Raw genomic sequence first — 144179 nt, forward strand, 5'->3', positions numbered from 1 at the left:
CCTTCAGAGGCTTGGGGCCTCCTCAGTGAAGAACCTGAGTGTCTGAGAGTCTCCCCCGACCAACCCACAGCCAAGGACTGACAATGGGGGGTCCAAAAACTCAGGGCGGGACAAACTCTGAGATGCAACTGATGCTCAGAGCTCCCCAATGAACCAGGTTTGAGCTGGGACTTCTCTGAAAGTCACCCCCTTGTTTCTTCCCCTTCCCTCTCCTGTTTCACCCATTCCCCTTTTGGATTTCCCCTGGGAATGCTTCCGTAAAAAGTCACATGAAATCCAACAGCATCTGCTTTGGGGGAAAACTAACATCGAATAACCACCCACTGCATGGAGCATGTCTTTGCATCTCTCCTAAAGCAGGTCCTCCTGGCTTCATGAAGCAAAGGGAGATTCAAGACCACGAACATAAATTTTGTCATTAGATGACATTTATTGGCAGAAGGGAACTTAAGGAACATTAAAAACACCAAAGGTGGCTCTGCATAGCCCAGAGCAAAAGTCCTAAAAGATTCCAAGACTTACTTTACATTTCCTCTTTGCAAATCCAGATCCGAGCAGCCTGGATGACTCCCGATGCCTCTCACATTCTCCCCTTAGGAAGGTTACATCCAGGTCCAAAGCTCGCCTTTTTATTCTCTCACATTTATGCTCAAACTCTTTTACACTAAGAGCTCCATTTCTAAGGACTTCACGGAATTTTCAGTCAGAGAATCATAAGATATCAAGAGTAGGATACTCGACCGATCCCCTGTCAAACGAGCTGCAGAGCCCAGGTGGCTAAAGGAGAGTGGCAGCATTCTTCCTTTCCAATGGTGACTCTCGGCTGCTTTTACACTCGTGTTAGGGAACACATGCAGACTGATGTTTGCAAAATTCTGCACCGGCCACTGTTCCTCCTTAGAGTAGATGTTAAATCTTCCCACCCAAAAGAAAACCTCCGGTGGGACTTTCTCTCAGAGAGAATGAATAGATAAAATCTTAAACTAAAATCATGCTGCCTGCCCCTAAGTGTCCCTCACATGTGATGTTTTTTATAGTGTTAGAGGCAGGGCTCACTAGAAATGTTAGAGAAATTTTATTTTGACGGCATGAGTGCAATTGACCAAACCAATGGTATGTTCACCAGTCATCTACATTGTTAGCTTCCCTGGTTCCAGTAGATAATATACTAGGTTTTGTCACCGTGGAGATGGCTACAGGGAGGTGAAGTGATGTCCCAAAGTCATGCAGAGTTTGGAATCAGAATTCTGGGCTTGACTCTCAACAGACTGCTCTATCTGCCCTGTGACATGCGGCTCTTTAGTGAGTCTTCTCCAGCTCCAATTTCTCATGCCTCTTAGATGGCATCTGCGGACAACGTGATCTTTCTGACAAAAACCAGTTGCAGAAATTCCTGTTGCTTCCCTTTGGTTCTTCCTCAAAGCGAGGGGAATAGAGTAACTGCATCCACCTGGCCTCATTTCCCTCCATGTCCCCTTCCAACTTGATTCGACTATTCAGGCAAGGGGGATTCGAACATTGTGGCCATTGCCATAGTAACAGAGCTTGAAAGGTGCCACGCTGCCCTGGAAGGCAGGTCTTGCTGGGTACCAGGAAAGAGCTCTGGAAGTCAGGCAAAGGAAAAGGTCCTGGCTTGACAGCACACAGGGGCAAATGCCCTGAAGCTACTGGGGACGGAGCAGGCATGTTAACAGTGGCTGAGAGCGAGGTGGCAGCAAGGCCCCCATGGAGTCTCCAGGGGCTGTTGTGCTAGTCTGCTCACTAGCCGCAAAGATGGCTTTCCCTGAAATGCATTGGTGCTGGCCTGTTGTGCTGAGGTTGACAATAAGAACAGACCTAGGAGAGGGGTAGGGCAGGCAAGATTCCAGCGGCTTCTAAGTGGTCACCTGTGCCATCTACGCTCAGATTTCCAAGCAGGGAGGGTCTCACAGGTGGAGAGGCTGTTCTGCTAGACATTCACAGCTCTGGTATAGAGACTACGGAAACGCTGATTGCTACTGCGCTCTAGGCCACCACCGCAGCTTGTGGAAAAATCCACAACGTGGATTGTCCCCTTTGATCTGAAGGAAAAAGGCGATGTTCAGAGAAGCCATTAACAAGCTGAGACTTAAGTGAGGGAGAGGACTAGAACAGAAGGCAAAGGAGAGAACTAAAGATGGGTGTGGGGACCCAGTGATTTCTGCATCTGGACCAAAGCTGGCCTTTCTTGGTACCCAAATGTGACTGAGCACCCCAGACAGAGTCCAGCAAAACAGCAATTTTGAGGACCAAGTCTTTCTGTGGACCCAGCCACAACTAGATTTCTAGAGTTTGTGTTCACTGTTAACGTTGTTCAGGCAGTCCAAACTAAGCATGCTTTGCATGTGGGCCACTGAGGGGCATCAAAATCACCTCTTGTGCTTTTAGAGAACCATGTCTGTGGGCCCACGCCGCACTGTAGGAGCAGGGGGCAGCATGGTAAGAGCATGGGCTCTGAAGCCAGAGAGGCCATGGTTGGAAACTCGGTCCACCACTGCTAGCTGCGTGACCCTGGAAGAGTAACCACATGGAGCTCTGTGCTGCAGTTTCCTCATCTGCAACATGTAGGAAATGACAGTATCTCCACCAGGTAGGGCTGCCGTGAGGATCCCAGGAGGTCATCTCAGCAGGATATTCAATGCCGTGTCTGGCTCACACTAAGTGGTAGACAGCTATTGCAGGTATAAGGTGCGGCCCAGCATTTGTACTTGGGAAATACTTCAGTGATTCTAACCTGCAGCCCTGGGCCGTGTTGGGGGAGGCAGTGATCTCAAGGCCCCATCCCAGCTTGCAGCACAGGGTACCAGGTCACCATGAGTTACAGTCACAACAGTGGGCCTTGGCTATTACTGATCCCTTAACTTGGAGTGGTGGAAGACCTACCTGGGCGGAGACCAAGTCTGGGTTGGAGGCTTCCCCGTGTGTCAGGGAAGGATGCACACACCATGCCACAGAAAAGAGGAGAGTGAAGGTGGGGAGGACGGGGCCTGGCTTTGGGGGAAGACGTGGAGAAAGGCAGGAGGCCTGCTTCCAGGAAGTCCCCGAAGCTGGACCCAGTATGTCACTTCCCTGGCTGTGCCTGGGAGCTTCGAGTCCTCATTCTTTAGCCCTAATAGACCTGGAAGTGTGCCGACGTGGCCCCATCCTTCCAGCTGCGCAGGGTGTCCACAGCAACTGCACGGCAGAGGGGACAGGTGCGCTCCCGATCCAGCCAGAGGCAGAGGCACTCCTCACAGAACACGTGCTGTGGGGGACAGCAATCAGTATGACTGGGGACACTTGATCGAGCGCCTCCTGCATGCCTGCCTCGGTCCTGGGAGCAGGGACAGAGCAGCAAACAAAATAGACACTTTCTGCCCTCAAGGAGCTTGCACTCTAGTTGGGGAGACAAAATGAATCTCAAAATGCAGAGTATGTCTGTGGCAAATGCTAAGATGAGAAAGCAGGGGAGGAGGCACAGGGAGCGGCCAGGAGCACTGTGATGTTAAACAGGGTGACCAGGCCACTCCACTGACATACTGATGTTTGGGTAAGACGTGAGGGAGGGTGAAGACTGAACCCTGATAATATTTGGGAAAAGAGTGTTCCAGGCAGAGGGAACATCATGTGCAAAGGCTCTGAGGCAGGAGTGTGTCTGTTGTGCTGGAGGAACAGCAAGGAGAGGGTGGCTGAGCTGGGGGTGGTAGCTGGGAGGAGATGAGGTCAGAATCAATGTCGGGGGTGTAAGGATTGTTAGGTGACCTCTAGAATCAGAGGCTCTGGATTGGAATCATGGCTCTGCTACCAAGGAGCGGCACAGTCTCAGGCAAGTCCACCCTTTCACCTTGCTGAACCCATCCCCTCTATAAAACAGGGTCACTAATTCCCTCACAAGGTGTCTGTGAGAATGGAAATAGATAAGACCCATAAAGCATCAAGTGAGAGGCTTCTGGAAACACAAAATCACTAGAAGTCACCATTCTCTTGACCTCTTTCCTTTATATCATCAACACTAAAAACAAAAACTCATGACCAAGAACTTCAGGGCAGTTTTCTAATCACACTAACCCTTCTCTCTGGCAAGAAGTCCTTTAGGTAAGTTTCTGACCTTGTGTTCAAAATGCCCTTTCCCCGACCCCTGCAGCCTGGCAGGAGGCATGCCATAAATACTTGCTAAATGACTAACTTGGCAAGTGTGCTCTGAGAAGAGACATCTAACCTCTGAGCACACTCAGAGTTGGCTTGACTTGCTTCATTGACAAACTGCTTTCCAGGCTCTGGTTCTGGGGAGTGGGGTGGAGGTGGGGGTGAGTGACACACTGAGCTTAGTTGGATGACCCTTTGAAGGGGAGATAGGATGTTCTTTAGCCTCGGTGGGCTCTTTGTCCATCCATTCATGCATCTGTCCTGTTCATCTATCCATTGATCCGTCCATCTATGCAATTATCCATCCATTGTCCCACCTACCCACCTATTCACCCACCCATCTGTCCACCCATTTGCCCATCCACCTAGTTACCCCCACACTTGTCCCTCTATCCACTCACCTTTGCACTCATTCACCCATCCCTCCATCTGGCCACTATCCATCTCATCCCAACCATCTATCCATCTATCCATACAACCCACCAACCACCCATCCATCCCATCCACCCCTCATCTCATCCATCCCTCATTCCATTCATCCATCCCATCCCATCCCATCTGTCTACCCACCCTCCCTCCCTCCTTCCTTCCCTCCCTCCCTCCTTCCCTCCCTCCCTCCTTCCTTCCCTCCCTCCCTTCCTTCCTTCCTTCCTTCCCATCTCATCTACCCATACACCACCTCCCATCCATCCATTCATCCATCCCATCGATCCATCTATTCCATCCATCTATCCAATATTTACCAAGTCAGTCCTATGACTCTACTGCCAAAGAAGACAGACATCATCACCACTCTCAAGTTGCTTATAATTTGGCAAAAAGGAGACAGACCTTATACAACTAGTTGCCCAATTAACTAGCTGCCAACTGGGATACGTGCTAGGAAGGAAGAACATAGGGATCTGTGAGACCACAGAGCTGGTTCATCAGGGAAGCAGGGGCAGAGAAGCCTTTATTGAGGAAGAAGCACTTGACTTATCCATTCATTTGCTCATTCATTCATCACATTAAGGAATTAATGAGGCCATTCCACTTGTGGAAGTCATCTCTGCCATTCCAAGCCTAGCTTACAGCAGCAGATCAAGACTGAGACATGTGCTAGGCCTGGCCAAGTCTGTGGGCCTCAACCACCACAATGGTGTGGCTATTTCTTCCTAGATCTTAGACAGTGGTATCTTGTCCAACCCCTTCCAAAAATTCTAATCCAGCTGTGGGAAGAATGGGAGAAAAACAAACGGACCAAGGTTCGGAGAGATTGCCAGAAAGGAAGAAGAAGAAAGACTTTCACTTTGACATCATGCTCAAATAATTGCTACTGAGAAGGAAATACACATCTCTGAAGCATAAGAGAAGATACTCAACTGAGCTCATAATTAGGGAAATGCAAATTAAAACTGCATTGAGATAGTGTTACCACCTGTCAGATTGGCAAGACTCAAAAAAGCTTGATAACACAGTGTGTTGGTGAGGGAGGAAGCGTGAGGTCATGTCACACTCCGCACTGGGAGTATAAATGGATACACTCTTTATGGAAGGCAATTTAGCAATATCTGTCAGAACTGTCTGCCCTCTGACCTAGTAATTCCACCACTAGGAATTTATCCTACCAAGACCTTGCACATGGCATGAAATGGAATGTGTGCCAATAAGAGCTAATCCTTGCTGACCAGGTACCAGGCATAGTTCTAAATGTTTCACTTGAGTGAACACATGTAATCAACACAATGGGCCCAGATAGGTGCTACACATCCTCCTATTTCTGAGCTCCCATGACAGCCATATTTGTGATAATGAGAGATTATAAGGTACTAAATGTCCATCCATAGGGGAATGGTTAAACAAACCGTGGTCTATCCATAAAATGGGATGATTTTCAAATAAAGAGCAATCTCTTAAGACAGAGTTCTGAGTCAAAAAGGAAAGATGTGGAATTCCACTTGTGTGGAATAGGCTATAACATATGTCTTCTTGAAAAAAACATGCTCGTGTGTGTGTGTGTGTGTGTGTGTGTGTGTGTGTTTAAATTCTACAAAGCATTTCTGGGAAGCTGTAAAGGAGGCTGGCAACAGTGGTGGCCTGTGTGGGTAACTCAGGGATTGGGGATCTGGGCACAAGAGTAGGAGGTCTGTCACCACTTTCCTTTTGGTATACTTCTCAAAATAAACTTTAATTTTGGATTAATTTTAGACTTATGGCAGAGTCGCAAAGATAGTACAGAAAGGCTTATATACCCACCACGGGATTTCAGTTTCCCTTAATACATCTTGCACTGCCGTAGTATATTTGTCAAAGCTCAGACGACCACGCCGACACATTACTAGGGACTAACCTCCGATTAGTTCATATTTGGATATCATCAAATTAAAGATAAATAAAATGAAAAACAAACCTCTTAGAATCCTCACATAGAAAAAGGATAAGAAATTTTGCCAAAGCCAAAAAAGGACCTCACCTCCTGACCTCTTACCCCTGGAAGGTGGGTGAAGTGGGGGGCACATGTTCTCTCATTCCTTCTAGTCTGCAGGCCATGCCTTCTCCAAAGAGCCTTCCCACTTGAAACTCATTGCTCTCTGTCCTGGTCCCTGGGGATACTGCATGAATCTCTCTTCCATGGCACTTATCACCAGCAGCCTTCTTTCATAGTTATTTATGCATGTGTCTGTCTCCCCAAGGAGAGCATGAGCTTCCAGAGGAGGGGACAGGGTCTATGTGTCCTCTGCTTCCCCTCCCCAGTGTCTGAGAGGATGCTTTGACTCATACACATTTGCTGAATTGACATCTTAGCTCCTGATGTCGGAAGAAGAGGAGAGATATATTTAGGCAATGAAAAGGGACTAACCAGTACTTACGGCTATAGGCTGGTCACCCATGGCTAATAATGAAAACAAATGGTAATAATAATTATAATGATAATTATAATAAGAGCAGCTTTTATGGCTGACTAATTCAAACTTATTTTTGAGATCACAGATGATCTCATTTAATCATAATAATATTTCTATGAAGTAGGTATCATTATGATACCCATTTTATACATGAGAAAAACCAAGACTCAGGGAAATGGAGTGACCTACCCAGGGTCCAGAGTGCCGCTAGGATTCACACTCAGGATATTCGGACACTACACCATACTGAGGTCTTCACTCTCTACATTTTACCAATGAGATGGAGAAACCTGTCCAAGGCCACCCAGCTAGTAAGAGGCAGAGCTGAAATTTGAACCTGGGTCTGACTGACTCCAGTCTTGACCACACTGTTCCCAAAGACCCATCCCAGAGCCCTGAGGTTTGGCCACGGGACAGGCACCTGGGACTTCGGCATGGGGCAGGGCCCTGCAGTACCCCAGCCTCAGTCTCTGATGGCCCCGCCCAGCCCTGCTCACCTGGCACATAAGGATCAGAGGCTCCCGGAACTCGGCCTGGCAGATGGCACAGATATCGCCAGCTTCTGTGCACTGCTGCCCAGTGGCCCGGACCCCGTAATTCTGTTCGAGGGAGGAGGAGACATAAACATAGCTCTGGACCCTCACTGGAGTGATACCCTCAGAACCACTGCAAGATCTGCTTCTTGCTCCCGTTTCCTGTGACTTCCACAGGGACTGTCTGAAGCCAACTCACCTGAGAGGTGCAGAGAAGCTTCAGGGCTTTCCTAACTCCACCCACACGGCCACAGATGTCAAATGACTGAAAGAAGAGGGAGGAGATGGCTGAAAAAGTATCCAAAGGTTGTTCAGGACATGGACCCCTCATCTCTGACCCAGAACATTGTCAGGCACTTCTTCCCACTTGAAACTCCTCATTCCCACCATTTTGCTTGGCATTTGTGTTGCTGCCTTCTATCAGCAGTCTCTCCTGCTACCTGGGCCAGGACAGCAAATATATGGCATGTATACTGAATCTGCCCCCTTCCAAGCCCAGAACAGGCATTGCTAATCAATCACAGCACTAGCACTCTTCTTCTGAGCCCAGCCAGGGCCTGATAATCCTCCACTCTAGCCGGTCACTGCCAGTCGGTCAGAATCAGCAGGCCAGGTAAGCCCCAAAGGCTAATGCTGTGTGGATTGCCTGGCTAGTCCTGCTGGCAGAAGGAAAGGGCAGAACACATGCGTTTCCCCGGGAGTCTCTAAAACCAGTAATAGAGAAGGAAAAAGAAAGAGGAGGATGTATTTATTGTTAAAGGGAATAAAGCTGATGTGTACTAATGTTGAAAAGCCAAGCACTGCATAGTGATTCGCAGAGTGGACGGTGTGCAATTTAAAGAGGAACAGAAAACAAATTCAGTGGCAGTGTGGTCTGTGGTCTGCGGGCTAAGGGCTCCAGGCTTTGGAGGCAGACTGCCTGGGTTTGACGCCCATTCTGCCATCTCTAGCTGAGTGACCCAGGGCAAGCTGCTTCTCTCTGAACCTCAATTTCTGGTATTACATAATACGAGAGCAATAATGGTGTGTCTCTGGAAGGGCGGTTGAGAAACAGCATATATGATGAGCTTTATGGGCAATAAATTAGGATGGGTTTAACCACGAAAAGGAATGAGGTACTGACCCATTGCTACAATGTGGATGAGCCTCAGAAACAAAGGGAGTGAAAGAAGCCAGACACAAAAGGCCACAGAGCTGCGTGAGCCCACTGATATGAGACGTGCAGAACAGGCAAACCAAGAGACAGGACGCAGACTAGTGGTTGTCAGGGGCTGGGGGTGGGGAGGGTGGAGGAGTCAGGCTTGACTGCTTAATGGGCACAGGGTTTCTTTTTGGGGTGATGAAAAATGCCTTGAAGACAGAGGTGGTGGTGGCATGACACTGTGAATCTGCTAAACGCCACTGAATGGTTCACTCTAAGATGCGTAGTGGTTAATGTGTTGCATGAATTTTACCTCAATTAAGAAAAAAGAGATTAGGGTGTTATTCCAGGCTCCCCACTTGCCCCACAGGCCCAGCTAGTGAATGGGTCTTGCGTAGGCCAGCCCTTCAGGCCCAGGTCCCCCCTTACCTTGCAGAGGCTGTAGAGGACGATCAGGACCCCACCCAGGAAGTAGCTGTTGGATGAGTCATCGCCCATGATGTATTTATACCACAGCTGGATGGGGACAAGTGATCGGAACAGCTGGCTCAACTCCTCGATGACCAGATAGAACTTTCCCTGCAGCCACATAGAAAGCATCAATTATTATTAGCAGTAAAGACCCAAAGGACCAAGCCGGGGGGCCCCCAGCCCAGGCAGTAATGACATTCCAGGTCACAGGCAGGCCATTAATCAGCTATGGAAAGCACTCAGGCTCCCTCCTAATGGGCCTCGATATGGCCAGGGAGACGTGGCCCCTGCCCGCTGCCTTCACCCGCTGCCCACCAGCCCCAAAGGTGAAAGCTCCAAGGATCGTGTTTCAGGGAGGGAGAAACTAGACACCTTTGGTACAGGACTGGAGTGTGGGTCACTCCCTGGTGCCTACTGTGGCTTTGAGGGCTCAAAGCCAGATGTGGGGGCACAGGCGCTGGCCCCGCATATAGATCGCCCTTGTCTCTAGAGGGCTGACCCAGGCATCCCGGCTGACTGCCTTCGGGACATGGGGGCCGCAGGATGCAGGCAAGGGCAGGCCAAGAGGTGGAGGCAGGGAGATATGTGTTCTTCTTCCCAGCTACCCCACCTCCTGTCTCCAAGGAGGCAGGATAATATCTGGGGGAAGAACCTGGACTCAGGAACTCTGACTGGCCTGGGTTTGAATCTTATCTTGCTGTGTGTTGTGAGCCTCAGTTTCCTCATTTACAGAATGGGAATCACACTTCCTACCTTACAGGGTTGCTGTGAAGATTAAGAGGTAAACAGGAAAAGCATCTAGCATTGTGCCCAGCATGGAGCAATGCTCAACAAATTCTATTTCCTTTCCTCTGCCCTTGGACAAGTTCCTCAAGCTTTCTGTGGCCCTGTGGTGTAAAATGGAGATGAAAATAACCCCACCCTGTCATGTCTAATAAATGTAACCACATGGCTACTTGTGACCCAGTGACTCCACTCCTAAGCATGTACCCAAGAGAAATGAAAACATGTCTATTTGTACGCAAATGTTCACAGCAGTTTTATACATAATATCCCAAAACTGGGAACAGCCCAAATGTCTGTCAATGGGAGACTGGATAAACAAACTGTGGTATAGTTACACAATAGGATACTACTCAACACTAAAAATGTGACTGATGTGCAAAACATGGATGATCCCACAGACATTATGTCCAATCAGAGGAGACACTTATAAAAGAGCATATAATGTATAATTTTGATTTAGATGAAGACCTAGAATAGGTAACTCTAACCTATTAGTGATAGAAATCAGATCAGTGGTTGCCAGGGGTGGACTTGCTACAAGGGGGTATCAAGGAATTTGGGGGAGTGATAGAAGTATTTTATATTGCTATTGGGATGGTGGTCACATGGCTATACATTTTCCAAAACTCATTGAAATATATGCTTCAAACCTGTGCATTTCATTGTATTTAAATTATACCTCAATAAAGCTGATTAAGACAAATAAACAAATATAGAAACAAGTGAACAACCCTCCCCCAGGCATGCATAGCCTCAAAAAGGTGAAAAGTATTTGCTCCTGCGATTCTGTACCTAGATATTTACCCTAACAAAATAATCAGGGATGTGTGCTAAGATGTGCCCATTTTAGGTCACTGCAGTATTCTTTGTAACAGTACAAACAGAAACAAGTAACAAATTACATGTACAAAAAGAGGGGATGATTATGGTAGAGTCTAAAATGGCAAGTCATATAGCCATTAAAATATTATCATGAAAAGGAGAGACTTTAGAGTGAAGAAGCCCAGCACAAACCATGTTAACCAAGCGATCAAGGTCAACACCCACTTCCACTTCAATAAGTCATACTGACAGCCTGAAACCCCCTGTCGTGCCCTGGACAGAACCCAGGATCATTTCTGTGGTATTCTGGTCGAAAACGCATAACCTCAGTTGAATCATGAGAAAACAAGAAACAAAGCCAAACTGGAGGACATTCTACAAAATAACTGGCCAGCACTCTTCAAAAGCGTCAAGATCACAAAAGACAAAAGAAAAAAAAACAAGGAATTGTCAGATTGGAGAGGATTAAGGAGACTGACAAATAAATGCAATATGGGATCTTGGACTTGATCCTAGACTAGAAAAGTTTCTGGGACAACTGGCAAAATCTGCTAAGGTCTGTAGTTTAGTTAATAATAACTGTATTGACTTTAATTTCCTGGCTTTGCTAATTGTGCTGTGGTCATATTAGATGTTAATGTTAGCGGAATCTGGGTGAAGGGTATATGGGAGCTTTCTGTACTATTTTTGCAACTTTTTAAAAGTCTAAAATTGTTTCAAAATAAAAAGTTTAATAGAGAAATCATCCTGGCAAAGGATATCTATTGACTCAGGGAAGTGCTCATATGACAGTTCCAAGTGGAAAAGATATCAAATGCAGAAACACTCATTTTCTTTGTGTCTTTGCCTTTTCCAACTTTTTTGTACTGAGAATGTGATATATTTAAATTAGAGGGGGAAAAGTGTAATGAAAACATGTTGTGTATCAATCAGTGGATGATGTACGGGATGTGGATAGAGATTTTATACCCGTCTTGTTCTACTCCATTTTGATGGGCTGAGTACAAATCACTTGGAAGGAGAACCCTTGCAGCAGATGTGCCTACATTCGCTAAGGACCAAGGAAGGGTGATCCAGTCATCCCCTCACCCCAATGCCTGACCTTTGTGACTCCCTGTGTGAGGTCATCGTTTTCCACAGGGCCCTCTACCAGCCCCTCCAGGACTCCCACCAGTCTCTGCCCCCTGGAAATATCCCCTGGAAAGAAATACTGGTGTCCCTCCGGAGCCTGTGGGTAGGTGAGCTGCCTGGGGAGCTGGGATGTTGGAGATGGCCTCCGTGTTCGTTTTACATGCCAGTGGTGGGATGGTAGGTGGAGCAACAGTGTAGCAGCTCAGTGGACAGGTAGGGCTGCCCAGCTCCATCCATGTCCTGGCAGCAAGGCCCCAGGCTCTGCAGAACACCCTTTGTGAGCTTTGTTTTCCTGAAACATCCAACTTCAACTACCCTCTCCTTCCCTTACTGTGCTCAATTGCTCTCACTCAGGGTCTCTAAACTATTTCATATTCCATGTCATTCTGGACCAAAAGCCCAGTTTCTCCCAACTTCCAACCTTAACTTGCTTTTGTCACTCCTTGAATTCAGAGAACTCTCCTTTCCTTTCTTCCTTCTTGCCCTCTTTCCCTCCCTTCCTTCCATTACTGGACACCCACTATGTACCAGACACCCATATGTACTGGACACCCATACGTCCCCTCCTAATGAGGAAGACAGACACTAGGCAGATTACTATGATACGGTGGGGCAGAACTCTGCTAGAGGTAAGCACAAGGGGGCCTCAGAATTGAGACAAGGGGTGGGAGTTGGGGGAGGGGAGGTAAGTCTTCTAAGAGAAAGTATATAAATTAATCTTAAAAGCCTTGTTACCCAAAGTGGGGTCTCTGGACCAACAGTGTCAGCATCACCTGGGAGCTTATTAGCAATGCAGAATCTCAGGCCTCACCCAGACCTGCTGCATCAGAATCTGCAGTTTAATAAGGTTCCCAAGTGATCTGTATGCACATTCGAGTTTGAGAAGCACTATCTTAATGGATAAGTAGGAGGCATGATGGTGAAGGAAATGTGGGGAGGATGAGGGGGGAAGGTGTTCCAGAAGCCCAGAGGTGTGGAAAGGATGGTCAATGGCCCCATACCATCTTGGTGGTGGCCTCCTGTTCTGTCCACCTGGCCTCCGGAGGCTGGGGACATGACCACCTCATAAAAGGTCCTATGTCCCTATAATCCTGGGGACTCCTGCATGCTGGCATCTGGCTGACTCTGGGGACAGACCCCGCTGTCCCCTTTCAGGCTAATCTTGCACAACCAGACTGGCTTGGTGGTTAATAATGCACCCTCAGGAACCAGCCAGACTGGTTCAGACCCTGTCACCTCCTACCTCAGTATTGCTGCTTTTATTTGGCTTTGGTCACTGACCTTGGATCTCCAATTCCCAGGCTCCACCAGCTGTGGGCTGGTCCTCTGGTCCAGACCCTAAGCTTCTCCCTTGCCTACTGAGAGGGTCTAGCCCTTTTGCTGCAAAAGGCTAGATAGTGAAAACTTTGGCTTTGCAAGTCATACAGTCTGTCACAACCATTCCCCTCTGCTTTTGCAGCACAAATCAGCCAAGGGCAATGAATGGTAAACAAATAGGTGAGGCTGTGCTTCAATAACACTTTATTTACAAAAACAGGTGTTGGAACATATTTGATTTGTGGCCGGTGGTTTGCTGACCCTGGTGTATGTCAGAACCTAGGTAAGTCAAGACATGATGGAGACTCCAAATACATCCCTAGAATTTCAGAGCAGGATCAGGGATAACCTCAGTTCTTGGTCCTTTTGACAGTAACTTCACCTTGTAGACCAAGCTCTTCCTCTGCAGATGGAATACTGGTCCCCTACTGTCTGCCGAGCTAGCCCCTGTTCATCTTCTAGGTCTCAGCTAATTGTCATCTATGAAATGACTTCCCCAACTCCTTAAAGTAGGTGCTCCTGTTATACCCTCTAAACTACCCTTTCAGAGCACTTCTGACAATATTTTAAAAATCATTTGAGTGTCTGTCTCTCCCACTCAACCCTGAGCCCCATAGCATGAAAATCATTTGGCTCCAGGTTGTATCTCTAGCATCTAGCAGATAGTAGATGCTCATTTAATAATGGGGGCTCTCTGAAGCTAACGGTTCCACTCTCATTACTCATGCTAACTTCTAGAGTTTGCTGATGGAGAAGAATTGAAACATCAAAGAGAAAACTTCCCTTTGTAAGCAAGCACTGAAGTCACAGGAAATAAAATAAAGGAATTTGTGCCTTTGTGGCACCATGCTAAAGGTAGCAATTAGCTGCCAGTGGGTGTGCCACTTGGAGAAGGAGATAAAAACACCCGGGAAAACTGGGCATATCCCAGGGAAACCATCTCTCTCTAATTAAGCAGTTTTATAATTCCAGGTTTCTTAACTGTTATTTCTGACGACCACCAAATGGGATGTGTGGTTTCTCTGGGGAGTCAGAGAACAAGGGGAAGTGATTAGCTTATGAGCCGTCTGGCCTCCCTGCCACCCATGAAGGGGGAGCCCATAGCAACCACTGCAGGACTGGGCGAGGAGCGCTCTCCGCTGGGATTGAGGCGGGAGGGCGGTTTCTATTCTGACGTCCTGACTGCTAGGATGGGGGTGCGACACTAAGTGAAATGGGAAACAAGGGAACGACAGAGGGCTGCCTCTGGGGGGGCGTTAACTGAGGGAAAGCAGGGTGCTGAGAAGAGGAAGACATGAGCAGAGAAGGAGAATTTCTGAGAAGAAAGCACCTACGTGGGAAAGATGATTTCAAGAGTTGGGGAGGGAAGGGAGACATAGCCAGCTGTTAGCAGCATAAATGTGTAAAGAGTGGATAGATTGGTGAAAGATTTTTTTCTGCATCAAAATTAATAATGTTCATACAGCTGTGCCTGCTTACAAATCTCTTCGATCCACATTTTCTCATCTACAGAAGCAAGACAGCACAGCATTTAAGGGCATAGGATTTGGGGCTCTGAGGTCAGATCTGCCATCTACTACACTGGTTGCTTTTTGACTAATTTAACCTCTTTGAGCCTCAGTTTCTTCATCTGTAAGTGGGGTTGAATATCTGTATCTATGTATCTGTCTTTAGTGTGCTGGCAAACCAGCTCACTGGAAGACAACAACAAAAGGCTCTGATTTGTGTGTTTGCCAATTATTGTGGTGTAAACACCCCCACAGGCCTATTTCAAGCTACCTAGGGTTTAATGTCTGCTGGTAAGTTTCATAAAAATTTAACCATTGGCTCCTGCAAGCCAGTGTGATCTGGCTCCAACGCACCAGGCAATGGGGAGGATTAAATGAACCAATGAACCTAAAGTACAGGTACCCACGAAGTACATGAGAAGAGCTAGTTATGAACCTCATGATATCTGAGGAGGTGGGCATTATTACCATCAACTTCTTTTAGAGATAAGAACCATAATGTTCAAAAGAACTAAGGAATGAGGCAGAAATGCAAGTCCAGGCCTTAAGAGACCTGGCAGCACTCACTGCCTTCCTCTTGCAGCTGCTATGCTGTGAGAAGCCCATGCTGCAAGGGGAGAGGTTGGCTCTGAGACCCCACAGTGGGGGAGCAAGGAGCACAGCCAACAGTGAGAACTGAGGTCCCAGATACAGGACCCTGGGCAAGTCATTCCAGCCATTTCAGCAAAGGCATTATTAGATCTGTGAGTGAAGAAGCCATCTGGAATGGTCCCACCCCAGCAGACATCGCATGGAGATCACTGTGTCCTGATGGAACTCCTGACCCACGGAACCATGAGCATTAATAAAATGGTTGTTGTTTGAAGCCAGAAAAAGAGAGAAAAAAGAACCAAAGTCCTTACTTAAGGCTACTCAGCTGTGCTATGAACTGACTTGTATCCCAACACAAACCATGTGCTGAAGCCCTAACCCCTAGGGTGATAGTACAAGGAGGTGGGGCCTTTGGGAGGTAAGTAGGCTATGACTGCTCATGAATGGGATCAGTGCCCTTAGGAGAAGAGAACAAGAGAGCTCTTTCTCTTTCTGCCATGTGAGGACGCAGTGAGAAGACAGCCATCTGCCAGCCAGGAATAGGAACTGAATCGGCAGGCACCTTGATGTTAGGCTTCCAGCCTCCAGAATTGTAAGAAAGAAATTTCTGTTGTTTAAGCCCCCAAGTCTGTGGTATTTTGTTATGGCGGCCCAAGCTGACTCAAACTGCTGGCAAGCAGCTGACCTGTGGTTTGAATGTAGGTCTTCTGTTCTCTTCCAGTGGCTGGGTTCATATCCTGGCTCTACCTGCTTTTAGCTGTACACCTTTGGCAAGGTACTTCCGTTCCCTGTGCTCAAAGCCCTGCAATCATCTTGATTCTCCTCTCTCTTATAACGAACATCCACCCCTCTATCTACAAATCCTGTTGGAGACAGCTCCCTAACTGACCCGTGTCTGTCCTTGTTTCCTATGGTTTATTCTTCATATAGTATCCAAAGTGAGCTTTTCAAACTACAAGGCAGATCCAATCATCCCTGGACTGGAAACTGTGAAAGTCTTCTATCTCATTCAGAATGACATTTAAAACCCTTGACATGTCTTCCAGATCTTGTAAGGCCTGTTCTCTGCCCACATGTCTGATGGGGCCTGTTTCTCAAAAAAAGCCAAGCACAGTCCTACCCCAGGGCCTTTGCACTTGTTTTTCCCTCTCCCTGGAGCATTCTTCCTCCTGATATCTGCCTGGCTCACGCCCTTGCATCTGAGACAAATGCCATCTTATCAGGAAGGCTCACTGAACAATGAATATAAAACAGCACCCCTGCCCCCCTTCTCCGCTTCTCCCCATCATCCTCTGTATTCTGCTTTCATTTTCTTCATTGCAATCACCCCCAAACAGTCTAGATTGTTTTGTTAAGCTCCCAGAATACAAGGGCTCTGTGTCTTTTTGGCACTAGCATTTCTATCTGCAGAATCTAGAGCAGTGCTTGGTACCAAACAGGGTGATTAATACACACTGCTGAATGAATAAGTGGGCCTCAACGCCCTCATCTATTAACTAGAGATAATGATATGTCCCTCAAGATGTTGTGATGTTAATAATAACAACTATATATAATGAGGGCTTATTACTTGCCAGATGCTGTCCTAAGCACTTTGTATTAATTCATTTAGTCCTAACAACAACCTAGGAGAGAGGAGCTATAATTATCCCCATTTCACAGAAGAATAAACTGAGGCACAGAGATAGTAAGTCACTTGCTCAAGGTCACATAGCTGGTAGGTGACAGAGACAAAATTTGAGCCCAGGCAGGCTGGCTTCCGAGGCACTTTATGAATCCTCTCATCAGCAAAATAAGTAACACATGTGAAGAGCTTAAAACAAGGTGTGACATTCCAAAATATTAAATGTTGGCTATTACTATTATTACTACTACTTGCCAGCTAAAGGAAGCTCATTTTGGAGTAAGGAGCTAAAGAGAGAGAAGTCAGAGCCATGCTGGGTGCTGACTATTCCGTAGGCCAAGCCTCCTGGGTGGGTCTGATATGTGGGCTGTTGTCAATGTTTGCCCGCACTTCTTAAGGCTGGCATAAGGCTGGTTAGCACTCCAAGACCCTGTGCTTAAAAGCCAGCGTGTTGCCATGAGAGAGTGAGAGAGTGCTGTGCCTTCTCCCAAAATGTCCTTCAGAGAACAACAATCTGATGACTGCAGCCTCCTGCTTAGGGTTCTAATGGCTCCCAGGACCAAGCCTGAATGGCTTACCAAACCCTCTCAGCCTGGTGCTGTCTACACTGGAGCCACAGGCACTACAGAGGCTCCCTGCATGTGCCATGCTCCTGCTCACCTCTGTTCATGCTGGTTTTCCTCCCCCATCTTACTTTGCCACTCCTCCTCTGAGTTTCCAGGGACCACCTCCCAAAATCTGTTCTGCTTTGAGGGATGACATGTGACCTTGATAGTGCCTACCACACAGGGCTACTGTGAGCACCCCAGTGAGTCAGCATTCTCAGAGAGCAGTCCAGGACCCTTTCAGGGGGTCTACGAAGTCAAAACTATTTTCATAATAATTCTAAGACATTATTTGATATTGTTGCTCTCCAACAAGTGTACAGTGGACTTTTTCTTGGGGCTACGTGGAATGCTATCTGTAATAAATATAAGAATGTAGGTATCTTCTATTAAGCAAGACATTTAAAAAATGTATAAAAATGTAAAGAAGTGCCTTTTTTCTCAGTAATTAAATTAATAATTTGAAAATTGTTTTATTAATGTTACTTATGTTAGTATGTAATGGGTTGATTACTGTTTTAAATTAAATAGAATTTTTTAAAGGTTTCAGTTTTAATTTGTATTACAGTGAATGTGGATAGTTATAATCCATGTTAATAAAAGCTCTTTGGGGTCTTCAATACTTTTTGAAAATGTAAGGAGGTCCCAAGTCTAAGATGTTTGAGAACCCCTGAGAAGCACCTGGCACAGAATAAGTATCCAGTAACTTTGACTATATTATGTGTTCCTTTGACCAGGTTGTGAGCTTCATGAGTGCAGAGAACTATATACACTTGTTTCCCATCTTTCCCCTGTGCCTAATCTGGGTGTGTTTCTAGCTGCTGGCTGTCACACCTTTTTCCTCAGTACTAGAGTCCTCAGCTTTTTAGCTGGTTGCACAGCTATCTCAAACAAAGACTGTCCCATCTTCCCTTGCATCTGGGTGCCCATTTCAGTGGCTAAGATATAGTATAAGTGCCATGTAGCAACTTCAGAGAACCTCTCATCTTATTCTTCCCCTTTTCCTCCATTTTGCTGTCTGGAACTTGGATGTAATGGCTGGTATTCTAGCCACTATTTTGGACCATGAGAAGGAGCCCCATACCCGAGGATTGGTGAAATAGTGAGCTGGGATGTATAACATTACCAGGTTTGGATTGTTTGCCTTTGGGCTTTACATGAGAAAGAAATAAACTCTTTAAATTTAAGCCACCACTATTTTGGGTTCTTTGCTGTTATCAGCTTATTCCAATTCTAACTGATACAAAGAGCTTGGCACCCAGTGGTGATCAACAAATGTTTGCTGAATGAATGAATAAATGAATGAATGGGTGGACTAAATGACTTTATAGCTCAAAAAACTAGGTTTTTCACAAGCGTCTTCATAGAGAACCCTGATGCTCAAAGTGCTGGAATTGACAGTCTGCATATAAAGCAAGGTTTATAAAGTGATGAGGCTGGAAGAGAGGAAGGGGGTTGGACTGAGCGCATGTGGCTAAGACATGCAGTGAAGAGGAAGGAAGGAAGGACTGTGGCCAAGGGTACCAGTCAGTTCTGCCTCTTCAAGCTGCTAAGACCCTGTAGGCTGAGCAAGTATAACACTAAAGAACATGGACTTTGGAATCAAATATCCTGACTTTGAATTCTGACTCTGTCTCTTACCAAGTGACCTGGAGCAAACCACTTCAGGCCTCTATGCCTCAACTTCCTCATTGGTAAAATGGGGCTAATGATGACACCTGTCTCCTAGCATTGTTGGGAGGCTAGATGAGCTAAAACATGTAAAACATTGAGTTCCATGCCTGGCACATGGGCAGTACTGCTGCCTCTGCTAGCAGTCTGGTGAGTATAAAACATTTTTCAGACAAAATGAATTAAGCCTGATTAAACAGGATGGCAGTGGACCAGGAAGGCAGAATGGAATGAGCTGATTTTTCTATGTAACCACTGATCATGTGAAACTGTGTTGAAAGTGCAGAGTTTGAAGGCAGATAGCTTAGGTGCATGTACTTTGTAGCTGTGTGGCCTTGGGCATGTTGTTCTCCCTCCCTGGGCCTAGATGGGTTTTGTGTGATGGGAATGTTGTTGATCTCTGACAGTCTGGACCTCTAAGCACGTTACAAGAACTACTGGTATAAGAGTCTGTATTATAGTGTCACTTTTGGTTGTAGGTGACAGAAAGCTACCTTGAAGTAGACTACACAAAGAATGAGGTGTACTGGGTTACAAAACTGGGAAGGCAGGGGTGGCTCTGGCTTCTGGTACAGCCGGGTTCAGGAGTGCAAACAAGGTGGTCAAAGATCTCTATTTCTATAGTTCTGTCTCTTCTCTTCCCCGGATTGTCTCTTCCTATGTGTAAGCTTCATTCCCTCTGGCCAAGGACAGGCTCTCTCCAAATGGTGGTCATGATGACGATGATGATTAATTATTATTATTACTAAGCTCTTATTACATGCTAGGCATCGCTCTGCACACAACATTCGGAAGTAGGTGCTATTAATGCTCCCATCTTACGGGTGAGGAAACTTGAGGCATTGAAGAAATAGGTAACCTTCCCCAGGTGACCTGGCTAGAAAGTGCTAGATCCATCTGTATCTGGTAAGAAAGACCACTGGCAGCCCCAAGCCAACATGCTTACAGCTTAATTCCAACATAAAGAGAGTTTCCAATATAAACATGAAGTTTCTCCCTGGACCCATTTTCAAACTGAATGGCAAGCCTGGGATGATCCACTTGGGAGTCGAGCCCTGGGAACCCAGGAGGCCCAGCTGAGGCCACGAAGCCCTAAAGGTGGGTTGAGCCTGGTTGCATGACCAAGGGTGGGCCAAGCGGAACGACTGACAGCCTGATCAGAATGCAAGCCAGAGGACCATGCGGTTCCTCCAGTAGAAGGGGGGTGTCAGGAAAAGGAGGAAAAGCTTCCCTGAAGGAAAGCTAGCACAGGGCCTCACGAGTCCTCACTGCAAAGCCCTCCTTTAACGCAGGGAAAAATAAGCAGGAACTGTGTCCAGCCCCCGGCCAGAGGAGCCCCTGGGAAATGCAAAGGGCCCCCAGTCTTCCCGGGGTTTTTCCCTTACTGCTTTTCTTACCCTGGACTGCACGTTAGCTCTGGACTGCCACTGGGGATGGGGCCATACTTCATGCTCCAAAATGGGCAGGCTGAGCAGGCGCAAGGGGCTGAAAGCAAAGACTTGTTTTCCCGAGGAGGCCTGCGGGTCTGCGATGCCTGCAGGCTGCACCGGACCGCAGTCTGACAGAGCCCTTCAGAACAAAACACCGGAACAGCGACCTCTGAAGGGCTGTGCCCATCAGCTGAGGGGCAGCGGGGTCCAATCCAGATCATTTCAGCTTGAGAAGGGTGGGAAGAGCTTGATAACTGACTTCAGAACAGTATGGCCAGGGGTGGTGGGAGACAGACTCGTTGAGGGGCCTGGGAATAGAAGGCAGGCTCCAGAGGAATGCAGTGAGGGAGGGAGGGAAGGAAGGAGATGAATGCAGGAGAGGAAAAAGGAGTGTGGGCAGAAGACAGGAGAGAACTGAGTCAGAGGCCAGAAGAAAAGGGCAGCCAGGAGTAAGAGACCAGGCAAAGAGGGGGAAAAGGAGAAGACAGTAACCTCATTATTAAGCATTTACTATGGGCCAGGAGTTGCACATCAAATGCTCCCCGTGTGGGGTAGTTATGACACATTCCCATCTCTCACATGAGAAAGCTCAAGAGGTGTGGGAGGGAGGACCAGAGTGTGGGAGACTAGACTGGTGAGAATTACAGGACGGAAGAGAGAGGAATCTAGCAGAAGAAGAGAACTAGGGTGGGACAGTTTGGTGATGGAAGTTTCTCTGTGGAACACAGTACCTTCATGCTGTCCCGAAATTCGGACAACCTAGGAGATGGACACTGTTACTATGATCCCCAGTTAACAAGTGAGGAGACAGGCTCAGAGAGGGGCAGCAAGTTGTGGATGTGCTACGGGGGCAGAGCCAGGCTTCAACTCCAGTCTGATTTCCCATCTCATGCTTTGGACAACTTTAAGACAGAACAGAGAAAAGGAGGCCCTAGGAGGTAAAGTGAGATGTGGGAAGAGAGAAAGAAAAGATACCAGGATTGGCAGGGGAACTAAAAAGTGATGATGAAAGTCAGGATAACGGTTACTCTCGTTCAGGGGTACTTACCAGAAGGGGGAGTGAAGGGGGTTCCTGGGGGCTGGAAATACTTTATATCTGTGTATATTCGTTACATGCGGCTACTGGGCATTTTAAATACGGCTAAATCCGAATTGAGAAGTGCAGAAAGTATAAAATACACAGGGAATTTCAAAGTCTTAGGAAAAAAAACCCCAAAGGTAAAAGCTCATTCAATTTTTTTATATTGATTATATGTTGAAATGATGCTACTTTGGACTTAATGGGTTAAAGAAAACATACTATTAGAATTAACGTCACTTGTTCCTTTTTTGCTTAATGTGACTACTAGGAAATTTTAAATTGCCTCTGAGGCTCGCATTGTATTTTTATCGGATAGCACTGATACCTTAAAACATATGGACAGACACATTCGTACTTTACCTGTGGATACATACATATATAAAAATTCATCGAGTCTGTATACTTATACTTAGAGCACTTTAAAGTACATCTCAAGATAAAAAAAGAAAAAGTAAAGAACATCCAAACGGAGGCTGAAAACCGGGCGTGGGGGGCGGGGCAGGGGGCGGGGCCAGAGGCCGGCGCCGCGCGTTCCCTGGCAACGGGCGCTGCGGGTGACGTCACCGGCCGGCCGTAGCAGCAATCAATCCCCCTCCCGGCGGTGCAGGCGGGTCGGGCTGCCTACCTCCTCCTCCCAGGGGCCGGATGAGATCACCGCGGCAGGCAGCCGGCTGTCCCCGCGCTCCCAACAAATCGACTCCTCGCCCAGCGCCGGCATCTCATGATCTCATGGCCCCGCGGGACGACGCGGGACGATGAGGTCACAGCCCTGCGCCCCGCACCGCCCCAGTTCGCGCGCCGCCGGCTCCGGGCCGGGCTCTGCGCGCATCCCTCGCCGGTACCGAGCCCGCGCCTATTCGGCGGACAAAGGAGGTCGCTGTCTGTGTGGCGCAAAGCTGACTTTTCCATTCTTTGACGCGCATTTTTCTGCCCTCTTTGAACATTTCACCCCTAAGGCTCGTACGCAGCCGGGAGTGACCGTTCCAGTTCCTCTGGACTTGATGTCAGGAACTGCGCGAGGCGACTTGCCTGCATGATTTCACTGCCTCCTGGTGAATGATGGAAGTTCTATTCTTAGCTCTGTTCTTAACAGACGCGGGAACTGAGGCTCAGAGGGATAAGAGACCTGCCCCAGGTTATCCAGCTAGGAAAGGGTGGAGCAGGGACTTGCACCGAAATGGTCTGAATTAGCCCTTGACTCTCCCTTTCTTCCAGCTGTACCCTAAGTCTCTGCACATTTGTTCCAGTTCCTCACTGCTCTGGCGAGAACAGGGATAATGGCCACACTTGCTGGGTGCCCATGATAAGTCACTGGTCCATATGACAAACCCACGAGGTATTTATTGTGTGGACTAGTTTGCAGGTGAGAACAGGAGGCTCGGAGAGGTGAAATGACTTGCTGCAGAGCTGAGATTTGATACACCACAGACTTTGTATTACTCTACACCACTTTATCCAGAAAAAGATGAAGACTTCTTGTTGACAGTGGAAAATATACTTTCCCTTCTCTCTCCCTCAGGGTCAACCATCCTTTGAAACACAGTTCAAAGAGGGGCCACTGAGACCCTGTTGGAGGGATTCGTGACTCACATGCCAGCAGCACATTCTCTATCACTTACTAACTGTTCATTAATAGAGCTTAGAAGACCTCTAGCAGCATAAACTGCCGTGTGGACAGGGAGGAAGAAAAAAATGGCATTTACTGAGCTGCTGTACTGAGTCAGACACTCAGTCAGGGCCTATTACCAAGGGCAAAGCTGTGAGGGGGTGATTACCATCTCCATTTTGCACATGAGAAAACTGAATTTATTTGAACGCAAGTCAGATAGCAAGGAAGTAAAAGTTTAAGCTCAAACATTATTTTCGCAGAGAAAGACCTTCTCTTTCCCTAATTAAGTCCTTCATGAATTGTTTTATTTTCTGCGTAGTGTTTATCATAATTTGAAGCAGGTTAATGGTGAGCTCCCCAACTAAATGAAAGCAGAGACCCTGTTTCATTCACCACTGCATCCCCACACCTATGACGTTCTTGTCATACAGCAGGCAGTAAATACTCTTGGAATGAATGCAAAGCATTGGTGCTCAGGCTGGTGGACAGTACTGATATTCAAACCCAGGTTTGTTTGAATATAAAACCTGGGCTCATTCCATACTTTCTAGGAAGTCTAAGCCTCTTGGTACATGTACTTTGCTCAACGTAAAGTCCCTCTGCTGACTCAGAGCCTATTAATTCTATATATACAGGATATACATATTTATGCCTGCTCTGATCTTTAGTAGTAGCTCAGCAAGGAAGAGGAAATAGAAACTACAAAAAAGCATTTGCAAGGAAAATGAGGGAAGGATAATAAATACAAAACTCTGTGGTTTCTTGTGGACAAAGGGAAGGAGGGAGAAGGATGGAACCCAGGAGGTGTACACAAAGTTTCTAAGACACTATTAATTTTCTACTTTTTAAGCTGGATACAAGAGTATTTTTTTTTAATACCTTACACATGTTATTTTTAAAAAGCCACAGGCAAAAAAAAAAAAAAAAAAGCCACAGGCAGAAAATTTACCACTTTCCAAATTGACTGTAACAACTGGATAGGCAGGTGGCAAATTAGTAGATGGGGGAAACAGGCCTGGTTTCAGAGAAGTTCATCATTTTGCCTACGATCACACAGCTAATATGTGGCAGAGGTGGGATTTGAAAGCAGGTGTGTCTGATGTCAGCATGGATGCACTTACCTACCACCATATCCTGCCTTCTGATAACAGACACTCAATATTAAAGATCAGAGCCAGTAAAAATACATGTCACCTTCTTCCTCCCACACCCAATTTCCTACAAAGGTCCTCTCTTTGCTGTTCTGGCTTCCACACCTAGCATGGGGAGGAGGCCAGAAAGCATGCCAAGGGCTGGGATCAGCCTCTGCTGCTGTGGCCCCAGGGGCCAGCTGACTTGAGTCCTTGGGGCTGGGCTGAGGCCCCACAGGAGGAGTCAATAGACTGTGAGGAGAAACCTGGCCCTCGACAGCAATAGGCGGGGGCCCAATTTCATTGGCTGTGGCTCCCAGGATTTAAGAGCCTTCACCCCATGAACAGGAAGGGCTCAGGCCACGTGTCCCAGCAACCATGCACACCATGAGCTTCCTTATAAACAGGGCCCTGCTCCCTGGGACCCAGGAGAGGCCTAATTATAAGGTGTTGATGATTAAGCCTGAAGTGGCCTGGGACCCTGCTAGCTACAGAAAGGTGGCCTCTTCCATCTGTCCCAGTCCCAGGTGGATGGATGTGCTTATCTGCTCCCACATCAGCTAGTCTTAGGCCCAAATGCCCTGGGCCACAACTGCCCAAGCCTATTTGACTTCTAAGGCACCGGGGCTTAGGTGCAGGGTAGAAAGGGAGGCAGAGCTGGGCAGAAGGTGCCTCCTTGGCGGCCTAGACCCATGACTTGGAAGTAGATAAGACATGGGCCCCAACTGCACGTCTGTCCTTTCGCTGAGAGGGTGGCTTTGCCCACACCCTGTTACCTCTCTGGGCCACAATTTCCTTCCCCAATGTGGGGATGTAGTAGACTGAATAATGCTTTCCCCACCCTCACCCCCCACCAAAAAAATGATGTCCACATCCTAATCCCTGGAACCTATGAACATACTACCTTATAAGGCAAAAGGAATTCTGTGCAAGTGCCCATGTGATTAAGGATTTGGAGAGAAGATTACCCTGGATTATCAGGGGTGGGGGCCCAATGTCATCACAAGGCCCTTGTCAGAGGGAGGCAGGAGAGTAACAGTGAAGGAAACAGAGGTTGGAGAGATGTGCTTTAAAGATGGAGGATGGGTTCAAAGCCAAGGAACACAGGCGCCTCCAGAAGCTGGAGAGGCAAAGGAACAGACTCACCCTGAGAGTCCCCTGAAGGAACCACTGATACTTGGACTTTAGCCCCATGAGACTGATTTTGGACTTCAGAACTCCAGAACTCTAAAACAGTAACATTTTTGTTTTAAGCCAGTTAGTTTTTAGTAATTGTTACAATAAGCAATAGGAAATTAACAGGGAAGAGACAGTGTCCATTGTCACAGTACACATGATATGTCAAGACTGTCAGAGAATCTTTGTTTAAAGCCTCTCCCTGAAGAGATGGTTCTATGGCCTGATGGGAGGAAGCCAGAAAGCATGCCTGGGGTGGGATGCTGTGGTCCTCGCACCTGTCTCTGACTGCATCTCTTACCACCAGGACTGGCTGCATAATTTGTGATGCCTGGTGGAACGTGAAAATGTGGGGCTGTTGTTAAAACATTATTAAGAATTTCAAGATCACGACAGCAGAGCATTAACCTAAGTGTGGGGCCTTCAGCACAGGCTGCTCACCCATGAAGCTGGCCCTGCCCACTACCCCACCCAGTTTTGCTCCAGCCATACTGACTTGCTGCTCCTTGAACTTGCCAAGCATGCTCCCACCCCAAGGCCCTTGCACATGCTATTTCCCTGGCCTGGAATACTCTTCCCCAGATAATCTGCATGGCTTAATCCTTTCTGTCAAGTCTTTGCACAAATGTCACCTTGAGACCTTCCCTGACCACCCTATTTAAAAGAGCAGGCCTCACCACAGCATTGTTTTACTTTTCTCCACCTGACATATTGCTTATTTATTCCAGTATCTTTTTTACATAAGTCTGTTGAAAGTGAATACTGTGTCTTAACCACTGCTGTTATCTCTAGGACCTAGTATAGGGCCTGGCACAGAGGAGATGGTTTAAAAAAAATGCTGATTGAATGAATGAATAAATGGATGGATGAATAGATGGAAATATGGTGCATGCACTGTGAGAGGCTTTGCAATGTTGTAATGACAATATCATCAATTACTCCTAGAGAATGACAGGAGTAGGGGTGGTGTCATGCCTTCTAGGGTCCCCTTTCTTCTGCCTACTTTATTTTTTCACTAAATAATAAGTCACAGCAACCATGTACTAAGCTGCAGTGACTAGAAGTCTTCATTCACAGACATGATCTTGTAATCTTTACATTGGTATGATTATTATCCTCATTTTAAAGATGAGGAAACTGAGGCTTAGAGAAGTCTTCTGACTCACCTAAGGTCCCATGGCGAATAAGTGGAGCAGCTCAGATGGAGGCTGCCTGTCTGACTCCCAAGTCTAGCAGATCCTTTCAACTGCCCATACATGGTGTGCTTCAGAGAACATATGCCTTCACAATACTCTCCCACCTGTCTGTCAGCCCCTTGAAGGCAGAATAGTTCTTATCTTCACAGTAAAGATCTGGCAGGCACTGAAAACTCTGTGCTGAGCCTTCTAAATCCATGACTACCTCTGCTCCTCACTGGGCTCCAACTTGAGGCAGAGAATATTATCAATCAGTCCTGTACACAGATGTGGCAATGGAAGCCTGAAGCCCTGAACTCACTTACCTGAGGATACACAGCTGGAGGCAAAGCCAGTTTCAAATCCAGACTGCTCCAAGACCCAGCCCAGAGGGCTGGGTGCATATAGGCAATTAGGAAGTGTAAAATTTCTGTCCTTCTTTGGCCTATTCAAAGTCTGACCTTGGCACTTCTGGGCCTCAAGGAGAACAACCAGAGGTCGGCTAAGTCCCAGTGGGCTCTCAGCAGAGCCTGGTTTTAACTCCAATCTCCAACCTCCAGCAAAGTCCTGACCATGAGGGTCACACACAAAAACATACACATAACGAGCATCAACTATGGGGCAGGAATTGCAAAAAGCACCTCCACCTGCATTGTCTCAATGTATTTTTTAGCTCACCTCAAGTCTCCCCTACAACCCTGAGAGGTAAACAGCCTTATCTCCTTTTTTACAAATGAGGAAACTGAAGCACGGAGCAGGGAGATGACAAGTCGGAAATGGCAGAACGAGGGTTCAAAGTGGGATCCACCTGTCTGCAAAGCCCAAGTTCTTGCAATTGGCTTTGGAACCTTTTGGACTAGCTGAAAGTTGAGAAATGTAAGTGGTGGTTTCCCTTGGGCCAAATCTCAGTTCCAAACCCTTTCCTTCCCCAGAGGGAAGGAGGAACCTCTGGCGGAATATGAGAGCAGGTCAGCCCCACCCAGACCAGTGGAAGCCAACAGCAAAAAGCGGCAGAGCAGCAGGCCCTGTACTCCAGGCCGTGCTGCAGGGAGGAGGTGAACTGGACGACTCTGAGGCCACCTCAGGGAGCCTGGATGCCTCCCTAATCATTTAGCTGGAGAAGAGCAAAATAATCACCACTTAGCTGGCTAATTAATCCCTACAGCACCCCAGAGTAGGGGTTGCCCGCCGCATACCCATAATGTGGCTTGGAAAGGTAGGGCAGGGTGGGCCTGAGGGTGGGGACTTGGGCTTCCCCGCCTTGCTCTATATGCAAATTCACACCGACCATGTCCATGGATTCATCTGAGAGTCACTGCACACCCACTCTGTGTCAATGCACCTAAGTGTGAGCATGGCAGACGTCATCCTTGCCCCCCTGGAGCTTAGAGTCCAGCGGGGAGGAACCACCCAACAATTCTCGGGAAAACTGCACACACCGGGCCGTTTCCCAGCCCACTGCATGGCTCTGGCTGGCCCCTCCTGCTGGCAGGCCCTTTCGGCTTTGCTTCACGGAAACAACTCTCTCCCATCTTTAGAACTCAGCTCAAAGGTCACCCCATCTAGGAAGACTTTGCTGGGGGGCTGATTGAGGTGCTCCCCTGTTTTCCAAGAGGGCCCTGGGGTTTCTGCTTCCCTTCTGCTGCCCTGCTGGATTGTGAGTTCTGAGTTTGAAGGTCCTGGGCCAGGGCAGCACTCATGCTTGCAGTGTGCCTGGCACTGTTGATGTTGAACAAATATTTGTGGAATATTTGAGAGGATAAATCATGTGACCTGGACCCAGTAATTTTGAGTCCTGGTTTTCTCATCTGAAGAATAAGGTCTTTCTGGGTCTAACAGTCTGTGAGCAAGAGAGCAGGGGTGTAGCCCAGCCTCTGAGGACTGAAGGCACCTCTGGAATGTCCAAACTGGGCATTAATTTTCATGGTTTGACCTCTGCTAAACCCACAGGCAGAACAAAGCCTTATGAATCCCTCCAGCCTCTGCAAAGGGGACTGATATATAAAGTTCTCTCTATCTGCAAGGAACTGAAATAGACTCTGGCTCACCTAAGCAAAAAGGGACCTTGGAAGGATTCTGGCTTATCTCAGTCTTCAAAGGAGCACAGGCCTGCCAGACCACCTCAGAGCCCAAGTGGAAGGACCTCTACTCTTGGCTGGTGCTTCTCCAACTTTCCCATGCATGCAAAATCACCTGGGGATCTTGTTAAAATGCAGATTGACCTGTGATAGTGTTTCCAGGTGCCCAGTGAATAAATGCACACAATTTATGTGTCCTTGGTTCCTGGGAGAGGACACTGGATGGGCCCTCCTTGGGCCAGGTGCCTGACCTGGAAATTTTGCAATGGGCAGAGGAGCAGGGGTACCTAGAACAGCTATTGCCCTAAGCCCCTATCCTATGTATCCATCCAGTTTTTCCCAGACGAGGGTGGGCCTTGGGATGGGGCGACCACCTTGGTGGGGGGTGGTTGGGGGGTGATGACTGCAGCTGGGGCAGCTCTCTACAGAGTGACCATCTGAGCTGGTAAGAAAGGTATCATCTTTCAACCTGGAAAGTGACTTCCAGAGGCCCAGTGCTGGGGGGAGGGGAGCGGCAGGAGAGTTTAAATAGCAGATGTGTTCCTAATTTCCCCAAGAGGAGGCCTGGCCGCCCCTCCTCCGTGCTGAGTGTTTGCCATTAAAAACAAACAGTATCATTTGGTTCAATATAAAATGAATTAAAGGAAATTAAACAGTGGGGGCCATGTGGCAAGCCTTGTCCTCCATTGTCTGAGGCTGTTTTTCATCTTCCCCAGTGGGGAACAACAGCTTGGGGGGTGTGGAGCTGAGCAGGACTGGATAAATAAATAAATAACACAAAGCCCCCCCACCCACCCTTCTGTGCAAAGGCTGGGGTTCAGAAAATCTCAGGTGCCCACCCAGTGCCTACTGTGTCCCTTGGTGGCAGAATGTATAGCCTTTGAGAGTCTCCCAGGGAACAGAGTGAAGGGAAAAAAACCAAAACAAAACAACAAAAAGTGATGTGTGGGCCCCTGAGACAGAGAGGGTGCCGAGGGACGTAACAGGCCAGAGCAGGCTGCAAGCTGATGGGGATCCTGACCGTTGCTCACTTGGGGAACAGTTGCTGCTGCCCTTTGAGCTGGGATAACTGAGTCAGGGGGATGGGTAGAGAAAGATGGACAGAGAGGATTGAATAACAGTTCAACAGAGGAGGGATGCTGAAACTAGGCTGCCACGTTCAAATCCTGGCCCTGCCACTTAATAGCTGTGTGCCCTTGGCAAGTCACTTACCCTCTCTGTGCCTCAGTTTCCTCATCTGCAAATTGGGGATAATAAGAGTATCTTCAGAGGGTTATGAGGACTAGTTCGTGCCTCTGAAGCACTCAGAACAGTACTAGGCATTTGTTGTTATGATGTTATAATATTTATGATATTATTATTGTTGGTCTTGGGGGCATCTCTCTCAGCATCTAGAAGACCTAGCCTCAAGTCACAGCTCTGCCACAGACTTGCTGTGTGACACTGGGAATGTGAAAACACAACTTGCTGAGCCTCAGGTCCTTTACAAACAGGGAAAATCGCCTGGGACAGACTGTTGGTGCCTCCCAACGTCTGTTCTCCCCTTCTGCCTTCAAAATAAGAATCCTGATTTTTGTGTAGGTACAGCTATAAGAGGATCTCCCAGCTGCCCATGCAGTGACCGTGACTGAGTGGTGGCCAGTGAGATGTAAATGACAGGGCCAGGCACAATTTATGAGAAGTCACCACCAAAGGGATAGGAACACTTGTGACTGCTGCTGCAAAATCCCATGTGAAACAGCAGCATGCATAATCCGGAGCACATTGAGAAGGGTAATGCTCCATGACCAAGTGGGCTGGTTCCAAGAAACCCACCCCAACAGGACATCCAGTAATGCAGTTCCTCGTGTTAACAGAGTGAAGGAGAAAAATCAAATGATTTTTGATCAACAATCATTTTTTATTTTAGAATTTCAGCAAATTGGACTTGCTGGATACTTCCTTGACACAATAAAACATTGGCTTCAGCCCCCAAAGTCAGCACCTTATTTAATGGGAGACTGTGATGGTCAGTTTTACGTTTCAGTTCAAGCTACTGAATCCAGTTATGCAAGCAAACACTAACCAAGGTGTGGCTGAGAAGATACTTTGTAAAAAGATTAACATCTACAATCAGTGGACTTTTAAGAAGATTATCCTTGATAACCTGAGTGGGCCTCATCTAATCAGCTGAGAGGCCACAGAACTCTGCAGGTGTCAGAATGCTCCATTTTCTTTACAAGGAAGAACTGAAGTTAAAATTTAGGCTTCATCTCATGTTCTGACATTGATGGGTGGAGGCTGTCTGGATTGCTGCCTTGAGAGAGGTATACCAGGGTGAAGCAGGGCTGTGCTAGATGAGTGATGTCTGACACAGGCAAGGGCTGGTAAACAGCAGCTCCGAGGCTGTTAGCCATCTCAGGCTTCAGTACTTCTCTAGGGATTAGTGGGCACCTGTGCTACAAACTTCAGGCACAGCAAAGAAAGAACAAATCCTTGGGATGAGTGTGAGCACAAGAGGCCTTGCAGGCTACCTGTTTCCTTAGGGTAAAACTAGGAACTAGCCTGGCAATTTCAAACAGTTAAGTCCTTAAAACAGGCATTTAGCCAAATGTAATGTTGGTTTCCAGCAGAGATCCCTGGCCATATTTCCCTCCTTAGGATCTTCTTTTTCCCAAAGTGTGACTGCTGCAGAATACTGAGTTACCCCTCAGAAATAACTTTCCTGTAAAGGCCAAACTAGAAGGAATTAGGAATGTAAACATATTCTAACTCCTAGTCAGGGTTAGCAAATTTTTTCTTAAAGGGCCAGACCCTAAATATTTTAGGTTTTGTGGGTTATATAGACTTTGTTGCCACTGTTCAACTCTGCAATTATCAAGAAAGCAGCCAGAGACAAACCTTAACTGAATGAGTATGGCTATGTTCCAGTAAAACTCTGTTTACCTAAACAAGCACTGGGTTCACAGGTTGTAGTTTGCCAACACTTGAACTAGATTTTGCAGCATATGTGCTCCTCAATAAAAGGATTCCATAGTTAATAAGTTAGGGAAATATCAAACAAAGTGAAATGAGTTTCTATCCTGCAGAACTTCTCAGAGCCTTTACTATGTACAACTGAGGGATAAAGTTCAAAGCATTTCCCAAAGTTATCTGACCATGGAACACTTTTTTATAAAATCTGCATGAACATTTCCTAAGTCCCCAGAATCGTGGTTCCGTAAACGGTATTCTATTCCATCTAGTTTTGGACAGATTGTGACTTCCTTGCTCACTTTAAACTATGAATGGATAACTGCTAGTGCTATTTTCTTTAAAATAACAATAATCAACCAGCACTTGATCTGTGTTATTTTAATTAATTCTTACAGCAGGGTTATGAAGTAAATTCTCATTTTCCCATTTTAAAGACAGGGAAATTGAGGCTCAGTGAGTTCATCAAGACCCCAAAGGCAGAGGGTGGTGGAACTGGAATTTGAACTTAAGTTTAATTTCAGAGTCTGTGGTCTTTCCATGACCCCACAGTGCCTCCAGGATAAGGCAAATTCTTGCTTGTGTTTCTTGCTTATGTGCTCTAGAATATTCTTGGCAATGAGAGAGATGGGAGGCAAGTTTTTCTAAAGCAGAAAGCACAAGAAACATTAGGTGATACTAGTACAGTAACAGTTATCTTTGTTGCTGGTTTTCTGCTCTGTTCCAGTGAAATCTGTTGATGATAAAAGGATCAACCTCTTGCAACAGCTGCAGACAGAGCACTTGTTGGTTTCACTGCCTACTAGTGGGTGACTTTCTCAGGGGGATTGACCCTTAGTTTCCTCATCTGTAAAATGGGAATAGTAACAGTAGCTATCTCACAGTATAATGTTGATAGGACCAGATGAAATTATGCAAACAAAGCACTCTGCACAGTGGATACATAAACAACCAGGAAGAAAACCTGAGAAATATTAGCTGCTGTTCTTGTTAGGTCTTCAGTCAAGAGTTGGGCTTGGCTCTTAGTTTTGCCACTTACAAGTGTAGTGACACTTGACAAACTGAGCTTCTCTGAGCCTCAGTTTTATCTGTAAAACAGGTTAATGCAAACCTGGCCATCCCCCTCATAGGGCCACTGTAAGGTTTTAAGAGGTGGGCTACATCAGCCAATGAGACAGACCTGTGTCTGCCCCTTAGAATTCATGGGTTAGTAGAGGAGACAATGACACAGATAATTACAGAGCAATGTTCTAAGTGCTGGGACAGAGGGGGCTGTGGAAAAATAAATGAGGGGAACTAATGTTGCATTAAGGGGACCAGGAGTAACTGATACCTATGCTGAGTCTGAAAAAACACAGAATTGATGGGTCAGTGATGACTAAGCAATTCACAACTGTCCAAAGTGTCCTTGGAGGACTCTCTTTAAAAATCCTTGATAAACCTAAACATTTTCCACAATGCGAAAATACAGCTGTTATTTAAAAAAAAGAAAGCTAACTTTTATACGATATAGTATGAGATGTATAATTGAATCCTTGCTACAAACTTTGAGGTGGCATACTGTGCATCCCCCTCCAAATTTCCCACCTGAATCCCCTGGCCTGTGACTCAAGTGAACTATCTCACATGAATTATGTTACATTGCACGGTAAAAGGGATTTTCCAGATATAATTAAGGTTACTAGTCAGTTGACTTTGAGTTCATCAAAAGGGAGAGTACCTGGGTGGGTCTAATCTAATCACATGAGCCATTTAGATGCAGAAGGGGAAGTCAGAGAGAAATGACACAGAATGATTCTGCATGCCGTTTCTGGATTAAAGATGGCAAAAGCCATGAGAAAGGGCGGCAGAGTGGTTTCTGGGAGCTGAGAGTGATCCCCGGCTGACAGCCAGCAAGAAAATGGGGTCACAGTTCTACCACACAGAACCGAATTGTGCCAGCAACCTGGATGAACCTGGAAGTAGATTCTCCTCTAGACAGGAGCCCAGCCTGGCTGACGATTTGATTTTGACCCTGTGAGACCCTCTACAGTGAACACGGTCAAGCCTGCCTGGCTTCTGACCTACAGATCTGTGAACCAACATATGGAGGTTTTTTAAGGCACTAAATTGGTGGTAATTTGCTAGACAGCAACTAAAAACTAATGCATGTAGGCACTAGGATTATCTCATTTTATAGATGAGGAAATGAAAGCAAGCAGAGATGAACTAGCAGGGTCACACAGCTGGTAAACGGCAAAGGGTTTTTCAAATGGGGTGTGAACACAGGGAAGCTGACTTTTAACCATTATGCTGTGTTTTCTGTATGTATTTGCCAGGAACAATCTCCAACATAGGTGATGAAGTGAAAAAAAAAAAAGCAAGATGGGAGATGTGTGTATACTATGACTACGTGAATATATAAAGATGAATGGGAAATATTCTGTTTTTGGTGTTTTGACTTCTGAATCCTGTGCTATTTACAAAACAAAGTATCCTCCATAATTAGAGGGATGGACAAAGTTGGGAGACAACTGAATGGATGCAAAAATACTCTCTAAAGAGGGCACAGCTGTGGCAAGCTGGTCTGTTGGTACATTAGGCTGCTAGGGCTGCCATTACAAAGTGCCACAGACTGGCAGCTTAAACAACAGAAGTTTACTGTCTCATATTCTGGAGGCTACAAGTCTGAGATAAGGTGTAGGCAGGGCTGGTTCTTCTGAGGCCTCTCTCCTTGGCTTGCAGATGGCCATCTTCTCCCGGTGTCCCCACATGCTTGTCCCTCTGTGTGTGTCTGTTCTCATTTCCCCTTCTTATAGATACTGGTCATATAAGATTAGGGCTCACCCTAATGACCTGATTTTAACTTCATTGCTCCTTTAAAGAATCTTTCTCCAAGTACAGTCACATTCTGCAGTACTAGGGGTTAGGACTTCAACATACGAATTCTGGGGGTACACAATTCAGCCCAAGACAGCAGGGGAGCTGACCCAGGGCCATAAAACAAACATTTAAGCCAGGGTTTCTCAATCTTGGCACTACTGATATTTTGGACTGGACCATTCTTAGTCATGGGGGGCTGTCTCATGCACTATAGCGTGTTTATTAGCAGCATCTCTGGCCTCTTCCCCCTAAAATCTAATAGCAGCCCTGCCCACCTTATGATAACCAGAATCATCTCCAGAAATTGCCAAATGTTCCCCTAGTTGGGAACCGCTGCTTTAACCCCGGGGCACAGGGAGCTGGGCAGTGCTGCTGGGTCCTCTGAGAAACTCAGCAGTTCATACGCAAGTGGTGGGCAGTGAGAACCACAGCTCAGGCCCAGGAAACCCACCCCTGCCCTGGCTGGTGCAGATGTCTGCTCAGGACAGGACGGGGAGGCAATGCCTGACCTCCAGGAGGCAGGAAGACTCAATCAATGGGAAACCACTCTGAAAGCAGAAGAGCTGGGTTCAGAGCCCAGAAAATAGAGGATTTTAATGGCACAAAAAGCCTCAAGAATCCTCTTGGCTCTCACATCCGAGAAAACCACTTTTCTTGCCCTTGTCCCTCCTCTCCTCCCCTTCCCTGTACTGACAGGCCAACCACCGGGACCAAGAGCTCATGGAATCTCACCCTGCTGAAGCCTCTTGTCCCAGGAACCAGAAGCTAGGTAAGATGATTTGAGACAAGGGAAGGGCTTCCTCCGTCCTATTCTTATGGAAAAGGCAGAAAGTTGGTCAAATAGGCTAAGCCTAACCTTGTTTCAGCTACAGCTAATCCTACTAACTACCAGCAGCTGGGAACACGCCTTCTACCTTCTGATTATCTGAAGAGGATAAAAGTGACCAATTTAGACCTGAGGAAGCTGAGGGCTCCAAAGAGTCGGGTCACTTGTGCAGGGTCACATAGGTAATAAGTCAAGGAGCCAGGATTGGAACATGGTTTTGCTGACTCAAGGCCAGGGTTCCTTCTACCCCACAGTGGTGCCTTCATTTACCAGTGCCCTGCCGGAGAGTTCTCAGAGAAGTGTCTGCTTTTACGTTTTTCCATCTAAGGAATGGGCAGAACGGCAGCTATTTGCTATGCATACTATTGGGAGGCTGAATTCTATGATGATGGACGTGTTCTCTATCTGTGCTGCCTGACGTGGTAGTCACTGCAAGTGGCTATCAAACTCCTGAAACATGACTAGTGTGACTAAATAACTGGATTTTAAATTAAATTTGATTTAAATAACCACATGCAATGGTGCCAAGTAAGGGCAAAGGGCCTGAGAAGGAAGGCGCTGGGTGCATTGGGGGAAACTGAAGGACACCAGGGGCTGGTCCAGAGTGAGCAAGGGAGAGAGTCCCAGGTGATGAGGTCAGAGAAGTGGGGAGGAGCCAGATCAGGCAAAGCCAAGACGTAGGGTTAGATGAGTTATCCAGATTTAAAATGACAAGTGAGTGCTCCAGATACCTGGCCAGTGAGATGGTCTGGGGCTGAAGCTGCAGACCAGTGGTCACCATCACTAACCCCACCCCATCTTGACCACCCAGTGGGCATGGCTCTCCTGGGAGGCCCATGTGAGAAGACTCCCAGCAGACCCTCTGATGTCTGGAAGCACATGGGAATTGGTGGCTCACCCAGCCTTGCACACTAGGGACTGTGGGGCCATCAAGCAAACCTAAATACCAAAAGCCCTTCAGCATAATGATTATAATATTACAAACCAACCCACCCTCTCAGTAGATGGCCTGGCGGTGTGGGAAGGAGCATCTGCATTGTGAGTCATTAGGGTCCCTGACAGATGTGCTCATCTCCCCTCCCCCCACCAGCTGCAAATGAAGACCCGTCCTTTTCTTTGGCCCAGACAAGGATTGATGAGGATTCGGGAGAGTACTCAGACAGCCAAGGAGAGGCTGTGAACCTTTTCCAAGCCTGCAATTTATCTTGAGGAGACTATTCACATCACTTTTTACAGGCTGGATTATGCCCTGACCTGGCACATTAATCTCACCGAATAAAATAATAATAATCAGAAAAAGGGAGCTGGACAGTCGCCAGGGAGGCATTAATAACTGTCGCCCTCCCATCCCCGCCTCCTTGTGCCCAGCAGTGCCCATCTGAAGGAGAAGGAAGTGAAGCAACTATGGCCTTGAACTTGGGGAAATTTTGTATTGATGGTATCTGGGGCCTCCTCTTCTCAATCAGCCCTAAGGAATTTCCCAAACAAATTCAGGGATCTTACATGGGAGGGGAGTATAGCCCAGTAACTCAGAGCAGGGCTTTGGGGGTCAGACAATCTGAGTTCAAGTCCCTGCTCAGCCATTTAACAAGCTGTATGGCCTTTGACTACTGCCTTAACCTCTCTTTGTGTTTATTTTCTCCTCTGAAAAACAGGGATAAAAACAGCACCTGTCAGGAATGTAAAATGGTATAACCACTGTGGAAAAGAGTTTGGCAAATTCCTCAAAAAGTTAAACATAGAGCTACCATATGACCCAGCAATTAAACTCCTAAGCATTTAGTCAGAAAAACTGCTCAGATACATGCAGACAATGTTCAAACCAGCACTATTGACAATAGCCAAAAAGTTTCCATCAAACCCAAATGTCCATCAACAGATGAATGGATAAACAAATGGTGGTCTGTCCATAAATGGAATGATTCAGCCATAAAAAGGAAGGAAGCACCGATACAGGCTACAACATGGATGAACCCTGAAAACATGATTCTGAGTGAAAGGCCACATAAAGTATGATTCCATTTATGTGCAATGTCAGAAGGGGAAAATCCGTACACAGAGAGTAGATTAGTGGTGCCAGAAGTTGGGGGTTGAGTTATGGGGTTGCCTTTGGGGGTGATGCAAATGTCTATCTGGAACTAGACCGATGTGATGGCTGCATAGCACTCAATGTACTGAATGCCACCATATACTTTAAAATGATTACTGATTAAGTTGATGTTATGTGAATTTAACACAATAAAAAACATACCAAACAAGTGCACTTGCCTTGTAAGACAGATATCAGAGGGCAATGAGTTAGAGCAGCACCTGGCCCACACTAGCTGCCCCAGCTATACGAGGTTGGCAATCCTCAGCATGTTATTTAACGAAGTTTCCACTCTGAAAAGAGCTATCAAGTGCACCTACTCTCCCAGGATTAAGATTAAATGACACAATGTCTCCAGCAGACTATGAACTCCACGAGTACAGGGATTTTGTCTACTTTATTTACTGATATATCCCCAGTGCCTAGAACAGCGGCTGGAACATAAATGGTATTTGGCAAATATTTCTTGAGCAAATGGCATTACTTAACACACTTCCTGGCTCCTGACAATTGCTCAGCAATTTTTGGCTCTATTTATTATTATCAGTTTGGTTGGCAGATTTCTTTGAGGCTCCCTACCTGGTCCTTTCTAGCATAGAAAAGAAGTGAGTACTGTTTTATCTTATGAATATGTGTCTTCATGACAGAGGTGTTTGGACAGCTACTGAACACAAAATGTTTGAGCTGAGCTGGGAAAGGAATTTAAGCTCTTATTGCTGCTCTAAGAGGAATTGGTGAGAGCTAACATAGCCGGTTAGACTGTGGACCCATCCATCCATTCGTCCATCTGTCCATCCATCCGTCCATCCATCCATCTATCCATCCAGTCACCCACCCACTCACTCGCCTACCTATCTATCCACATATCCACCAACCTTCCCATCCAGTCATCCATCTATGTACATATACATTCACCCATCCATCTACCCACCCAAACATACATACATACATACAATAAGTGTTTGAGTACATATCAGATGCTGGTGATCCATCAACAAATAACATTCATTTCCTGCTGTCACAGAAGTTACAATAAGTAGAGAAGGCAGATAATTAAACAGGCAATTACAGTCAGGAAGCTGAGTCCTAGAATAGAGGGAGTATAGAGTGTTCTGGGAGTCCTCAGCTGGGGCACCATCCCTAGCCTGAGGGGTCGGGGAGCCTGTGACTTGCAGGAGGAACAGGAGTGAGTCACAACAACAAGAGATGGGGAAGGGTGTTTGAGACAGATGGATGAGCAGTGCAGTGGGTAGGAGAGGAGACAGGGTAGCACACAGCCCACTCTGAATAACTATGGGTTAGGTATTCAGTGCCTCAATTTTCTTCTCTGGGAAATGGGATAAGAGCATCTACCAATGTCAGAATGGGGCTAGTTAATGTGTATAAAGAGATAAAGGAAGTAGGGTCCAGCTGAAGCAGAGAACAGAGTAAAGGGACAGGCTGCAGGGAGTGAGTTGAACGAGGAAGGTGGGACCAGGGGTAAAGGGTTGCAAAGCCTCACCTGTCCCCTCTCCAGGCAATGACCAAACTGCTCCTCACTTCATCTACATACATTAAGTCCTTTTATCTTAACAGCATCTCGAATAGGGCTTTGTTAATACTCTTATTTTCTATAGGAAGAAACATATTCAGACACCTTAAGTGACTCACCCAAGGCCCCATGGCTGGGAAGGACAGGGTCAGGGTTGGCCCATGAGCCCTGGCATCTGGTCCATTCAGTGCCTGGCAGGTGTTCTGAAGTGGCTGAGGCTTTGGGAGTAGGAAGATTTGGATTCTTTTTCAGATTCTAGAGCTGTTATAGAGCAGCTGGGTGTTTTTTGGATAAAACATATTACCTATCTTTCAGCTTCTGTACAGTAAGTGAAAAACATCCACCCAAAGATACCCATTTTATAGAATAGGGAACAGAGGCCTGGAAAGATAAGTAACCTACCTAAGGCCACACAGCTAGATGGTGCAGAGCTGGTAGTCAGCTAAAAGACTAAACAACACTAAGAAGTACTGCAAGTCATTCACTGAGCATTTACTATGTGCTGGACATAGGGCAGAGCACTTTCTATTTCCCACCAGCAATAGTCCTTACGACACTGGACGAGAGAATGGCACTATCATTGTCATCAGTGGAGAGGTGAGGAACTAAGACTCAGAGAGGTTTTATCAACTGCCTGACGCCACACAGCTAGGAAGGGGTCCAGCTGTGACCTGGATGTAGATGTATCCAGACCTCAAGTCTATGCAGATAACCATTAGGTCATGATGCTTCCAGGTGTCAAGTCCCTGGTGCCTCCCTGGTGCTTACTCTGTATGTAGCATGAGCTCAAGGGGCTGATGGTAGCAGTTATTAGGAGGGGCAAGTGGGGAGGCATCTCAGGACTTGCTTAGACCTATTATTACTACTCCTGCCTTTCTTCTCCAGTTTTTTGTCTTTACACCATTTTAGAATTCCTTGCACCGCCTCTGGGCACCACAGCTGTGGCTTCTTCTAAGAAAACAGCCTAGGATTTTGGTTCAACCAGATAAATTGCATGGTTAGGGAGGGGAGTGAAGGTGAGATGTGGGGGGGTGGAAAATCAGACTTGGATGGCTTGGTGTGAAGTAGTAAGAAATAAGACATTCTGGTCTCTGCCCCCCGTTCCTAACACAGAGCTCCTAAAATTCCTTATACATAGGGGTGCTGGCAGGGTCTTTTGTCCTAACGTTTAGTCTTGATCCCAGTTCCTGACACAGCGCTCCTAAGGCCTTTGTAATTTCTTGACTGATAGGAGCACCTGATACCAAACTCCTAAATCCCTTGTAATTTCCTGGAGTGTCTTTTGTTCTAATGAGTTGACTCTTGTGGGCTCCTGGATGGGGGCTGGCCACCAGAAAGACCAAACCATGATTAAAGGGTTGGGATTTTGAGCCCACCTCCCTTATTCTGGAGAGGGGAGTGGGTCTGGAAATTGAGTTAATATTTGATCATGCCAACATGATGAACCTTCCCTAAAAATCCCCACAGTATGGGGTTCTAGGAGCTTCTGGGTTGGTGAACACATCTACATGCTGGGAGGGAGATACACCCCAGCTCCACCAGAATAGGAGCTCCTGCACTCAGCACACGGCCAGGCCTTGCTCTAGGTAACTTTCTGATTGTACTGGTATCCTTTTTCATATCCTTTATTATCTAATAAATGGGTTAACATGTTTCCCTGAGTTCTGTGAACTGTTCTAGCAAACGACTGAACCCAGGGAGTGGGTGGTCATGGGAACCCTGATTTACATGACAACCTGGACTTGCAACTGGTGTGTGAAGTGTAGGGAGAGTAATCTTATAGGACTGAGCCCTTAACCTGTGGGATTTGATGCTATCTCTAGGTAGGCATTGTCAGAATGTCAGAGAATTGCTTGATGTGTGAAAAACCTACATGTCTGATATCAGAAGTATTGAGTGTGTGAGTAAAGAAAAAACACAGTAGGATATTTTTCCTAGATACCTGGCCAATGGGTTTGGTCAGTTGTTAGGATAGATGGCCAGTTCCAACCTGCTCTTCTACCAACCAAAGCCTGGGACAAATTCTGAGCTTTGCGAAGTTGAAAAGTTTTATAGAAAAGAAAGCAAGAGGCTTCAGTGATTCTTTAGCCCAATCTGCCTCTGTTCAGATTCCTCGCTTTGGGTCTTCCTGCAGAGGCAATGGCAGCAATTATATCTCAAAGATGATGTCTTTTCCTGGCCGAGCTCAGTCCTCTGAGTTACAGTGGTTATCCCCCAAGACCTCTTCATCTCAACACCTGCCTTCAGGCCTTTCCCTAAGGTATACTGCAAAGCATCATCACCACCACTTCCCTTTCTGTGCCCGTGGCAGACATCACTAACTGACTGTGGAGTTCATTCATTCTGAGCCTTGGTACCCTTTACAGAACATGCTCCTGAAGTACAAAGAGTCAAAACCTGACAGCATCCATCCCTGGGAGAAGCAAGACCAGGACATGCCAACATGCTTTTTTTCTTTCTCAGATGAAATTTAGATGAAAATTGTATCAAGGGCCATTTGAACAATGAAACTTAAGAAATGCACTTAGAGAGCAGAGGTGTGACAGGAAGGTGGTGACAACAAAGAACCATGCTCAGACTTGGGAATTATAAGAAGGGAGTGGTGGGATCTACTAGCTCAGGCCCTGTTTATTTGATACATTGACATCAGCTCTGCTCATACTGATTATTCCTCCTCCAGGAGGCATCCTGAATCCCCTGCACAGCTGGTGTGAATGGGGCTGCCTGGTGGCTGCAGCCAGTGCCTACCTTGGACTTGACAGCCAGGATGATCTTGGGCAGGGCCACAATGAGGCACTTGAGAGCGATGGTGATGTACTTTAATACAAAGTCTGCGATCCCTACAATCCACAGCAGGTCGAAGAAGTCCAGTGTCTCCAGGTTGGGCTTCAGGAATATGAGGCTGGTGGGGAGGATTCAGAGAATCAGGATGCTCATTTAAGATCACTGGCCCTTGACAGGTCTTAGAAAAATTACCTGTAGAAAGAGCACTGAACTGGGAGTCAAACATCTTTTTCCTGTTTCTGAATCTGCTACTAACTTGCTGTGTGACCTCAGGTGGATATCTTCGCCTATCTGAGCTTCAGTTCTCCTGAAAGTTAAACTACAAGATGGCTTGGCACATCATTAGTTAAGGTTCTCTCCAGTTTTATGGATCCACAAGAGGCTTTATAAGAAATAGCAAAAGGCAGGCAGGAAGGCAGGCTGGCCAACATTATGAAGGCGGGAGGGAGAGAAGTAGGGAAGAGGGAAACTGGTGGGCAGATGTGCTAAGATCTTTATCAGTGTATCTCATTGTCCTGCCCAGTGAGCATTGCTTATCCCCATTTTTTAAGTGAGGCAATGAAGCTTAGAAAGGTGAAGTTAGTCGCCCAAGGTCATGCTGCGTGGTGAGCATTTGGGCATTAGCATCAGATAGTCTTAAATTTGAATTCAGGCTTCTTTATTTATTGGACCCTGGGCTAATGTTCTCTCTGTAACCCTCAGCATTCTCATTAATAAAATGGGAATCGTTCCCTCCCTCTTACATTATTGATGGGATCAGAGAATATAACAGACATAAGGGCTGCCTGCCAGGACCCATGCTCAATTTCTGTAATTACCTCTTCGGAGTCAGACAAGCCGTTCTCAAACTGTCAAAGTTTGTGGTCTATGGACCATACTTTGAGTAGCACTGTTCTCCATCACCTTTAAGGATGATGATGTTGTTTGTGATAATAATAGTAGCCAACATATTTTGGCTCCATCAACCATGCTGGCCCTACTGTACACACTTTACGTGTCCTAATTCATTTTGTCTTCCCAAGGACACTATGAGTTAGTACTATGATAATCCCACTTTTAGCTGGAGAAGCTGGGGTGCTAATAAGTGGGGTTGCCTGCCCGTGGCATCTCAGTTAGAATGTGGAGCTAGAGTGAGAACCAGCACCCAAACTGTGCCGGTCCCCCTGCTTTCCTTCCCGCTGGATTAGAGGCTCTGAGCAAGGGCAAAACCGAGTCTTACTGTCCCCTGCAGGGAACAGTCACATAACCCAGTGTGGTGCTTTCAACATACCCTGCTGGGCTCGTGGAAAACGGTGCAAACTGAGACCCTGTTATGACAGCATCCTAGGAATGAACTGGTGCATTTTTTTACTTTAATTTTAAAAAATCTTTCTATTTCTAATAAAAATATTTGAAGATCTCAAGTAGGGCAAAATCAATGACAATAATCTCTTCTGGCATCTATGACAAAACCTTCCACGTCCTGGTCTGTCTCCTTGGAATGCCTCGCATCCAATTTTGAGTGGCGTCCATGTCATGATACGGGGAAAGGTTGGCAGCCGTGAGCCCCCTTCTGTGTCTGAGCTCTTGCCCTTCCCCAGGGACAGCCCAGGCTGGTGGGCTAACTTCTATGCTCTGCTTCTCTGATCACAATACCATGAAGATCTGCCTCCCCATTTCTATTTTATCCCAGAGACCCAAGTTGGTGTTAACTTCAACCATCTGAGTTTTAGTTCACTATTGTTTCCTGTTTTGGCTTTTGGGGGAGAAAAGGTATGGAAGTGTTTTTCCACAAACTGATCACAAAGTTCACTTGCTTCTATAGTACATGTGAGCTGTAAGAGACCGATGCATTTTATTGTCAGTGTTGCTCCTCATTAGGCACCACCACCTGGAGGTATGGCAATCCATCGAAAAAGAGTATCAATTATGATAGGGTTATGGGTGTGATTATAGCTTATCCAGTACTTTTCACATATTACAACATTTGGTCTTCTTAATAATTAGCCTATTCCAGTGGGTAAGGCAAGAACTAACTTGGTCCCAGTTTCACAGATGAGGAAGTTAGGGGAGGCTCCCAGAGGTCCCGTTATTTGCTGAAGGGCACAAAGCTGGTTAAGTAGCAGGACTGAGGCTCCCTGGTGTTGGTCATCAGACTTCAAATCCTGGGCAGATTCAAGCTAACTTATTAAGGGCTGCCTACCAGGACTAATTCATTAGGGGGGGCTTCATTCAGCCTCAGTTTCCTCACCTGTGAAATGGGGACAGTGATACCCTGCTGGGTCACCAGGAGGGTAAATAAGGTAATGGCTGTGGGAGTCACTTACAAACACACCCTAGACCACTGATATCGATACGGTGGAGGGCTCAGCCCTGTTGCTCTTCTTTTAAGCCACTTTCTTTCTCTTTCTATGCTGCCAGTTTGACTCCAGCCTGGTTTGATGGGGGCACGGAGGTCTGAGCCTAAGAATGTGATCATGCACAGAGAATGGCACGAGCTGGAAATTCAGCCAAGGTTCTGGGAAACTCCATCTCCTATCCCCTCTGGCAGGACCTTGATGTTCTGGGCCAGACAACTAATGCAGTGTGTGAGATGCATGTCGATGGCTTGGAACTAACTCCCCAAACTGCTTTTACAGGGTTGCCCCAGGAAGTGATGAAATCGCTCAGTCCTCCAAGCCCCTTTTCAAAACAGATGTACATGCTCTGAAAGCTCGAGGGTCAACCCCGTCCTAGAGGCCCTCAGTGGCTAGTCCTCCCCCACCAGCCACTATGTGGCTATTGGAGACTATAAAATATCATATGTGGCTGGCATCATATTTCTACTACAGAGCTCTTCTCTGGGCATAAAAGAGGGTAAAATTTTTAAGTTCCAATGTGACATAGAGCTGGTACACTGTTCTCAGGCAAAGGGGTTGTGTGTCCCAAGTCCAACAAAGCCTCTCTCCCACTTTCCCATTGTAGGGGGTCAGTCTCTCCTGCTCACCTGTTGTACAGCTGTTGGGAACTGAATGTATACAGCACATATAAGGTGTTTCCCACCAGAAAGGCCAAGATCCACAAGATGACCAGCACCGACCTCTTCTCCTGAAGACAAAGCAAGAGATCTGTGGGGATGCTGCAATGTCAAAGGTGCACATAGCAGAACATTCCAGAATGTTCCCTGACAAGTAGCAACTTTTCTCTTTCTCGAAGGTTTGGAGGAAGCAGGATTAAAGATGAAAGGAAGGGTACTGGCATCTTTCTATCTCCCTGGAACCCAAGGGCTGGTCACAGAGAAGGTGAGAGAAATGTGGAAACCTGCCACCTGGAAAGGCAGGAGAGCACTGGTTCTGGAGCTGAATGGCCTGGGTTTGAATTCTTGGTCTACTATGTGGGGGCTGTCCAAGTTACTTAAACTCCTTGCATTTCCCTTTCCTTATATGTAAAATGGGTATACAGTATATGTATCTTACAGAGTTGTGAGAATTAATGTACATAAAATGCTGGGGACAGTGCCCAGCATGTAGTAAAATATTAGTTCACATTTACCATCAGGAACTGAGATATTGAGAAGTTAGGTAACTCTTGCTCAAGGGCACATGTTTTAAGCCTCAATGCCTTCATTCGAAAATGGGGGTTTTGTTAAAGATTAAGTAAAACTTATAAATGTAAACATTCAGCCTGGCATTGGCTCTTACTGAGGCTAAGTGGTAGGACCTATTATTCAGACTTTACAGCCCAGCAGTAGATCCAGACCTATAGGCTGGAAATTTCTGCTCTCACTTTTTCTAGCCTGGACCTCCAGGGCCTACTGCCCTGGACTGACCATTCAACGAGGGGCCACATTTATAGGATTAAATTAAAACTCATACACATGGATGGCAAAACCCTTCATAATCTGGCTCCATTTCTTTCTTCAGCCTTGCTTCTCATCTTCCCTAGGAAGACAAGCTGGAAAACCTTCTCAGCCTACTATTTCCCAGCAGCTTCTCAGCTGGAGAGAGCTCCTAGGACACTTCTGGAGAAGGTGTGGAGCAGGGTTCATTCCTGTCTGGGTGTCCTGGGAGACAACACACAGATCCCTGTGCAGCTGATTCTCCAAAGCTCATCTTTTCCTGGACCAGGGTTGCTGCATTGCTGGAATAAGATGAGGTCATAACTTTCTTGGTGTAACCTTCCCTGCACTTTCGGTAAATGCTCTACTGTCTCCAGACACTGCTCAGCGCCCCAAGCACTGTTAGGATACACATTTCCATGGAGCAGACAAAATAAATGCATCTCCATCCACCCATTGTTCTCAGAGTGGTCAAGGTTAATGACCCCGGAAACCACCTCCAAACAATCAACTGCTCTCATCAATGTGAATAATCCACTCCACAACCATCTTCCCCCAATGAACAATGGATTCCAGTTTAATGCCTTATAAATGTGAATCAGAAGTGGAATAGAAATAGGGAATGAGCAAAGCTCCAAGAAGTCACTCTGAAGGACAAAGGGAATAGTTCTCTAGTAGTAAATGCACAGACAGGCAAAAATATCACCTGTGTCTTCACAGGGTTTAAGGGTCCCTAGAAGCCTGCCCATGGATACATACAGGCAGATTCTCTCACCCCCTAAAATTCAAGTCAAGGCACCATTTCAATGTTACTCCATGTGCGAGAGAGCCAGCCAGCCCCTCCAAAGCTTCCCACTATGGTGTTGATCAACCTGCTGTTCTAATAGCAGCAGAAAAGTGTTGGCATGAAGAAGAGACTAAGGGTCAAGAAGAATCTCTGGCTCAGTGCCCAACTCTGGACCTCAGTGGGCTCATGGGCCAAATGGAGACAGAGTTGCCTTCTGTGGCTCATGGAGACCTAGGTACCTAGGTGCTTTTGAGAAGGCAAATGACCCCAAAGAAGGGTCAGAGAGGATGGCAGGTGTTAGGAGATCATATATGCAGTAGGAAGCATAGGCTTGTTAAAAATAGCTTGATTAAATGTTTCCTATATGCCAGGCACTGTCCAACTCCTTCTGGGCACTATCTCATTTAATCCTCAAAACAGGTGCATGAAGTTGGTAGGAAGAATTCCTTTTCCAGCGGTGGTGCCTGAGGCTGAGATCACCAAGGTAACCTAGCCGAGGGCTTGCAGGTGGGTGGAGGAGCTGGGATTTGAACCTGGGGAGAGTGCAGCCTATGGCTCAACGCTTGGGTTCATATCCTGATGCCACCACTTGCACTGTCTGTCTGACCTCAGGCACAAGGAACTTAGCATCTCTGAGCTTCTGTTTCCTCATTGGGAAAATGAGATCAGAATGTTTTTGCCTTTCTCCCATGTTGCTGGGGATGAATTTGCAAGATGAGCTGTGCAACAGGCTCAGCTCTGTGCTGGGCATGGTTAGTGCTCAGTGGGTATCAGAGGGCATTCAGGATGGTGGTGGGATGCCCTATGGTCACCCAGCAGGGTCGGCGGGGTAGCCTTCACTGTGAGGGTGCTGGAAGTGAGTTAGTGGGTTGAATGTCAGGCAGATAAGGGGACTGGGCCAGCAGCACGGAGATGCTTCTGTTGGAAGGACCTGGGAGAAGGGTGGTACATCCTAGGATCTTCACAGGGGTGGCAGGCAGAAGAATGGTCCCCCAAAGATGCCCTTGTCCTAATCCCTATATCTCTGTTTATGCTAGATTATATGGCAAAGGGAAATTAAGGTTGCAGGCAGAATTAAATTGCTAATCAGCTAACCGTGGGATGGGAAGAGATGCCTCGATTACCCAGGAGGGCCCAATACAACCACAAGGGTCCTTAAAAGGAGAAGAGGGAGGCAGAAGAGGAGAGCCCAAGGAAGGATGTCCACAGAGATGCAATGTTATTGGCTTCAAGAAGGTGGAAGGGGCCATGAGCCAAAGAATGTGGATGACCTCTGGAACCTGGAAAGGCAAAGAAAGAGATCTTGAAACCCTCCAGATCCTTCCTGTTGAGCTGCACTTTTGCTTACACCTTGACCTCAGCCTACAGAGACCCACTTTAGAATTCTGACCTACAGAAATGTGAGAAAATAAGTTTGTGTTGTTGTAGAACATTATATTTGCGGTCCTCGTTACTGCAGTCACAGAGACTGATTCGCCGGGTGACTCACCTTCAGTGAGACCTGTTCTCGGAGCACAGAGTTGGCATAGGCGAAGGTGCTGGCCATCCCAATGCACACGGCAATGCCTGCAGACAGATGGAGCCCCACACCATCCGCTTAGACTCATCTGGCCTGGCCCTGGGCTGACCAGCGACTGTGAGCCACGAAAAGGTCACAGCGTTGGTCCCCTCAGTGTTTACAGGCTAATCACAGGAGAGAAAATCCCAATTCCAGGGGATTTGGGTTGTCATGTAAACCACTGGGAACCCAGAGCCGCTCTGAGCACAGGCCTCTGACTTAGGGACAGGACTGAGACCACTGCAGGGGTACTGTACAGAACTGTGTTAAAAGCATGCGCTGCGCAGTCTGGTAGGACTGGGGTTCAAATCCTTACTCGGCTACCTCCTTTCTGTGTGAGCTTGGGCTAGTCACTGTACCTCTCTGAGCCTGTTTCCTCGTCTGGAAAATGGACAGAATAACAACCGTACTTACTTCATGGAGGGATAATGCTTATAAGCATAATCTCAAGCAGTTAATAAATACTACCTATTATTATTTCTACTCTCAAAAAGTAGAAATGAGGGTGAACAGGCAGGGTGAACTGAGTCAGTTGGAACTCACCAGAAAGGGCCCTAGTAAGGCATAAAGGATGGCCTGCTCTCCTCTAGATGTTTACTTACAGGAAGTGGGAGGCCACAAGATAATTCCGAGCACAACTCCTAAGCAGTAAACTAGAATAAAACAGTCGTCTAAAACTCTCCAGGGCACAGCCACTTCCTCACCTAATAACAATACATAACAACAACAATAATAAAATAACAGTGGACAGAGACCATTTACTGAATGTTAAGTGTGTGGCAGACATGAGGATAAGCGACTTCATGAGTCATTCTCTTCCTAATAATAGTAACAATAGGATACTACTTCTTGAGCACTTGCTTTGCACCAGGTTCTATGTTAAGAATTTGCATGTATTAATGACATATATAACAAAAATAATAACCTACTTGCATAGCATGTACTCTCTGCCAGGCACTGTCCTAAGGGCTTTACACATATTAACTCATTTAGCCTCACTGCAATCTCCTGAAGTAACTGCTGCTATAACCCTCATTTTATGGACGATGGGAACAAGGCACAGAGAGGTTAATAAGGCATCCAGCACCACACAGCCAGGAAGGGGCAGAGCTGGGGTTCAGACCCAAGCAATCTGAACTCTTAGTTGCTACATTCTACTCCTTCACACCAACTGACAAGCACACGAAGTTACTATCACAGCCCCCAGTGCAGATGAGGAAACTGAGGCTCAGAGGAGGACAGTGACTTGACCAAGATCATATAGCTAATGGATCAGATCTGAACCCAGGTCTGCCTCCGAATCCCTTACCTCCAAGCACTCTTCACCTTGATAGCCTCTACAGCCCTCCCCTGGCATTAGGGATAAAGAGCCCCTTCACCCCAACCCAACTGGGAGACCTGGGCTGCGCCCCCAGCCCCGCCCCCCGACGCCCTGGGCTCACCAAGCTTATGCTGGAAGCACACTTTGGCCAAGAGGATCAGGATGAAGGGCAGGCCTTTCTGCAGCCAGCAGACCACGGCCTTCAGCTCGGACAGGGCGGGGGCGGGCGTCCCCGGCTGCTCATCGCCTCCCTCGTCGCCGTGTGCACGGTGGTCACCACCCACGTGCTGCAGCAGCGAGCCCCCCGCGCGGTGGCCATGGTGGAAGTGGTGGTGCGGCGGGCGGTGGTGGAAGGTGCCCCCCTCGCCGCGGCTGCCGCTCTCCTCCCGGGACGCGGGCATCTGGATGAACACGTCCCCGCCGCCGGCCGCGGCCCCCAGCACCAGGCTGGACGGGAACGGGGTGGCAGGCAGGCCACCGGACGGGAGGCCGGACAGGCTGGAGAAGAGCGCTGGCGGGGAGGCCGCTTCTGCCTTGAGACTCTCAAAGACGCCGCCTTCATCCACACTCGATTCGGCGCTGAGCGCCTGGCTGCGGTTTCTGGGCAGGGAGGGAAGAGAAAGTCCTAAATCAGGCAGTTGGGGGGTGGCAGATAAGAGCATCAGTCATGTTAAGGACTGAATTGTGTTCTCTCTCAAATCCGTATGGTGAGGCCCTGACCTCCAGGACTCGATAACATAACTATGTGGAGACAGGGTCTTTGCAGCAACGACTAAGTTAAAACATGGTCGTTAGACTGGTTCCTAATCCAGTAGGACTGGCGTCCTTATAAGAGGAAATCTGGATGGACACACACACACACACACACACAGAGGGATGGACCACATGAGGACCCAGGGAGAAGATGGCCAGCTATCTGCAAGCCAAGCAGAGGCTTCGGAAGAAACCAGCCCTGCCAGCCTCCAGAACTGCTAGACGGTACACTTCTGTTTGAGCAGCCCAGTCTGTGGTATGTTGTCCCCACAGCAAACTGGCACACATAATAAGAGCGACAGGATCAAAATCTATACTGAGAATTTACCACGTGCTAGACACTTTTCGAAGTGTTTTCCATTGAGTAACTCACCAAACCCTTTCATCAACCCTGTGAATTTGGTACTAATAATGGTACCCCCATCTTATAGATCAAGAAACTGAGGCACAGAGACAGTAACTTGCCCAGAGTTGCACAGCTGCTAAGGGAAGGAGCAGGGGAAATTCAAACCCAGGCAGACTGACTCTCGAGTCTGCTGTTTAACCACTGTACTTTACTGAAAAGGAACACAGTTCCATGACTCCAGAATAACGTCAGGAACCCAGGCCGCCCTGACTCTGTAATCTTCAAGCTTAAGGACTCCCAGTTCTCAAAAAAGAGGGTCCAGCCTTGGTCAGGGCTGGTATGGAGAGGATAGCAGACAATTAACGGGAAGAGGCGGTGAAAGGAGAAGCGCACTTTCAAACCGCAGCTCCACTCTTCCTAGGGGCCTTGACACCCTGTTTTCTCACCTGAAAAGTGGGTATAAACACCATTCATGCATAGAATTTCTGTGGGATCAAATTTAGAATACCCTTGTTGTTGTGCCCTACACACAGTAGGTGCTCAATGAATGGGAACTAGTATCTTTAATCCCTATGGGAAGACCTCAAGGGCCAATTGCCTTATCCAAGTTCCAAGCACAGGCCTCTCGTGTTGGAATCAGGTAAAGGAGCCTGTGGCTCTTGCAGAGCTGTTGCTGGCAGAGTCCAGAGTCCAGAGTGACCTCTCCAAGAATGGAGAGCCCCCACCTGGGTGCATTTTTCCACCAACACCATGCCCCATGTGCTGGATGTCAGCTCTCTTCTGGGCTTCTCCTCCTTTCAAATGAAAACATGATGTAGAAACTCAGTCTACATGATACAAGTGGAGCTGGTTTGCTCTATTTGCATGTGTCAGGGGAGGGGCAAAGAGCCTCCCTCCCCTCTCTCGTCCTACGGTAGGGTCCCCAAAGCACCTCCCCAGACCCCTGATACTCCAGATACATTATGCGCTTACTGAAAACGAGGGCTGAGTCATTTTCATCCTCTGGACCCCATGACACAGGGCATACAGTAGGTGCTTAATAAACATATGCTAGCTATCATCCAGGCACAAAATGGCACCAGGAGGGAGGCTACAGGGGAGGTTTTGCACCGCTTTCACTCATGACCCTGTATAATCTATTCTTTATTTGGAGACTAGGGTGCATTTTAACAAACATACTTGGTTATGTCATTACCCTACAAAAAGGCTTTCCATTCTAAACTCCTTCCTGCAGTCTCAGACAAACCCCATAGATCAGGGCTAATACCATTCCCACTTTACAGATGAAGAAACTGAGGCTGAGAGAGCCAAACGTGCCAGATGCCCTGGATTATCTGGCCCCAAACTCCAATCCCCTTATGCACCCTTCTCTCTACCCAGAGAGGGCCTCTGTAGCAGCTGTCACCTTCACAGGGATGTCTTCCCAAACCCCAGGTATCTAGGTAACCCCATCCCACCTAGATAATCTATGCTCATCCATCAGTTTCAGCTAAAATCTCTTATTTGGTGGAGCCCTACCTCCTCCCAGACAATGATGGTCTCCTTGCTTCTTGTTCTCACTGTACCCTAAGCCCCCTGCATGGGATTATCCCAGCTGTCATGTCATTGCTTTGCGGAGGCTCTCAACCCTGGCTGCACATTATAATCACTCAGGGGAGCTTTTGAAAAAAACTACAGGTACCCTAGACCCACTGGCTGACCAGCTGAATCCAAATCTTTGGGGGTGGGCCACAGCATTTCTATTTCATTGGAGCCCTTCAGGTGATTCCCTCCAGCATTTCAGAGTAGGCCCCGCTCCAAGAGGTCAAAGACCAGGACTGTTAGCTCCCTTTGTATCTCTCCTACCCAGCACAATGCCCCTGGCACAGAGACCATGCGGAATAAATACTGAAAAAAAATGAATGAATGAGCATACTAAAGGCTCTGGGAAGGTCTACAACTGAAAAGATTAATCTTGTTTAAATCTAGTGTTTCCCAAACTTATTTGACAGCAGAATTGGTTTTTTCTTTCTTTCTTTTTTTTTTTTTTTTAGGAAAACCTATTAACATTTTCTAGAACATCAGTGAAACCCAGTATGGGAAATGCTGGTTTGGAGACATCTGAGGGTTAGCTTCTCTGGCTTCACAAACTTGCCCTGGGGGTAAGTTATCATACGCCTACAAGGGAGGGAACTTAAAGACGGCTACCTGCTATCCCACCGGAGGCCCATCCCTGCTGGCTCCAAAAGCGCAGGATACATGTGGTCTTGCTCCCTTGGGTTTGGGATAATAATAAAGATAATATTAATAATGACAATAACAACTGACACCATGGCTATGATCCTCCAGGGGCCTTGAGCTTTTTCTGCACTTCAAGAAGCTGAGCTAGAAAGCAGGAGTCCTGGCAGGTGCCCACAATGGCCCACATGGGGGCCACCCTCTCTCCCCCGCCACCCCATGGGGCCATGGAAAGCTTTTCTAGCCCCCTTGAGCTCACCAGTACTCTGAGTTCACTAGGCTCAGGGGGCCTCCAATACAACCAGGCAACACTCAACCCACCAAGGGGCTTTTTATAGCTGTCCTCCCTTCCCTGGGCCTCTCCCCCACATCCAGCCAAGATTTCAGCCTAAATGGGAAAGAATATTCCTTGGAGGGACAAGGCTGTGCTTCTAACTTAACCACTTAAGGGCTAGAATGTGAGGCAGCCCAGGAGGAGAAATGGATCTGCTCAGATAGGATGCAGTTAAAATGTGGTGACTCAAAGCACAGATTTGTAGAGGGGCAAATGTACTGGTACCCAAATATCAGGGGTTCAATTCCTGGCTGTGTGACTTTAGGTAATGTACTTCTATCTCTGAGCCTCTGTCTCCTCTGCAAAAAATAGTGATAAAAATCATCCTGACCTCATCAGGCTAATGTGAGAGTGACAGTTAGCATATAATACATGGTGGCCATTATGTTTCTGCTGTCGTCTCTGCTCCCAAAGACCTCATGATTCGCTTGAGAGCATATAGCAAGTCTGTACTTGGCGGGTGAAAAAACTCCAATAGGCAAACTTGTTATACAACAGATGCTGGGTTTCTGCATCTTCACACTCATTCACTCATTCATAAACAACCTTCAGTTTTATTATCTGCCATTCATGGGGAAACTGAGGTCTGGGGTGAAGTTGCTTGCCAAAGGCACCATTAGTGGAAAGTGACTGAGCTGGGATTTTGGCCAAGGGGATCTGACTTAAGCCCAGTGCAACTGGCAGGCTAGATGCAAGACTCAGGTCTCAGTGCTGGGACTGGTAGATACTTGGTGATTTTTACAGTCAGCATTAGAGTTGCAGGGGACCAGGAATGGGATGTGAGGGAAGAAAGACTTGGTTACCTTCTCCTTGGGTGTCTGGGGCTGGAAGCCTGTCACAACCTGAGAATAGGTTCCCATGGTGTGCATTCTCTTGGGCTGAACCTGATATGAACTCTAGCAAATGAGTGTTTTAACTGTGTTTTCTCAGATTCTGTATTTGTCTTTTGGGCATCCACCAATTACAGGGTCAAACTAACAGCCAAAGTTGTTTAACTCTGCCCTGCAACCCAGAGCCCATATCCCCACACACATCCTGGGACTCATACACCCTGCCAGGATTTCCCCTGCCCCAAATCACCAAAGACCAGATACCAGGCAACTAGAGACCACCTCTATAGCCCAGAGCCCACCGACATTATTCAAACTAGCTAATCTTAAGCTGTTTCCCCAGCCCTGCCTTGCTTTGTGTGGAAAACACAGTAAAAGCTGTGGCCTATGCTTTCCCTTGCTCCTTCAGCCTCCTGACTGACCCTGGTACTTCCCCATGAGGCCCTCCATGGCGTGGTGTGCCCCCTTCTCTTGGGAAATATAAGTAATAAATTCTTCTCTCTGTGGTATTAGCCTCTCCATGTTATCACACAGTCACTTCTATAAATTAAAACCATGTGGGTACAGTCACTGATACAATGGGTCAAGTGACACACTGATACACAGTCTTTGAGAATTGCCATGAGAGCAACAGCAAACTGTTATGTCTTAAGTAGTATATGCCATCATTGTGCAAAGCAGTTTCTGTTGGGATCCCCCCTGCTCACCTGACAAGTAACCTTGAAAGGCAGGTGTTTTCGATCCAGTTTTGGGTTGGCCCTGACCAGCTGAAGCCCAGAGCCCCCAGATGGAATGAAACCAGGAGATGCTTACCTTTCAGGTGGAATGTTATCTGTGTTGCTGCTGTGACGTCTCTGCATTTTCCTTAGGACCTGAAAACCAAACATGGCATGAGCCAGAGTTTCCCAACATTCCCACTGATGGTCAGATTGCCATGGAAACCGTAAACAAGTATTACTCCTATCTCATGTCGCTAGAGCTCTCTGACATTTTGCAAACCCTATTTCTATCTGTTATGCATTTCAACCCTCAATTCAACATTCAATCTCATTGAGAAAAATGTTATCACCCCACTTCACAGATGAGTGTTTGAGATCCAGAGGTCAAGGAAATCCTCACATGAGAGGAGAAAGCAGTGAACTGTGCAGCAAAGAGGTGCTGGCTGGGGTAAAATAAGCAGCAGACTGGCATAAGGGGACATGGATTCTGGACTGAAGCCATCCCTAACTTGCTGTGTGACCCGGCACAAATCAGTAACCTCTCTGTGGCCTGAGATACCCCATCTGTTAAATGGGAGAGAATGGAGTAGCTGAAACCCAAGCTTCCTTCCAGCCCTCCCTTTCAATCAGGTGGTAATACGGCTGTGAATTCTCATGGAGACATTCACCTGGTTCACTGTGAGGAGCCACATGGACTTCAGAACTCCATGCTGATGACACCTGAGGTGGACAATCAGGGCTCCTGATGGATGGGACCATTGGATTGCAGAGAAAGTAGGCTTCTCCTTCCTTTTCCTCTCCAGAGGAATGTATGGGTCACAGGAGCTTACCAGAGACCCCAAACCCTGGATGAAAAAAAAAAAACTTAAGTGAATAGTCCATGGAATGCCTTGAACTTGAGAATAAACTTTAGGGTGTCATCAGTAGCTATAAGCATATGATTCTTTCTGCCTCATACCTTTGGTTAGCCCCTCATTGATCTCCCTTTAGGACTCCTGAGGACAGTTATGATCTTAATGTATTTTGTCCTATAAGTCCTGAGTAGGGAATACAAAAAATATGTTTTAGGTCCTCCAATGGCTTCCCATTGCAATTAGAATAAAACCCAAGCTCTCGCGACAGCTTATAGGTTCGGCCTGATGTGGTCTCACCTATTTCCAACCTCCTTCCCTCTGCCCACCCTTTAATCACTCCCCTCTGGCCACACTGGCCTTTCATTTTCTCAAACATGCCAGCTTGTCCCTGCCTCAGGGCCTTTGTTCTTGCTGTTCCTTCTCCCTAGAATGCTCTTCCTTCTGGCTAGCTCCCTCAGGTCAAATGTCACTTCCTCCCAGAGGATTCTCCTCTCACCCTTCTGAACCAGCATACATCGTCCTGTTTTATCTTCTTCATAGCACTTACCATTTACTTATGTGCTTACTTATTTATGGTTTGTCTCCCATTAGAACGAAAATGCCACAAAATCAGGGATCCTACCTTCCTAGTTTGCCCCTTTATCTCAGCATCTAGAACACTGCCTGGCACAGAGTAGCACTCAACAAATTTGTTGCTTGACTAATAAAACATCTATGGGTCTGTCAGTTACCTTTTTCTATATCCTTGCTCCCTGACCTTTTGCCCTAGAGAAAAAATAAAGACCATAGACTTTCCACAAATAGGCTTAGTCTCCGTGAATATTTTCTGTACCAGGACCAAAGGTAGTATCTGACACTTAGTTCAGGACACTGTAATGGGCTGTTACTGAATGACTTCCAAATCCTGACCAGCCTTCTTCAGGGGGCAGCAGTGGTGTTAGTAGGGCCGCTGATTAGACAACCCACTGGCTAAGCCTCTTTTCTCTTTTGGAAAATCAACTAAGAAATGGATCATAGCACCATCTTCATATATGAACGAAAGCTTACTATGTAAATATTTTTCAGGAACATACAATCTTTGCTTAATGCCCCTTCTGGCGATCCCCCATCACTTGCACATCCTTGGGGAAAATAAAACCAGTATCCCAAAGTTCTCATCCACGTTATTTGACACAGCCTCCTAAATCACATGCCTAAGATTCTACTTTCAAACGCTTGCTTTTGAAGGGCTTCATAAACCCTGTCGGAAGCAGGCCATACAGAATTATCGAATTCTGGAATACATTTTGCACGTGGAATGCATCTGCATGAAACGTCATTTAACTTCTGCTCCATTCAACGTACTCCATCCCTATGAAGAATTACACCCCGATGTTGCTTCGCCGGGCCGCTACGCGACTGCACGGAAATGCAAGCAAGAGCGTCTCCTGCATGACTCGAACTGGAAGCAGACAGGTGCACTTCGGGAACAATGCCGCCAGCGTTTTTCGTTCTTGCAACTAACGTTCTGCGCAAAATGCTCTAGGACTAGGACTGCAAGGGCCGGAGACTACACGGACCATCCTGAGGGAATAAAAAAACCGCGTTCTCTCTTTTACCTGCCCAGACAATTCAGCAATCACAGCGGCATCATTCACGTCCTTCCAAGCCAATCACTCGAGCCACTCGGGGAGCACGTGACTTCCGAGTGCTTCCGGCCTCTTGTCGGTTCTTTCTCAGGCGGCCTTAGCTTCGCGCTAAGACCGGAGCTCTGCTACACACACCATACGCACACGACTGCCCGCCTCCTTCCGCCCTCAGCCAATAGAAAGTGGCTACTCCGCAGGGACCAATGGAGAGGAGGCCGAGCGAGGCCGACTTTGGACGCGAGCGGTGTGGAGGCGGGGCGTGGAGTGGGGTCACGTGGGGGCGGCGCGGGGTGGCTGCCGGGAGCTGGCTGCCCTGGCTGCCGCGGTGCCGGTGCCAGCTGTGCGGAATGGGGCCGCCGGCCGCGTAGGGGCCATGCCGCCCGGGCCCCGGGCCTGCCCCGCTCCGCGCCGGGATGGTGAACCTGGCGGCCATGGTGTGGCGCCGGCTCCTGCGGAAGAGGTGGGTGCTCGCCTTGGTCTTCGGGCTTTCGCTCGTCTACTTCCTCACCAGCACCTTCAAGCAGGTCAGTGACTGCCCGCCCGCCTTCCCTCCAGCGTTTGCTCGGGGCGCCGCGGGCAGTCCTCCCGGCCGTCCGGCCCCCCTCGGCCTCGGGAGAACTGCCTCCGCAGCCGGGCCGCCGGTCTGTCGGAGCGCCCGGGAGGCGGGAACCACGGCCCGGGACTGAGGGCGGGCGGAGGGACCTGCCCCTGCGTTGGCGCCTGCGTGAGCCAGGGGCAGAGTTGGGACTCAAACCCAGGGCTGTGGGCCCTTCCGCCGCGGTTATTACCCTTACTGCTGCCACCTGCGTGCTTCTGCCTGCCAGGTGCAGCGCTTAACGGGGGCGTGAGTTTCTCGCTTCATCCTCGCGGCAGCCCTGGGGGGTGGGGGTCTCCGGGTTGCTGGGGGGAAACCGAGACTCCGAGAGGCGAGAGGACGCTTCGAGGCCCCCGCTGGCGTGCCTGGCGTTTGTGCGTTTACGGGCTCAGTGCTCTATCGAGGAGACTCGAGCAAGACCCACGAGGTACTTTTCCGTGAATAACTTGGTTGGGTGGACTGTTTTCTCTCTCTGTCTCCGCCCCCTTAGTGTTTCTTCCATGTGAGAATTTCTGGAAGAAAAGGCAGGTGCTGTGGTTGGAAGTGTTACCCAAAGCGTAAGTTTGTTTAGAAATCCAATTTGGGCGTTTGGTTTTTCAGAAAGGGTGAGTATACCACAGGGTATCAGGATATAAAGCCCTGGTTTGTGCGATCGCTCTGATGTAGTTATTAAAAACCACCCACTTTTCATGCTCAAGGGTCAAGTTCGTAAATAAAATAACAACAATGAACAGAAATAAATAAACTGTGTGGTTACCCTGATGTTAGTGGATCGCTGGCAAGCGGTGAAAAGGGAAGGTAGCAAACTACACCATTCCCCACTTCAGGCAGGCTCAGAAGCCGAGTGTTGACCGCCTCATTATTGAGCCTCATTATTGACCGCGATGTGGTCGTTGACAATGGTGTGAACCAAGCGATTCTGGGACTTGTATTTTCTACCACTTCATACACATCTTGTGGTCCCATGTTGTTCCTTCTCTGGTGGACTTCTGAGTGTCGTGAGCCAGGATTCAGACCTCTGCTTTCCTCCCTACCTGACGCAGGTGATCTTTGATGTGCTGTGGTTTAAATACCAGCTGTATGCTGTTGATATCCCGCTTTATAACTACCCAGAAAACCCCAAATTCTTTCATCCAGTTGCCTACTTCCCTTCTCTTTTTGCATGTGTCATAGGCTTCTCAAACCTGGCCAAAATACAACTCTTGATTCTCCACCACCAGCACTTCCTCCGCATTCTTGCCAGGCCCACTAAGTGGCATTAAATTTGCTTACCAAGTAGTGAAGCCACAAATATTTCCTTCCTATCTTTCTCTTGCTCCCTACATCCAAAACATTGCTCCCTCCTCCACGGTGTGTGCTGAATGTTCACTTCCCCTAATGTCACTGCTGCCGCCCTAGCTTGAGCTACCATCTGCTGGTCTGGATCACTGCAGTACATACCAACAGGTCTCTGGCTTCCCTTCTGGTCCCCTGGTCTCTTCTCCACCCAGCAGTAGGGTTGGTAATCTGGGGGCAGGGAGGGGTGTCAGTCACAGCACTGCACCCCGCTTCCTTGGGTGCAGTGCTTTGGGTTCCTGTTGCACTCAGATGAAACCCCAGGCTCTGTTCCAGGATCTCCTCATGGGGAGTCTTTTTCATCACTTCAGGTCATGCTGTTACTGCGTCAGGCTACGCCAGTTGACACAATCCTTTTTACTTCAGTTCTTTGCCCATAGATCTGGTTTATTTCCTTGGTGGTAGGAATCACGAACCCAGCCTCCCTCCCCTTCTAGAAGGTAATTTCCTTGAGAACAGGGGCCTTGTCTGTGTTATTCATAGGATCCCAGCCCCTAAAATACTGTCAGGGACTTCCTGGGCTCTCAAATACAGGTTGAACAGGGAAATCAGTCTTTTTAATGGGAATGGCTTTTTTCCTTACTTCTCAGTCTGGAACACTCCAACTGATTTTTCCTGTTGATCAGATGCTGTCTACTCTGTGACCTTCCCTACAGCCACCTTTTAAGTACTCCAGTGCACCATGTTCTTCTTTTTCTTCTTCCTCTTTTTTTTAAATACAGTGTGCTTTTTTTTTTTTGACACTTGTGATCTCTGACCATATCAGGTTTTTGGCAGGGGAGGGATGATTGTCATTCCTTAAACTCTTGACAAAATTTTTGTTTTACAAATTTCTCTGGGTCTAATTCCCCCACAGCCCAGGAAACCCTGGGACACATTTTGGCTGTAACCTCCCTATCCCCACCTGTCAGCCCCAGGAAACCACTATTCATCTTGCTGTCTCTGTGGATTTGCCTGTTCTGGGTGTTTCACATGAAATGGACTTAATTGGTATGTGGCCTTCTGTCTGGCTTCTTTAATTTAGAAGCCAGTGTTTTCCGTGTTATAGCATAATCAGAATGTCCTTCTTAAGACTGAATAATACACCATTGTATGTTTATACTACATTTTGCCCATTCATCAATTAATGCACACTTGGCTTGTTTCCGCTTTTTGGCCATTTACGAATAGTGCTGCTATGGACATTGGTGTACAGGGTTTTGTTTGGAAATATGTTCCCAGTTCTCTTGGGTATAGTCCTGGGAGAGGAACTGATGGGTCACATAGTAACTTGTGTTTCACTTTTTGAGGAACTACCATACTGTTTTCCAAGGTGGTTGTACTAGTTTGCAGTGAAATTTTAACACTTGTCAAGTTTTCGTGTAATATCAGTGAATTTTTAACACTTGTCAAGTTTTCATGTAATATCAAAGATCACTCATAATTATCTGGAAACACCGTAAAAATGCCCCCACCATTTCCAACTACACTTCTCTTGGGAGGTAGTTTTCTTCCTTTGCTTCAATTGAAACAGCACGCTGTCGCAGGCTGCCTGCAGAGGGCGCCATGAGGGCCCAGCTGTCTTCCATTAAGCCAGGCATTAAAAAGATTTGCAGAGATGTAAACACATTTTCTCTCCTCACCAAATTTCTTTTTTTGTTTTGGAAAGTGTTTTTCTTCACACACACAAGACTGTTGACATGAAATGGGTTCATTGTTATTTTTAAAGGAGTAGATAATTTAAAATATTTTAAGAATTTAATTTTGAACTTCCAATATGATTAACTATCATAGCTGTTACCCTCATGAACCCACATATTGAGGTCCTCAATAATTTTTAAAAGTGTAAAGGGGCCTTGGGACCAATAACATGGAGCCTGATGGGACTGGTGCTCTCCTGTGTACATCTGTGTTTGCCACTCCTGAGTTATGTGACTGGAGGCCAGTTTGCTGCAGGTTGCCTAGCCCCAGGTTCTTCATCTATAAAATGGGGCTGTGATATGGGCTATGTAAGGCTGGTGTGTGTGTTAGGAGTAATTGAGAAGAGGCTGTGAAAAAGAAAAACAGTAAAGCTTGTATGACCCTTAGCTTCAGCGAGACTGAGCACACAAGCAGATGTGGCTTTTCGCCTAGAGAATAGCTGATTATCCTCCACTGCTTTGAATTCCTCCTTTCTTTGGTTTTCATGTTAATTAATGCTTTGGGGGATCGTTTAAACTGTAGAGATGGGAGTGCAGGAGAAATACATGACACTGGTGGGAATGCCATTGGGGAAGAGGATTGGGTGCCGAGTGACTTGGGTTCATTTATTTAACAAATGTGTGGTGAACCCCAACTGTGTGCCAGGCACTGTCTCCTGGATGATGGAGATACAGTGGGAGGCAAAGCAGATAAAGACTTCTTCTCCAAGAGCCTATATTCTGCCAGGGAGTATGGAGTAGAAATGGGAAATAAGCAAAATTATTTCAGATGATGATTCATGATACAAAGAAAAGTGAAACAAGAGGCCATGATGTAGTGGCAAGGAGGGCTGGGCTCTGTCAGTCGTGGGAGCTGAGATGAGAGAAATGCCAGTCTTGGAGGCAGAAGAGTCAGTCCTCTTGGAAATAAATGTTCTTGCATGTGCTCAAGTGGTGCAGTTCCTGAAAACCTAAGACTCCTTGAAAACATATTAACATCTTCAGCTTTAAAGTAATTAAGTATGTAAATTGTAGTAAATTAAGTGTGTGAGTTAGATACTGTCTGAAGTAAAATACAATAAATCATAAGAGAGTTGCTAGTCTGGCTTTTTTTGTTTTGTTTTCCACTGATCCCCAAGGTGCATGTATTTCTCAGAAAGTTTCTGAAGTACTGCACAGGGTGAAGGAGGAAAACAATTACCCATAATATCACCATCTAGAGAGATCCACTGTTGTGTGAGCATATTTTCTTCCTTCATTTTTCATATTTTAAGTGCTTTACTACTTAAATGGGACATTTATTCCATTTGACTCCTATGATAACCTCTGTAAAACAGGAGTTATTAAAATACCCTTTTTAAATCAGAGGTTAAGTAATATACATTAGTAATGCAATCATTTCTGTAGCTCCTTAAAATTTGTGAAGAAAGTTTTCATGTTTTTTTTTTTTATTATTGTTCCTTTTTGTTCCTGCTCCCTTATTTGTACCTCGGTTTACCCCTTGTGGACATCTGTCGTAGTTGATTGCACTGGTTTCTGGGCATACGTCTTTATCTACTGCTCTGGAGGCTCTTTGAGAATAGAGAACCTGACTACCTTTGTCTCTATATCCTTAAGGCATTATAAGAACTTGATACCTTTGAAAAAAATGTGTATGAAAGAAGCCTAAAATGGAGACAACTTAGTAGGGTAGGTGGAACCATTTGGGAATGGTTTAAAACCCTATATCCAATGAAAGAATCCACTCTGTGGCCCTGATTAGCAGCCCCTCTGCAAAACTATACCTTTAGAAAAGCAAATGTGTACTGTCCTTGCATTTGCTGTTATGTCTTACGTGATACAGCCTTTTGTATATATGCCTTCTGATTGTACAAGTCTTACCCAGTCCTTTTGGCAAGGTCTTGAATATTCAGTTTTGAAAACAAGTTCAGGTGCTGGGAGAATTGCCTTCCTGTTTGCCAGAACCATAGTTGTACAGAAGAAGTCCTTCCAGGAAGCACTTGTTCGAAACTCTTGTTTTCTTTCAGGAAGAAAAACAGGAGAGCTTGAGAGTAATGTTGAGAGCACTGTTAGCCCTGATGTAGATCCAGTTTACTGTACTTTGATCAGCCTCTTAACGGTCTTTATGGCCATTAATTTATCTAGGGCAGCATTTGAAGCTCAGTTTAGTTTGCACACAGCTTGATTATGCAGTTCCCTGATGCAGTCCTCACAGAGCAGAGGAGTATGAATTTACAGGTGGTTAAGCAGGATGCACCTAAGTGATTTGCCCCATATTCCCAAGGCTTCTGCACTTAGCTCCTCTTCTTGCAGCAGTGGAGCAATACAGATGTTGTTTTTGTAAAACCTGTCCTGTTCCTGCTAGTGCCAGTTCTTTAAAAGAAACAAAAGGGAGGAACAGAATAGAAATGAAAGCCTCCTTGAAGGACTGTTTTATACTAAGTAAATTAAAGAACAAAATCCAGTACTGGTGTAATGGTGGTGAAGTTGTAATCACTGTTGTGTGAATGCTGGTGATATTATGGCTGGTATGTATAATTTTGGGATCTGGTACTGTATAGCATTCACTGCTTCTAGTAATTACCAATTATTCAAGAGAAAAAACAAAAACTCTACATTTTTTATTGCAGTGCTACCTATGGTAACAAAAACCTGGGATAAGCTAAATGTTGATCTGTAGAATATGTAATTACTAAATCATGGCACATCAACATGATGGATTATTATATAGCCTTGAAAATGTGATTATCAAGATAATGTGGATACTTGAATGGTTCACCATCGAATTAGTGTCAAGCAGAGCTGAACGTGAAGCATCCTAATTTGTAGTATAAATGCTGGGGTCAGAGGCTAGGAGTTAATATGCAAAAATAGATACAGCTTTATTTAAGTGATGGGATCATGGGTAAATTTTGGCTTTAATGTTGGTAATTTTTTAAAAATAAACTTTTCATTTTGAAATAATCATAGATTTACAAGTGAAGTTTCAGGGATAGTGTAGAAGCCCCACAGATTTTTCACTTAGTGTCTCCTATGTTAGTGAGAATCATGTTTTTAATAAGGTTTTTATCATTTTATTTTGAATTTAAAGTGAAATTATTCCAAAGATGATGAGATGTTAGTAATTACCTATGTCCCTACCTTGTTTATACTCTGTAGTCTACCTTCTCATACCTTTATCTTGGCTCTTACAAACCTGTATGTGTGTATTATTATGATTACCATCATAGTATACTGTGTTACATAGTATATGGAAGTTATTTTGTAACTTGCTTTTTTTCACTTAATGACCTACTACAGATACCCAGTGACCTACAACCTTATCTGTGTATTAAAGTCATCCAGGTGCTTTGAAAATACAGATTTCTAGGTCCCATCCACAGATTTTTATTCAATCTGAAGTTGGACTCAGGAATCAGAATTTGTTTTAAAGTCCCTACATAATCTAATGTGTTAGTCAGATTTAAGAACTGTACCACTCTAGATAAAATTATTAGTCATATCTAGGTTTTTTTGTAATAGCCATAACTCTAATAGCTATAGCTATTTCAGTATTCAATCATTTCTCTTTGTGGGTTTCCTGTTTTTTTCTATTTTATAAACATGCTGTAATAAACATCCTGATGCATCATTACACATTGGTACTTTCTTATAGGATGGGCCTCAAAAATGTGTTTGCTGTGCCAAAGTATATGTAGATGATTTTCCTAACAAAATCTTAGTAACTATAAAGATCTTTTCCATTGTTTTCAGTGTATAACTTTTGCCATCAAACTTTGGAGGTTTTTAGTTCCTTTTTCTGAAACAGTGACACATAACAGATCATTCTTAATGGTAAAAGCCACAGAACTCTGTTAAAGCTGTAGAATGTTTAAAATATAAAAAGCCTTTAGTAGGGTATCTTCTAATTGTTTTGTTTTTCAGCAATCGGTTGGAGAATTCAGAAGAAGGCTGTTGCATGCTTGGCTTGTTATCTAGCACTTGGGCACCTTCCTCCATAGTTTAGGAGGAAGATATAGTAGAGGAAATGTCATTTTGAAAGCTTGACTGCAGCTTGGAGGCCAAAAAAGGTCTAAACTCCCTCCTCTAGAACATTTCTTCACTTTATATGTCTAGGTAAAGGGCAGGTGGCAATGATGTCTTTGTAAAGAAAGGTATGGTGTAAGATATGGTGTAAGGGTTACATGCTCAGTATTCTTAACAGGAGAAATTTGCAAGTTGACATGCATCTTCTTGCCCCTAAAATTAACCTCCTAATTCAGATTTCTCATAAATTCACTGCTGATTTAGTACTCAGAGCTGCAAATGAAGGTGATCTTGTACTCTACATGTGTTTGGGTAGTGTGTGAAATGACAGTTGAAACATTTCTTTGAAGTTTTCTATTTTCTTTTTTTATTTTTATTTTTATTGAAGGGTAGTTGACAACAGTATTGCATTACATTATGAAGTTTTCTATTTTAAAAGTGTGTTTCAGATTTTACATTCTATTCTACCATGTATTTGTTTTAATATAAAAGTATGTTAAATGATTTGCCATCAGAAAGAAAAAGTTCAAAACTTTCTTCCTACAAAATTTTTCACAAAATTCACACTATATACATTTGTAATGTGCACATAATCCAGGGACCATTCATGTAAGTATGCCAGTTTTGAAGAGTAGCCCTAATCTGTTACTTTCTCCTACAGGTTTATTTTACATTTTATTTTGTGATTTGTGCTCAGATGGTGCTCATACCAGAGCTATGCAGATCCCTGTTACGCAGGCTTTTTTATATTGCTTCTGTCCTGCTGCTGTAATTTCTAGGGAAAATGGGTGGAAATGCAAGAAATAACACTTTAACCTTCTCACTTATGGGCTGTTTGTAGGAGGAGAGAGCAGTGAGAGATCGGAATCTCCTCCAGGTTCAAGACCATGATCAACCCATTCCCTGGAAAGTGCAGTTTAACTTGGGCAATAGCAGCCGGCTGGGCAACCGATGCCGAAACTCCATTCAAGGGAAGCGCCTCATCACAGATGAGCTTGGTAAGGCTGGCTCCCCTTCTCCTGCATTCAGGGAGATACTCCACTGTGCCGCCCATTTGTAGTGTTTTATAGCTTGATTAAATACAGTGCTTTCCCTTTGCTCATTTCCAGCATTTCTCACATCTCGTCTTTCGTGCCTTACTCACCATTGGTGGTTCCCGTCAATGTCAGAGAAGCTTGGTTTGATTATTCTAACTGAAGTTCCTTGTGCCTGTAACATAAAGTTTTAGCATCGTATCGCGCCTCAGCCCTTGGGCTACTCCTGCCAGTCTCTTCCCAGCCAATTTTTTCTTCTCATCTTTATGGTAAACTGTAGAATAATCAGTTTTCCTCTTTGGTGACCTGAATAATATCCACATTGTGTTGTCACTTAGGGAATGCACTTTGTGGACTGACTGGATAATTTGAAATGAATTATAAACCCATTAAAAGTGTGTTCCTCTTACAGTGAAAACATCAGTCTGTCTGTTTTGGTGCTTTCTCCCAGAGTTTTCTTACTTCCTTTTAGTCAAAGAAAGGCTATCCCTGGGCTGGTGAGGTGGCTGGATTAGACCTGCCAGCGCCTTACCACTTTAATCCTGGCACAGCCTTTTCACTAATGCTCACCTGCAGTAATTGAGCTCTTCCTAAAGGCTCTCTTTGGATTCCTCATTTGATTTTTTCAACAGTCTATGAAAGTGTAGGTATTGCTATTGTCCCTCGCTGGGTGAAGACACAGGTACCGAGAGGTTAAGGAACTTGCCAAGGTAGATGTATGGCAGTGACTCTTTTAAAGACCGTAAACAGGACATGATTATCACTGCTTTTCCTGAAGGTCAACTATCCAGACAGGGGTCAGAGTTCCCTGATTGTTTTATAGATTTTTCTTTTGCTTTTTTCATCTGGTGGTTTGCAAATAACCTGCTTGTTTGCAATAGTACATTGTACTCTATTTTAAAAGAGTTCTCAGAGCAGATGGATGAAGAACATAGCAATGCTGAAATTAACACAGATAACCTTGAATTAGAATCTTCATCTAATGTGATGAAGCTGAACAAAGTGAATTGAAACCCTTAGTGCCTTATTGTTTCTTTAAACACGTTTGCATCCCCAGCAAAATACAAAAACCAAAACTTTTCCAAAAAGATCTCAAAGATATCAGACTAGATAAGATTATTTGTAATTAAAGGAAGAAATCAGTGGAAAACCACGTACCGAGGGTAGAAGAGCTGGAAATTTTTGCGCAAAAATGCACAAAAATCTCAGCAGTGATGTTAATGCCAAGCTCTGTTTGTAAGATAACATTGAAAAAGCAAGTAATATTGCAAATAACCTGGTTCTTTTTTCACCAGAGTTAAGTTTGGTGAAGGGCAGTTCCTTCTATAAGATGACACAGCAAGCTGTTGGGCAGATCTAGGTGTGGGACTGAACTTGGCGTCTGGTGCTTTTTTTCTTATACACCATTTTGTTTGTATGACACCTCAGTGAGAAAAGATAAAATCTTCTGCTTTGGCTTTACTGTTTAATATTAGACTGTGAATGGTAGTTTGTCATTTTCTTTTGTCAGAGCAGGCAAAAGAATAGTTTCCTCTGATTGATTCAATTGAGACTGACTCTCTGACTTCTTAAGTAAAAACGTTCCCAAGAATCAAACAATCAAATTCCAAGAGCCACAGTTTTTATTTTGCCTCCAGGAAGGTGGGAGAAGAGACAAGTAGTTTAATAAAGCTTGTAGGAATTTTTGCCTTTTAGCAAGCAGGTGCCACCATGAATACTGCCAGGGTAACATGGGTTTTTTTGTTTTTGTTATTTTATAGCTAGAAGTTTATATCTCTTAACAGGGTAATATGTTGTTAAATAAGACAACCAATTAAAATTACAAACTTTTCAAAGGCTAGAAGTTAACTTGTCAGTCAATAGGCGCACACACTCTGAGGCTATGATCTTACAGGACCCTCGTTGGAAGTAATATTTGCATGAGTACATTAATAATGCAAAAGGACAAATATCGATGAGTTGTCTTTGAGAAATTAGTTGCTAAATACTGGCAGTTAGTACTGGGGAGAAAAAGGAGACCTGAGATTAAAAAAAGGGAGGGGGGCATACATGCTGACACTTAAAATGTGGAGAAGGGATACAAAGAACAAAGGTATTTCAGTAAGTGGAGTTTGGTCATGTAATATTTTGCATCTTCCTGACATAGAGGTGATAAGATTACTGTGTGTTTATTCTTTTGGCAGATTTTTGAGAAATGTGCTGGCTAACTTAGATTTTGTTTGTTTGTTTATCATTCCTGTGAAGAAAGTAAGAATAGTTAGGAAGCCAGAAACATTTCTTGTATGACGTTAGAATCATCAACATCTTAATTTAGAGGTCAGAGTGGCGTAATTAAAAACAGCAGCATAAAGCACCAGTTCTCAGGAGACTGAGATCAGGTTCTTTCAAGGCCTCAGTTTGCCAAGTGTTCAATGAGGGCCCTTTTAGACTCTTGCGTTGTTGTTTTACCAGAGCCTTCTGCTTCCACACAGACAATGTTTTCCAGAGCAGTTTCTGAAAACACCTTATACTTCACCAGGTCTCATTCTCTGAGGATTAGGAAGCTGGGGCATCTGGAATGGAATAATGCAGGGAGCAGCTGCTCCGCACCTGGGGGCCGTGCATGCACCTGGGAGTTTACCAAGGGCCAAGTGTCCCTCATCCTCTTACATTATTTTGTCCCACTCCCAGAAGGATGTGGAGAAATGTCTGTTTAGCAGCTCTGAAGAGTACATTACTTTTACAAGGAGATCCTTTCCTTAAAGTCGAGGATGGATTGACTGGGTTGGAGGGAGCATGTGTGTATAAATGGTGGGGTTGTGGGTTGTGGGATTAGGAGGATTTTTCTTTCTTGGGTACTGGAGAACTGGCTTTCCCTAATGCTGAGGGGTAACTGACTCCCTGGCATGTACATTTACAAACAGTCTGGCCGTTTCTAAAGGTTAGGTGTGACTACCTCTATTTAAAAAACCCTCCAAACTACTAAATAAATGGTAAGCATGTAAAAGATTATTTGTAAAACCTGGGGGTGGGAGGGGAGTCTTGTTTTTTTTTAATCTAGAAGGATCTCAGTTTTGGGAATATATGCCCTGGTTTTTCTCATTTTCAGATTTTTGTTTGAAAAAGAATGCCATTTTTCTTTAGCCACAGATGAAAGGAAAACACAGGTGTGACTTGACATGATGATTAAGTCAAACACATGCCAACAGTCTAAAAAAGGTGGTGTTAGGTAGATTAGGACATGTAACCTATTTACCATATGGGAGTCCACGTTTCCTGTAAAGCTTCACATGGAAAAGCAAGCCCTATTCCCACTGTGTCTCATTGCTGCCTCTGCTATTCTTGGGATGCCCCAGGCTGCGGTTGCTGTCTCTCTGTGTCTCTGCACATGGTGCTTCACCTGCTGCTTTGTGATGACCCCTGGAGAAAAGTGGGGGGATTGCTGGCTTATACTCGGCTTCGTCTCTGACTTTCAGGATACGTTTGTGAAAGGAAGGATTTGCTGGTGAATGGCTGCTGTAACATCAACGTCCCCAGCACAAAGCAGTACCGCTGTGACGGCTGCCTGTCCAATGGCTGCTGTGGCACATACGAGTACTGCGTGTCCTGCTGCCTGCAGCCTAATAAGGTATGCGGAGTTGCTCCTCATCCTACAACATTGTTTTCTTTCTGCCTTTATTTTATGAGAACTTTGGAGTCTTCATTTGAGATTCTTTTAAAAATAGAACTCAGAAGGGAACTTTGTAGGCGTCGGAAATGCTGCTGTGAAATAGCCTTGGTCTACAACAAGGAAAGGCAGTGGTGGTTCCAGTTACTTGGATGGTTCTTTAGCAGAATGGGCCCCATACTGCTAGTCAGGTGCCTGTTGACTGAGGTAGTGGTGCTTGTGAGTGCTCCCTTGAGCTTGCTCTGTCTCTCTCTGTGTCCCTTTCCCATATCAGCAGTTTCTTAGTTTAGGTGGAATATCCAAGTTACCTTGTGCTGCTGAGCCTGGAACTTACGACAGATGCTAACTTTTGTTTCCATAGCAACTTCTCTTGGAGCGCTTCCTCAGCCGGGCAGCCGTGGCATTCCAGAACCTCTTTATGGCAGTCGAAGATCACTTTGAATTGTGTCTGGCTAAATGCAGGACCTCATCCCAGGTAAGAAACTGTCATGGCTCTAGCTGGGGGATGGGTGGGTGGGAGGAGTCAGGGTCTAGAATAAAACTCGAAAACATGCACTGGGGGCCTTTTGGTGGGTGACAGCGGAGAAGAGATTCAAGTGAAGCCGTGTCAAGCTCTGTTTGGTGGAATGATAGTAGTTAGAATGTCAACATGGGGTTTATACAAGCTAGGGAAGTGCCATATTTCTATTAAATCAAGGTCTAATCAGCCTGCAGTTCCCCTGTCTGACTGGCATATCTGCAGTTCAAGTGGAATCTCAAAATTACTTTAGTCTGGGTGGAGTCCTAATGGTCCAGTTCTTGAGAGAAGTTCTCTCCTTCCATCTTTGACTGAAATGTGACTAAAGCATTCCAGCAACCACTTGTTTGAAGTAAGTGGTGATTTGTTCTGGGACAGAGTTGTGGTTTTTATTAGGATTCAAGGGGATGGGGCAGGTGGGTGTTTAAAAATACACAAAGAAATTGGTAGGTTGTCCAGCCCTCGATGCTTTCTCACATGCTGTCATTTGACGCTTTGCTCTTTGGTCACAAACGCCGCACCCACTGCCAACAGCGCCTGAAAGCCTCCTGCCCTGCCCACACGCTGTCTCCTTGGCTCTGAGCTTTTGTGGTTGGGCAGTGGTCAGAGCTCTCTGTAAAATCACCAGACAGTGTCTGTTACAAAACCAGCACGTTTCTTCTGGCTTGTCTTCATGGTGTGTCCAAGATTGTACTGGCTTTGTCTGATAAGTGACTCATTCGTCATTCCCTGGAACTCTTGGGCCCTTTGCCAGACTGCTGTCATCTACCTTTTGATTTTACGCCGCTTATTCTGTCTCTGGCCTGCTCTTGGAGCACTCTGCATCACTGGGTAAATGTTTCAGGGATTCTAATGTGCATCTGAAAACAGGAAGAAATTCCTGATGGTCGTGTGCTGCTGGAAGAGCTCCCCTTGAATGTGCTGTAAGGGAATGTGGAGGAAGGCTGAGCACATGATTCATTTTGGTTCAGGTTCTTTCTCATTCTGAGAAATTTTAGACAAGGCAAAATATTTTCTTTCCTTAACTGATAAAACCCAGGAGTTATTTCTAATCTTGAGCAAAGATGCTAAACTTTCTTTGTCTTTTTATCATAAAGAGAGATTTCCCAGTTGCCAGTTTGTTTTGATAGCAGTATCCCAAAGAGAGGATTTGGCTGTGTATCTGTAAATTGGATTAATACTTAACAATTTAGATGCTTAGCTTTGGTCTTAGGCTAATTAATACCTCTAGACCAGCCAAAAACTCAGGTTGCCTGTGTGCAAACAAACTGCTGAACAGATCAACCATCAGGGATGAAGGCCTGGGTGAAATCGTACTTACCAGTTGCTTGGCCAAGTGAGGCTTGTGCGGCACTGTGGGATTTGGCTCGTGTGCCAAACCTTTAGGGACCTAAAACTTCATGGAAGTGATGTGAAGTGCATCTCCTTCATCTCTGCAGGGTTCGCTACCAGGAGCTGAATTTCTCTGAAGCACAGAATCAGGTGCAAAACACCCGCTTGATTTTAATATGACTCAAAATAATTTGAGAAAAAAATAGTTGTTTTCAGTTGCCCAGGTCTCGGTTCGTGGTGTGCAACATTCACTAGTGTCCTTAAGAAAAAACAGCCACACAGCAACACGTGTCCATTTTCTTGCTCTTCATTAGCGTTCTGTGTCGAGGATCCGCCTGCGTTACAGCAAGTGCCCCGGAGCCTTGTAGTGGCTTGAGATGGATGGGTCCAGGCCCCGCAGGGAGTTGTCTGACAGCAGTCCTGCTTGAGTCTGGCTGTGCCGAGGGCGGAGTGTGAAGCTTGCTCTCATGGCGCTCTTGTTGTCTCCCCCGTTTTGCCAACAGAGCGTGCAGCACGAGAACACCTACCGGGATCCCATAGCAAAGTACTGCTATGGAGAGAGCCCCCCTGAGCTCTTCCCTGCATGAGGGGCACAGAGGACGGCGCGGGCACTGCTGAAGAGCCTGGGGCCTGAAGCCTTGCTTCAATGCAAGAAGAGTGCCATCTCATGGAAGCCTTGACTTTGTCTATGTCTCGTGTTGCTTTACTCACCATCTGGCTTTACCTGACAGAACTGTTCTCTCAAAGGCCAACGACTCACACTCAAAAAAGACAAAACTGCGGGCAGGCTCATGGAGGTGGGATCGCTCCAGGCACCTCTGCCGTTGCAGCTGCTGGGGCCCTATTGGGCCCTTCCCTGTAAAGTTATTTATTGGACTTCTTTGGAGTAGTGGGAAAGTTATGTTTTATGTAGGAAAATGCCTTGCCTTGGTAGTCGAATATACTCAAGGAAGTTGTTTTGTGTGTTCTTGGGTTTCACGAGTTAAATCACCCCAATAATTGAACCCGCATGTTCTCTCAATGTAGTTCTGTTCAGCTTTGATTTAATAGCATCTTCAGGAGTGGGGCCCTGAGCACCATTACCCTGACATCTAGAACTGTCTGCAGACGCAGAGGCACGGTTCCGTTCTGATCCTGTATCAGCTGTTGAGAGGCTGGCCCCACGTGCTCTCAGGTTTTTGACTGGTGGTATCTGGATATGGTTGTATAGCTACGTGTGAGGACTGACTTGACTGTCCTGGAGGACTTGTTTTCGTTTGCACTGGCACTGTTGAAATGACTGTGCTCTGCTCGGCTGTGCACAGCAGGAGCCCCAGGAAGACCACCGGCAGCCTCCTTTCCTCTCTTGTCATGGGAACACAGTGTCAAGGCGATTCCTAAGTGGAGATACTTCTGGCGACTGGCTCTAAGCAGGCATCCTTTACTGCTTTCAGCTTTAGGAGGTGTAACAGGTACAGATATTCAGTTTCCCTGTGATTTGCGAAGAAGACAACAGTCGAAGTTCCCATCAAGAAGCTACTGTAAGAGACCCTTGTTTACTCTCAGTGAGATGAGTCCGGATGTGCAGATTGCTGGCCCACACGCTCAAGGCACCCCCACCCCGGTTCTAGTGCAATACTAAAGCTCTCTGGCTCAAGGCCAAGAGTATTTGGTCCTCAGATCAAGACGTCGTGCCCCTTGAACAGTATGGCTTTTTGCTCCAAGGAGTCACGTTGACGCCTAGCTCTTCCTGGAGTCCCTCACTGGCCCCAGGATTGGGCGAGACCTTTTTCATTTTTCTGGTAGTTTGAGTTGTTGAACTTGGCACTGGGCACCAGTTTACCATCAGCTTTCAGCGTTTTTGTTTTTTCTTGCCAGGGGAGCTTTTTCTTTGGGCCATGTTTGCATTCCAGTATGTTCCTGCTGTATGTAGCATTAATTTCCCTTAGCACCCTGGTAACATGCTTACACTACCTTCCCAAAGTAGTTTGTTCCCCTGAATAAGCTTCCTTAGAGGGTAAACTGGTGATTTTTTTAAATGTTAGATCCCAAGTAATCTGTTCAGTTTGTATTGTACTTTTTGAGTTCTCTATGTTTTCACTGGTGCTAAATCAAACTCTCTGTAAAAGAAATGTGTATGTCTGGGTGTTTTGCCATCTCATTCTTTTTGGTGACCCAAGTCTGTTATTTGAATCTGTCTTCTGTGAGTTGTCACTGCATCAGCCTCTCCTCTGAGCTTTTCTGAACTCTTGAGCAATATAACATAGATTTAATGTGAAAACAGTTTATATGAAAGGTCAACCTGTGCCTGTTTACTTTGTACGCGAATTACTGGCTAGCATGTTTTGCATTTCCAGTGCTTTCATTGCATCTACAACTGTGTGGTAGAGAGTTGAGCTTGCTTGTATTCCCACCTCATAAATGAGGGAGTAGAGGTGAAGTGACTTCCCACTGAGATTTAACTGAACCAAAACAAGAACCTCATCTCCACCTCCAGCTCCACTGTTCCCTGCCCCAAAACTGGCCACCCTTCCATGCCAGTTTCCAGGCTGACTCACCCATAAACATCTATACATAAGAGTGTATAGATTTCAGTGGTTTGAGCCAAAAGAGGGGAGAGGTGGCATAAATAGCCAAATTGGGTCATTAATACAAGAGTCATTTTCATTTGGCCCTGGAATGTGTTTTTTGTACTTAAGTCAATTAGAGGCATGTTCACTGTTTTGGAAACTCATGGCGCTACAGACTACATAATGAAGCCACCAAGGGACCTGGAATGTCCAGTACCCCCACTGCTGCCTTCCAGCCCAGGACCCCTCCCTGCTCTCCTTTCTTCAGTTTGTTTCTGGTTCCCTTGACTAAGGGTTTCTAGAATTAGGGACCTGTCTTAATTTTCTATGTCCAGAGCCTAGCAAAGTGCCTGATACATATTGAGATTTTAGGAGAAGATCAAAGGATGAAAATACCTTTAGTTAAGAAAAAATTTATGAAGTTTTTTGAGGCTAAAGGTAATAGGATAATTGACAGAATTTCCTCCCAATTCTGAATCAGAATTGCTATCCCCTTGCTGCTGGAGCATAGAGCTATGTCGAAACAGGGAAGGGCACCGTGGAGTGCACAGAGGGCTCTGGGGCAGGCATGCACAAAGGAACGACCTGCCTCCATCAGGCCCGGGACTCGGGGTGGCCCCAGACCCGGTGATGTGAAGCTGGCATTGAAGGGCAAGCTTGGCAGCACTTGGAAAAGCAGGGAATAGGATTTTAGAGCAGGGATTGCAGCTTTCAGCTCACTCGCCAGAGCTGACCCGGGCCCTCTGCCGGAGCGGAGTGCCTCAATTGGTGTGACTGTGAGGTGCTGTTGGGAAGCCTGCACAGTTTGCAAAGCTTTTCCTTTCACTGGCATTTATGGACAAGCTGAATGTGCAGAGACGTTGCTTGTTTTCTTGCAGCCCAGTGAGAATTCTGCCTCATAGTTAATATGTACTACTTAACAACAGTGTGGCCTTGGGCACTTTCTTTTTCTGAGCCTCAGTTCCTTAATCTATAAAGTGGGACCACATCTGTGCCTCACAGCATTGTCAAGAGGTGTGCGTGTGAGTGAAGCTCGGTGGACACAAAACGTGTCTGCAACCTAGCAGGGAGTGATGTCAGGTAATCTGGAAGCTGGGCACCTTGGGTGAACGGTGGCAATCATAAAGCTCTTGGTATGAATTTTATTACAATTTTGAAGAGCTCAAGTGGAAGATAAAAAATTTCAGACAACTCAGAAATATGTTTGGGTAAAAGGAATCACCTAAACTCACACAACCCTAGATAATCAGCCGCAATCTTCCCTCTCTTCCCTCGTGACTTTATGCAGGAAGGAGAGCACTTTTTCCTGTTGAAGACAGTCCTATAGTGGACGTCTTTCTGTGAAACAAACAGGCCTGTATAATTTTTAATGACTGTTTATCGATTTCATGGATATACAGTAATGTTATCATCCCCTTCTGAGAACCTTTAGCGTTTACCATTGCTTGTTTTACACTACAGATGACACACTGATGTTGTACTTTTACATACAGCTTTGCATATTCACCTGGTAACTATTTTCACCGGTTGTTACTCTCACTTGTCACCTAACATGGGAGTTTTCTCTTTTGCCATCCCTGGGAACCCTGTACTACCATTTTTTAACTTTGATAATGGATCTCAATGTTCTAATTTGTATTCATTTAATTTCTAGTGAGGTGAAACTTTTCCACATTTTGGCCGTTTATCATTCAGATGTGAACTGCCTGTCTATGACCCTGGCCAATTTTTCTCACAAAGCATTTTTAAACGAAGGAAGCCTTAAACTCTTTTTCTTCTCTTTCTCAGCCTGTATTACTCAGAAACAAGTAGTTCATATGTTAACAAACTAACTTTTCCAGTTGATCTAGGGCAGCAGCTTTCCCCCAGGGGACATTTGGCAATGTCTCTAGACATAGGTCACCAGTCGGGGGGGTAGTGCCCCTGGTGGGTGGAGGCCAGGGGACCCTGCTAACCATTGCACAGTGCATAGGACAGCGCCCATGACATGGAACAATCCAGCTCCAAATGTCCACATCGCTGAGGTGGAAAGGCCTTATTCTCGGGTCATGTTTGCCCTGTAGGTTGAAGGGAAGAGCTATGAGGAGCTGAGAGGCGACTCTGTTATTTCCCTGCCCTTACTTTCTGTTGTGCTGAAGTGCTGCTGATTAAATTACTCTGAAATCCCGTAGGATCTGTTACTTCCTCGCAGGTCTCTACCAGCCCAGTGCTGCCTCCAGGAGCGGCATTACTACTCTGCCATGTTGTCCTTTGCACACAACATAATCCACGTGCAGACACCTTCCTGTCTGCAGAATGACTTGGAAGTTTCTAAACAGCCCCCTTCCATCCACAATAGATTTGCTCTCCCCGGTCCTTCTACAGCAGCTGTTTGCATGAGTGACTTTTGCGGGGGGAGATGGGAAATGCCATTACAGATTCCATTTGGAAAGCTAGTCATATTACTATAAAAAGACACCACATAAGTAAATTGTGGTAATTAAAAAAAAAATGAAGCTGGTGGATCATGAGAGTTCTTCCCTACACAAGGGCTTTTCCTGACTTGCAGGGCATCCCCACACCACCCGGGCCCTTTGTGGACTTTTCCATGCATAGTGGGTCATGGTGTGAGTACACTGTGGGGCCGGTATCCCTTCTGTCATTCAGTCAGGTGTCCGTGACGTTCCTTGACCTGTCTGCTTTCACAGATGTGAAGGGGAGCAGGTGGACGGGCAGTCTGCTGTCTGGGGAGAGCAGCGTGGGTCATGTTCACGCAGCTGACTCCGTGTCCTTGCAGGACCTCGTCAGTCACTTTGTGCGCACAGCTTGATTCGTGTCTGATGTTAAGGCTGAACTTTCTCTAAAATGGAAGTACAGCCTTTAATATAATGAAACAAAACAACTGGCCAGTTAGAACCAACAGATGAAGCAGCTAATCAGATATATGAACAGAGGTCTGGTTTTATTTCTCAAGATTTCATATTCTGTGGACACAGCTGAACCAAAACATCACTGCTAGAGATGGATTGTTAAGTGCATTGTTATTGTTGAAAGTGGGTACCTTCAACATTTTTGATAGGGTAAATAAAAATAGTTCCTTCAGTCTTTAGACTTCTTAAATTTGTAAGCTTTTTATGTAGGATAGAGTAGGCAAGCTCTGGTCAGCTTGCCTACAGGTCTTCACAGGATCAGAGGTGGTGTTGACTATCCGTGAAATTCAGGATTTCAGATTATGTTGGCTACACCTCACTATTAACTAAGGAGGGGTGTGTGTGTGTTTCAACAGAAGTACAACGTAGGGAAGTAGCACCCTGATTTTATTGACGAGAGCACAGGCATTAATGACCTAGAGTAAATTAATGTCTGGTTTTGTTTACCAAATGAGGGTAATTGCTAAGGTATCTTGTAGATTGAGAATTCTGATTTCTGTGGCTTGCCAAAGATCCCACCATGCTTTAAAGCAAGCTCGGAGCCCCTGTCTCCCAAGCAGTTTGCTCCTTGGCTTCAATTCTCATGGGGTAAGTGGAGACCAGCCATCTGGAGCCCATTTTCTGCAAACCATGGCTTCTCTCCTGAAGATTTCAACTGGGGCTAACCATTTTCTGCCTCTTCCTCAGATTTTAAATAGACACTGTGTTCTCTGCTGGGACTGACTTATCATGTATCGCTGCTCTGCACCTGTGAGAACAGCTGCTGTGTTTTCCATCATAAAAACAGCTGCCTTTTGGCAGGAAGCACAGAACTGTACTATGTAGCTTACTTTAACACAGTGCTAAATTATTTAGATGTGCTTAACCTGAGATCCCAGAGCATCTTGGAATTCCTAATAAGGGCTTCTGTAGTCGTTGCTCAGTAAAAGCTTTTCCTTTAATTTCTTTGGTGATTACAAGGCAGAAACCTTGAAATGTAGAAAATTACACTTCCACATGTATGAAATTACAAAGAAATTAAATTGTGCCATAACCATTCAACTTTCGGTGTAAAATTTTGCCTATATTTTGTACATAAATGTGTGTTTTGGTTTAGTCCACAACTCAAGCGGAATCCTGCTGTATGTGTTATTTTAAAGCAGTTCCTTTTGGATTGATTTAATACAATTACAGCTAATAACTGCAGGAAAGTACACGTTCATTGTATCACTGGCCTGTGAAAGCTGGGTTAGAGGTGAGAGCCCTTTCATAGTTGAACACAAATCTGGCTTTGCACTTCTGCATCCCCTTTCCTTTGATTTTTACATAGTGGGGCAAGAAGTCTTTATGTTCTTCACAATAAATTATAGGCGACCTACCAGAGTTGACCTGCATGAAGCATGCTGAGGACGAAGCCTGTCACGTCCGACTTCTGCTCTCTTGAGAGAGCTGAGAGAAAGACTGGGGAAACCCTGCTCTAGATCTAAGCATGCTATTCATGCTTGTGAATCACTAGATGCAGAAAATTAAGAAATAATAAAGCACATAAAAAGGTTGGGATGTCTGGTGTAGTGAGAGGATGATCTGAGCTCCAAGCTTCTCCCAAAACCAGCTCTGTCAAGCATCTGGCCTACATAATGGTGCTTGAGGGCAGGAGGCACCTCAGTATGCAAAGACATTACCATGTGTTCCACGGGACCCACTGGCGGGCACAGTTTGGGGCTGGAATCTGCTGTGCTCCCTCCTCCAGAGGCTCCAGGCTTGGAGTCCCCCTCGTGTGCTGGACTCAGTTTCTCCCGGCAGGCTTTCATCTGGGCAGCCGCTCAGTGCCTGCCTACCCTCCCTGTTCCTTGCCTGCAGCCTGCCAAGTGCCAGCATGGAAGCCCAAGCCGAATGGTCTTGCAGCAGCTTAGCAGTCTGCTGCGCTCATTTATTTGACAAAATAAGTTCACTGACCTGATTTGCGCAAGGAGGAACTGTGGAGTTGAGTCTGATGTGATCTTAAAGCCTGTCTTCACTGCAGCCTTTGCAAAACTTTGAGGGCAGCTGCCTGGTGAAAAGCTGTTGGTGGGTGCCATTTGAGGGCAGAAAGGAGGAGAGGATGGAGTGAGGGACAGAAGAGGAATGGGAGAGGAGAGGAGAGTGAGCTGCTGGTAGCACAGACACCATTTGCTTTCTGTGCCACTTGGTGGCACCAATTCCACAGGTTTTCTGTTTTCAGCATAATTCTCGTCAAGAGACTGTGGGACACATGATTGTGTGGGCCCCTCCTCCCTGAAACAGTGACCGTCTTCCTGTAGATGGAGAGGCATCTGACGGTGATGGCATGTTGGTGCCCTTTCCCGGGTCCTGTCTGTCTGGTGCACAGGACTTGGGAAGGCGGCTTTGGTCTGCTGCTGGTGCTGTGATGACCCAAGGCTTGATATGTGCCCGTGGCTACCCTTTCTCTCCCAATCACTGAGACGCACAGTAGGCTGGATCTCAACCATTCTTAACCAGAGAGAGAAAATGCTGGTACTTGCAGTGTACCATTCTGCATATGCAACGTCTCTTTTAAGCTGTGCTACCTTCTGAGGCAGGTGTGCTCTCTGGTCTACATGTCACAGGGGAAGGCTCTGATGTGCAGGTTAACTTGCTTGAGGCTACACCACTAGATGATGGAGCTGTTTGCGAAATTTACATCTCTTGGAAGTGCATACAAGTCCAGGTACATTATCTTGGCCCGTTGTGATATGACAGTTCTAACCATTTCTGGTGCTAAAGGCTTCTTTTAATTCTATCAACCACCCTTATGTGGTAGGTGGGTCTTTTAATTCCCATTTTAAGGAAATAAACCCAAAGATTAACTGTTTTGCATAGGGACACACTGCCTTAGTGGTTTAAACCAGGGTAGTGATTGAACCAAGATCTTTCTTGCTCTTGAACATGGAGTTTTGGCCCTTACAGTGAATCTACACTATATTCATAGACCTCCCTTCATAGACCTATGCTCGCATAAAGCTTGTTTGTTTTCTATAAGGATTTGAGAAAACGTGTAAGACATTAGTAAAATAGAAATAGAATTAGAACCAATTTAAAATAGAATGCAGACATACTGCTGTGAGACAGCAACAGGGTTGACGCGTTTGAGTTTCCTGGCAGCAGGGGCAAAGAGGAAAATAATCTCTCATGTTAATGCAAAGCATTGATGGCATTATACTGCTTACTCCTCAAAGCTTACAGAGTCTAAAATAAGGTTTTCATATGGGCTTTAGACAGAAGATACTGGCTGATATTTAGTGATACTGTGTGTACTGAGCATACCAAAAGCAGACATTTGGGGATGTTGGGTAGAATGAGGATTTAGAAATGGTCTGTGCTTTCAGATCATATAAAGTCTTTTGTGGGAGTCAGGCACTTATGTCACTACCTGCGATACAGGATTATAAATGTGAGGATAGGGGAGTGTTACTCTGTGAGTGAGGAAGGCAGAGAAGGCTTACAGAGTAAAATGACATGTTTTTTAAGTACAAATTTTTTTCTAATTACAAAGTAATACATTGCATTATAGAAAATTAGAGCAATATGGAAAGAGAATAAAAGCTTTCACAATCCTTCCATCAACAGACAACCAGTATTCTTTGGTGTGTATCTATTTTCATACACACACACTTACATGTTAGTATATTTAACAAAAAAGGTAACTGGGATCCTATTATACTTTACCATTTTGTAACCAAATGAATGACCCTTGAATGAGGCTTTGAAGTATGAGTTGGAGATCCCCAATCAGGGAAGGTGGCATGCATGCCAGGCTGGCTGTGGAGCCAGGTAGCCAGGGTACGAGAGTGTAAGCCCTTTGATTATAGCCATCCTGGTGGTTATGAAGTGGTATCCCTTCAGTGGTATCCCGTTGTGCTTTTGACTTGCATATCCTGATAGCTAATGATGTTGAACATCTTGTCATGTACTTACTGGCTATTTGTGTATCTTCTTTGGAGAGATGTCTATCCCAATCCTTTGCCCATTTTTAAATTGACTTGTGTTTTTACTGTCTAGTTGCTATAGTTCTTTATGTATTTTGGATACAAGTCCCTTATTAGATATGTGATTTGCATACATTTTCTCCATTCTGTGGGTTGTCATTTAACGTTCTTGATGGTGTCCTTTGAGGCATAACCGTTTAATTTTGATGAAGTCAATTCATCTGATTTTTGTTGCTTGTGCTTTTGTTACGATATCTAACACTACTTGATTGTAATGAATGATGTAATTTCTTGGAATGGGTGCAACATAAGGGATAATTATTTGATTCTAACTTGCATAAAGTTCTTTTAAATGCCTTCCTCTTCCACCCCCAGTACTGCCACCACTGATGTCTATTCAGGGGATGGCTGTAGTTTAGACCTCAAGCCACTTGCAAATTTTGTCAGATCCCTGCAGCCTTTATAAATACATTGTTGTTGCACATGCCTCTTTTTCCCACCCACGAATGTGTTTAGAAGTCTTAGCCTTGCTCAGACCTCTGCAAAGTCATTGACAAGGTGCACACGTATCCAAGTAGCGCAGCTTCGGGTGTCCTCTGCCCTTGTCCTTTCATTGCCAGAGACTGCACTAACACAACCTTGCAGGCCCACGACGCCATCTGCTGGCAGAGGTGGAAGAATGCAATCCCAGGAACTTTGTAAAGATTCTGCAGATAATTCTTTCCTCTTTTTTTCACAATCTGTGGCAGATTTTCAAGTACTGCCAGCTAATTCTTTTCATTCTGGCTTACTTCTAATGCATTGAAAGGTCCTCCCTCCTTTGGAAGTACTGTTTAAATATTAACCCACTTACAAAAACTGACTCTGTTTTCTACAAGACAAGGAAGCTTGTGTGGTTCATGTTCCATGGGTAAGTCCTGGTACGTGAAAAATTCCATCAAGAAGGAAGCAATACTTCACCTTAGGTAAGGAAGGAAGATGAATACAAATAGTTCCTTGTATCATACTGGTAATATTATTATACTTGCTGACTCCTGATACTCCCAAATTCTCTTAGGTGTGTTATTCTACCTACTGGCAGCCCTCCAAGTGTATTTATTGTCCCCACTTTGCTTGAGGAGAATGAGGCCCTGGAAAGATTAATGACTGACCTCTGTTTGTTTTCTAGAACAGCATAGGCAAGAACTTAATTTTTTTTTAATTATTTTTTTTATTTTTTATTGAAGGGTAATTGACAACAGTATTACATTACATTAGTTTCAGGTGTACAACACAGTGATTCAACATTTATATACATGATAATTCTAGGTACCAGCTATCACCATACCAAGTTGTTACAATATTTTGACTATATTCCTTATGCTATACATTACATATTACATCCCGGTTACTTATTTATTTTACAATTGGAAGTGTGTTTATATATATATATATATATATATATATATATATATATTTTGTGAGGGCATCTCTCATATTTATTGATCAAATAGTTGTTAACCACAATAAATTTCTGTATAGGGGGGTCAATACTCAATGCACAATCATTAATCCACCCCAAGCCTAATTTTCATCAGTCTCCAATCTTCTGATGCATAACGAACAAATTCTTACATGGAGTACAAATTCTTACATAGTGAATAAGTTACATGGTGAACAGTGCAAGGGCAGTCATCACAGAAGCTTTCGGTTTTGTTCATGCATTATGAACTATAAACAGTTCAAATATGAATATTCATTTGATTTTTATACTTGATTTATATGTGGATACCACATTTCTCTGTTATTATTATTTTTAATAAAATGCTGAAGTGGTAGGTAGATACGAGATAAAGGTACAAAACAGAGTTTAGTGTTGTAAGAGAGCAAATGTAGATGATCAGGTGTGTGCCTGTAGACTATGTGTTAATCCGAGCTAGACGAGGGCAATAAACATCCATGTATGCAGAAGATAAGAACTTAATTTTTTAAAGTGAATGGTAGACCAGAGTATGAAACCATTGGTACCTAGTGTAATGTCACATACTCTCTTTTAATAAGTGTTTATCAAATGAATGAGAAAAATAAGCAACTTCTGTGTCCCAACTCGTGACCCACTTTTCTTTTCACCATACCTCGCTGCTTCTCTTCTAAATGCCTCTGTCGTTTCAATCACTATCTGTCCTGCTTTTCAATGAAAGTGCATGTGTTGATATCTTTTCTTTTGGCCCTTAATAAAGGGGGTATAAAAATGCAGTTCTTGAAAAAAATGTACAGAAAAAACATGTACATGAATATTCTTAGCAGCATTATTCACAACAGCCAAAAAGTGGAAACAACCCAGATGCCCATCAGTGAATAATTGGGTAAACAAAACATGCTGTTTCCCTACAGTGGACTATTACTCAACCATAAAAAGGAGTGGAGTATGGATCCATGCTACAGTGTGGGTGAACCTCAGAAACACCGTCCTGAGTGAAAGATGCCAGATACAAAACACTACCTGGTGTATGTTTCCATGTATATGAAGTGTCCAGAATAAGCAAGTCTATAGAGACAAAAAGCAGCTTAGTGGTTGCCTGTAGTTGGAGGGGATGGGAACATGAAGAATGATTGCTAATGGGTGTGGGGTTTCTTTTGGGGACTAAAGTCAGTTGTGGGGGTGCACAACTCTGATAGACTAAGAAGCACTGGAAATGGGTTTGCATTGTATAGTATATTATATCCCATAAAGCTGTTTTTAAATGTGTATAGTAAAGCCTTGCAAGAGGCTGGTGTGGGGGTGGGGATTGGGGAGTTGTATTTGGGGCCCTTAAGGAGAAAGTGGAAACCAGTACAGAGAACTGGGCTTGCCAGATAGATGCGGCTTAAACCCCAGTTCTGCCCCTGACTGGCAGCACTGTTTTACACTAATAGTTCGTCACTCTGAAGCTTGGTTTTCTTCTTTCTGAAATCAGCATGACAGGTGTTTGTGGGTCATTAGATAATGAATATGAAGTTTCTTGCACATTCTGTATTCAATAGATACTCATTTCTGCCTCTCAACTCTGAGTTGCTATGATTCTGTGGCTTTCAGGCTACTGAAAGAGCTTTCTAGTAATTCCTTTAGCCTTTAGAAGCTTCTGGTGGGCATTGTAGCTGAGCAGATCCAGAATGTGGAATGAGGGGTTTGGGCTCAGCTAAAAGCCTGGCCAATAGCAGGAGTCTGTGGTTTCCTCATTTAGATGCCCTCTCTAGGTTAGGTGTTGGCTCAAGCCCATTCTGGTCTACACTGTAAGATGCTGATCCTGCAGATGGCGATTTGGGGGTTTGTGGGCTATGTAACATCATCTTCTAACTTAACTCTGAAATGACTGTGTGGGCATATTTCTCCTCCTTGCCAACCACCCCTGGCTTCACCTCCACCAACTCATTCTTAAGGGCCCAATTTGCAGAGTAGCCTTATTATAGGGTAACGCTGGGAGTGTGCAAGCAGCAGAGTGATTCCAGCACCTTCTTAAAGCAGCTTTGTCCTGGACGAATCTGGACCCCTCAGCTACTCCACACAAACAGTGTGGTGGGTAAAGGCAAATAAGGATGTGACAGGAAGGGTGGGGGAGATGTGAGGGAGTATCGAGACAGGCCTCTGCCAGCCCCAGACTGACAGGTCACATTGGTCCTGCTGTCAGATGCTACAGACCCAGGTGAAATGAACTCTCGGTGCCCCTGACCCCTCCTGAATCCCAGGTATCCAGGTGAACTGGCGAGCTCCATCCACAAGCTCTTCCTCAAGCCACCTGCATTTCGGAGAGGCCTCACCCAGTGTGCAGTGCTCAAGAGAGGGGAATGAATTCTGAACATGGACTTTTCAGGTTGGGCGGTGGGGACAGGGGAGGAGGAGTGTTTGGAGTGAATTGCAGGCGGCAATCCTGCCATTCTTCTGACGATAAAATTAAAGGGAGAAAGGTTCTTTTAGGTTTTGATATCTTTAAATTCTCACTTTTACACTGGGAGAGTAAATTCAAATTCCCTTTTAAAAAAAACCTTTCTACTGTCCAGGGACACTCATTGAAAGTCCTTTGTTTGGGGTCTAGTGCAAATAGCTGTAGTGAGACTGCGAGAGAAGGAGCTGCCCAGCTGGGAACCCGGGATGGGAGCTTGTATAGGGAAGCACTGCGGAAGAGGGGTCAGCCCTCCTCTCTGGCCTTTTGATGAAGTGTTGTGTGACAGCATTGACAATGAGATCATGAAAAACTTAGTGAAACAAAGGAGGTAATGTTTCCCATTTTATGCATGAGGCAACAAGCCACAGGGGTGTTGTGAGTGATCCAGGACCAAGGAACTAGTAAGTGGGGGAGTGGGATTCAGACCCCACCTCTGCGTTTTCTGCTCCTCCACATGGCTTCTCAAGCCAGGAGGCAGTGGCGTTAGGCACGAAGTGACTTGAAACAAAGGTAGTCTGTGCTTTGTCTGGGGCTCTCGCCTACCTACTGCTGGCAACGTGTGCATGTCACTGCTGAACGCTGCCCTGGAGTCCTCTGTTGAAGGATGGAGAAGGTTTTCTTCCCTGTGTGGGTTTGCTGGTTCTTGTTTTGGCCTGGAGTGCTGAGTCACATAAGTCCCGCTGATGACATGGACACCTGGAGACGGACACTGAAATGAGCCTGCGTGGGGGCTGGAGGGAGTCTGACCCACCACCGTAGAAGATGGAAAGAGACGGCTTAGTGCAGCTGTTGGCAAACTTTTTCTGCAAAGAGCCAAATAGTATTTTCAGCTTTGAGGGTTTTAATATCTCTGTCGCAAATGCTGAAACTCTGCTCTTGTAGCAGACAATAGGTATACAAATGGCATGGCTATGTTACAATGAAACTTTATTTGCAGAGACAGGTCAAGGGCCGGGTTGCCTGTGGGCCATAGTTTGCTGGCCTTCGGCTCAGTGGACCAGCCTTAGTAACTCAAATGCCTTTCCTTAGTGTTCTGTCTTATTTTAGAGATGAAGTGCTGAGAAAGCTGGAACTTTTCCTCCTTGCCCCTGGGAAGGTTTGCTAAAAACCATGAAAGGCCACCTTCAAGGCCAACCAAGTGGAAGCAACAGGAATTCGGAGCCTTAACCGGAGAGCAGATGCTGAGAAATGAAGATTCTGCTCTCTTCCCATTGTCCCTCAACGGAAGGCTGGGTGTTTTAATTAGCTAATGTTGGCAAATTGCTTTGAAGAAAATTGTAAAATGTTTCGTACTACAAATGCCAAGAATCCTAATTAGCTTTCCTTAAAGATACCACCTGGAACTGTGATATTTTGTTGCTTGAGGTCTAAGCCAGCAAGAATAACCTGCAGATCAAAAACCGGTTTTTAAGCAAATGTAACTGAATATAAATGGATCTCTGCATCGACGTCATGTTTTCTTCCTTCTGCCTAATCTGCTTCCTAAGAGCTGGGATATTAAACCCAACAATTTGGGTCTCTTTTTCCCTGAGAGCTTGGTGGCAATAGGGACATGGAACAAATTAACCCATCCATTTGTTGCAGCCGACATTGCCTTTTGGATTTTTAGCTTGTGCATTGGAGGCCCTGCCCTGGCGTGTCAAGGTTACAGAGAGGAGGCGGCTGGCAGCCACTCAATCATGCAGCAGGGCTGGCTCTCAGGTACCCCAGCCCGGGAGAGATGTGTGCATGCTCTGTCGCTCTTAACAGCTGGATAATGAATTTGCTCCCCGACATCCTTGTTTCATGTGGTGTCAGTGGTGACAGGAGCAGCATCTGATCTGTGTCACCGTCAGAAGCAAGTGAGATGTAGTTAATATGGACCTGAGCTGCCGACGTGCATTGGTTTGGAATCTCCAGGCTCTGATGAGGCCCTGCTAAATGTGTGAGCGGAGGCAGCAGAGGGGAGGGCGGGGCTAGGGCAGCAGCCCGCAGCCCCGTACCGTTGGCATTTGGGAACAGCTTCTTTGTGTGAGTAGGGGGCTGGGGACTGCCCTGGGCACCGCAGGGTGTAGAGCAGCATCTCCGGCCTCTGCCCACTAGATGCCACTAGCAGCCCTCATTCCCAGTGGTGACAACCAAAAATGTCTCCAGACACGGCCTGATATCCCCCGAGGGGACAATCACCCCTAGTTGAGAACGCCTGGGTTAAGGGGAGCGCTAGGGCTGGGAGCCACGTTTTTCAGCGACACACTTGGACCTAATGGAAAGTGGGCTTCGAGCCTCACTCTCTACTGCTCTCTGTCTCACAACCTCATCTAATCCATTAGCAAATCCCAAAGGCTCTGCCTGGATGGCACATTCTGAGCCGGACTGCTGCTTGCCACCCCGCCTCTCCTGCTCTCGTCAGGGCCCCCACATCTCCTGTCTAGATAATGCCAGCAGCCCCCCAACCAGCCCTCCCGCCACCCTTGCTCCCCAAGGCTGTCCTCACGCAGCAGCCAGATGGCCCCTCCAGAGGGAGAGGAGGGCATGTCCCAGTCCTGCTGGGAGCTCCCGGCGCCATCGCACTGATGCCACCTGGTGGTCAACCCGTACTGATCTGCTGTGTGTGCCTCGCCTGGCCTCCTGCACCTGTCCCCTCTGTCCCCCAATATCAGTCCCAGTGTCCCTCTCCAGAGGCCTTGTCTGACCCTTACCTTGAAGAGCACACCTCTGCCTTCTCTGGCCCAGGTGACATCTGGGGCCAGACCACTCTGTGCCGGGGGCTGTCCTGGGCACTGTAGCAGCACCCAGGGCCTCCCCACCAGAGGACAGGGGCACCCCGCCACCTCAGCTGTGACAACCCAAAGTGTCTCCAGACATTGCCAGTGTCCCCTGGGGGGCAACACAGCCCAGGTGAGAACCGCCGCTCTCCTCCTGCTTTGCTTTCCTTCATGACACTCCCTTTCTCTCTGTTTCTTGTCGTTTTCACTGGAGTGCAAGCTTTATGAAGGCAGGGACTTAGACTGTCCCCTGCTGTACTTCCAGGGCATAGAGTAAAGCTTGATGCATAGTAGGTGCTCAATAAATGTGTTGAATGTTAGGAACTTGGTACTTCTGAACAACCAGTGGGATAATGAGATCATGGATTTTGGTCAGGACTGGCCTGCAGGGTACGTTTTATTGATTATAGATGTTGGCATCTGTGCCTTGGATGCCTGCAGGTTCTTTAAAGCACAGAGAAACCAGGAACCCCAGACCGGGCTCTTGTTAAAGGGAGCTCCAGGGTCCCTCCCTGGAAGTGCTTATCCAGCAGAGCAGAGGCAGAGCCCAGAAAGCTGTGGTTTCCGCCTGTGCCCCAGGAGAGGCTGCAGTGAGACCACACTTGGAGAGAGAGGCACAAGGCTCTGTTAAGAGTGAACTGTCCTGGGCCTGCAGGCATTTGCAAACTGAAGGGTTTGGGTGGTCTGGAGATTCAGAGACATTCTAACTTGTGTTCATGGGCGCCTTGAAGAATTTCCTTCCTGGCTACAGATGATACCTAGAGCTTGGTGGATGAGGGTGATGTTCTCCCTTTCCACCATGCCCCTCTGCCAGCATTGCTAAGACTTCCAGATGGGCAGCAGTGGTTTAGTGTGGTGAACCGAATGCTACGAGCACAGCCCGTACTGTGTTACAGGGCTGCCCCGTGCAGGCCGCTGCTTCCCCCTTCCAGTGCTGCCTGCTCCGCGCCCGGTGTTTGCACTTGCTATCTCTCCACCCTCTATCCACGGAGGACGTGGAGAACTGTAAAGGGTGGTGATGAGGAGAAGTCTGGCTTAACGTTGAGGTTCTTCCAGTAGCTGTGTGACTTTGGGAAAATCGCTTAACGTTCATAAATCTCAGCTTGGGGATGATACAGGTCTCTGTTTCCCTATGAGGACAATGACTGGGAACAGCATTCCTCACCTGGCCTGGACAATGTTACCTGTTCACTGAGGACTGCTATTGTCATTCCCTTCTTATCAGGGCTCTCGTTTAACCAGCTCAGCCCAGGGCAGGTCCACCTGCCACCTCCCCTCTGCTCTGGCAGCCTGCTACTGCTGCCTCTTCTGTGTCAGGCGTCCCCGCCAGCCAGCCAGCCAGCAGCTCCCCTCCTGCCTCTCGCCTCCCACCCTTCCCAGCGTGCGCATCTCATCACTGTGATTACACTGTATTAGCCACAGTGATTGTTCCATGCTTTGGCACCTCATTACTGAAATAAAGTTAACATTAATGGGAGTCCTGCAGCTAGTCCCTCTGCTCACCTCTCCTGAAAATGCATTCCGGTGATTAGCAGGAGAGACACATGCATATATTCATTTTAAAACTGGTCCCCTCCTCCCCCTCCCTGCGTGGCTACCTACAGTCACTGCCTAGATGGAAGCCAGGGGCCTTTTAGCTGCCAACAGGCAGAGGAGGCAGCGAAATCGGTCTGAACTGGGGCAGGGCAGGGCTTTGGGAGCAGCTAACTTCCCCCCTACAAAAAGAAGAAGAAGCCTATCCATTTCCTTTGGGTGGAAGCAATTGAAACAAAACCAGCCCACAAAACAAAAGTCTCTGACCAAGACCGACTGGAGGCATGTTCTAGCTTCCCCACTTTCTAGCTGTGAGTCCTTGGTGAGGTTGCTTTACCCTTCCCGACCAGCAGTTTCCTCCTCTGGTGAAGGGGGAACACTGGCAAGGGCAGGTTGATGGCAGGTGAGGAATGTGCTAGAGCCCAGCGCCATGCCACGCCTCCCGTGGCCCTGGGCACCGGAGGTCAGGCATGTCCTCAGGGCTCGTCTTGGCCCCAGTGCTGCAATGGCCTGTTTCCCTTTCCATTCCAGAGCTGCCGATGCGGTCTCTCACCAGGCACGGTGAAGACTAATTGCGCAGTGGCGGACTTTATAAGGTCTTGGGTGAAACCCACTCCACTGGCCCCCCAGGAACTCTGCAAGCTTGCAGACGGACAGATGGTCCTCCCCACGCGACTCAGGTGCTGGGCTCCCAGGCCCGCTTAGGTAACCCGCGGTGCTCCTCTCGCTCACTTCCTGTGTCCTGATTAAAACTGGGGCAGGCCGAGCCCCGCGCAGCTACCTCCCGGCAGCCAAGGGAAGGAGCAGAGCCGCTGAGGGAGGCGTGGGGCTGTAATGAGATTCGAAGGCGCCCTTACTCACCCTGCGTGTCAAGGAGACGTTTCAGAAAGGTTTAACACAGCATCCTTGCAGAGCCCTTTGCCACAACTCAAGGTGGGGACCCCTGGAGGACTTTAAGCCGGCTCCCTTAGCAGAGCAGTCCGCATGCATATTATAATCACGCCGCTCCATTCCCGTTAAGCAGCTGTTCCCACAAAGAGGGACAATAGCCCAGCCCCACCCCTTTGAGCGCGGATTTCAGTCTCGTCTTTGCCTTGCCAGTTCTTTGATCAGCTTTCACTTAAGATCTGGAGGGCATGTTACAAAGTGCTTTGGGCTGGCTGCCAGCAGGCACCTCACCGGAGCATGACAACAGCCCAGAAGTGTCAGTGTCGGGAGAGACAGCTCACAGGATGCCTTTTAAAAAATAATTATATTTGAATCTTAAAAGCAATCTTCATATATGTTCGTAGATTCATTTATATGGAAAACTATGCTGGTTCCTCTACCCTTTTAATATTTGATGCTGCATCAGCCTCCTTCACAGTTGGGATAAGTGTTCTGTGGCTTCTCGGGGACTTTTTGGACTCCTGGGTTAAGAAAAAAGCAATGAGAGAGCCAGATGCTGTCATTTCTTTCCCATCCCTCATCTGTCCTTCTGGCACCTCAACTAGGTGCTTTGTTGCTACATTAATTGTAGAGGATTTGAGGGGGCAAGGTGGGAGACGGGGGCAGGTCCCAAAGTAAGTGTGTCTTGTTGGTGGCAGTGTGGTGATGTGTTAACTTTTATTTTGTTTTGTTTCATTTCGTTTTATTTTTATTGTAGCAGAATATGCTTAACGTAAAACTTACCATCGTAACCATTTTAAGGATACAGTGTAGTGGCATTCAGTGCACTCCCATTGTTGTGCAGTCGTCCCCGCCTTTCATCTCTAGAACCTCTTCATCTTCTCAAATTGAAACTCTGACCCCACTCCCCCTTCCCCGGACCCGGGCAGCCACCAGCCTACTTTCTGTCTCTATGAATCTGACTCCTGTAGGTCTCTCATCTAAGTGGAGTCATGCAGTATTTATTCTTTCATGACTGGCCTATTTCATTGAGTATAACGTCCTTAACGTTCATCCACGTTGGAGCATGTGTCAGAACATCCTTCCTTTTTAAGGCTGAATAACATTCCTTGTATGTTTATGCCACACTTTGTTTATCCACTCACCTACCAATGGACACTTGGGTTGTCTGCCATTTATTGAATCTGCAGGTTGCCATCCAGCCCTGTTAGGTGTTTACTTACATACAGACATCTCACTTAATTCTCACCAGTGGTATCTTATGGTTGAGAGAAGGAAGTGTGGAGAGGCGAAGAACCTTACTACCCTGCTGTTAATTGGTGGAACTGAGATTTGGTTTTAGGGTTATCTGACTCTAAAACTATAGTTCTCAAATGCTGGTGAATTCCAGGATGGCTTAGGGAATCTGCTTAAAATGAAGATTTCTGGGCCCTGTCTAGAGCTTTTCTGGTGTAGAAGGTCTGGTTTAGGACCTGGGAATTTGTACCTTAATAGGCACCCCACTCCAATAGTTGTCAGAAAGCCAGAGCTTGCTCAATGTGCTCTGAAGTCCAGGGTTTTGGCTACTATCCTATTCAACTGCATTCCTAAGGGAATTAGAGGGAGCTCTGCCCCAAACATATTGTTAAAATAAACAAGTTTATCCATATAAAGGGAGAGTTGAGAGAGACTTACGCCAAGCTGCATAAAGAATTCATACACAGGAGTGTGTGAGGGCCTGTCGTTTGGACTGCCCACAGTCAGCTCTGAGCTTCTCAGCAGCCAAAGCAAAGAGTGAAATAGGATTAGCCAGGAGATGTGTCCAGCTCATAACATAAACCATACTACCAGAGGCACAGCTGTTACAAGCCTTTTGGTCTGAGGGCCCCTTGTTGAGAAAACCCTGTGCTGTAATGGAAAACAGCCACAAACACCCTTGAGTCAATACGATAGGACCACCATAGGGCTATTTCTTTAGGGTGAGCCAAGGCGCAATGCCCGCAAACCGTTCAGTATAAACAGACCTGAAGAATATTGCGTTGAACCATTTCAAGCCTGCTCTTCTGCAGGGGTGTATTTGAGCACTGTCTGCTCTGAAACGGATCCCCTGGCTCCTGCAGGTGCTCCTGCCCCAGAGAGAAGAGCCCAGTGGGGGCCTCTGCTTTAATGCCTAGGATGCTTGTCTTTAAAGTTTGCAAAGCCCTCGGCCTCCAACCAGTGGCCAGTTTGGCCCTTCTTCCTTCAGCATGCAAGAAAAGCTGCTGTCTGGTTGAGTGAGCTCTGCTATAAATCAAAGTGTCACCACTTAGCCAGTAGAAGTGATTTAATTAATCCGCTGTGTTGTCCCCTGAGCATCACTCCACCTGACTGCTAATCAACTTCCATCAGCGGGAGGAAAATACAGACCCCTTTTTCTGAAGCACATTGCATGAGATGAAGGAGGAGAGAGACAGGGAGAAAAAGTTAATTGCAGCAGGGGAGAACAAACTGTCACAAGAAAAAAGTCTCTTGTCTGGCATCTGCCTCTTATACTCTGTTGTCCTCATCTCGGGTGAGCTCCAGGAGAGGACCACGTTTCAGTGATATTAATATAGACATTTTCTATTGTCCATATCTGTTTATCAGAAATAATATCTTGCCTGGAAACCCATGACAGCTGGCATATTGCAAAGAGGAATTGTTCTTTAATCATGCACCCCATATTTAGACCTTTAAATGCACACACAGACACAAAACCTTCATGATAATCATCTAAAACTGAGTTTATGTATGTGTCTCTCAGGCACAGGACTGTTTCTGACAAAGTGACCATCCCGATCTCTGTCACATTCAGGTGAAATACTTGCAAGCCATTTCTCTGCAATGTAATAAGGCAGGTCTAGTTAATGCTACAGTGCTTTGAAGGTGAAATGAGATACTACAGTGAGAATTCTTGAGTCCAGGATATTTTGAAAGGTTCTTTAAGAGCCTTGAATTTCCTTGAAGCTCTTCACCAATGGTAGGTAGCATGGTTCCATTGTACAGGTAGGAGAAACTGAGGCAAACAAGGGTCAGGGAAATTTCCAGAAAGTTGCAGAGCTGCAATGAGTGTTCTGAAACTGGGAACCATCCCTTGCTGTGGAGGAGGGAAGGTGCCCAAACTCTGATTTAAAACATGGGCTTATTCTGGAATTAGATTATTTTCTGATTATTGAGCACTTCTTGTGTAAAAAGAAATTTATAGAAAATCTCTTTAGCAGGATGAAAACCAGAAAATCTTTGATCTGATCCAAAAAATGACATCTTGCATCAATTATACATAAACTTTAGTTTTTCCTCACCAGAGGAAAATCCCTCCCCCTGAGCAAATACAGAATTTCTGCCCTGCCTATGTGGGTGAGTCATTCTGTCTTTAAAGATGGGGGTGAGGGCAGTGTCTCCCTGCCCAGAACACTATGTTTCAGTACAGATGTGTTTGGGATTGGAGCCTCTGCTCTACCAAAGTTGGTGGACGTGACTTTTACAGGAAAGAGGGCTCTGGAATCTAATTCCACTAACTCCTGAGTACTCACGCGTATAAGGACTTCAATGTGCACCTCCACACATGGCCTCTTTATATGCATCATGACCGCTGGGCCAGGGCCACCCCTGGAATTCGGGATGGTTAACGGTGAATAACAGAGTGACTTTCCATTATTATTAAGTCAAAATCGCGTTGAAATGGGTGTTTGGAGCAGCTTCAAAGGGAAAGATCTGTCCTAAGAGAAAAGGAAGTGTGTGGGGGTCTTCCAACACAAGGGGGCAGCACCACCTCCTGCCCTGCCTTAGGCAGTGGCTTCTCTAGGAGCACCTTTCATCTTACCTGGAGGCAGGCTTCCCCAAAACCAAAGCTCACAGGCTCCGAGAGGGAGAATGTTTCTTCTTTGCAGAGGGTGAAGGGTAAACAGGGCTAGGATTGGAGCCCCCCAGAGCTGGGTGGAATTCTGACTGCTTCTCAGTGTGTCTGTGTGTGTCTTCCTGTGGACTCAGTTTCCTTATCTGCAAAGTGGGAATACCCATCTCCCAGAATGGACGTCAGAATGAAATGAGATCATATATACAAAAGCCCCAGCATAGCACTAAGCACACAGGAGCTGCTAAGTGCTTGCAGCCTTCTTCTTGTCCTTCACCCGCTCTCTGCTTCCTTCCTCTGCTCCTGCCTTCTCTCATTCCCTTCAGCAGCCCTATGCTCTGTGCTGCAAAGCACTCCGTCAGGGATCCAGATCCCAGAGTCACGCCAAGACTCAAATCCTGCCATGCCTCCCGCCCAACGGGCTGTTACAGACCAGCGAGGCACCGTTCCCACGTGGACTCTCATTTCAAGGATTTCCTCCTCAGCCTCTAAGCGACACTGCACGCTGACGCTGAGCGTGTGGGGGCCAGTCAGGAGCCTTTTCTTGTTGGTTTGTTTATTTTCATACACAATTTAGAAACATCTGTTCTGACATTTTCCAGGGTCGCAGACAGGAAAAGAACAAGGTTGATAACTTCTCCGGAGCTGGTGCCTTAGTGTAATTGGAAAGCAAAATGGTGCATGTTCCCTCTCCATTTCATCATAAACATTTCATTTGAAAAGGAGGCAGTGTTACTGTGCCCAGGGGTTACATTGTATGCAAACAGGTATGCATTTAGGGGAAGTCTCCTAAGTGAGAAATGGCAAAGCTTTATGAAACCAATGGTAAAGGTCTGTGTGACCTTTTTTTAGACAAAAGACCAGCCACTGGGAGTCGACTGCAGTCCTTCTCTATTGCCTTGAACTAGAAGCATATTATCGTTTTCTCAGTTAATTTTCTTTTTGCCATGAGCATGATAAAGTTGGTACCCAGCAGTCCACTGAAGGAGGTGAGCAACTGTATTCATTAAAAAAAACATTTACTGAGCACCTACTCGTATCAGATGTGTACTAAGGGATAAATAAGACACTGCCCATATCCTTATGTAGCATAATTATAGTACAGAGTGGTGAGTGTCACTGAGGGCAAGTGAATTAATATTATAGGAATGCAAAGAGAGTCGGGAAAGGTTTCACGAGATAGTTGTCAAGCAGAAAGGGAGGAAGGAGATTAGGGGGCAGAAGGTAGAGCTTCTACAAAGACCAAGGTAACAAAAATGTGTATCAGGTAGCATCATTTGATAATCATATGCCGTATTATACTCTGAACAATATGTAAACTGCTTTAACCTGCATCATCTCATTGGATCCTCCAGCACCCGTCAAGGAGTGCATGGTACTATCCCTGATTTTTGGCTAATGGTGGGAGAGACTGCTTTACTTAACCAAGGTCAAGGCTAACAAGTAGAGAACTGAGATTTCCTCCCAGGTCTGCCTGTCCCCCCACCCTCCTGTGCTTCCCCCCAGCGCTGCACTGCTTGGTATGACTCTAGTGTAGAAAATGAAGCTGGAGAGGTGTAGGGGGACAGATTGCAAAGGACTTTTCATGCTGCGTGACAGTGTTTGGACTTTTTCCTGTAGGCAGTGGGGAGCCAGCAGGGGTTTTTAAGTGGATATTGATTCTGTTACCGATGGGAGATGGATGGGAGAAATGCCCTGTGCTGGGCTGCAGCCTGGAACCATGACTGCCCGTGGGATTCCAGGGCCGCCCCTCCAGTGTCCAGGATGGCTGGCTGCGCAGCGGAAAGATTCAAGAGGGAGGATGGGCCCCACAAGTGAGGTGGAAAGGGAGTTTTGTCTGTCCTTTATCTTTTTTGGCTTGGATATACTTTTTGGTTTTTTGCTGTACAGCTCACATAGGCATTGAAGTTATAAAAGATTAAGTGGTATGCAGAGAGAAATGAAAATAAAAGTCTCTTTCCAAATCGTCTGACTCCCCAGATGTAACCTCTGTTAACAATTTCTTATGTAGCCTTCCTGAAATTTTCTATTCATAAATGAGGATATATATATATATAATACGTGTGTAAATATATCTATACATATATATCCACACATATAAAACCTTCTTTTTAGATTTTTAATTGTTATCTATCTTGACCAGTTAATACATGCATATGGTTCAACATCCTATAGGGTTTTACATAGAAAAATCTCTCTCCCCTGCTGTCCCCATTCTCTCTACTCTCTTCCACTGCCACTGTTCTCCTGTTTATGCAGAGATGGTTATGCATATGCAGACTAATACTTACACATATTATTTCTCCTTTTCCTTTACGTACAAAAGCTGTTAAGCATGCTATCGACACTGTTCTACTTGTTGCTCTTTTGCTTTGTGATAGTAATTTTTTTAATGCTAATATTTAGATAGTGTTTACCAGGTGCCATGAATTCCAGATGCTTCCCGTGCCTTATCCCATTTGATGTATGGCAGGGGCACTGTTGGTCCCCACTCACTGGGAGGAAACCAAGGCACAGAGAAATTGAGTGACTTACTCAGGGATAACCAGTTAGTAAGTTAGCCCTGACCTTGTACTAGAACTGAAGTAAGGCAGGAGAGGAGATGCCGCTAGTAGTCAAGGCTAGTCTGATGATGTTTGGGCCTTGCTTTTGTGTGTGTGTGCCTGTCAGCATGCTTTGGAGATCTCTGCAGATCCACACATGGAGACTTCCTAATTCTTTTATGTGGCCAGATACTTAATTTTAGTTACTTCATCATTTGCCTATTGATGGATATCTGGGTTGTGTCTAATGCCCTCCTACAAATAGTGCTGCTGCCGAAATATACTTGCATGTACACTTTGGAGTGCTCAGGCAAAAGTATCTGTAGAATAAATGAATAGAAATGGACTTGCTGGTCACCAGTATGCACCCTCTAAGTTTTGGAAGATGTCACTAAATTGCATTCCTGATAGGTGCGCCAGTTTCCCTCCCCCAGAACGTCTGAAAGTGCTGATCCCACATTCTCTTCCTCCCTGGACATTATCAACCTGTTTAATCTTTGCCAGTCTGACTGCTGAAAAATTGGCTTATTTTAATTCATATGCATTATGAGTGCATTTTTTTTTTCGTGTGTTTATTGAACATTTATACTTTTTTTATAAACTGGTTTTTTTATGTCTTCTGTACATTTTGTGTTTTGGCTTTGTCTTTTTTATAGAGGTGTATAAGAGCTCTTGGAATACTAAAGAAATGTATTACAAATCTTTTTCCAGTTATTGTTTGCATTTATAATTTTTTTCACCATATGTAAGATGTTCATTTTTTGTAGTTGTTTATATTAATCTTTTCTTTATGGCTTTTGGGTTTCGTGCTTGCCTTTCTCTCTCCACGATTACATATATTTTTAATGACTAATTTTTTTCCCCTTAGCCCTTTTATGGCTTTAATTTTTAAATTGAACACTAATCCACATAGAATTTATTTTTGGTGTAAGGAGTGATTTAGGAGTCCAGTTTAATTTTTTGGCTTTGAGGGGACCTATTTGGACTCCTTGGTGCCCATGCTGTACCAGACTGGAGCAACTGTTAGCAGGAGGCTGGAGACTGGTGGGGAGCAATCGCAAAGGGAGGGTCAGTCTGCAGCAGCCCGGGGCCTTCACCCTCTGGGGCTGCTAGAACCCAGAGCAGCTAGCCCTTCTGGGCACTTGGAGGCATGGGGCCTTCTGTGGGGTACATGCAAGCATAGAGATCCCTATCATCAAAGGGAGAGAGGCACGTCTTATTTGTCTCCATATTCCCAGTGCCTCTTGAAGGCCCAGCACATCTTGCTATTTCTCCTGTTGCATGAACTGAACAGAATGAACCAATTCTGATCCCCCCTGTGCTGCCCATTTGGTGCATGTGACTTTGGGACCTAGAGCTTAGCTCATCCCTTCGCCTCTCCGAGCCACATTGTCCCTGTCTGTGAAGAGAGGATGGCTGATCACAATATCCACCTCCAGAAGCTGTTTCCAGAGGTTTCTGGCATAAAGGTAAAAATAGGTGTGCTTGCACTTGACGAGCCCCAGAGAGCTCTGCAGATGGAAAGTGTAAACCCCTCAGTGCCTTTTTGCACTACTACTGTGTCTCAGATGTGTCCAACCTGTAATAATTCAAGTTGTAAGAATTACAGTTTAGTCCCTATGGGACAGTTTCTTTTCATTTTTAATTCGTAATGAGAAAAGGCAGCTTCAGATATTTTTTTTCCGAATGGGCTCTTGTACCCAAACCCAGATTGCTCACACTATCCCCACATCTCTGGCATTCGGGAAGTGAAGAGGGCTTGGCACTGGAAGGTGTGTGTAGCACAGCACAGAACAGAAATTCCCTTATGGCTCGGTCAGAAGGCAACCCTGAGTGCTCAGGATTTACTTGATCCTAAGTGAGACTTAGGCCTCTTCTGTGCCTCAATTTCTCCCACTAGCTTAAAAAAGAGACCCCACACCAAAGAAAAACCCACCTAGAATAGCCATCTAGACTCATGGTTGAAAGGATTGGTTCCAGAATCTGACCACCTAACTTCAAATCCCAGCGCCACCCCTTCCTGGGTGACTTTGGACACCTTATTCACCTTGTTTGTGCCTTCACAGGGTCAGTGAAAAACCTAAATATCCAGTACCTAAAAGCTTAGGACAGAGCCGAACACCCACCCAAATACTTAATAAATATTCCTATTATCAGCTTTAAAGATTTCCTTGTGATTGGCAACCTGCTATATGCTGAGGCATTTTGGTCACCAGTCCCCTGACAGGGGCTGTAGAGAAAATGGGGTGGTGGACACTAAAAGAAATGAGAGGGCTGGTCCTCAAAGAACATAGGCGATACACTCTGATGGAGAGGTGCTACCAACTCATGTGCCATGTGCAGGCCAAGGGCTGCAAACTCTGCCACCTACAGGGCACAGTCAGGCGTCGCACAGGGCACGTGTGTGCTGTACATCAAAGCAGTGTATATATGTGATGGCACATATTAAATCATACAGGCATCATCTTTTTCTCCACAAAGAAATATGCTTTCTCTAATTATCTTAAGACTTGCTTAGCTAGATTTTCTCACATTTGGTAGAGGCCTGGCTGTAGAGACATGGCTGTAGAAACAATAGAATTTGCACATGAATGATAAATGGCAGCTGAGCCTCCAAACCCAGAGATGAAAGGGAGCCTTGGGGTCTTGGCAACTTGGGGGGGGGGGGCGGTGGCCCTACTTCAGAGGGTAACTACTCATCAGGCTTGAGCTCCTCCATTCTCAAGAGAAAGCGGAAATCAAGATTTTCTTTTTTAATCATTTTTAAATGTCAGATAAAATAATTTTTTATTGCCCTTGTCTAGCTTGGATTAACACATAGTCTACAGGCACACACCTGATCATCTACATTTGCTCTCTTACAACACTAAACTATGTTTTCTACCTTTATGTTGTATCTACCTACCACTTCAGCATCTTATTAAAAATAATAAAGAGAGAAATGTGGTATCCACATATAAATCAAGTATAAAAATCAAATGTGTATTCATATTTGAACTGACTGTTTATAGTTCATAATGCATGAGCAAAACCAAAAGTTTCTGTGATGACTGCCCTTGTACTGTTCACCATGTAACTTATTCACTATGTAAGAATTTGTTCTCCATGTAAGAACTTGTTTGTTATGCTTCAGAAGATTGGAGACTGACGAAAATTAGGCTTGGGGTGGATTAATGATTGTGCATTGAGCATTGACTCCCCTATACAGAATTTTATTGTTGTTAACAACCATTTGATCAATAAATATGAGAGATGCCCTAACAACAACAACCAAGAAAAAGTACACACTTCCAATTGTAAAATAAATAAGCAACCGGGATGTAATGTATAGCATAAGGAATATAGTCAAAATATTGTAACAACTTGGTATGGTGATAGCTGGTACTTAGAATTATCATGTATATAAATGTTGAATCACTGTGTTGTACACCTGAAACTAATGTAATGTAATACTGTGTGTCAACTACCCTTCAATAAAAAATAATTATCTAAAAAAAAAAAATAATAATAATAATAATAATTTTAAGATAATACGCTGGTCCAACACAGCGTGCCTTGGGGGATGAGTTTGGCCTCTGGGCCCCAGGTTTGCACCTCCGCATATGGCCTGTCTCATAACAGTACAGGTGTACAGTTTAGCATATGTTGCAAAATTATCACATAGAAAGTATTGCCTAGCTAAGCAGTTTTTTTCCCCAAATCATTAAAGTATTGTCTCTACAAATTCCACTATTCCAACTCATAGGCTGTCATGACCCCTCCCTACAAAACTGTCTGCTAGGAGAAGATAAGATGGGAAGTGTGGTGTGTTTTCATACACTGTTAGGTCAAAAGAAAGGTATGTGGGGTTTGAGGCTGTGGGAAGTTTGGTGCAGCTGGAATTTTAGATGTCACCTGGTTGAGTGCACTGACATTCATGGAGGCACTATTCATAATGCCCACAAGGTGGGCGCAATCCAAACGCCCAGCAACTGATGAATGGACAAAATGTGGCTTGTCCATGTCCTAGAATATTATTTGGCAATAAAAATGAATGGTGTGGCACTGATGTTAGCACATGGATGAGTGTTGAAGAAATGATGCTGGTGAAAGAAGCCAGCCCCCAAAGGCCACGTGGTATGATTCTATTTACATGGAATACCTAGAATAAGCAAAGCCATAGACAGAAGGGAGATTAGTGGTTTCTAGGGAAGGAAGGGGAGGGGAACTTGGGACTCACTGCTCCGGGTATGGGGTTTCTTTTAGGGGAGACAGAAATGTTCTAAAATTAGATTGTGGTCGATGGTTGCATAGCTCTGTGAATATACTGAAAACCATTGAATTATATTGTAGTGGATGATACCTCAAAAAGCTGTTTAAAGAGAAAGATTATATGATTCATTCTTTGGTGGTCTCTACCACATGTAGGGACAATATCAGTCATTGTTATCCTTGACTGAAAAGGACAGTGACATAATTACTGATTGAATATGACCTACAAAATGCATTGGTAATTGGTTGCCATGGACAAAAATAACTGCAGTTCAGATATGGAACCCTGGATCCTTGGTTTATTATTTACTAATATTATGTCCTGATCCATATCTGACACCATAAACAGTTGTGTTAATTTTAGGTCTGTGAGAACAGGGGAGTTTTAAGAATGCCAGTGCCTCTTCCCATAATCTCTCTGGTTCCAGCAAAGGGACACCCCAGCTGCTGTGCCACCAAGCTGAAGTCCGATGTGGGCCCAGCAGAGCTTGGCACGCAACCATCCTTCCGTGCCAGTTGGGAGTTTTGTGTGTGTTTGTGGTTAAGATTTCTTTGTGATGTCAGTCAGGCCTCCCCTTTACCCTCTTCATCCTGCAACCTTATCCCTCCCAGGGCACTGCAGCCCCAGCGATGAGGGAAAACTGAGCAGTCCCACCACCTTTGCTGAGTGAAAATGAATGAGGGCAGCCAGGTGGCAAGAACCAAGTCCCACATCTGGCGGCAGCGTTGTCTGCTTTCTCTTAATGGTCTGTTGTCTTCTCTAGACGGCTAGGCATGTTTTCCATCTGTGCAGAGTGCAAATGGCAGCACAGTATCCTTTGCGCTGGGGCGGGGTGGGGGTGGGGGGGTGCACCGCTCTCCATTCGTCTTGCCAGTGTCCCTCCCCAGGAGCATGAAGTCAAAGCTATTCTCACCTCTTTCTTCCAGAGCACCTTGCCCAGGACTTCCAGCTGCACTTGGCCAACTCCTTCCAGTTCATATATTTGTTTTGTTCTCCCTCCTTTTCTCTGAACTCTGAGGTCAGCGCCCCTTCCTATTGCTTTTTGCCTGCTTGGTTGTTTTATTCTGGACTGTCACTTAGCATGCTTCCTGCCTGAACAGGACAAGACCTTCTAATGAAAGTCCCTCTTCCCTCTGGGGGCCCTTGACCATTAATGGCCTCTGGAAGCAGATACTGTCTGACTTCCGGGATTCTAAAGTGCTTGACCTGCACATAATTCCAGAATGACCTACCACACAAGGAAATGTTTGTTTACACTCCCTCTCGGCTGCCCCTCCCCGCCCAAGGGGAGAAATTTGGCACTGTCAAGTGTCCCATGTCCTTTGTGAGCCTTTCCTCTTGATTTCCATCCTGTCCCCTCCCCTCAGACCTGCAAGCAAAGTGAGTAGTTAAGAGCAGATCAAGTGAATGTTCTTGTTTAAAAAATGGGGTACTTTGTACAGGGAGATTGTCTCCACATAGCCTCGGAGCAAACACAATCACAATCAAGAATATACAGTGAGCCAGCCGCTGTGTTAGACCTGATGATGTACAGAGAATAAGTCTGGTGTGGTCCCTGCTCTCATCCAGCTTGAAGTTTAGGGGACAAATGACAACTGTGATGAGTGCTTTGATAGAAGAGTTCAGGGCAGAGTGAAAGCACTTAGTGGGGACACCTGCCCTCGTGGTGCTGGGAGGTTTGGGGGAGGTCAGAACAGGCCAGGACTGAATTATCCACACCATAGTGGAACCTTTTCTCATTAAAAAAATTTTAAAATTACATTTAAAAAACTATGTTAGTATAAATAAATCCAGGTTAGGCTCATCATTGTGTAGTCATTATTATAGTCACTTTGTTCTTCTGATTTTAAAAGAAGCTAAACATTTTTTTCATCAGTCCCTAAGGTTATTCTGAGCTCTAGGCACAGTGCCTGCAATGTCTGTTGGAGAACCACTGAGTAAATTGAGATCTGAAGAATATACAGGAGTTAATTCAATGAACCAGGTGTGAAGTGGGCTCTAGGCAATGGAAACAGCATATGCAAAAGCCCTGTGGTAGAGAGAGCTAAAGCTTAAAGCAAGTCACTGTGGTATCATTCAGAGAACAAGGGGAAGCCTGAATAAAGTGAAGCTAGAAAGAAAGCAGGACCATGTGGGCCATGAAAATCATTGTAACCTTTACCCCCAGAGCAGCAGGAAATCATTAAGTTTCAAGCATGAGGGTTAAATGACTTCAGAAAATATCAGTAGGGAAAGCTGATGAGAAAACCCGAATGCTCCCCGAATTCTCCCTGTTAAATCTAATTAACAGAAGGAGACCCAGTCTGGAACTGATCAGGCATCAGTGAAACCCAGGTTAAGAAGAAATAGATTCTGAGGCAGGGATGGCATGCGGATTTATGGGGGTGTGCTCTTGGCAAGAGCACCCGCAAGGAAGTGAGGGCAGGAACGGGCAGATGTAGTAAGTGTCAGGCAGCCCCCCAGGGCTCCCTGGAGCTGGGATGGCCTTTCTGAAACACCACAGATGGAGGCCGGGGAGCCGGGCCTTTGTACCTACTGGATACTGGTTGCCGCAGAAAAGGTGGAGTCCTGGGTGAAAAGCTCTCTCTGACCAAGAGCAACTCCCGCGGAGGGTTTCAGCCTCCAGCACCCAGCACTGCAGGCCTCTGAGGAATGCACGTTTCCTGTACCAGGTCAGACAGTAAATATTTTCAGCTTTTTGGGCCATGCAATCTCTGTTCCAACTGCTCAGCTCAGCCACTGAGGCCCGAGAGCAGCCATTGATGCTCCGTAACCAGCTGGCATGACTGCTGGCCAATAAAACTATTCACGGACAGAAATTTTAATTTCACATAATTTTCTTGTGTCATGAAATACTCTTCTTTGATTTTTCTCCCCCCAACCACATCCACAATGTAAAAGCCATTCTTAGTTTGCAGGCATTGAATAGGGTTTGGTCTGCGGGTTGGAGCTTGACAACCCCTGGGCCTAGAGGGCTTCTGGAGATTTAGAAGTTGGGATCTTTGCTCTTCCAGTTCTTGGTTGTTGACTGGTAGGTGAGGGACATTTCCCTTCTATCTTCAGCTTCCTTGTAAGTAAGATGGGAATAATTCTAAAAACCCAGTTCCCTCGATGGGGGTTGAGTGGGGTTGGGAGGGGCAGATTCTGTTAACTTAGTCATGAATCACAGTTTAGAATGTTAAGTATCATGGATGCATCTCACCATCCCTCAGGTCTGAGCTCTGCACAGGTCTAAGGGGAGGGTGTCTGATAAGGAACCTGGTAACATCCTGAAAACACATGAGGGAAATGGAGTCGTGATTGGTTGAGGAACTCTGGGAATTTTCCCCATTGTGAGAGCTGTTGAGACCCAAACCCAAAGCAAGTGACTTCCTTTCCTGTTTTTCTTCATGGAGGCATCAGCAGTCCCCTTCCGCCCTCTCCCCTCCCCTGCCTTCATTCCTCACCCTTCCACCTGTGTGTGTTTGAAGCAGCCTGCCCAGCTCTGCCTTGTGATGGCCCTGATGATAGGTTGCGCCCCCAGGACTGGGTTTCCAAAGCCGCCTAGAAGAGGCCTTGGAGTGCTTGCCAGCTAAAGGACACACATGCTTTCTAGCCATGCTCCTTTCTCCGGGACCCACATGAATAATAATTACACAGCCCAGAAAGCTCAAAGGGAATATTTGGTCTGGTTTTGCGACCCCAAGACCTGGAAATTCCAGCGGGAAACTGATCAAACATCAACCCTGATTTCTACCCCTGACTCCAACCTCTTAGCCTTACAAGTGCATGTCCCCCACACTGCGCTCACAGGTCACATCACTGTTGGCTGCTGTTTAATTTGAGGGGTGAGGGAGTGATTGGGAGGAGGGCCGAAGGCCATTTTAGGGAGCCGCAGCTCCCAAAGCACGTTGAGGACACTGTTCATCCTTCTGAATATCTGCGGTCACACCTGCCTCGCGGTGCAGTTTCTCCCCTGGCTCAGCGGAACTTGGCTCTGCTACTGCATCTTCTGATTGTTGTCCTGTTTCTCCTGTTTACTCCCACTCCACCCTTGTTCTTGTTTTGTTCAATTTCCTTCCTCTCTTATGCTGGAATTATTCTCGTTATTGTAGGAGGAAAAAGGCACAGCATTTCAATGTGTCACCCGGTGGTTGTCTGGGTCTCCAAAGGCAGCATGTCTTGTGACAACTAGTGTAGAAGGATCTGGTCAGTCTTTTCTGTTTCCTTTCTGTATCCTATACACCTGGGTCCAAGGGCCCTTTCTATTTCTGTCCTTCAGTCTTGGGATGTGTTTGTTTCTGACAAGGTGATTGATTAGCCTTGTTGAGAAGATAATTAGTGGATAGTCAGTAGATCAAGTAGATATCAATTCCTGTAGGCTCAGGATGACATTTTCTGCTTATTTCTTCTGGATCCCTGCAGCATCCAGAATAAAATCACGTTCTAGGGTCATGTGTTGGTTGTCTAGACAATCTAGTATTCCATAGGTGGAATATTGCTTGGATCCCACCTGCCCTCTGCTGCCCCAGGCCCTCATTGTCGATTTTATGGACCTTTTAATAATTTATTTCACCTTCCCAACCATTCCCCGAACTTTTCAAATATTTGAGCCCATAACTTGCACTTTTTGACTTAAGTCAGATTGGTGGGGCTTCTGACATTTGCAACAGGGAACCTTGATACTAGGTTTTCCTAGGCTGAGGGTTGTGAAGGCAGCCCGTTTCTTTCTTTCTTTCTTTTTTTTTTTTACACATAGAGACCTTTATTTAAGTTAGCTTATTTAAAACATAATAGCAAAGTAGACCTATTATCACCAGGTGACAAATGAGGCAACAAGGGCTCACAGAGCTTAAGGACTCCTGGGGTCACATCGCCTAATAAGGAGCAGACCTCAGATTATAAACCAGCTCATCGATGAAAACAGAAACATGGCAGCCCATTTCTTATCCAGCTTCATTTTATCAGTGTCTTTCATAAGGCCTAGCTCTCAATGTGCCTTTAATGATGTGTGCTGAGTGAGTAAATGAATGAATGAATGAAAGAGAGGAGCCTTGTTAATTCTGCATGCCTCCTCCTGCCACAGCTCTCTCTAATCCCAGCCAGGATGAAGTCTTACTACAAGCAAAATTCTTCTAGTTCATCATTTACCTGCATTTACTGCAAAATTCTCCTCAAAGGAGGGTTTGATTTGATAAAAAATTACTGATTTTTAAACTGACAATGCGAAGGATAGCAGTGGTAGTGTGGAGGAGGCAATCTATTAGTGTTATCTGGGCCCTAGGGACATCTTTCAACTAACCCCACTGCTCCAGACCTGGTTTGTCTGGGAGTGGGCAACATGGGGACTGGCCAGTGAGTGTTTAAAAAGCTCCCAGGTGATTCAGTACCTCCTCTTCTGGGTAAGACCCTAGAACCAATGGAGAAGAGAAATCATCAAATTGGTTAGAGCTGTCACTGTGCAGTATTGAGACCCCTTGCCCACAGGTGTTCCTATTGGGTCTCCTCAAAGCAGGGTGCACCTGTGACCCATCTGGAGGCTGGCACATCCAGCTGCCCAGGTATGGATGAGAAAGTGTTGGCTGCCTCAGACCTGGACAGGCCAGGAAGCATCCTGAACATCTTCCTGGAGTCTGTACACCCATGTGATGGCTTCTCAGGGAACATGGGAGGAGGAGCAGTTGGAAGGAGAGGGGAAGGAAGGACAGACCGCTCATCTGTGTGGAAGGCAGCAGGCACAGATGTCTGCAGCAGCAGATGGCAGCTGTAGCAGAGCCCTCGGTTACCGCTGGCCGGCAAGGGGAAATGAGAGGGAGGGGGAGGCCAGCCAGGCTCCTGAGCCGCAGCCTCCAGCAGCAAGGTCCCCCTCTGCGTGTGTAGTCTGCACACCCGCGCCTCCCTCCCAAGTACTGATCCGAGGCCAAGAGCATAGAGGAGTCTTGGGGAGCCAACTTTAGCTGCAGGCTTACAAGTGCTTCTGGGACGATTGTTGCCCAGAGGCTGTGCTGCTGGTTTTCTGGATACCCACCCACCTGAGAGGCCCGCAAGCCTTGATGTTGGCCACCAAGTAGAGGGAAGATCAGCCCAGCACATCCAGCATTTTTCTGCTGGAGAAGACGATTCATAGACTGCTCAGCCCTTGAACCCCTAACCAAGGCCCCTTCAGATCAGGTGGGGGAAGAAAAAGGCCCAGAAACGCAGCCTGAGCAGCCTGGTAGAGCAGGGTCTCTGTTCCCTACTCCCAGTGAAAGCATTACTTCCTAGCATGTAACATGGGGGTGGGCTGGGGGATGGAAGGAGTGGGAGGTGAGTAGGGGTCTTGGGGGATGGCAGGCACCACTACCACCCTTCTGTGCTCACGGCAGAGCATTGCTTCCCCATCAGCATCTCTCACCCAGTGAGCTCTTCTGTGTTTCAGCATCCTCCTCAGCTTGGCCTGCAGAGGGAGAACAAGAGTGGCCTTCTAGAATGCGGTCCTGACTCTGCCTCCGTGGCCTCTGTGCCTTCGGAGGATGCCTCCGCCCTTGGGATCTTGGTTGTCCCAGCTGAAGAATCAGAAAAGCCACTCAACCCTGAGTTTTTGTTCTCTTCCTCCTGGGCTGAACTTTGAAGAGGCTGGTAGGAAGCTGCAGGGCCGCACAGTGGCTGCCCCTGGCTCTTCCTCAGCCTTATGGTGGGACCCAGGAAATGTAGGGAATCGACTGCACTGACTTTAAAGGGAAGGTACAGGGTGGGTGGGTGTGCCTAACTCACGGGTAGACAGGAGATTACAGCAGTGATGATAGAGGCCAACCCTCAGAACGTTCACGGGGGCCGGCCCGGGCTGGGCACTGTGACTGAGCTCATCAACTCTCCTACCTCCTGGTAATATACACTGGAATCTTCTTTACCTGGTGAAGTAGTTCATCCACACTGCTGCCACCACCACCACCACTACTACAGGGCCAGGGTGCTGTCCCAGGCAACCTGGGTTCGAAGGCCATCCTCTGGCCTCTCTAAAGCAAGCAGCACTACTTTTACCCTCTAGATTGATAACTAATAGGTTTGATGCAGTCGGGCCCTGAGTGGCGTGGTGAAGGTCTGCACCTAATGGCCTCTTGGAAGGACTGGAAGGCTCGGGCTGGGCCCAGCGGCTGGGGGCTCTTAAACTTACTTTGTTTATTTTGTAATGCAGAACAGGTTATGGGTTACTTGGGCTTATAACTCATTAAAGAGAGAGAAGTGAAGAGGGCCGTGGGAGGAGAATGGAAGATAAAGAGAGATGGAGGGTTCCAGATCCAGAACCACCTTGAAGATGACCTCTGACAACTTCAAGCCTTGGGGGAAACCCATTCCTCTCTCCAGCGCACATTTATTTACTGCGGACCCCTGTGTTCCAGGCACTTTGTCCTGCTCTTTGCTCCCTCCATGCAAACCCAGGGTGTGTCGTCCGGCACTGCTCCACTGCTGTCCCCACTCTGGGTGTCTCTGTGGCAATGAGGTCACGGCCACATACAGAGGGGAGCTAGTTCATCCCTCCACTCTGATCTGGGATGGGCTGTTCCCCCAGAGCAGCTGCTGCAATAACATTTACTTTGTCCAGCAGCCAAGAGAGAGAGCGCGAGCGCGAGTGAGCGAACATGAGCCTACCCCATTCCGAAATGCTCCTGACAAAATCTGGCACTCCTGGTTCTAATCAAAATACTGAACTTGGGAACAAATTAACATTCCACAGCCCTCAGAGGGAAGGAGAATTCAGCCGAGACACTTCAGTTCACAACCATAACAAAAATAGCTTCTCCTGGGAAGACACACTCTGCTAACAAGGTCACTTTTGTTTTGCTTCCCCTGCCATCTGGCTGAGTGGCACCAGGGGCTGGATTTGGTACTGGCTTATTCTGCCGAGAGTAGATGGGAGCCGGGTGGCACTGCAGAAGGCTTCTCAGTCTCCTGGCAAAGGGTGCCGGCACAAAGTTACCTTCAGACATCCCCCAGAAAGCACGCGGGCAGATGGAGCCCGGGTTTCGCCCAGCCCAACTCTGCTCTGAGCTCCGAGTGTGCAGAAGGTGTGACACCAGCAGACAGCAACAAGCAGGTGGGAATCAGGGGAGAGCGAAAACCACGACAGGATGGGGGAGCTATCTTCGTCTTGAAAAACATTACAAGCTCGGCGTAATGCTCGCTCTGGAGAGTTGGGAGTCTGAGTTCCAGAAGGCGAACAAAGAAGCGTGATCTTGGTTTTAGTTTTTTTTTTCCTTTCTTTTTTTTTTCCCTCCTCCCTTCTACTTCCAAGTTGCAGCCCCTTTGAATTACTTATCAGGGACATTCAGTCACCTGCCTTCGGCCCAGTTTCCCTGTCCACAGGATGGGACCTCCCAACCATATGTAGCGATCAGGAATGTGAGAAGGGATAGCAGATATAATTTCTCTGACCTTTGCAGCCCAGGAGGGCTTTAATGCAGCTGATCTAGTGGGACCCTTTGCAGCCTCTGTGGGACTTTCATATGGCATCAGTGGTCTGCCCAGAGTTAACTTGGTGTGTAAGGTGTACAGCTAGAATTGGAGCCACAAGCGTTTTCATTGTAAAGATGCAGCTGCTCCTACTAGACCAATGATGTTCAGTCTTTTAAAATAAGATGAACGACCATGACTATCCATAAGGGGTTTATGACCTCCTGGAGTCCAGGGGTCCCAGTTAGTTACCCCCACACACCTGCTAGGAAAGCAAAGCAACCACCAAACCAGCCAAGCTGGGAGTAAAATGGAGACGGAATCCTTAAAATGGTTTAAAACCTCCCTCCCATTAAACCAAAGAAAATACATTCATTAGAGCCTCTCCTTTGGGAATTTTTTTTTCCCCAAAAAAAGGACATATAAGGAAAGTCTGATTTCCAGGGGAGCTGAGTCTGGTCTCCAAGGTAGGGAGGTGCGGAGTGGGTGGTGAAGGACCTCAGGACTCTGAGATGTATGGCTGCTGTCCCTGGGGCTGGGCTGAGCAAGACAAGCCCAGGGTCCCTCTGTTGCAGATAGTTCCTGAACTGAGCTGTGCCTTCTGGCATCGGATTGAAAAGGTCAGGAAGAGCCCTGGGGCCATTTGCAAGTGCTCATTGGTATTAGGACTTAGCCCCTGTCTGCTGGGGTGAGAGCTTGCCCCCCAAGTCACATGGGGAAGCCTTTGCACTGCCACAAAGAGGGAACACCAGGGGAAGGCCACTGCCCTCCTCTGGCCTAGGACCTGTTCATCCCCCCACTTTTCTCAGCCTGCCTCTTCTTGAACTACCTTTGTTTACTCTGAGGTCCCCCAGAAATGACCTGCTTTTCTATTCTCACACAATAAACACGTATTGCATATTAACTTTAAGCCTGACAGTATGCTCAGGTCTTGGTATACAGCCAAGAAGAAAAGAGAGAAGGTTTTTGCCCTCAGAGGGCTTTCAGTCTGGCAGGGAGCTAGGTATGTAACTCAGAGAATGGGACAGGGCACAGTTGGGGCAGAGGCTGACACTCTAGGTTGAGAAATACAGGCCATCTGAACATCTTTAAACAGGAGAAAACATTTGTGGCTCCAGAAGTTTCTGTCTCCAAGACACATACTGATAGTTGTTTTGAAGCTAAGTTTAAAATAGCACTTTACATGACTTTGAGGAAATGAGAAGTGTCTCAATCAAAGAATGCATGTGGTGTTGCTGATGGAGGTAAGGGCAGTACGCTAAAGTCTGTGCAAAGCCTGTCCCTCCTGGCCCCAGCCACTGGGAAAGGACTTGGTGCCTTCCAAAGAAAGGGAGGGAACTCGTACACTGGAGGGTCATGGGCAGGGGCGAGTGAGCAGCGCATGATGGGAGGAGCTGTGACAGAGGCCAAATCTGGAGGATGGAATTTCTGAAGTGGAATTCTTGGGTCACCTGCACCAGGATTATCTCAGGGGCTTGTTGCAAATGCAGATGCCTGGGTCCATCACAGTTTCTGGACAGCACCTGTGGACACGGGGCTTGGAATCTGCTTTATGAGCGGGTGCCCTAGGGGAGTATTTTATGCATAGGGCTTCATAGTCTACATTAAGGTTTTCTGGATTTTATTCTAAATGCAGAGGAAGGCCATGGAAGGGTTTGGAAAAGAGAAATGATGCAGTCCATTCTAAAGATGTTGCTCTGCCTCTTGGGTGGCAACTGAGTGGAGTAGGGTATGGGAGCATGTGGACAGACTACCTGGATGGGCAGGACAGACCCATGCCTCCCTCATCCCTTTGCTTCCCTGCCGGTAGACTGAGTGGATTAGCTCCTTACTTCATTAACCAGTCCCAGTCACCTGCCAGATTCTCCCTGCACCCAGAGGGACAGATGGGTGGACACTGGCCCCTGGATTGTCCACATCTTGGGCCTCAGCTGGTCCATTGCACCTTTAACATCTCACACAATTGCTCACTGTCAACCCAGCCGTTGGTTGCCCAAGGACTTGTCCTCCCCTAAAGCAGAGGGCCCACTGGCATCTTAGCAGTCCAGGATGGCTTAGATGGCATTTGGCCTGAGGGCCTTTCAGTGATTCCCATGGTCCTGCCTGGCCCTGTGAGGCTGTGATGTGAGCTCAGGTGGTAAGGAACCAATCAACGAGACTGTCACCTCCTGCTAGGTCAGATTCCTCACAGTGCATCCAGGCAACCCCACTCTGGCTCCTGGTTTGAAGATGGTCGCGAAGGAGCCACGTGTCTCAACTCTTCCTAATCACAGGTTGTGCTAAGTGGCTCTTGATTCAGGCTGGTACTTACCCAAACTGGCTTCCCCCTTTCAGAAAAATCACATGTTTTTTCGCTCTCTGTTTTCAAAGAGAGGCTGACAGAACATTGCGAATCACAATCAGAGTTTCCTGCCACAGAGCACACAAGATGAGAATTGATCTCAAACCTTTTACCATCGTCATTTACCTGCTGGGAAGACATACACATAAGTCAGCAGAGGAAAACTGAGTCTAGCTGCATGTCAACAAAACTCCCAGTGTCGCCTCCTGAAACACAGAATCAAACCACGACCCAGCCAAGCCTCCTTCGGCTCTGCAAACGTCAAGATCTTGACCACCACCTTCATTACGCTTGTACATCAGCTTTATTGAGGCATAATTTACACGCTATAAATGACACCCATTTTAAGTGTACAGGTTTTATTTTGACAAATGTATATACTCAGGTAACCATCATCTCAATGAAAACAGAGACAGTTTCTGTCACCACATTCCTTCCAGCCTCTTTGAATTCAGGCTCCCCGGTAGCTCTGGCCTCAGGTAACCACTGATCTGCTTTCTGTCACTCTAGGTTCATAATTTTTATAATTTCATGTAATGTAATCGACAGTATGTACTCGTGTCTGGCTTCTTTTATTGATTTTTGAGATTGAGCCACATCATAGCATATGTTGGTAGTCTGTTTCCTTTTATTGTTGAGTAGTATTCCGCAATTTGTTTATCTGTTCACCTGTTGTTGGACATTTGGGTTGTTTCCAAGTTTTTGGATATTTTGAACAAAGCTGTTATAAACATTTGTGTACAAGTCTTTGTGTGGACATATGGTTTCATTTTTCTTGTGTAAATACATAAAAGTAGCTGGTTTGTATAGTAGGTATATATTTACTTTTTAAGAAACAGCCTTGCCTTTTTCACAGTAGACGTACATTTTTACATTCTCACCAACAACATGTAAGAGTTCCGGGTGCTCCACACCCCAGTCAGCACTTGGTATTGTCCTTCTTTTTAGTTTGAGCTGTTCTAATGGGTATGTGGTGATATCCCATTGTGGTTATTACTTGCATTTCCTTGATGACCAATTTTAACACTTCCCATATGCTTCTTGGATATTCATATATCTTATTTTGGTGTGTTTTTTCTAATCATTTGTCCATTAAAAAAATGAGGTTGTTTGTGTTATGAGTAAGTTGTAAGGGCTCTTTTTAGATTCTGGCTACAAGTCCTTTGTGAAATATATGTATTTTCTCCCAGTCTATTGCGTGTTGTTGTTTTTCATTTTCTTAACTGTATCTTTCACCGAGCAAAGTTTTAAATTTTGAGAAAGTCTGATTTATCAGTTTTTTCTTTTATAGTCTGTGTTTTGTGTCTTATCATAGAAATCTTTGCCTGTCCCAAGATGACAAAAATTTTCTCCTGTTTTCTTCTAGAAGTTTTATGGTTTTAAGCTTTTACATTTATACCTATGATTCATTTCTGGTTAATTTTTCTGTGTGTTATGTAGTAAGGTTTAATGTTTATTTTTTCCATTTTTATATTCAGTTGCCCCATCACCATTTGTTGCAAAACTTTTCTTTCCCTATTGAATTGTCTTGATGCCTTTATGAAAAATTAATTGGCCTTATACCTATGGATATATTTCTGAACTCTCTGTTCTGTTCCATTATATGTCTGTCTTTTTAACCAATACCACATGGTCAGATAAGTCTTCCAACTTTATGCTTCTTTTTAAAAAATTGTTTTTGTCTGTTGTAGATCATTTGCATCTCCATATAAATTTTAGGATCAGCTCATTTCTTTTAAACACTCTGCTGGAGTTTTGGTTGTGTTGTGTTGAATCTCTTGGTCTATTTGGGGAGAATCACCATCTTAACAATTAAATCTTCCCATCCATGAATACGGTACATTTTCCATTTATTTTAGTCTTTTAAAATTTCTTTCAGCAATATTTTGTAGTTTTCATTGTGTAGGTTTTGTACACACTTTGTTAAATTCATTTCATGATTTTGTTATTTTTGTAAATGGAATTTTTTAAAATTTGCTTCCAGGTATTCATTGCCTCCCACCATTCCTCCTCCTCCTTTTCCAGTTGTCACTTCCTTCCTGATTGTAACCTGACGTTAAAAGTTTTAAGTACATCTTATCCTTGACACGAAAAGATCCTAGTTGATGGTTTAGTCAAGACCTGGCATCAATGCCACTCTGCATCTTGCCTCTCATCTTAGAATTAACAGCTGTTCTGGGCATAATTGTCTGCTCACCAAACAAACCATCTTCCTTCTGTCATTTTCCTCCTTTTTCCAAGCTCTCCCATCACACCTCCTCCATGGAGCCTTCAAGAAAGAAATGACGGGTTGTCTAGTGTCTTTTCGACACCGAGTCTTGCTTTACATACCACCACATTTGTTGAAACAATTATCTGACTATTTGTTCAAAAATAAAGGAATTTTAGGTTATTTAACTCTTGTATGACTGTGTTGCTTTCCCCAGGCTGCTCCAACAAGTGACTTAAAACAACAGAAATTAATTTCCTTACAGTTCTGGAGGTTAGAAGTCTAAACTTAAGGTGTTGGCAGGGCCACGCACCCTCTGACACCTGTAGGGGAGAATCCTTCCTTGTCTCTTCCGGCCTTTGATGGTCCTCAGCAGTCCATGGCATCTCTTGGCTTGCACTGGCATACCTCAGTTTCTACTTCCATCTTCATGTGGCATTCTCCCTGTGTGTGTCTGTAATGCTTCGCTTCTTATAAAGACATTAGTTGTATTGGATTAAGGACCACATACTGCAGTCTGACCTCATTGTAACTAATTACATATGCAATGACTATTTCCAAATAAGTTTGTATTCTCAGGCATTGGAGGTTAGGACCTCAGTATATCTCTTGGGGGAACACAATTCAAAATGTCTTAGCTCTCTCTTTGTCTCAAATGTTCTTCCTCAATTTTGTTCTCTGGAAGAGTTATTGAGGACCTAGTTCAAAATTCATCTTCTTGGTTATTTTTCCTGAATACCCCAGGAGAAGTGAACCACCTCTTTGCCTGTCCTTGTAGCATTTTTGCATTTTGTTAGTCTATTTTATTGTGTGCAACCTGAGGACAGAAGCCACCTAATTCATCTGGGAATAGAGCTGAGTCCCAGAATCCCATGTAGACTTCCTCTACAGAGTAAGTGTTCCCACTGCGGGCACTGCAGGCACATATTCAAATCCCTAGTCTGTTGGTTTATAGATTAAGAAAAAAAGCTGAGGAAGCTTTTGGGATTCTATGTTACTTGATTTCCTATTTTAGGAATTTTACCACTAGGACAAACTCTAGATAAACAACTGGGGTCTCAGTCTAAATGTCTTCCTACGTAAAATTCCCTTTCCTGATTGACTACCATATGTCCAAAATATAAATAAAAACAGCCTTTTAATGTAAATACTGTATAACTGAGGTTCTCAGCCTTAGCCCTGTTGGGTCAGTCTTTGCTGTAGGGCTGTCCAGCACACTGCAGTATGTTGAGTAGCGTCCTGACTTCTGTCTACTAGATGCCAGTAGCATCCCCCTTCTCAGTTTTGACAACAAAGAATGTCACATTGCCAAGCATCCCCTGTGTGGGGCAGGCAGAATCACCCCCATTGAGACCCACTGTAGAATATCCTAAGGCAGTTGGAAATCTTAATACAAACGTTGTAAAAATCATCCACATTTCTCTTCATTTTGGTTTCTTGTTAATACTCTCCTCTGCTGGTAAGGCTCCTCTGCACAGGGACCACTGGAGTGAGCAGATTGCACAGTTGCCTCTTCCTTGCTCCAGCCTCAGTACATCTGGGGCCTACGGGTGGCCTCATTCATGCAGAGGGCAAAATTAATGCCCCTGCTTATTATCATAGACTCAAGCACTTTCGTACTGTGGGAAACCAAGCCAGTGCTCTGGCATGCAGAGCCACCTTAACTTCATTCTTGATGTACCAGAATCTTCTAGAGCCCTTGCTGAGTTCTTCCTGAATTCATTGAACTAGAAGGAATAAAATTGTGGTTTTAGAAGAAAGACCAAAAACTAGGGGTGGAAATCATCCAGAGAACATTTTGAAATGGTTTGTGGAGGGGAGGACAGTGGAGAGGATTCAGGTGGCTGCTCCGAGCTCTCTAGAACCGGAGCTGCTTCCACAACAGGTGCCAAATAATGGAACCGCAGCCCCGGTCGGAGGGGGAGTGGCCCTCATTTGCAGGCAGAGCTGATGGTGACTCTCCCTTTCAAGTGTTAAGTTCTGTCTCCTGGCTGGAAGAAGGGGGAAGGAGGGCTTAGTGTTTGGAAATAGCCTTGCGCCCACCTATTTTCTACTACTATTATTTCTGGTGTCAGTCTGAAAGCTGCCGTGCTACGGGTGCTGTGTGAAGGTCCCCTCTCACGACTGGCTGGCAGGTGTTCCCGAGGAATTGGGAGAATGTTGCATCGGATAGAGACCTGCCTTGGGTCATCAGGTCTGCTCTGTGATGTAAAATGTTCCAATTGTGGGACATTTATTTACTGAACCAGGAAGCTCTCTCTCTCTCTCTCATATTTTTTAAAAATTGAGGGGAACTCATATAATCAGAACTTCATTCCTTTTTGTGGCTGAGTAATATTTTGTTGTATGTGCCACATCTGTATCCATTCATCTGTTGATGGACATTTGAGTTGGGTCACTTCCACCTTTTGACTATTGTGAAAAATGCTGCTATGAACATTTGTGTTTCTCATACTTAAAAAAATGTTTTTTCAATTATGGTAAAATATATATCCATAAAGTATGTGATTTAAACCATTTTAATGTGTACGATTCAGTGGCACTAATTATGTGCGTAATGTTATGCAGCCATCACCACAATCTGCTTCCAGATCTTTTCTATCATCCCCAAGGGAAACCTTCTACCCAGTAAGCAATAACTCCCTGTGCCCCCACCCCAGCCCCATGATCTCTAATGTACTTTCTGTCTATATGAATTTGCCTAGTCAGGATAACTCATAGGAGTGAAATTATACACTACGAGGTCGTTTGTGTCTGGCTTCTTTTACTCAGTGTAATGTTTTTGAAGTTTGTCCATGTTGTAGCCTGTGTCAGTGCTTCATTCCTTTTTATGGCTGAATAATATTCCATTGTATGGACAGATGACATTTTGTTTGTTTAACTGTTCATCTGTTAAGGGACATTTGGGTTGCTTCTATCTTTTTGCAATTTTAATAGTGCTGCTGTGGACATTTGGGTCTCCCAGAGGCATCTGGAGGAGTGTCTACAGCCCGAAGCGCAACGTTCTGACTCCTTGGCGTGACTCCCTTCATGGGGCCCCCTCTGTTCCCCAGTCCATGGCATATAACCTCCTTGCAGCCTGGCCACATGGAACTACTTGTAATTCCTGGAACTAGACAAGATAGGTTTCCGGTCCATGTTTTACACAGGTGCATCCTTGGCTTGGAATGCTTTCTTCTTTCCCTTCCTCACCCAGCTACCTCTTATGTCTCCTTCAAAACTGAAATGAAGTGTCCCCTTTGCAGGGGAGACTTCTCTAGCACGGCATACCTCAACCCAGCCCCAGGCTAGCCTAAGTAGCATAGCGAGCAAGGGATGCAGGTAGAATAAGAGGCGAGGAGTGGGTCCCAGAGCCTGGGCCCTGGTGAACAAGCAGGGTGGTGGAGGTTTGGGGTGAGGCTGCATAGCATTGTGTGTGGCATTGGGTATCAGGGACAGTTTTTCTAGGGGTGGCTTCCTGGCCTCAGTGGGCCAGACATGCTAAGCATGTTCCAGGTCTGTTGGTTTATAGTGTGTTCCTGAAGCTCTTCCTGCTTATCACCATCACAGCCTAGACCACTAATTGTCACCTCTAGCAGACCCCAGAGCTCCTAGAGTGGGACCCCATAGGATTATTGTTGTGTCCCCAACACTGAGCTGGTACAATGAACCCCAGTGAGCAGAGAGGCTCAGTTAAATTTGTGGGTTTGAAATGAAATACAATTCTTATTGATACTACTTATTAAATCACTGGGATTTATTTGTATTAAAATATGTATAGCCTTTTGGATTACCAAGAAAAGAAAATTCCTGGAAAGAGGTGCACTTCCTGAGGAAACCAGGCCTATTCTCATTTAGTGAGTCTTTTAAAAACAGAATTGATTGAGATATAATTATACTGAGTCTTTTAAAAACAGAATTACTTGTTTATACTGAGTCTTTTAAAGACAGAATTGATTGAGATATAGTCGGTCCACTTAAAGTATACACACCAGCAGTTTTTAGTATATTCACAAGGTTGTACAACCATCACCAAAGGAATCATGGAGCCATTAGCAGTCACTCCCCATTCTTGTCCCCCTCTGGGAGCCCCCCCCCCCACCAGGCAGCCACTACTCTGTGTTTGTGGACTGAGTCTTAAATACTCTGAGCATCAGACAACCCTCTCTCCCTTTTGTCACATTTGAACATCCGTGTTAGTGGGAAGGTTTTTCAGGTAGAGAATGAAGGACAGGGAGGGGTGTCAGAGAGAGGAAGGAAGGAAGGGACAGACACTGGGGCAGAGAGGCAGCAGATACATGTGAAACCTGACCACTGGCTCTAAAGATTCTCAGAAGAAAAGGAAGTAGAAGATGCATAGAAATAAATAGCAAGCAAGCCAAACCGGGTTCCTTTGGGAAGGTGAGCAGGGTTCCTTTCTATCAGAAGAAACAGCGATGTCTTGGCAATTAGGTAGTCAAGAGCCATGTTGAGATTGATGTTCCTATTGATCATGCCAGCTGCTCACAAGCCGCGGCAGCCGTGGTTCCGGGTGACAGGCACCCAATTCTGATGTTTTAAAACAAAGTGAGGAACATTGTCCAAGGTTCCCTTTTTGTATTGCCCATTGTTATGTGTATGAGGTTGGTGGTCTGCCTGTTGGATTCTAGGTCTGCTAATGTAATAGGCTCCTAAATGTGCAAACGTGTCTGCTGGGTACAAATATTGTGTTTAAATGCAGATTTCCTTCCTTTTCCACTATGTTCAACTAAAGAAGAAAAAGGAAAAAAGCAGGTATGTTTGGAGGACTATTTTCCTCTGATGGATGAAGCAAAGTACTATGGTATGGTTTCTGTGGCAGGCAGACTAATGGCTCACCCAAAATATCCCCATCCTGACCTTTCAAAGGTGGGACTATGCTGCCTTACCTGGAGAAAAGGGACTTGCAGATGTGGTTAAGGATCTTGAGATGGGGACGTCATGGACTGTTTACCTGGGATCAGTGTCAGCACAAGGGTCCTTGTGAGAAGGGGCCAAGAGGGTCAGCATCAGGGAAGACGTGACCTTGGAGTGATGCAGGGCCAAGAGCTCAGGCACGCGAGTTACCTCCAGAAGCAGGAAAATGCAAGGCACTGGATTCTCTGCCAGGGCCTCCAGGAGGAACCCGCCCTGCTGACCCATTCTAGACTTCTGACCTACAGAACTGGGAAATAATGAATTTGTGTTGTTTTAAGCCACTCAGTTTGTGGTCTTTTGCAACAGTAGTCCTAGGAAACTCATCTGGATTTCTCCTCTGAGTCTGAGTCTTCCTTGAGACACTGGCTTTTCCCTACTGCAAGAATAGCTCACAGTGACTCAGTGGTAATGATGTGCCTAGAGCTGTAGCAAACACGGAACAGATGTGATCTCATGTGATTCTCCTGGTGCCCCTACAAAATAGGCACCCTGTTGGGTGTGTGTTTATGTGGTATGTGTGTGTGCATACGTAGTGCACATGTGCAGGTCCAAAATCAAGGTGTCAGCAGGCCACACTCCCTCTGGGGGCTCTAGGGGGAATGGAGCTGCCTTCTCCAGCTTCGGTGGCTGCTGGCTTTCCTTGGTTTGTGTCTGCATCACTCCAGCCTCTGCCTCTCTCCTCACATTGCTCCCTCTCCTGTGTGGCTGAGTGTCTGAGCTCCCTCTGCCTCTCTTACAGGTGCATGTGATTGTATTTAGGGCCTGCCAGATAATCCAGGATGACTCTCCGACTTCAAGACTCCTAACTTAATAGCGTCTTTTGCCATATAAAGTGATATCCACAGGTTCTGGGAATTAGGAAAAAAGAAATGGAAGGCCATTTCTCAGCATACCACAAGGGGATAGGCACCTTACACGTCTGGATCTCTCATATCAAGCCTAGAAGTAGCTACTCCTTTTGCAATTTTATAGATGAGAAAATTGATGCTCAGAGAGATTTACTACCTTTCCTGTATTTCTCATGCAGCTGATAAGTGGACCAGCTCTTTCTGCTGTCCTCAGAGAATGGTCGTGGGGAAAGACCGGGCCATGCTATACCATTATATGTGATTTCAGGGAATTCACTTAGTTTGTTGAATACTTCAGTGTTTTTTTCATCTGAGAATCATAACAACTCTTCCTGATCTAGGTCAGATGAAGCTAGACAATTTTTGTGAAAATTCTTTAAAAATATGTATTATATAGCAGGTGAGAAATTGGGGATCAACAGAGGTGAGGCTTAGAACCTCACCCCCCCTGTTCTGAGAGAAATCTTTTGCATCCGTGGATGTTTTATTGCCCTGGTCTAGCTTGGATTAACACATAGTCTACAGGCACACACCTGATCATCTACATTTGCTCTCTTACAACACTAAACTATGTTTTCTACCTTTATCTTGTATCTACCTACCACTTCAGCATTTTATTAAAAATAATAATAATAAAGAGAGAAATGTGGTATCCACATATAAATCAAGTATAAAAATCAAACGAGTATTCATAGTTGAACTGATTGTTTATAGTTCATAATGCATGAGCAAAATCGAAAGTTTCTGTGATGACTGCCCTTGTACTGTTCACTATGTAACTTATTCATTATGTAAGAATTTGTTCTCCATGTAAGAACTTGTTTGTTATGCCTCAGAAGATTGGAGACTGACAAAAATTAGGCTTGGGGTGGATTAATGATTGTGCATTGAGCATTGACTCCCCTATACAGAATTTTATTGTTGTTAACAACCATTTGATCAATAAATATGAGAGTTGCCCTCTCAAAAAAAAAATGTATTATATAGATGCAAAGAGTTATTGTTATCTAGAGTGGGTTTATGAGAAAAGATGACTTGGCTGAGCATGAAGAACAAAATGCCAGAATATTTATAGAAATCATCACCCTGGCCTGGAGCACCGAGTCTTCACCTAATATAGTAAATAAAGTTCTGATGTAAACACAATTAAAAACCTTCCCTGTTTGAGGAGTTATACCTGGAAACCATTTCCCAAAAAGGATGGCAAGAAATGCTGAATTATTTGAAATTGAGTGGGGGAGGGAAGTTAAGTTCACTCTTTGTAAGGCTTATTTATGCATCTAGGCATCCAGAGCCAGTATGTTAGAATTTTATTGCAATCACACCACGTGCTTGTTTTGTCTGTTGACTTCCTGAGGTTTCAGTTATGGGTAATAGAAAAAGGAGAGTGGGGGAAAAGAGCAGGTAGGTGGGAGGTTGCATAGGTAAGCAGTAAAATGACACCAGGAAGAAAAGGCCAGGCACAAAGAAGAACATTTAGTAAGAACCTAGATGTCTTTATCAAGATAGATTTTTCACTGGACAGGCCTCTACTCTGCATTCATGCTGTACTTATAAATCTAAATCAGATGTGGGAAACATGTCTACTCAGAACAGTCCCCATCTAGTGCTATGGCAGACATCACTAATCAATCACAGCAATCCAGCACTCCAGGAAGCTCCTACCAGTCAATGAACCCTATCTATCGCCTCTGCACTAGATGATAAGCCTAGGGCATAAATTTTGTGCATTAATTAACTTACTTAATTCAAAAGACTCACTGACCTGTTGTTTATACCTAAGCTTAAGCTGCTTATTTACTGTTTTAGTAACACCTGGTTTATTTGCAGCCCACCAATACTAGCTACTGATCCTCACTGTGTACCAAGTGTTCTACATTTAATCCACACAAGTGTTAGTTTTCTAGGTAACCAAGGCTCTTCTGAATAAGTTGTCAATCAAAGAAAGGATTCTGTTGCTTACAAAGTGAAGACTACTGCTCTAGACAACAGTGTTCCTGGAGACAAGTGAGATACTGCACTGTCTCTGTTCATGAGTGTTTTTGCTTGATGGCTTGAGAGACGCAAAAAGAAGTTAATTGCTCTCAAAAAACTTAACTTGGCGCATGGGAAGGATGAACACAGTTAAGGAAAACAAACGCCAAACCACATATGTGCACGTGTGGGGAGAAAGCGAGAAGGCACTACAAAGCAAAGACGACAAAGCGTCTGCGATTGTTGACTATGGGTGGAAGGTATGCAGGAACCCACCCTTTCAATTTTATGTTTCAGCTCTGCACGAAAAAGCTGGGGTTGGAATAAAACAGAATAAATGTATTTTAAAAATCCCGCTTTGTTTATGGCTGTTTTTATTTTTCAAAATTTTATTGAACTATAACTCACATAACATAAAATTCACCTGTTGAAAGTGTACATTTCAGTGGTTGTTAGGATTCAGTATGTTATGCAAACATCAGTGCTACCTAGTTCCAGAACATGTCCATCACCCAAAAGGAACCCCATACTTACTAGCAATTAGTCTCTATTCCCCCTCCCCCAACCCTGGCAACCATTAATCTACTTTTTTGTGTCAATGGATTTGCCTGTTCTGGACATTTCCTATGGATGGATTCATACCATATGTGGTCTTTTGTGTCTGGGTCCTTTCACTTACCGTGATGTTTCCAGGGTTCATCCACATTATAGCAGGTATCAATACTTCACACCTTTTTATGGCTGAATAATATTCCTTATGTGGATATGTACCATTTTATTTACCCATCCATCCACTGATAAAAATTTGGGTTGTTTCTTCTTTTTGGCCAATACTTGTTATTGTCCTTTTTTAAATAGCCATCCTAATGGGTATGATGTTATGTTGCATTGTGATTTTGACTCATATTTCTGCTATTTGTTTTGTTTTTGTGGTCAATTCTGATGGCCAACTGAGATACTGGACTTAGAAAAACAGTAAGGACCCCAAGCAATTGGATTTGGCCCATATTTAAGAATCGTCTCCTTGCGCTCTCCAGTCTACCCCCAAGTCATTGGTTCAGGCTTGTATTAGTTTTCTTTTGCTATGTAATATGTTACCACAAGCTCAGTGTCTTAAAACGTCACCGACTTACTAGCTCACATTTTGTAGATTGACTGTGGGGGAGCTGGGTTCTCTGTTGAACATACTGCAGGCTGAAATCAAGGTGTAGTCTGGGCTGAGTTTGCATCTGGAGGCTCTGGGGAAAATTGTTTCTAAAATTATTCTTGTTCTTGGTGAAAATCAGTTTCTTCAGTGGCTATAGAACTGAGTTCCATGATGTCAGGAAGGACACCCTTGTAAAGCATATGTTTCAAGGCAGAGAAGCAGAGGGGGTATACTGGGAAGAGGATGTTCCTGGAGGCCACTCTCAGCTCCCAGACAGTGCCCACATTCCTTGCCACCCAGCTCACTCCATCTTCAAGCCAACAGTGGCATAACAAATCCGCATTCTTCGAGTCTCCGACTTTCCCAACTCTGATGTTTGGACCCAGCTTCACAAGGCTCATATGATTAGGTGAGGCCCACCTGGATAATCTCTGTCTCTTATGGTCAGCCAGTTTGGGATCTTAATTACTTCTGCAGAATCCCTTCTCAGCAGAACCTATGTTAGTGTTTGATTGGGTAACTGGGAAAGGCATGTGTACAGCAGGATATGAGAATCTTGTGGGGGCATCTTAGAATTCTGCTTCCCACAAATCTTTTGACATGAACACGAAGATGAGTCTTTTGCTGACAAAATGTTTTAATGCACCAGCCATGCAGGAAGTTCCAGCTTTATGGCTGACATTGGCCAACAACTGTTTAAAGATGACATTATTCTGCAAAGTCGTTGATCCTATCTGTACTAACTCTTGCTGTTGATTATTGAATTGATGGCTCCAGTTGGTTTCAGGAGCTCTAAGCATGTGGACCAGGACCTTGCTGAACCTTGACAACGTGATAAATTGTGCTTTACGTTGTTATTTGATTCTGTGGTTCTTTTGAAAGGAATACCCTTCCAATATGCCCAGTAAAATCCTCTTTGATGTGCCAACTATGGACAATTGGACTTTTAATGAATTTTAAGCACAGAAAATTAGTACCTGCCCATATTGATATAGGTACAGTTTTTATATTTGTTCCTTATGGTGGACATTAGATTTAGGAAATGCTCCTGATCCCTGGCAGTATCATTTCTGTTCCCTGTATAATAGTCTAGCTCTCACTTGTGGAACAGGAATAAACTGCTCCTTGTTATATCAAGTAGAGTAAACTAAAGTGAGCACATATGAAAGCTGAAATGGCTTTGAAAGAGAAAGTCAGTGGGAACTAGCCCCATTGCATAGGTCAAGTCAGAAGTGACTGGGAATGTATATTTCTTTCTTTTAATAACTGTTCAAATGCAGTGGTTTTGATTGGTTCAAAAACAGCATTTTCCATCATGTGTTATTGGGACACTAGTTTCATAAGATGAATAGTAGGTGTTGAGTGGAAAAGGGTTCCGTGGTCACATAGGTTTACCATTAAAGTGCATTAAAATTTCCTAGGACGATGTGCAGTATGTGCAGCCTCCAAACATAAAGGTTGAATGCTCATTTGGTTTTCCATTTAGGAAATATTTATAAGATTAGAGCTCTAAGGAACCTATTTTGAGAAGGACTATGTTGAACCAATTCTTTGACTTGAGAAAGTAGACATTTTGGGGGGGCATATTTGTGGTACAATCTACAAATGGACACATCTCCACATTTGGGTCACAAGTACATGTATGTGGGTCATAGATGCACATATTTGGGTCATAAAGATAGATAGCAGTTTTTCTGCCTCAAATAAATTACCCAGTGGAATTATTTCCTAATCCCTTCATAGTCTACTAATATCATTCCCAATATTGCCTTAGAAGTAGCCGTAGACACTTCAGTAACAATTTTCTATCTAGTGAATGAAGAAGAGAAGGAAATTAATATTTATTGATTATCCCCAGTAGGATGGGTGCTTTGTATCCTTTATCCTATTTAAACTTAACAGTAACCCTGCTAAGTGAGTTCATAATGAGAACACTGAAACTCAGAGAGGCTAAGCAGTTTTCCAAAAGTGACACAGCTTTTAGGTAGCAGCAAAGGTGACACAGCTTATAATTAGCAGAGGGCATTGGGGTCCAGGATCCAGGATCATCTGACTCCAAAGCCCCTCCTTTTCCCAGTACACCCCTTGCTTCTCTGCCCTTGTTGCTAATCTGTTCAACTTATGCTATAAATGAATTTACTAAATATTGGGTATAGATCAAACACATCAAACAGAGTTGCCTTTTCCCACTGATTTTATGATTTTATGATTTTAGTGATGCTTCGTCTTCAACCAACAGTGGGTTTGGGTACATGAGTCCTCAGTTTCCCCCTCCCTTCCCTATTCTCTACCAAGTGTTTAATGTTCTGAAAAACAAACTTTTATAATGCACTTGGGAAAACTAACCCTGATTTCATTTATTTTCCATATTTCTGTGCTTCATTAAAGGAAGTGTATCTTTCATTTGTTTGCATAGTTATGGAGCACTTCAGAGCCAGACAGACTCAGGCCCGAATCATCTGACCTTTGTCAAGTGACATCACTTCTCTGCCTATTTCCTCAGCCTGTAAAATGGGAATGATCATTCTCAGAGGCTGGCCAAGGGCCAAATATGGTCATGAAATGGGGCATGAACTTAAAGCATTTACATAGAAGTCCTTGGTTAACTTCTCTTCTTACTTAATATCGGCGCTTGCTTTTGGCAAGAAAGATGAAAGGCAGGAAATGACAATGTAGGGACACGGTGTAAGAGCTCTGAAAACAGTAATGAAGGATCTAGCACCTGTCCCCTCCTTACCCCTCCCAGCTTTGTTACCCATTCATTTACGGCCAGTAGAGACCAATTCAGAGCACACTTCAAAACCCGAGTAAACACCACCATACATTAATATTAACCCAGGAACAAATATCTGTGAGCCTCCCCTGGCCTTCATGTTTGCCTTTGCTCTGAGAAACGTAGTCAGCAGGAGTAACAGCCAGCAAACAAACACTATTCCCGTCATCCTGGGAGAGTTATATCTACGCTTGCCACACTGGGCCTTTAGCTACTCTCCGTCCTCAGCTGGGAAAAATACGTTGTTGTTTATAAAACACAAGGTATTTTTATTAAGCGTACGTAATTTCAAGATGCCGTTACCTTGCTACCCATAGACCTATAATAGCACAGGGCCTTGCCCGGGGTCACATCATTTTGTTGAATTAATGAATATTTACAGAAACATGCTAAATTCCATTTCCCTCCTTATTTGACTCGCAACAAGATGAACAGGTTTTGTTTTGTGTCTGGAAATAGATCAGCTCCTGGAAACTGTTTTCCCAAGGAGCATGGTGGAAGACGAAATAGCCTGACTTTGCTCAGAATAAAAGCCACACCAATATTTGTTACCCAGACTCACCAGCGCTGACCTTCAGCTGTTTGAGACAGATTTTCATGGCTCAGCAGATACAGTAGCAGGGCGTCTCAAATCTTAAGTTGACTCTAGACCCTTCCACCACACACACACACACACACACACACACACACACACAGAGATAAGTTGACTCTAGACCCTTCCACCACACACACACACACACACACACACACACACACACACACACCCCACACACACACACAAACACACACACACACAGAACACACAGAGAGAGATAGTTGTCTGATCCACTCAGAGCTGCCAAAGCAATCTGGAAAACTCGCCACCTCTCCACCCTCTTAATTGATCCCATTGTGTACACACTTCATGACCCATTACACTCTGCCCCTCAAGGTTGCTTCGGAGCATCTCCTAATCACTGACCAGGGCCGGCTTCACTGCATGCATCCCAGAGTGGCAGGGTTTTCCAATCTTGCCCTCTGTTGCTTTTATGAGTCCTTTGGCATTCATCTTCTGGATCGTGTAGATTAACCCCATTTGCAGCAAATTCCTCTCAGAGCCCTGTTGAAGCCAGTCTGGCCACTGAAATGCACAGCTTTGGGGGGAGTGCTTTGCATAAAGCCCATAGAGAAGGTGACAGCTGAGCCTCCCTCTAATAACTCACAGTGGCAGATTGGAACAAATTGTTCTCAGTTTTTCATATTCTGAGGAGTCAATGGGTTGGGCTGGACGGAGGGGGAGGTTGCTAGTGGTGGACGATGCAGTCTCCCTTTTTTGTTAATAGGGGATATTTAAGAATAGTGTCTCAAGAAAATCGTTGCAAACAAGAGACTGCACAGAGACACACAAGGGAGAGGTTGCTATTTCTGTTAGCTGCTCGGGTCAGGATGACTAGTGATTTTAAATACTGGGGGGTTGGGGCAGGGAGCAGTAGGATTTGAGAAATAGAGGGTGCTATCTGAGGCTCTTGCTGGTAACTGGGGTTTCTCAAGCCCAGGGCAACATAACTTCTCTCTTTGGGGAAGTGCACCTGTGTCCATATGTGGTCCTCCCTCTGTGCTGGGCAGGAGCAGAAATAATGACCAAGACAAGACACCGAATACCCAACCCCAGCAAGTTGCCGCATTCCTGGCACTTCCTGTTGAGCACAGGTCTAGTTCATTTTTAATTGTTTATATCTGAATCATTTTTATGATTATTTTTAATTGTGATAAATATGCACACAAAAAATTTGCCATCTTAATCATTAACCATGTAAGTTCAAAGGTATTAAGTACAATCCCATTTGTGTGTAACCATCACTGCCACTGATCCATGAAACTCTTTTCATCTTGCAAAACTGAAACAATATGCACATTAAACACTTCCTCCCAGCTCCTGCTAACCTGCATTCTACTTTCTGGCTCTGTATATTTGACTGGTCTAGGCACCTCACATAAACGGAATCATATAGTATTTGCCCTTTTGTGACCGGCTTATTTCACTTAACATAATGTCGTCAAGATTCACCGATGCTGTAGCATGTGTCAGCATTTCCTTCCTTTTTAATGGCTAAATAATATTCTATTGTATGGATGTACTGCTTATTGTTTATCCATTCATCCACCTATAGACACTTGGGCTGCTTCCACCTCTTGGTGATTGCGAATAATGCTGCTATAAACATGGGTTGGGCTCATTCCCTTATTAAAATTTGAGTCCTTGTCTATCTCCTTCACCTCCCTGGGTGAGTTATTCCTCAGAAGAACAATCTGGTGAACCCAACCCAGGTGTGCACAGCCTGTGACTTGCAAGTTGAACATGATGTTGGGATGTCCCTTTGTTAGACTTTAGATGCAAACTAGTGCATCCTTCCCTTGTAGGAAGAAGAGGCTTATGTTATGGTGACCGTGTGTCCCTGTTTGCCCAGGACGGTCTTGGTTTATATCTGTCATTCCAGAATAATAATTAATGCCATGCCCTTTCACTCTTAGAAGGATCTTGCTTTGGACAAGAAAGTATATGGGCACCATGTTTACGGGGAAAGTTGTAAACTGGTGCCATCTGAGGAGAAGGTAAAACTGGGGAACCAGATAGTCCATCCTGGGGGGCCTTTGGAGGGTGATGTGGGGTCCAGAGATGATAGCCAAATGTGTAGCCTCTGGGATTTGAGGAGAATCAAAGCCTGGAGGAGCAGGGTTTGGGCTTGAGTGCCCCCAGTATGCAGAATGACAGCTTTTGGGGTCGCCGCTCATTCTGGGGACAAGCTTTTGCCTCCCGGGGACATGTGGCCACTCTGGGGACCTGTTTGGTTGTTACAACTTGTTTGGGGGTGGGTGTGCCATGGAATTACCTGGCCCTAAATGTCAGTAGTGCTGCCATTGAGAAACCGCAGTTTAAGAGCTGCCGGAAGAATAGAGGAAGGAAAGGGCGTGCCAGCTGGGGCATGGAGGGCCAAGGATGGAGAGGGGTGCCAGCGGGTGCACCCGTGGGGGCCGCAGTTGGAAGTGTGGCCCGCCAGCCAGGAGAGGGACGTGGCTTTCCCTCTGTCCGCTGAGCCTGGGCCCCCTCCCAGTCACTGCCTCAGTGCCTTCCTCTCCTGGGCGGGGCCAACACCAGCCTCCTGTGCCTGATGTAGTGGCCAGAGCACCTTCCTGAGATGCTTTGAGGAACTGAATGTGGCCTGGCACAACCCCCATGTCCTCCACCAGCACCAGTGTGTAGGTCCTCCCCTTCGGAGGCCAACCAAGAGGGATGGGAGGTAACAGTGGGGAGAAGGCGTGGCTGGGTTTATAGGGCAGCTCCCAGATGCATTTTTGCTAACACTAACAACTCCCATTCTACACTAACTCCTAAGAGATGCGCTGTGTGTCAAATCATCGATTGATATTCCCAGAACACCCAAATGAGACATGGCTTTTGCAAGTCCTGTTTTCTTCATTTCAAGGCATTCTGGGTTAGTGACAGAATGCAGAGGAGAGCTGGCCCCCAATCCTCTTGGGTCCTGTTTGTAATTTGGTAGATTTTAATTTGCGTGCACATCCTAACAGCAGATGACGTAATTGTCTTGGTTTCAAGTGCTCACCTGCCTGGTCTGAACTCAATTTGCAAATGCTCCGTATTGGCTCTCTATAAATATTCATTAATGATGAGGTCAGATGACACCATGGAATTCAGCAAAGGATCATTATTAACACAAACCACAGCCTTCTCCCCTTCCGAAGGGGTCCTTCCAATAGAAGAAAGGATCACAGGATCACACTTCAGGAGCTTAGAAGAACTCAGACTGGGCATCAATGAAATCAGGACAGGAAAAGATGTGCAAGATGTTAATTACAGGGGAAAAGCTACGCCCAATGACAAACGCACTGTTCCTTTAGGGCCTTGCTGCCCTCATTTACTCTATCAGGGTAATTTCCCTAAGTGCAGTAGGGACTGGTGAAAAATCTTTATGCCAATAAAAATATTTGCAAGCCACTTTTTTTTTTTAAATTTGACAAGCCCACCTAAAAAGTTGGCTTACATACTGATGAACTGGAAAATCAAAACGACCACAGAATTCACCTTCCAACAGGGGAAAGGTACTGAGTAAATAACGAGAATTATTTTCATTAGCGCATGGGTCATACATGAACAGCTCCCACTGCTGGGGTTTATTGGTCCTGGCATAGGTCTTTGGGTGCTGGAGAGGGGGTGGGGGGTGCTGCCTCAGTTACAGACAAAATAGATGACTAGCCTGGTGCCAATTAACCTCCCTTTAATTGATAATTAATTTTAAAACCTATTTACTCTCCCTGGAACAGCTGAGACTTTAAAGAGACCACTGTGAAAACACACGGAGAATAAAGTCATCTCTCAGGAAGTGAAAGGGGCCTCTCAGGGAATGAGAAAGGCCAGGCCTCCAGTTCTTGGAGGAGCCATTTTATTTAAGGACTCTGAATGTTCACGAAGGTGACAGACCAAAGTCACAGGGTGGCAACAGCTGCCTTCTGCATTTGCTGCCTCCTTACCTTACTGCCTCCACTCCCTCTTAGAGAAGCAATGTCCCTGTGTACCTGGGACTGAGGGTTTCCCCGGACACTGGATTTTCATTAAAAAGGGGAGAGTCTCATGCCCTGTCTGGACCCTAAACCCTCTAGATTGATTCTTTCCAATCCCTGGGTCCTTTGATCTCCAGGTGTTTGCTTCAGTTCCTCCTCCACTCTTCTCAGCAGTGCCCTGCGTCCCTCCACCCCACCTTTCAGCTTCAGGGCTCTGGACGGCCCCCTATAGGAAAGCCCCCCCACCCCCACTGAGGGATATCCAGCATTAGTTACCAAACCCTTTCCTTTGTTTACTTGTTCACGAGTAGGTTTGTTATGATTTTCTCTGTCTAGAAAAGCAACATGCTCACCCAACAAAAAGTACCAACAAACTCAGAAAACACAGGAAGTATCAAGGGAAATTTTTAATGTACAGACACTATAAATACGAAAAGCAAAGCAGGGATCACTGAATCTCAGCCCTTGTGGAAAACACTGTCAGTATTTTTGTGCAGAGCCCTTTATTAATTATTCACTGTAAACAGTGAAGTTGTAAATCTTCTGGCCAGTGTCCTGTTTCATTCATTCACTCTTCAGTGGCCTGGGGAGACTGTAACTGTGGACCCCCCACATCTCCATCATGATTATTCCAGATACTTGGAAGAGACACAGACACGGAGAGTCTGCCATGTATAGCATCATGTAATGATGTTTGAGTGTTTCCTACCATGGCTAATGAAAAATGCCCTTTGACTTGTTCAAAATTCAGCCTACCAGGTGTTTGTGCCCTGGGGTGGCTCAGAGAATCATCAGCTAAAACACGAATTTGAGCTCAGGATGTGACATGAGATGTCGTGGAGAGCCATCCTAGGCTGAACTCTAGACCTACTGACCAGCCCAGTTCCTCCTGCAGGTTTAAATTGGTAACCTTAAACTTCTCTCCCCATGGGGATCTCTGAGTTTCACAGGAGGTTCTGTGATTCAACACATAGTAAAAGACCTTGACTCTGAGTTTAGAAGCCCAATTCCCTCATGAGATGTGGATATAATAATATTTACTAGTATCCGGCAGGGAGATGGGTAAAATACCCAAGTGGGCTCCATGAGTGCAAGTTCTCATTATATACGGCAGCCCCAGTCAGCTGCTACCCAATTAAATAATAGCATCCTAGGACTCAAAGGAACCTCTAGAGAACTCCCTGCTCTGGAAATCCTGGACTTAGATAATACTTTGCACTCATTTGTTCAGGCATTTCCTCCCTCCCTTCTTGAGGCAGCTCTACCCAAAACCATGGATTCTCAACCCAGGCTAGGTACATACTCCACTCTATCATTTACTAGTTATATGGCCTTGGGCAAACTTCTAACCTTTCTGTGCTGTTTTCTCACCTGTAAACTAGGGAGAATAACAGTACCTAGCTTGTAGGGCCGTTATAACAGGTCAGTCAGTTAATACTGCAGGTACAGCACTTAAAACAGTTCTAGCGCGTGCGTATCCAGTAAATGCTCACCGTCATTGTGATTCATTATTTGGCTAAGGTCTGTGGAGTTACAATGGAGCAGGCACCGTGCTGGGCCTGAGGACCCTGCATTAGTGAGGAAACATGGTCTCTGCCCCCATAGAGTCTACATGGAGTGAAGGAGATGGTCCGCAGTCAATACCCACGTCCTCAAGTGCAGTAATCGCAGATATGTGCCCTGAGGGAAATGAACAGTGTGGTAAGATGCCTCATACTGAGGGGGCGAAGGGGTGGTCCAGGCAAGCCTTCTTGAAGAGGCAACATTGAGGCTGCGATCCAGGGGTCAGGCATGGAGGGACAACTTGCCCAATGGAGGCAATGGCTGGTACAGGGTCTGGAGCTGGGAAAGAACTTGTGTTGGAGTCAGCGTGGCTGGAGCAGAGAGAGCAGGAGACAGCGCCAGGTCCCATGAGGCTGGAGAGCTGAGCAGGCTCCCTGTCTTCCAGGGCCTCGTAAAGGGGGCAGGTGGGTGATTCGATTTCAGTTTTTAAGAGACGTTTTGACTGTGAGTGCAGAACATATTGAAGTGGGGTATGTTACTCTGTTCATAGGGTAAACAACAGAATCCATTCTGGCTAGTTTCAGCATAAAAGAGATTTATTTGTTAAAGGATCTGAAGTCACTCGCTAAGTTCCTGAGAGGACTGGAGGGAACCAGACTTGAGCTTCAGCTTCCAAGAGCAGCCCCCAAAACGATGCCTGCAAAGGGACCCAGTGCTTAAATCCCTGCCATGAACACCAAACGCCAGGAACACCACCTTCCCCAGCCGTTCCTCTCCCAGCACCATCACCTCCTAGCCCGGCAGCCTTTGGGCCACTGTGGCTGCTGTGGCCACAGGCATTTGGGAGTCCCCGTTATACTCACCTACATCAGTGGAAGCAGGCTTCAAGACTCACTGCTCCAGGAGCGGCCAGTGGTGGGTTCTGGGTCACATGGCCACAAGGGCCTGGGAGTTTGCATTCTGCCTTCTAAAATATCAGGGAGGTGGGAATCATGTGATGGGAATCCTTTATTCAAGACGGCAGCCAAGAATACGAAAGCATGCCCACATGCACACATATGTGGTACCAGTTGAGAAGCTGTTCTAATCATGCAGGCAGGGGCTGATGGGTTGGGCCAGCGCAGTGCTGTGGAAACAGGGACGAGCAGCAAGTGGACCTGAGGGTGATTTGGAGGTAGAAACACTTGTTCATGGTTCAGATGCTGGGGGAGAGGGAAGGACAATCAAGGGTGACTGCTGAGTTGTTGGCTTCCAGTTTACAGATATTTTGAGCATATTTTTTCTAAGCAAAAATAGAAATATTTCACCCAGGATGGAATTTTGAAATTAAACAGTTCCTGGGAAACAGTATGTATAAGACCCATCTACATGCTCCTTAGTAGCTTATCAGTTATCCAGAAATTCTTCCGCATTGACTTTTCCTAGGAATCTTACTTGTCCTCAGATGCAGGGGAATGAATCCCTGAATGGGACTGATAAGTCTGAGCCACCATTTGGTCCCCGCCAGCATGGCCCCTCCAGCCTTGTCTTTAGTCGGGCTTCCGGGTGGTGAAATGGGCTATTTCAGGTTTCCGTTCCTGTCTGATGGACGTGCTAACAGGCTGTGGAGTGGCTGAGAGGCTGGCTGAAGGAGGCAGCAGGGGGACCCCCGTCATTACTGGGTAGCTGCAGGAAGCAAGACTCCTGGGGTACACAGGCCTGCGGTCCACATTGAGTCCTTGGTATTGAGCCCTTCATGGGGATGGTGGGTGGATTCAGGGAGCTTGATGCAAAACCATCAACTCATCGGCTTCAGGTCTGCCTTTGGCTCACACAGAAACAGTCCAAAGTATAGCTTGAGTCTACAGACCACGACAGTCAAAGCCTGATTTGGTGCACTGGAGGTTTGAGTCAGACGAGGATGAGAAACCAAGTTAGATGCAGAGAAAGATTCAGAAACCCCCTGGTCTCTGTGGTTTTTATATCTTTTTGACTTCTCCTCCCAGGGTGTCTGCATTCCTTAAAAAGCCCACAGGAACAGTCAGTGGTATCCCAGAGTAATGGGACTCCACCGGTGTTCTAGAAACATCTTTCTTACACCCCTTCATTCACTCCATGGAGAATGAAGGTCGGCCTTGCTCTCGTGTTACCTTCTCGCTCTTCCATATATGGTGGCTCTGTCATGTGTTACCTCGGCCACCTCGACGGCAGCTCCCACAGCTCCCTCCCTTGCATGTTTCTGATGAGGACAGCTGTGAGATTTCCCTGGGGAGATTAGGGGGACAGAAGTGACGCAGCAGCCATTCTGCGGCTGTGTCGCTTATCTGCTGGCTCACCTCGTTGGCTTGAGGCAGGGCCAGGCCTGCAACTACCCCACCTTCTTCCAGATCTTCCTTCAGCAACACCAACTCCTGTGTGTGGTTCATATCCACGACGAAGAGTCCGGCCTCCTCAAGTCACCCACACCAGTAATACCAGAGGCGGCAAGCACGCTCGTGGGTTCTGGTCCATCCTCTCGGTGTTCCAGCATGTTCTTGACCTGCCCCACTTACATCCATTGTGTAATAGAGAATTTGCTCCTTATCTCTGGTTCCTGGGAATGAGGTCTAAATCCTTGGAATTTCCCATGTCATAGAAGCATCTTTGTTATTCATGAGCCACTTGGATCCATTTGAGTTTATGCTAAGAGATGAGATGATGCCGGATAGGGTCATCTGACCCCAACTGACCAAGATGGGGCTGGTCAACCAGAAAGACCAATTACATGATGAGAGCGTTGGAACTTCGAGCCAGCCTGACCTCTGGGAGGGGCTGGGGACTGGGACTGAGTTTAGTCACATGACCAATGGTTCAGTCACTTGTGTCTGTGTAATGAAAGCCCAATAAAAACTCTGCATACTGAAGCTCAGCAGAGCTTCATTGTTGGCGAACATATTAATGTGCCAGGATTCACAGTGATGGTGGAACACATTGTTGATGCCGATTCCATGGAGAGAGGGTGTGGGAGCCCCATGTTTGTGACCCCCCACCAGACCTCACTCTATGTGTCTTTTCCTTTGGCTTGTCCTGATCTGTGTCCTTTACAATAAAAATGTCATTGTAAGTATAGCACTTTCCTGAGTTTTATGAGTTATTCTAGGGAATTATTGACGCTAAGTAGTTAAGAGAAGCCCCTTGGTTTTGTAGCCAGTTGGTCAGACATACAGGTGGCTTGGAAACCCTACTTGTGACTGGGTTCGAAAATGGGGGCAGTCTTGTTGGGGACTATGTCCTTAAGCCTGTGGGGTTTGATACCAATTCCCGGTGATTAGTGACAGAATTTAATTGCAGTGTACCAGTTGATATCAGAATAACATCCTTCCTACCTTTCCAAACACCTGTTCAAGCTCCAGCATAAGAAGCAAAGATATAGCTTTGCTTGAAGTGACTGCTAACCAGCTCCCACATTTGTATACAGTCAAATTTCCATGTATGAGTGTGTGTGTGCAGCTCTGTATAGTGGCCCAGACTTTCGGATTGAACTCTGCCTGATACGCCACACCCACTAGCACCTACCTGCCTTCTCTATCCGGGGCATTCCTTGCTATCTACCCAAGCCCTCTGATCATTCATTACACACCTGCCATTCTCAAGCTACCTGCGTGTCAGAAACAGAATGGTATGTTCAGTCTGTAATTGTACAAACACCAAATGAATAAATACTGAAGTGGTGTTGCAAAGGGCAGAGAAACCCCTAGCAAATCTGGGCAGGCTTGAAGAAATCTAGCATTTGTCTGGGAATATCTGTAAGTTTCCTCCTTGTTTGGTTTCCCATTGTGTTAAGGATCTTTCTCTGCTAGACCATCATAGCAGTGATAACAGGGCTACCATTTGTAAAGGATCCACTCTGTGCCAGGAGCTTGCCGTATGTTTTCTTTAAAGCCGGTAGTCTACATATTAATTAGTATTATTAGCTACATTTTGCAGATGGGAAAACTGAGGCTTATAAAGCCACCTGGTTTGGGTACAGGGCCACACGAATGAGTGTAAGTGGTGAGCGGTGATCCAAACCCAGGTGTCTCTCGGCTCTGAAGTCCATGCCATGCCCTTGCCTCCATCTAAGCTCCTTCAGTGTAGGGAGACCCTCTGCATCCCTGGCACTCAACATCCCTCTGGCAAGAACCTTTGCCCCTTGCATTCATTGGATTTACCTCCTGCTCCACTACCGCATCTCCTTATCTGGCCTCTTTTCTTGCTGGGACACGGAGGTAGAAAGGAGAAAGGTTTCCCTTGCTTGCCCTGCTTTGGGCAGATCATTGGGTATTTTTAGCAGCCTGGGAAGATGAAGTTAAAAGGGCTTAGGTTTTGAACTTGCCCTGTCAGCCCTGCCTCCCAAGTCCCCCCGGCAAAGGTTTACGGTCCACTCTCAGCAGCTTTGCTGATGCAGCCGGTAATGTTTATAACCACAATCAACCACTCTGAGGGCCCTGGCACTGATTTCTTGCCCCTTTCTATCCTGTAACAGAAGATTTTTCAATCGAGTAGGTTTGTCTCATGCACAACATTAGTTTTAAAATAGCTCTAGCCCAGCTCTGAAGATTGCATGAAGCCTCACACAGGGATTTGTACTTGAAGTCATGGAAATACATTTATTTTTGCTTCCTCTTTCTCGCTCTTTGAGGGACTTTAATACATCACATAGGGGTATTTCTCACATGTCAGGAAAAAGACTTGCTCTGCACCGAAGACAAAGAACTGTGTGTATTGTGCTTGTTGATAGAGAAGCGCTCCATTCGGGCTCACCCGTTGGCTCGTCAGGATTAGGTAATTGGGGGGGTTCCTTAATGCTTGACCCTGGGGGTGTCCGCTGGAAATCAGCAACGGTGGTGATATTCCTGTAATTTAAGTGCTGGATGGAAGGTTGGCAGAGGGAAGGGGCATTGGACAGATGTCACCTCGTGAATTTCAGTGCAGCAGGAGGGTAAGGCACACTGGTTTGACTCGAGCGCTGTGGACAGCATGAAGTCCCAGCCTGAGCCTGTTCATCGGCAGGATAACAGATCTTAGATATCAACGAATAACCTCAGATGTAATCACTTTTTACCTATTAAATTTATCTGTAGGATGCAGTCCTAGAAGAGGAGTTGTCGACCGGAAGGGTGTATTTGTCTCCTGTGGCTGCTTAGCCACAGACTAAGTGGCTTAAGACAACACAGATTTATTCTCTCCCAGATCTGAAGGTCAGAAGTCCAGTATCACTTTCACTGGTCTAAAACCAAGGTGTTGGCAGGTCAGTTTCCTTCTGCAGCCTCTAGAAGAATCCGTTCCCTTGTCTTTTTCAGCTTCTGGTGGGCACGATTCCTTGGCTGGTGGCCCCTTTCTTCATCTCCAAAGAACACTGCCCTAACCTCTCTCTGTCAACATGTTGCCTTTGATTCTCCTGCCTCCCTCTTATAAGGACACCTGTGATTACATCAGACCCACCCAGATAACCTAGAATAGTTTCCTAATCTCAAGATTCTTAATTGCATCTGTGAAGTCCTTTTTGCTGTGTAAGGTAACAGTCACACATTCCAGGGATGGGGACATGGACCCTGTTATTCAGTCTTCCTCAAAGGGTGTATACTTTTATACTCTTGATACATTGTAAATCGCTCCCCACAGAGTTTATAACAATGTACCTCCTCACCATCAATGTAAAGGCATGCCCAGCCCATGCCTTACCAACACAGCTTTATCAAACCCCTCTTGACAAATTTGATGATGAAAAAAGCATATCCAGTATGCTTTGAATTAGGGGGTCTCTTATGAATGAGATAGCAAACATGTTTATATGTTGAAGAGCTGTTTGTATTTCTTCTTTGGTTTAGTGTCCTGTCAGGTCTTTTGCCTGTTTTGAGGGGGTTTTGGTCCTCTGAGTTGAGCAGCAGATGGTGTTGTTCTTAATAACCCCTTTTTACAGATGAAGCGACTGAAGCCCAGACACCTTAAATAACTTGCTCAAGGCTACAGGAGGGTAAATGGCAGGGCCAGGATGGAAACCATCCTTGATTTTGAACTTCATGTATGTTATAGTCTTCCCAGCTGGCAGCTGACATAGATTATTTCTCTATCAAACCACACATTCAGGATAACAAACCTCTTGTGTTTGACAGTACTTTTGCAGGTTTTCAGAAGCTTTCATTTTTACTGTCATTTCTACCTTCCTAAGTATTATTATCCCATTTTATGCACAGGGAAACTGAGTCTCAGTTGGGAGCCTGGCCACAGTCATATGACTCAGGACCATAAACGTAAGGTCAGAACCTGCTACTAGCCCAGAGCTTTTGTTCCTGTGCTGTCAGCCATTTGTGGCTTCAGTCTTTCATACACAATCTTAAAAGTTATTTAAGCCTATCTATATACAACTATACAAGTATTTACTATAATTTTTTAATTGACTCGCTTCCTAAAAACTTAGCCCCTTTCTAATCATTAATAGTCATAAGGTCACCCATTTGATGCACCCTCTCTATTTATTTCTAATTCCACATATTTAAGAATTTCTGTGTACCACCTAAAAACCTCTCCTTGTTTCCCATAGGGGGTCCAAGTACTGGGCATGTTGGAAACACTGCATTAAAATCATAAATAAAACCTGATGGAAAATGACATGGCCTCATTATAACTGTTCTTCATGAAGCACCTACTAAATGTGAGATGCTTCATTTAATCCTTATAGCAACCCTAAGAGACTGTGTTTTCCCAGTTCATAAACAGAAAATGGAGGCTCAGAGAAGTTAGTTGTCTTGCCCAAGGTCACACAGCCAGCAAGTAGCAGAGCTGGGATTTGAACCCAGGTCTTTCTGACTCAGAAGCTCATGCATTTACTCCAAATAAGCACTGCCCAGGCCTGCCAAGCCTGGGCACTAGTTGCTGATTGAAGTCAATCACCAGTAGGTGACTGTTGGCCAGGACCGTTATCATCCACATAAAGCATTTAGCTCTTGCACCCCATGCAGTTAGGGTTTCTGAGGCAGCCTGCCAAATGATTAAAGGGCCTTTCAGTTCTACCATTAATTGTTTCAGTGGCAAATATGGTGGGCAAATACGGTGAACCCATTTACAAGCAAAGAAAGCAGAGATGTTACATGATTCCCTAAAGTCACCCAGTAAGTAAGCCACGTAGCCAAGAATAATAAATAATATTATTTCAGGAGACTCAGACTCAGTGAACCTAATAGCTGCCTGGGGCCCCATGATACTCAGGCCAGCAGAAGGTGTTTCTGAGCCCTGAACCTTCAAAAGCAATACTTCCCACCATGGCAGAGGTCGGGGTGCAGCACATAGGTCTGGGAGTCACTCCATGTGAGCCCAGAACCCCCAAGCATTTTCTCTCCTTTATTCTTCCCAGATCATAGCTCAACTATTTTTTCCATCAAGAGAACAGCACTACATATTTTGTCGTGGTAAAAATCAAACAGATTGGGCCTAATGGAATGCTTCCAGGGTTACTGCAAAGATGGATGGATTAGCATTCGAAGAGCACTTTTGAATCCTAGACAGGCTGAAGTGGAGGGCAATTCTATTGTTATTCATCCTAACAATAGTAATTGATTTGAGGTGGGGGTTCCCTGATAACGTTTGGATCCTGCTGTGAAAACCCAGATGAACAAACAGTCGCTATTTCCCATAGGTATAAAGACAGCCTATCCCTCTGGTCTCCATGTCAGCCACTTCCCTGGTATTCTCAGGAACACACTTTCAGACACTAGTGACCAATATGATGTGCTCAACCAGAATAGATTCCTTCAAGCTTAACATAGACTGCAAATGTAAAAAGGATGGTGTACATCTGAGACACAGCTGGTTTGGTTTTAAAACTAGAAGAGTTAAAAACTTACATCTACACAAAAACCTGCATGCAGATGTTTATAGCAGCTTTATTCATAATTGCTCAAACTTGGAAGCAACTAGGATGTCCTTCAGTAGGGGAACGGATGAATAAACTGTGGCACATTCCAGACAATGGAATATTATTCAGTGCTGAATGGAAATGAGCTATCAAGCCATGGAAGACATGGAAGAAACTTAAAACACATATCACTAAGTGAGAGGAGCCAATCTGAAAAGGCCACGTGCTATAGGACTTCAAATATATGACATTCTGGAAAAGACAAAACTATGGAGACAGTAGGGAGATGAGTGGTGGCCAGGGGTTTGGTGGGAGGAGGGATAAATAGGCAGAGCACAGGGGACTTTTAGGGCAGGGGGACTATTCTGCATGATACAGTAATGGTGGGTACATGTCATTATATACATTCGTCCAGACACATAGAATGAACAACACCAAGAGTGAGCCCACATGTCACCTGTGGACTCTGGGTGATAATAATGTGTCACTGTAGGTTCATCATGTAAGAAATGTCCCCCTCTGGTGGGTGTGTTGGTAATTCAGGAGACTACACCGCCTGTGTAGGGGCAGAGGGCATATAGGAACTCTGGATTTTCTGCTCAATTTTGCAATGAACCTAAAACTGCTCTAAAAAGTCTATTAAAAACAAAACAAATGAAAACTTGGGCTCCTCGAGATGCCCATCTTATAGCGAGGGAAATTTGGGTATGCAGCTAGAATCTGATGCCAGGCCTCCTGACCGTCAGGTCCTTGTTCTTTCTACCATGCCCACCCTGCCAAGGAAGATGTCAGTATCAACCCATCCATGACCTACTCGCTCACACCCAGAGCAGAAGCCAGCTAACACTGACATCTGTGGCCCCTCAGACCCATCTCCTCAAAACCCCCTCCTCAAGCATTCTGCTGTTAGAGCAGGTTGGTGCCAATCATCTCTCAATGGCAGTAGTGCCTATTGGAATCTTGTGGGCCCATTGGCTGGACTTTAGGGTTGTTTATGTTGTGCTGTGAGCAAAGGAAGTCTTTATTCACACCTGCTCCAGAGAGGTCTGAAAAGCTCAGTCATTCAGCAGAGCACCATAGAAAATAAAACCCTGAGCAGACAGATGTAGTTGAGGCCGTCCTTTGGCTCATTTGAATGAGGGGAGCCAGGGGTCCTGATGCTTTTCTTTCACTGGCTCGACTGTGGCCTGAAGCCCTCCAATCTCAACTCTAATTCTATACATACATCTAGTTTTTTTGTTGTTGTTGTTATCATTAATGTACAATTACTTGAACAACATTATGGTTACTAGACTCCCCCCATTATCAAGTCCTCCCCACATACCCATTACAGTCACTGTCCATCAGCATAGTAAGATGCTACACAATCACTACTTGTCTTCTCTGTGCTATACTGCCTTCCCCGTGATAGTTTTTTTATTTTTAACAAAAATGTACATATAACTAACTTTTTTAAGTAAAAAAAAAAAATGTAGTTTGCCTCTTGTATCTTTGGATTGATTAAGTTTCAGTGAATAAAGTTGGGTTAAAATGGGGGTGCCAAAGTCCAACCTGCCCTGGGTGTGTGCCCTGCCCTTGGGAGCCCCAGGGGGACCTCTGGCCCCTTAGCTGTTCCCTCTGACCAGCAGCTGGTTCCTTTGATATCCCACCTTGTGTCCTGTCCAAAATAAACGATGGGAGTGATGCAGGCTCCAGCAGCATGGAGAGGCCGTCTGCCCGTGCCATCTGACTCCTCCGCAGGCAGAGCCCCACGATCCTGGGATGACATGGCCACCAAGACAGATTTGCAGGCTCCAGTGGGGGCTGCCACCTCGCCCTTCACACAGGGAAAGAGCCTGCGAAGGGGCAGCACTCTGCACAGCCTCAGGTTCTGGACTCTGGAACTCATGCCAGGAATTCGCCTAGACCTCTGATCCGACAGGAAGCTCCCTGTGTGATAGATTGCTGCCAACTTTCTGTGTGACCTTGGGCAAGGCACTTTCCCTCTCTGAGCCTCATGTTCCTCATAGGCAAATGAAAGAGCATAACAACAGTAATAATAACTAATGCACATATCCTAGAAATTCTCTTAGGACCCTCCAGAGGACCTCTGTGGTTGGCATTATCCTCCTTTTGCAGACGAGGTATTGTGACTGAATGAGGGTAAGTCATTTGCCCACAATCACAGAGCTAGTGACTGACACAGCCAGAATTTGGGCTTAGTCCCTCTGCTCCAGAGCCTGAGCTGTTAGCCTCCCACAATATAATAGCAAACACCTTCTGTGCTTTCTGTAAATCCTCAGAGCAACTGTAGGATGTTGAAGCTCATTACAGGTTTTACAGATGAGCAAAGGTCTCATAGTATCTTTCCCACATGTGGAAAATCTATTATCTTTAAGTTCAGGAGGATGGTGAGAGCAACACAAGATTAGGAAGGCCCCACCCAGATTTCCATCAGACGAAGGAGAGAGCCCATGGAGTCGAGGGTGAGCGGGAAGAGAGAAAGTGGCCCTGCAGAATCCAAACTCCTCAGCCAGGCCTGCAAAGCCCTTTCCAAGGGGCCTCTTCTGCCTCTCCCAAATCATAACGGCCTCTAATTGTTACAACCCTAGGAGGCAGGTGTTACTACCACTGGCTTTGTACACAGGAGGAATGGGAGGTGCCCATGCCACAGATCTGATCTCCCAAGTGGAGGTGGACTTGAACTTGGACCTGTCAGATTCCAAAGCCGTAGCTCTTGAGCCCTTTGCCACCCACCCTGCCTCCTGGCCCCAGCCTTCCCTGGTTCTACAAATGCCCCCCGTGCTTTCCAACTTGCAGTTCCTCTGTCCTGAATGCCTGTGCTTCCCTCGTCCGCTGATCAGGCTCCTTCCCCGTCATGTGACCAGGGCTGGCTCGAGTCACCTCTTCTGAAGTCTTTCCTGACATCCCAGGCAGGTGTCACATCTCTCCGTCGGTGTCCCCCGAGCCCTGTTGTGGAACTGAGTGTCAGATGAGGACGATGGTGGTAATAATAAGCATTGGTATCATAAAACTTGTGGTCTTTCTTGAGTCCTCCCTGTGTGCCAGGCACAGCGCTCAGCACTCACAGGCACAGGGTTCACACATCCCTGTCACCCTTCTTTCTGATGAGGACTTTGGGCTCAGATATGTTAAGGGCCTTACCAGTGGCCACTTGGCTAGTATATTTGTGCCTCTGTGCTGTTGTCACAGTAGGAGGTGTGACAGTGGAAATGAGAGGTTGCAGTGATGTGAAGAAAGGACCGCAGGTCAGAGAAAGCAGGCGACCTCTAGAAGCTGAAAAGGCAAGGAAACTGATACTCCCTCCGGAGCCTCCAGCAGGACCCAGTCCTGCCAACACCTTGATTTTAGGCTTCCGCCCTCCAGAACTGTATGGAAATACATTTCTGTTGTTTTTAGCCTTGAGGTTTGTGGTCATTTTGGTATAGCAGCAACAGGAAACTCATACGGCCTGTAATGCTCTTTAGGAGAGGGCTGACATTGTGTGGCCAGCCCCTTAGCCAGGACCTGGCTTACAGAAGGGCCCAGCACACATCTCTTCAATGAAGGCATGCAGGCTGGGTGTCGTCAATGTCCAGGACTATCGGAAAATTTCAGGCCCCCCTTCTGGAATGCTGGCCTTTCAACCTGGACCTCCTAGATCTCAGCCTGGCCTCTGTTCCCCGCTCCAGGTGAACAGGCACATCACCCCCACCCTTTCTACACGTCCTGTTCGGATGCACAGTCCTCTTCTGTCTTTATATAAGGGGTTATTGTTCCCAATCATTTGTGCATCTCTATGGAAACATTCCTTTAAAATGCTATACATCAACTTGCATTTTCCACCAACAACGTTTTTGAAACATCTGTCTGCAACCGCGGATTTGGTTTACATTGAGGGACAGTGTCCTTGCCTTCCATCCACTATCTGGTAGATAAAGCAATGGAAAAGCAGCCTCTGGGTGTTAGGAAGCCTGCGTTCTGTCCCAGGCCCGCCCTTAACTTTCTCTGTGACCTTGGGCAAGTCACTTCACCCCATATCTGCCCCACACTTCAACTTTACTTCCTTACCTGTAAAGTGAGTGTGTTGAACCAAATAGCATGAATTCCTTTCTGCTCTTAAATTGTATGGTTCTATATATTCTCATAGTCAGAAATGATACTGTTCTACCTACTAACCAGTCTTGTCCATCAATGTCCCTCTGCACTGTGTGTAAGGATTACAGAGCTATTGAAATTTTTCTGAATGTAGAATAATAATAATAATAATAATAAAATACCAATATCTTTTTCCCATTTGCTGCTACTCTGCTAACCATTTTGCATGCATTATTTCATTTAATTATCACTGCCCCAGTGCTCGGTATTTTTATCCCTGTTTTATGTATGAGTACACTTAGGCTCAGAGAAGTTAAGTGACTTTCCCAAGATCACATAGTAAGTGGCTAAGCTGGTTAAGAGCCTGTGGTACTCTTAACTACTAGATCATAGCCACCAGGAATGTGGGAAGGACCCAATCAGCATTTCAAGAATGAGTGAATGAATCTGAAAATCATTCCAAGAAGCAAAAACAGTTACCACATTTTCCTGTTAGGGGCTGAATGTCCTTAGAGCAGCAGGCCCCAGCCCAGAGCAACACAGGGGCTTCCTGGTGGGTTTATGGCTCGTCCTGCCTGGGGGTCATAGCTGTGAAAGAATGACAGGGTCTGAAGTACAGGTTTGGATTGTCCTGACAAAGCTAGAAACCCCAGGGGCAGGGTGTCCCAGATGAATGCATTTTATTACTTTTGGCTCAAACTCTCACCATTTAAGCATGAATTTCTCATTTGTAAGCTCCTTCTGAACTTGTGTTCTTAATCATAGTATTGTGTTGGTTATTTATACAAAGGCAGCCTCGCATCAGCTCTGCTTATTCTGGAGTAGACCTGGAAAGAGTTTTAATCTAGCCACTGGCTTCCCACCTCTCAGCCCAGCTGTTCCTGTCAGCAGCGTCTACCTGGTTTCTGAGTAAAAATCCAGGCAGGAATTCTCAGACGCTGCAATGAAAAATGACCATCACTTCCCTTCTCCATTCCCCATCTGTGGCTAGTTAGGAAGCGGAGAGAAAAACCTGAGCTTTTCCCCAATACATCCCAGAAATCTGTTTCACAGAAGACCTTTGCTTACAAGGTTTAATTCTGTTCTACAGAAGACCAGTCCTAGGTCCCTTCTAGTACTGCCATGGTTGATGGTCCAGCTTGTTTCTAGAAGGGCATGTAGAAATGCATCTGTCGAGGCTGTACTAGCTTCTTGGAATAGATTGATCCTTTCAGCCTTTTCTGA

At 45.8% G+C, this 144179-nt stretch overlaps 2 protein-coding genes across 5 annotated transcripts; one reads left to right on the plus strand and one right to left on the minus strand.

The window, feature by feature from the left end:
* Nucleotides 1-397: 397 nt before the first annotated feature.
* RNFT2 (ring finger protein, transmembrane 2) lies at nt 398-57241 on the minus strand. 2 transcript variants are annotated; one of them, XM_057492068.1, is made up of 12 exons: nt 57065-57241; nt 55571-55649; nt 55281-55457; nt 54707-54765; nt 49535-50013; nt 48024-48100; nt 44917-45017; nt 41916-42069; nt 9132-9281; nt 7761-7826; nt 7526-7627; nt 398-3262 (listed from the first exon to the last, which is right to left on the minus strand). In XM_057492068.1, the coding sequence occupies exons 3-12, from the start codon at nt 55302-55304 to the stop codon at nt 3128-3130; spliced, it is 1347 nt and encodes a 448-aa protein (XP_057348051.1). In that variant the 5' UTR covers nt 55305-55457; nt 55571-55649; nt 57065-57241; the 3' UTR covers nt 398-3127. The 2 variants fall into 2 exon arrangements, with proteins under 2 accessions (XP_057348051.1, XP_036785447.1); XM_036929552.2 differs by lacking the exon at nt 55571-55649.
* A 118-nt stretch (nt 57242-57359) lies between these two features.
* Nucleotides 57360-77736, plus strand: SPRING1 (SREBF pathway regulator in golgi 1). Of its 3 annotated transcripts, none has more exons than XM_057492069.1 (5): nt 57360-57618; nt 65550-65706; nt 69198-69349; nt 69750-69863; nt 70131-71714. In XM_057492069.1, exons 1-5 carry the CDS (start codon nt 57508-57510, stop codon nt 70173-70175), a joined length of 579 nt encoding a protein of 192 aa, XP_057348052.1. In that variant the 5' UTR covers nt 57360-57507; the 3' UTR covers nt 70176-71714. The 3 variants fall into 3 exon arrangements, with proteins under 3 accessions (XP_057348052.1, XP_057348053.1, XP_036785450.2); XM_057492070.1 differs by lacking the exon at nt 70131-71714 and adding an exon at nt 70086-70106 and having other exon boundaries at nt 57361-57618; XM_036929555.2 differs by lacking the exon at nt 70131-71714 and adding an exon at nt 71741-77736 and having other exon boundaries at nt 57362-57618.
* Nucleotides 77737-144179: the final 66443 nt, after the last annotated feature.

This window comes from Manis pentadactyla, chromosome 14 (assembly GCF_030020395.1).
Source record: "Manis pentadactyla isolate mManPen7 chromosome 14, mManPen7.hap1, whole genome shotgun sequence".
NCBI lineage: Eukaryota > Metazoa > Chordata > Mammalia > Pholidota > Manidae > Manis > Manis pentadactyla.

Excerpts from the sequence above, each read along its gene's own strand:
- RNFT2 (XM_036929552.2), bottom strand. The coding sequence starts at position 55,304 with ATGTGGCTCCTCACAGTGAACCAG. Across the intron at positions 50,014-54,706 it reads GATAACATTCCACCTGAAAG|AAACCGCAGCCAGGCGCTCA; the intron begins GTAAGCATCTCC and ends CTCCCTGCCCAG. Across the intron at positions 42,070-44,916 it reads TCCCAACAGCTGTACAACAG|CCTCATATTCCTGAAGCCCA; the intron begins GTGAGCAGGAGA and ends CCTCCCCACCAG.
- SPRING1 (XM_036929555.2), top strand. The coding sequence starts at position 57,508 with ATGGTGAACCTGGCGGCCATGGTGTGGCGCCGGCTCCTGCGGAAGAGG. Across the intron at positions 65,707-69,197 it reads CCTCATCACAGATGAGCTTG|GATACGTTTGTGAAAGGAAG; the intron begins GTAAGGCTGGCT and ends TCTGACTTTCAG. Across the intron at positions 69,350-69,749 it reads GCTGCCTGCAGCCTAATAAG|CAACTTCTCTTGGAGCGCTT; the intron begins GTATGCGGAGTT and ends TTGTTTCCATAG.